This window comes from Emys orbicularis, chromosome 1 (genome assembly GCF_028017835.1).
Source record: "Emys orbicularis isolate rEmyOrb1 chromosome 1, rEmyOrb1.hap1, whole genome shotgun sequence".
NCBI lineage: Eukaryota > Metazoa > Chordata > Testudines > Emydidae > Emys > Emys orbicularis.
Window position 1 is genome coordinate 141,548,936 of NC_088683.1, and position 144,179 is coordinate 141,693,114.

Here is a 144,179-nt window from a genome sequence, read left to right on the forward strand (position 1 = left end):
ACTTTGGTCACTGCTCTCAAATTCAGCTGTTGCAGTATCATTTCTCCTCTCAGTTTCTGTCCAATTCCAGTTTGATTACAAAAGCTTTTGTAATGCTATGCTTTTTTTGTAGGAAAAAAGCTCAGCTAAAGAAGAGAAGAGGTGTCCCTACCATTAATGAACACATGTTATTTCACGGTACCAGCAATGAATTTGTAGAAGCAATATGCATTCATAACTTTGACTGGAGAATAAATGGTATGCATGCTGCTGTGTATGGAAAAGGTAAGCTGTAATGACTCCTTTAATACCACTCCATGTAATTTTTGAGTAATACACTTCTTTTGCTCTTCCCTCTCTAAACATATAATGGTGTCCCACAAATGCATTTACCATACTGTGGTCTGTAGGGCATTTGCTGTTGGTCTGTGGAGAATTGTTTAATCTGTCTCTCTTCTTCCTGCTAAATGTGATAAAAAGACAGCTAAAATATATTAAGTAAGCAATTCCTGTAGTTACCACAGTTGGATATTATGCAGTAGGGTGGGGCAGAAGGGTAAGCCGGTCATGGGGCAATCTCCCAACTAAGATGTGGTTCACACTGAAAAAGCTTGAGAAGCACAGCACTAGTATAATTCTTATAAATGTTGCTGGATTGATGATGAATATAAAACTGAGATATATGGCCTGATTCAGATCTTACACCATTTTGATGTAAGAAGGGATCAGAATCAGGCCCTCTAGATTTCATAATGAGACTGTTTTCATCGGGTATAATTTTTGCTGTTTGTTTTTTAAGGGACCTATTTTGCAAGAGATGCATCGTACTCCAGTCGTTTCTGCAAAGACGATATGAAGCATGGAGACACTTTTCAAATCCATGGTGTCAATCTGCAACATCATGTGTTCAGAACGTATAAAGTTATGTTTCTTGCTCGTGTTTTAACTGGAGACTATGTCATCGGAGATTCCAAATACATGAGACCTCCTTCAAAAGATGGGAGCTTTGTGAACTTATTCGACAGCTGCGTGGATAGTACTTGGAATCCAAAGATCTTTGTTATCTTTGATACCAACCAAATCTACCCTGAATATTTAATAGAGTTCTGTTAAGTTTTGCAAGGAGCCAAACTGAATATTAGTTTGGTTGTGATGGATGGTCAGTATGTCTTTGCGAAGGAAATATAACTTACAATTCTTTTTTAAATACACGGTGGTGAACAGGGATGGAGATGTGAAGGAAAATCTGGCTTACATCTGTAAAATCCTTTTGGCTTAAGGTTGGTTGTCCATCTGTTAGTCCTGTAAATAAACGTTGATGCTTTTCATATTTAGGGTTTATAAAAAAAAGTTAATATGGCTTAGCTGAGCCTTAATTAAATTGGACATTTAATGTCTTCAAAGAATTCTTACTGCTATACATTTTAAAAAATAATACATATGTATTTATCCATGTGTAAAATATATATTTATGCATATGATACAGTATGTGTACAGATGAATAATCTTTTATAAAGATTTTATTTATAATTTTACAAAATGCAGGGGACTTAATAGTTATTGGTATATTGCAGTATGTATTACTTGTAGATAGGAGTTTAAATCTACAGAACAATCCGTCTAGGGAAAGCAAAGGTCTGGAATCATAGAATATCAGGGTTGGAAGGAACCTCAGGAGGTCATCTAGTCCAACCCCCTGCTCAAAGCAGGACCAATCTCCAGACAGATTTTTGCCCCAGATCCTTAAATGGCCCCCTCAGGGATTGAGCTCACAATCCTGGGTTTAGCAGGCTAATGCTCAAACCACTGAGCTGAACCAGCTGCTAGGACTAAATCTAGGTCTCTCATACTGCTTCAAGCAACCTTGCAATAATGCTGTGCAACCTGTAAGTTGAAGTCTGGTTGTGACAGAATAATATACCTGACAGCAGTTGTGGTCAGTAATTAGGTAGGTATTTAGCCCTAGAGTCCTCTGCTAGGATCTCTTATGTGATCTATAGAATTGTTATTTAATAGTACAATGTGTTTTTTGTCATCTCCCCTCCCTCCCTTTGAAAACGTGTGTGTGTGTGTGTGTGTATATGTAGCCGGCTTCTGTTTGTATGCTACTGTCTTTCTATAGCTTGGCTGGAATTTTAAGATGCACTCAGTGTTGACATGACTCTACTTCCATTGAAGTTGATGGTAATACTCTATTGAATTCAATGGAAACAAGAATTAAACCAAAATGAAGGGCTTCTAAAAATTCCATCCCTTAATTTTTCCCTATGTTTCATGACTGGTTTTAGTAATACTTGTATGTGCTGATTTTATGTAAACCAAGTTTTCTTTCCATTTGCATAGATGCAGAGTATGGACTGTTTTTGCCAGGTAGAATCTGATTGGGGAGGAGAAGAGGGACCAGAAGAAAGATCAGAAAGACCTAAACTCCTGAAGAAGGGGGACTGAGGTGTTAAATGAGTAAAAACACATTGGCCTTCCCTCATGAGACTGCCTCTTTGGATCCCTGCTCTTGGATTCTTGCCCTGTCACACAGACCTTAGATATACTCAAAGTTGTGTTAGCTTTCTGGCTTGGGAGGGAGCATATTACTGCACATGCCCAGCCTGGCATTATGACCCAGCTAATAGAGACATGTATCCCCTCCTCCCTAAGTCCTTTATCTGTGTCTGTTCATGGACTCTTGCAGTCACACCACATGTTGGTTATTTGTGTTCTTTGAAATTTCTTGGAAACTTTGCCTCGACTTTTCTTCTTCAGCTGTTCAGGGCAGGGACGGTGGCTTCCTTTGTGCTTGTACAGTACCTAGCACAATGGGCCTCCTGAGTGGGATCTCTGGGTGTTATTGCAATGATAACCAGTGATTGGTGCTATAGAACGGTAAACCTTCAATAATCCACAAGCCTTGTAATACACACATGCATGCACACACATTAAGGCGACATCTACACTGTGAGCTAGGGGTGTGAGTCCCCTGCTCATGTGTACATACTTGAGCTAGCATGAGTATAAATAGCTGTGTAGCTGTGGTAGCATGGGTAGCAGCCGTGGAGGAATGACTAAGCCAGCCCAGTGTGAGTATGTGTACACAAGCAGAGGGAATCACCCCTAGGTTGTAGTGAACCCTCCCGACTTCTCATCAGAGATTTACTAGCAAATGCGGTAGGGTGTCCTCAGACTAAGTCCTCTTTATTTTTATAAAATATTCTACAATACATGTACTTGGACATTATGAAATTATAAGAAGTCAAAATAAAAAAAGTTGTACCCTTTTGTTTGTTCACTCACTAATTTCCAAAATCCAATAATTATTTTCCTCACATTTATTAGACTCATCTCAAGCTCTTCAGCTGGTGGGGCTAAGATAGGTTCCCCTGGCACCTTGATACTGTCTATAAAGAATGCCTGTGGTACCAGTTAAATCTGCTCACTCCCTTTCCTCTGGCTGTGACTCTTCAGCAATCTTTGTACCCAGCACCTTGGTACTGTCCCTTTTAGTGGCTTTGCCCTATTGACACAAAGTGACCTATCTGTGAGCCCGGTACCAGAGTCCCACGGGCTAGCTCATATGTCAGCAGTACGACTAGGCCTTCGGTCACTGAAATCACAGTACCATGTACAGCTGTTGAGACATCTGTGCCATCTACTTCCCCTATACAGGTAGAAAGGGTGCAGGAATGCTATAGTACAGTGGTCTCCAAAGTGGGGTGCGCGGCAGGAGGAGCGTTGTTGTTGTTTTTTTTGCTTCGTCAGGCAGGAGTCTGAGCGGCCTTTTTTTTTTTTTTTTCCCCTTTGGCACGGCAGGGGGTTCGTGCTCAAAAATTTTTTTACTGATAGGGGTGCGCGATCAAAAAAGTTTGGAGACCACTGCTATAGTACAGCAAGAAGGGTAGCTGTACCCCTGGAGGAGGTGGATTCCTTTTCATCTTCTCCATTGGGATATAATAAAGATACATCTGTTCATCCCTCTTCTCTTCCAGAGGCACCACCTTGGAAGTCAGGGAGGGATTCCAGGGCTGCTCTTTGAGCAGCAAAAATAAGAATTAAGTTCTTGGCATCCTGATTTTTCTTAGGTTACGGGAGAGAGTAAATTCCACTCACTTCACGTGTCATTTATAGGACTTGTCTACTCTTCATCTAAAAGACAAAGTAAAAAGGCCTGTGTTTTTAAGTACAGGCTGCAGCAGTGGTCAGATGGTTCAGCAAATGTAAGTTGAACAATCAGATTCAAAATGCCAGATGGTCTTGCTGGCTAATACACATCTTAAATGCATCTGGTGATGGTGAGGAGCACCTTGTATCTCTATCAGCAATACTGTCACCAGACGAACAACTCTTTTGGACTAATATTGTATTAAATTTTTCATTTTAAAAAGATTACAGATTTTAAATAAGTCAAACGAGCCAGAATAAATAGAAGGTGAAGTGTGGCTCTGTATAGAGACCTGGATTTGAACTGGGAGACAGGGCTTAGTTCCAGTACCTGCCACTGATGTGATGTGTAACCTTGGACAAGTCACTTTACTTCTATGTCTGTTTCCCTCCATCTTTTGTGTCTCATCTGTTTATAAGCTCTTTGGAGCAAGGATTGTCTAATGTATAGTTCCTAGCACCACACACCATTGTACAAAACAAAAATACAAGTACAGACTGCATTATTGTGAGAAGGGTATTTAGGTCTTCAGGTGATCTTTGCAATAATTGAACAGCTGGCAAATTGTTCAGAAATCATCTAATTTTGATCATCAGCTAGGAATAGTCTCAGGAAGTAATCTTAAGTCCCCAACAGAATTTTGAGAATCAACTAGACATGTCCCAGAAAGAGAACATGGGGTATGTTTTATGTCAAGGTCAATACTTATTAACCAGTGAGAGTGACTTTTAAAAAGCTTTGTCCTGTAATGTGGCTGCCTTAAATTTTTATAAATACAAAAAAAAAATCAGTGTTGTATTAATACTTAGCCCTTTGAAGATCTAAAGTGCTGTCTACATGTCAACATAATTACTTTTTTTCTTTCTTTAAGTAGTGGCTCCAGACTGAGTTTTGACATAGAAGAAAGTTTAGTGAAAGAAATGTGACCCAAAGCAACACGTGTGGGGTAAGGACTGAGGGGAAGACTAAGTGGAGAAGAAAAACTGAAGAAACAAAGCTTTGGATAGTGGATGTGAAAGTCAACTAAAGTTTGGGGTGGGGAGTGTAATGAAAAAAAGTGTCTCCACACCCACCTTCTGTGCAGGCTTCCTGAATGCTCAGCTCCTACCCAGTATGCTGTGCTGGAGATGGAGCGCTGCACTGAGAGCCAGGAAGCCTGATGTGGGTCATACTCCCTCTCTGACCCCTCTGAGTCAGGTAAAGGGCTCAGAGTAGTGTAAAGAGATTCTAAAAGCCTTTGATCTGACTAGCACAGAGTTCTCCCAGGGCAGGAACTGAGGAAGACAGTGATAGACCTCCTTGCAAGCCCTCATGTAAGAGGTGTGTTGGGGGCTGGGCCAAAACACACAATGGTGTGTAGCTTCTGGGCAGCACTTGTGTCCCTGGGCAGCTGGGGTTAGGTTGCCATAACTTCGCGCACACACATACAGTCTAAATTACACTGGGTGCCTGTTGGGCCCCTGCAACAGCCCAAAACTGGGAACACTGAAAGCCGTTTTATCCCCACTCACCCTGGGGTGTGAGTTCTGAGCTGGACAACATGCCTATGACATAATTACAATACCCATTTTATCACCATGTCATAATTGACCAGTCAATGATGCTGAGAAAAGTTCTGTTTTATATTCGGGAAGTCAGAGCAATCAGGATGATATTGTTCCAAATATTTCTGCTTTCAGACAGGCCAGTTCTACTCACCTATGCATGACACTATTTGGAGAAAATATTGTTCAGATCTTAAATATTTAGCTTCTGTGGTTGTACAGTGCAATGGACTAGGTTGGTCCTTAGGCATTCATGTAATAAACATGATTAATAACAGACCCCAATATAATGAACTTCCTCCTGCTGTTTTGAAAAAAGTCTCTATCAAACAAGTTGGTAAGATGGTCAGTTTCCCTCTGACCCATAAGCCCTTTAACAAATACATTGCATTGTAGAGAAAGTATCTCCCTGAAATATCTTGTAGCACCTTTCATTTAAAGGTCTCAAACCACTTTACAAACATTGACTGACAACCTTACTAAAGGTCCTATAAGGTAGGCAAGTACTAGAGAGAGAGAGAGAGAACCTTCTGCTATCTCTGCAATGCTACCGTTTCTGGGGTAGAATACAGCACCCATATAACCGTGCACAGAAGTACTTTACAGGGGGAATTTAGCTAGGCGATATGTAATTATGTGTATTGAATTTTGTCCGAGACACCTTTTCTCTTAAGAAATTTTTTCCAAGATCCCTAATTACAATATATTGGCAACACCTCGGCTTTATGTCTTATCGAAAGGACAGCACCTCTAGCACTACATAGTGTGCTACAATGAAGTTGGGGTTCAGTACAGGCTTTGAGGGAAGTGTACCACTTAGTGAATGACTGATACTGCCTCCTGTAGCTAGGTTTTCCTAGAATCCATTCTATCCAAATGCTAATCCAGTTTAGTTTGAAAAATCTGAAGGGGGGTATAGCTGCAAAGTGAGACATGAATAAGAAAATGTACATAAATTTTTTCAGCTCCCAGTGGGAGTCTTTTCATTAACTTCAGAGGGAGTCTGATTGGGCCTGAAGAGAAGAGGATCAGAGTAGCATGGAAGAAATGACTAACAAACTAGGCGACATACAAAGAGGGAACATTCAGCTTTTTTTAGCATTAAGAGGGGGAATAAATAAGCCACAGTAGATCAGATGGTTAATGTCATTTTGCTTTGAAAAACTCAAGTGGGAGCAAGCAGTGTTTTTGAGCACCCAGAAGCATAAGGTACTGAGGGTACTGAGCATTAGATGGTGGGAGACAAAAGGCCATAGCTTCAGGAAGGGACACAAGATAAAGCACACTTTAAAGGTCCTGATTTTTAAGCTGTTGATTTGCACAAACTTACACTGTATGTTAATCCATGTTCTTTATGATTCTGAAAAGAAGTGCCAGTTTATGCAGTAGTCCTAATTAACTGCACAATCTTGTGCCAGTTTTGACTAATTACAATACAAGGTTTTTTAAAAAGAACAAAACACTTTCTAATCCAAATCAGTGTATTGAATCTTTTTCATGGTTATTTATTTTTTGTACATTAAAGACTGATTGATTTTAAGAGTGTTTCTGGTATTATTTAATAGTTCCAGTGCAACCTAGTTAAACATAGATACCCCAAAATCTCCCAAATCACAACTTGGAAAAAAAAAACCTTATCGAGGCAAAGTTACAATAAAATATGAACATACTGCATTGTATATTACTTATTCAGGATCAAATTAATATTCAAAGATCCTGGCTAACGATTCTGCCTTGCTGTCTATGGAGTCCTCCTCCTCTAAGTATGCTAAAGACCGTGATCAAATTTCTTTTTAGCACTTCTCTTGTGCAGACACTAGGTGTGAAAGGTTTTGCATTACAAGGATAGATTTTACTATACCATAATTCCATAGAAGTCACATTTTTTCCAATAGGCAATATAAAGTACAGCTGCTAACAATAAAAAAATTAATTTGTCTTGTTTAAAATTAGGGCTGTCAATCGCAGTTAACTCAGGCAATTAACTCAAAATAATTAATCGCGGTTAAAAAAATCGTGATTAATCGCAGTTTTAATTGCACTGTTAATTGAATGCCAATTGAAATTTATTAAATATTTTGGATGTTTTTTCTACATTTTCATATATATTGTATTCTGTGTTATAATTGAAATCAAAGTGTATATTATTTTTATTACAAATATTTGCACTGTAAAAATGATAAAAATAGTAGTTTTCAATTCACTTCGTACAAGTACTGTAGTGCAATCTCTTTGTTGTGAAAGTGCAACTTACAAATTAATATTTTTGTTACATAACTGCACTCAAAAACAAAACAATGTAAAACTTTAGCGCCTACAAATCCACTCAGTCCTACTTCTTGTTCAGCCAATCTCTAAGACGAACAAGTTTGTTTACATTTATGGGCGATGCTGCCCTCTTCTTATTTACAATGTCACCAGAAAGTGAAAACAGGCATTTGCATGGCACTTTTGTAACTGGCATTGCAAGGTTTTTATGTGCCCCTTCATGCTTCAGCCACCATTCCGGAGGACATGTTTCCATGCTGATGTTGCTTGTTAAAAAAATGTGTAAATTAAATTTGTGACTGAAGTCCCGGGGGAGAATTGTATGTCCCCTTCTTTGTTTTACCCACATTCTGCCATATATTTCATGTTATAGCAGCCTTGGATGATGACCCAGTACATGTTGTTTATTTTAAGAACACTTTCACTGCAGATTTGACAAAATGCAAAGAAGGTCCCAATGTGAGATTTCTAAAGATAGCTACAACACTCGACCCAAGGTTTAAGAATCTGAAGTGCCTTCCAAAATCTGAGAGGGATGAGGTGTGGAGCATGCTTTCAGAAGTCTTAAAAGAGCAATACTCCGATGTGGAAACTACAGAACCCGAACCACCAAAAAAGAAAATCAACCTGCTGGTGGCATCTGGCTCAGATGATGAAAATGAACATGCGTCGGTCTGCACTGCTTTTGGATTGTTATTGAGCAGAACCCATAATCAGCATGGATGCATGTCCTCTGGAATGGTGGTTGGAGCATGAAGGGACATATGAATCTTTAGCGCATCTGGAACGTAAATATCTTGAGACGCCGGCTACAACAGTGCCATGAGAACGCCTGTTCTCACTTTCAGGTGACATTGTAAACCAGAAGCGGGCAGCATTATCACCTGCAAATGTAACCAAACTTGTTTGTCTTAGCGATTGGCTGAACAAGAAGTAGGACTGAGTGGACTTGTAGGCTGTAAAGTTTTACATTGTTTTATTTTTTAATGCAGTTGTTTTTTGTACATAATTCTACTTTCATGATGAGATTGCACTACAGTACTTGTATGAGGTGAATTGAAAAATACTATTTTGTTTTTTGAAGTGCAAATATTTGTAATAAAAATAAATATAAAGTGAGCATTGTACACTTTGTATCTATGTTGTAATTGAAATCAATATATTTGAAAATGTAGAAAACATCCAAAAATATTTAATAAATTTCAATTGGTATTCTATCATTTAACAATGCAATTAAAACTGTGATTAATAGCGATTCATTTTTTTGAGTTAATCACATGAAATAACTGTGATTAATCAATGGCCCTAATACTTGCTTAACAATGCAATTAATCACACGATTAATTGCGATTAATTTTTTAATCACTTGACAGCTCTAATTATTATCCAAAGTCACACAGCAAGTCAATGCCAGAGCCAAGAATGGAACCTAGGAATTCTGACTCTGACTCCCTGTTCTCTCTCCTACTTGATCTTTATACATAATTTAATTTATTTACTTAATGTTGCTAAATATATTGTCATGTTACTCATGTCATATTCTTAAAACACTACATTCTTAAAACAACAAAAGAAGCAGTCGTTTATGCCTGTGCACCCTGGTTGTTAGATCCTCGTTTAATACTGTGAGACATGGGCGCCAGGTTTGTATAATTTTTGTTGGTGCCCAGAATGGGTCCAAGCAGAGCCGTCCTGTCCATAGGACAGACCGGGGCAACCGCCTCGGGCCCTGCACTTTGGGGGGCCCCACAAATGTAGAAAACATCCAAAAATATTTAAATAAATGGTATTCTATTATTTAACAGTGATTAATCGTGATTAATTTTTTACATTAGCTTTAATTAGCCCTTTTTAAAATGTAAAAAGCATTAAGTAAGCTGGTCAGAGGATCTCTAGGAAGGAGGCATTTTGTGATAAGATGAATCTCTTTAATAATTTTCTCCCAAACAGTTTAATGCTTGGACACAACCACCACATGTGCAAGTATGTTCCCCTCTCCCTGCAACCCCTCCAACAGAGGGACTCCCGTGTAGCAAAAATACGATAGCTCTTAACAAGTATAATGCCATCTGTACAGCAACTTATAAATGTTTTCTTTATGAGCTATACAAATTGGAGATGTATATCTCCTTTCCCATATGTAGACCCACTCATTCAGATCAACTTCTTTGTCCAAATCCCTCTCCCATCTTTTCATCTGGGTTGTTTTCTCATCAACAGCTTTTTCAATCAAAATTGTACATATCTTAGAAATTAAACCGGTTGTTCCAGCTTGCTCCGTCGCAACTTCTCAAATGTGGTTAAAGGTGTTTGGTCCCCAGAGTGTAACCACTTTGCTGCAGGGTTGCTGCCCCCTTTTCCTTCTATTTTTGCCAGTATCTATTCAGATGTAAGAAAACTGCGGTTGTTCTGTGTAATTGATTAAATGAACTTAAACACTAGGTGGCATGATCTCACCGGAGAATATCTTGTTTGTACAAAACACTGAAAACTATGGGCCAAATTCTCAGGTGAGGCTAGAGGGAATCGAATTTGATGTAATGTACACATTGCAGGGACAGAAAGGACCAGTGTGTTGTGCCTGCTTAGGCTACTTCAGACTTACTACTGTGGACTCTCGCACTGTTACCAATAGGTAACTTACACTCGTCCTCATATATTATCTCCAAATTTGGCCCTTTAAGTTCTGGTGCACCACTTGTGATCATATTCTATAGGTCTTTCTAATTCCTACTGCTACCATTTTCAGTAGCACTGAAACATTGACACATCTGACCCCATTTTCAGAAGTTCTGAGCACTCACAGCTCTAGTTAGTTGATGGGAACTGATAGCACCCACTATTTCAGAAAACCAGCCCTAGCTTGTTTAACTTCTGAGTAATCTAAAGCAAAAATACAAATGGATATGATAGGAATACTATTCACCTGAACGTGAGCAACAGTAGGATGTTCTCTACTCTGTTTATATATAAACATTATGACACATTCAGGAACTTGACCTGTTCTTTTTGTACTGCATGCACTGAGTTTAATCAAAATCAAGTGGAAGATGTTGGCCAAGATTTAAAAAAGTAACTAGTGATTTTGGGTGCCTCAACTTTGGTGTGTCCAAACGGAGCATCCTAAAGGGGCCTGATTTTCAGAAGGTGGATGCTCAGCACTAGTCACTTTTGGAAAACCTTGGCCAGTGTAAGTATTTGCCAGTCCTCATCATCTCTGTTACCTACCCAACAAATAGAAATGGATTATGGGAGGGTTTTGACTTTGGACGGGGGTGATCAATGAATATTCATCACCAAACTGATTGTTCATATTACATGTTGGAGAGCATAAGGGGACACTGTCATTATAGAACTCCATATATTGAATTCCTTCAATGTTACTAATAACACTGACCCTGCAAGTCCCTCTGTACCAACTGGCAGAGGGCACACCATTTTGTAACTCACATCAGGCCTGACATACTTATTGCCCCAACACACTGTTGTCAGGATAGTCACTTAAAAGGTGTCACACTATTTGAAAACTAAACACCACACTGGTCATTACTGCCACTGTGAAAGGTATGTAACAACACTGTTATGTGAAATTATGGCTACTCTCTGTTTACAGACCCCAAACAGAATGTCAGACAAAGGAGGTGAAACAGGTTTTTTCTTAGACAAAGGAATGTGTATTTACTTGTCTGACCAGCTTAATCACAGGCAGAGAACAATGAAAGTATATTTACATATAAGGTAAACAAGGAGCCATCAAGCTAACAGGCAGGCCAGAGCGCTTAACAGTTGTGACGGAGGACAGACTCTGCACACCCGGAAGCCTTTCTGGTCCTTGAGACAGAGACAATGAACTTTGGAGAATGTATAGACAAGCAAAAGGCCATTTGGGTTATCTATCACCTGGGAGAACAAAGAAGCCAGTGTTTAGTCTCTGTGAAAGATGGTTCTCCTGCTAGTCAGAGAATGCTGACAACTTGGTGTAAGAAATTGTATTAGGCAAAGCTACATCTTGCTAGAATTAAGTTTTAGACACTAGAAAATGTTTGTTTTGTTTGTACCCTTTCATATCTCTTTCACTCTTGCGTGAAATCACTGAAATCTATGTTCTTATTCCTAGTTTTACTACAAACCATCTCAGTGCTCTGTATGAAGGTGGAGTGTATAACCCCAGTTTAGCTAACAAGCTGTGGTGTGTACTGGCTCTTTGGAGGCAGCAGACATGATGTTACTGCTGTGTGTGTCCAGTAAGAGGGACTGGACACAGCAGGGGAGATAGTTTTTGGGGAGACTTGGGACCAGAAGAGTTGTTGGGGTCACTCTTCAAGGAGTGACTGGGCTGGTGGAAGCCCGGGGGAGGCCATTGTGCTGTGAGCACGCTGCTGGTGTCAGGGCTCTGATCCAAAGCTGCACAGCATAGAGGTACCCAAGGTTACAGGGCAGGTGGTGAAAGACCCCTTCAAAGTGTCACAAATACCTTTGACTATTAACCCGTAGGACTGAGCGTCCTCTGGAATTCCACTGAGGATAAGGAGTTATTCTCAGTAGCTTCCTGTCCCTCCCTTTGCAGCTGTGCCCTGTGTGTTCTCCAGCTCACTTCTAGCTGTACTGCCAGATATCCAGACCTTCCCGGGGCCAGGGCCGGCTTTAGGAAGTGCGGGGCCCAATTCGAACATTTTTGGCGGGGCCCCGTCAGGGATGACTTAAAAAAAAAAAATGTAAAAAAAAGCCTTTCATTTCTTAGCAACTGGTTCCCTATAAAAAGTTCTGATTTAAGGGATGTGCCACAGTATGTATTTTTTGTACCAATAGGGTTACCATACGTCCATATTTTCCCAGGAGGAATTTTTAAATTTTAAAAATTTCTCCCGGATGGTGATTTAAGAACTAAAAAGCCTGACATGTCCGGGAAAATACGGGTGTATGTTAACCCTACCTAAAGTTATTTTTTAAAAAGATAGGCCTGAACTAGAAATGAGCTCCGTTTCACATGTGTGGGTCCCCACCACTCCCTGGGGGTGTGGCGTGCACATGTGTGGGTCCCAGCTGCTCCCTGCCCCCCTCATTGAAGCAGGTGTGCAGGGTTACTGCCCTGGGAACTGCAGGGCACCACTGGACATGGGGCTGGCTGGAGGCAGGGCAGAGGCTGACTGGAAGTAGGGTCTGGCTGCAGGCAGGGCAAGGAGTGTGGGGCTGACAGGAGACAGGGGTGTGTGGGGTGGGCTGGCTGGCTTCAGGCAGGGCCGCAGGGGGGGTGCGGCATGGGTTGGCAGGGCTGGAGACAGAGGAGTGCGGGACTGGCTGGTTTCAGGCAGGGGGCACGGCAAGGGTTGGCTGGAGACAGGGCAGGGGGTGCGGGGCTGGCTACAGGCAGGGCAGGGGGTGCAGGGCTGGTGTGGGCAGGGCAGAGGGTGCAGGGCTGGTGAGGGCAGGGGTGTGTGTGGGGCTGGCTGGCTTTGGGCAGGGCCGCAGGGGGGTGTGGTAGGGGTTGGCTGGAGACAGGGCAGGGGGTGCAGCAGGGGCTGGCTGCAGGCAGCGGCAGGGCAGGGGGGGTGGGGCTGGTGCAGGCAGGACAGGGGGTGCAGGGCTGGGGGTGCAGGGCTGGTGCAGGCAGGGGGTGCAGCAGGGGCTGGCTGCGGGCAGGGGGTGCGGGGCTGGCTGGAGACGGGCTGGCTGCGGGCAGGGGGTGCGGGGCTGGGTGCGGGCAGGGCAGGGGGTGCGGGGCTGGAGGCAGGGCAGGGGGTGCGGGGCTGGCTGGAGACAGGCTGGCTGCGGGCAGGGGGTGCGGGGCTGGCTGGAGACTGGCTGTTACGGGCAGGGCAGGGGGTGCGGGGCTGGTGCGGGCAGGGGGTGCGGGTACAGCCCACCCTGTATGTTAAGTGCCCCCTCCTCCTCCTCCTCCCTCCCCCACCGGGGTAGCAGCAGCAGCAGCAGCCCGGGGCTCGGGGTCGATTTAAAGGGCCCGGGGCTCCCCTGCTTCCACCGCCCCGGCCCTTTAAATAGCCGCGGGAGCCCTGGGGAAGCGGCGGGGCTCCGGCGGCTATTTAAAGGGCCGGGGCGGTAGAAGCAGTGGGAGCCCCGCAGCCCTACCCCAGGGCTCCAGCAGTGGGGCTCTGGTGGCAATTTAAAGGGCCTGGGGCTCCAGCCCCTGCTGGGAGCCCCAGGCCCTTTAAATTGCCCCCTGGGGAAGCCAGACCACCCCGGTACTGGGGCTTGGACGCGGGGCCCTCTTAGGGGCGGGGCCCGATTCAGGGGAATTGGTTGAATTGTCCTAAAGCCGGCCCTGCCCGGGGCCTCCCTGTTATGGACATGTAAAGATTCCCTTCTGACTGGGCCTCAACCCTTAGTCTTCCAGAAGCCCCGCTCCTTGGCTACATGTAGCCTTCCCCTACTGCTTCAGGCTTGTCTAAACAGCTATGTTAGTGTGCCGTAAGTGAGGGTATGAATGAATTTATATGCACTAGCTTCTCTGCACCAAGCTCCCCCTGTGGTTGCTCTTATTGCACACTAACTATGTCCTCTGGTGGTGTAGCTTAATGCACTGCCAGTGCGCACTAAGCCATTGCACACAAAGGCACTCTTAAGGTATGTCCACACTTCAAAAGAAAAAAAGAGTGGCAGTAAGTTTCAGAGCCCGGGTCAACTGACTTGGGCTCACGGGGGCAAGTGCTTTAGGGCTAAAAATAGCAGTGTTAAGCATTGGTGCTCTGAAACCTGGTGAGGAGGGTGGGTCTCAGAGCCTGAGCTCCAGCCCAAGCAGGAAGCTCTAACACTGCTATTTTTAGACACAATACACAAGCCCAAGTTAGTTGACCCAGGCTCTGAGACTTGGTGCCGCTTGGTTTCTTTTTTGCTATGTGGACGTACCTGTTTGCACAGTCAGTGTGTCTACATGAGCAGTTAGTGTGGAGCAGATAGTGTACATGAACTACTGTTGGCTTTTCCCCATGTAAAAAAACCCCTTCCTAGGATAACATTTTCAAGGAGGTAGCACACAATTCCCATTGAATTTCACTAGGATCTGAAAATCTTGCTCTCTCAGGATCTTTTACAAATCCCTTAGCCCAATGATCCAATGACAGGATTGTAATAACTGCAAGGGAATATCTAAATCCAAGCAAAACAAAGCCAAAAATCATAGACAAATCTGTAAAAAAAAAACCCTCTATTAATATTTAAACTTTGGCTTTACAAAATCTAACTACTGCACCACGTGGCAAGCCTAAACAGCTTTGCTTGTTTGCTATTGCACCTGGAACAATATGGTTCAACTGATAATTTTTCCTTTGCTTTTAAAATAAATGTAAATGTTTTCTTTATGCATTATATTGAAACAGTTCCTAGCTGGTGGCTCTTAGACATGGAATTACCCTTAGTGAATGCAGGTAAGCCTTGGCAACTGCCTTTGCCCCATACATGTACATTGTAGGTTATTACTCCTTCTGGAAACTATTGAACAATTCTGAACTGTTATAGGATCGTGAGGGAGAGAGCAATTGCAAAAATCAGTAGGGAAGGTATGTTAAGTGGCAGTATAGCCTAGTGCAGGGGTCTCAAACACGCGGCCCGCGGGGTGATTTTCTGCGGCCCGTGAGCCCCTTGCAGCCCCCCCCCCCTCCCCCAGTGTTTACCAGAGCGGCTCTGGCCGGACATGCACCGGGGGCAGGGCATGCTCCCTGCCTGCCTGCCCTGCCCTGCGCAGCTCCGGGAAGAGGCTGGAACATGGGGAAGGGGGGGGGGCGGAGGGGCTGTGTGTGGCTGTTGCTTCAGGCAGCGCCCCCAGCAGCTCCAATTGGCCAGGAACGGGGAACCGCAGCCAATAGGAGCTGCTGGAGGCGGTGCCTCAAGCAACAGAAACACACAGCCCCTCCGCCCCCCCTTTCCCACGTTCCAGCCTCTTGCGGGGGCAGGGCAGACAGGCAGGCCGGGAGCCTGCCCTGCCCCCAGTACACGCCGGGCCAGATCCTGCCCCCCGAACCTCTCCTGCAGCCGAACCCCCTGCCCTGAGCCCCCTGCCGCACCCTGCACCCCGACCCCCTGCCATACCCTGCACCCCTCCTGCACTCCGACCCCCTGCCACACCCCGCACCCCTCCTGCATCCCAACCCACTGCCCTGAGCCCCATGCCGCACCCCTCCTGCACCCCTGCACCCTGCCGTACCCTGCACCCCTCCTGCACCCTGACCCCTGCCCTGAGCCCCCTGCCGCACCCTGCACCCTGACCCCTTGCTGTACCCAGGGCCGGCTCCAGGCACCAGCTTGCCAAGCAGGTGCCGGGGGCGGCCACTCCGGAGAGGGGCGGCACGTCCAGCTATTCGGTGGCAATTCGGCGGACGGTCCCTCACTCCCGCTCGGAGCGAAGGACCTTCCGGCGAATTGCCGCCACAGATCTTTTTTTTTTTTTTTTTTTTTGCGCCGCTTGGGGCAGCAAAAACCCTGGAGCCGGCCCTGGCTGTACCCCTCACCCCTCCTGCACCCCACACCTCAACTCCCTGCCCTGAGCCCCCACCACACCCCACACCCCTCCTGCACCCCCTGGGGAGTGGGAGGGGGCAGAGTTGGGGTGGGGATTTCAGGGAAGGGGTTGGAATGGGGGCAGGGAAGGGGTGGGAAGAGGCGGGGCAGGGGCGGGGCCTCATGGAAGGGGTGGAGTGGGGGCGGGGCTGAGGGCGGCGGAGGGGAGGTGTCAGTAATGTGGCCCTCAGGCCAATGTACTAGTCCTCATGTGGCCCTCATGGTCATTTGAGTTTGAGACCCCTGGCCTAGTGGCATAGTCCCTAAACTGGGCTTTAGGAGACCTGGGTTCACTTCCTAGCTCCTCTATGAGTTTGCTGGGTGCCCTTAGGCAAGTCCTGTCTCCTTGTGCTTTAGTTTCCTAACCTATAAAATGGGGCTAATGATACTGGCACACTGATATCGCAAAGATGAAAAGTGCTAAATTTTTATTATCAGATGTTAAATTAATTGACTGTTGTAAGTAACAGCATAATGAATGACAAAAAGGTGATTAACTGAAACAGTAAAATAAGAAGCCTAATGCTAAAAATACTTCTCTGACTTCCCTGTGTTAACTAATAAGATAGATCTCTATTAATATCCAACTCAAAATTGATAGGATCTTATGCTTCCTTAATAAGGTCATAATTAAAATATTAAAACCACATTTTGGGGCATAATTTGTTCTAGATAGAGATGGAGGAAATGAGGTGAGGCCAAGCCACACTATTGCAATCAGGATTGTAAACACAACCTTTAGAACTGTGATGTTCTAGGGCAGTGGTTCTCAACCAGGGGTATGTGTACCCCTGGGGGTACACAGAGGTCTTCTGGGGTTACATCAACTTATCTAGGTATTTGCCTAGTTTTACAACAGGCTACATGAAAAGCACAAACTAAAATTTCATACCGACAATGACTTGTTTATATCGTTCTATATACAATACACTGAAATGAAAGTATAATATTTATATGCCAATTGATGTATTTTATAATTATGTCGTAAAAATGAGAAAGTAAGCAATTTTTCAGTAATTGTGTGCAGTGACATGTTTGTATTTTTATGTCTGATTTTGTAAGCAAATAGTTTTTAAGTGAAGTGAAACTTGGGGGTACACAAGACAAATCAGATTCCTGAAAGGGGTAAAGTAGCCTGGAAAAGTTAAGAGCCACTGTACTAGTGGGGTACTCTTGTGGGGGGACCTCTGTTAAAATGTTGCTATCTCATTGAGGGGAAGGCTTCAGCATAATTTATCTGCCTGTGATGGAGGAGTTTGCCTCTTGTCTGGATACTGTTACATCACACCCACCAGATTACTTTTCACGTGGGTTCCTACAAATACTTCTCAGGAGCCAATCTTTTGCCTTTGGAATGAACCATATTGCACCAAATGGCATTCTATCTCTCTCTCCTCAAATATTGCAATGGATGAGAATCACCTTCAAAAATATTCCCTACAAAGTCTTTATCCCTCCCGTCTCCTTTCCAGGCACACCCCTAGGGCATTGGGCTGAACATAGTTTTCAGCATAGTTTTCATAAACGAGTGCAGGAAACATTTGTTTTTCCAGGAGTGTTGCCTTCCTACGTGGTTATTTTTATGCAAACAAAACCATTTTCTCAGTCACACCCCCGGCTCTCTGTAACCTTATGCATCACTGCGTAAATTGCAGGCTAAGTTGAGGAAGTTTTGCAGGAGTCCCTTATTACATTTTTTTAATAGCTCTTCCCTCTTTTTGAGGTTGGGGAGGGTAGGGCATGATTCAAACCCACTGGAGTAAATTCAAAGACACCTATTGCATTCAAGGAGCTTTGGATCAGGTGTTTAATAAAGAGAGGGGATCACTTGTATTTGGATCTGGATTGCAAGTCAATACACTTGTCCCAAAGTCCAATGAGAATGCGAAGACCCAGGGTTTTGTATTGTGCTCCTCGCTAGCTTGTAATTAAAGAAACAAAACAAAGTTCTATTTGTCCAGAGCAGGCTTCAGAGTGATAAGATATCAATGTTTATAATGGTGTGAAAGGAATTATCATGGTAATCCAAGACTTGGCCTTGCTTTCTAATTCCCCCTGCTTTCATAGGCAATTAAAAGAGGTGCATCAGCATGGAAAGCAAAAGCAGATGAGTTACTTAACAACCTAGCGCTTAAAGAAAAAGCTGCACTCTTGCAGCCCAGCCGTATGATGGTTCTCAAGATTAAGATAAGCAGCTGTCACAATGAATAAACTGTGAATGTGGTGAGTCTTTATTTAAGGAATTTTTTTATTGCACTTGGCATTCTTGAGCGGAGTGCTGCAGGCCACTCTCTCCTGAAACCTGCTACTGTTTGTGGCTCTGGCATTGTCATTAACCAGCGGAGAGACAGTCAGCCAGCTTCCAACTTGCATTAATATTAGTGCAGTCAGAAGCAAGCTCCACTGTTTAGGCAATAGGTTCAGCTTTTCAGGGTGGGATTTTAAAAAAACCTCAGCATTGGCCTAGCGTGGCTCTTCTAGAAGACAATGGAGTTTTTACCCTTGACTTCAGTGGGAGCAGAGTTAGGCCAATACAGAGCACTTTTGAAAATCCCACCCTTTGTGTTTAATATTAAAATGTGAAACTATTTTCAACAGTGCTTATGTAAAAATGGCCCCTTCTCATTCAGCAGACCCCTTCCTCCTTTTTGTAGTTAGATTCATAGCCTCTGACTTCACAGATTAAGAGAAATTTTTACGGCTACTCATTCCTGTTAGCCAGTGCAGCTAGGGGAAAGGGAGTTGGGCTCTCTTCTGGCTTGTGTGTCATTAACAGAGTTGTGACTGCAGAATCTTTAATGTCAAGTTCTTCCTGGCTCGGGCATCACCAACTTGACTCTCAGTTCTCAAAGAGTTTACAGGCTTGGTAGTTAGTTTTTCTTGAAAAATGGGCACACCTCAGGAGCACACGATCAGGAGTTGCTGAGAGAATAAATACTGAGCCTCTTGATGCCCATTAAGGATTCACTTTTCAGAGCAGAATCAACTTTTAAACATTAAACTCTTTATTCAGTCTTTTAGGCTGGGATATTCAAAGCAGGTGAAGGAAGTTAAATGCTCCACTCCCACTGAATTTCAATGGGATTTGGATGTCTGACTCCCGTAGCTTCCTTTGAAAATCCCAGCCTTAAACTATATATGAAAGGTGGGAAAATTGCTTTTTTCAGCGACTTCCCTCTGTGTCTCCCTTGGGGTCTGCTGTGCCTTGACCCTGGCAGCTAACTACAAACAGATCTCATATGGGGGGAGAGGATAATGTTTCTGATTCCTCTGTGTCCTCCTCTCTGTGAATACTGTAAGGACACGGAAGTTGTTGTCACTGGCTTTCCAGTAACTGCAGGAGCAGGAAGCACAAGGCTCATGGTCCAGAGTAGGATGGATCCCAGTTGTTCAGATAGAGCCCTGTTCTTTTTGCTGGCTTAAGTAGGGCTAGTGGCCCCAGTTGAATGTCTTAGACTCCACCAATAGGATGTCAGAGGGCGGCCTCAAACTGGGGCTGGGCTTCCTGGGTCATCAGTTGTTAGCAGACTGCCAAGTAGAGGGTTGAAATATGGCTGTTCCTATGGACCTGGGTTCAAGGCCCGTGGATCATGACAACCACTCATCAAAAAAGCAAACCTTCCTTTGCTTCCATTGTACTTACATATCCTAACATCCAAGTGTGTTAACACTGTGTCTAAGACAGTGCATTCAAAATCTTTTCAGGATCTGATGTCCTTTTGTCCCTTACAAGTTTGCCTGGCATTTCTTTCCTCCTCCAAGATCATTTCTCTTTGAACTGCATGGATATTCCAAATGTTTCAGCCTGTGAAGCAGCAGCTTCCTTACACATAACAAACCCAGAAGACTAATTCCAATAAAGCGTTTAGAAGAGCATCAACTTAACCACAAGCTGTTTAAATGTCAAGATGCGGACTCTGCGATTTTTTGCTTACGTTAATTTTTGATAAGATAGTATACCACATCTCAGCCAAAACAAGGGGGGAAAAGAAAAACTCTGAAATATTTGTTTGCCAAGGTATCAGCTTTCAAATTAGGCAGTGGCAAAAGATTGTGTGATGCCTTAAATCTCACTTAAAGCATCAAAAACACGCTCACCCTGATTTCGTAGTGGATAGATTGTCTCTACCCTGGCTGATCATCTTTTCATGCTTTGGCATTTTAATGTAATGCTGATTTGCTTCAACACATCCCACCAACTAGTGGAAGTGGAAAATAGGGTATACGATCTCTGAACAATTCAAAAGAATAGAACAACTTGGGGAACAACCATTGCAGCAGTTTCTCCAACAAGATTTAGTGAGTGGGCAGCACATGGGATGACAGATGCATACTAATTCACCTGCTGAATATGATTTTGAATACCTTTGTATGCTGCAGCCATGTTAGCTCTGTTGTCATAGCTTTGTCCCCTGCAATCAGCCATATCTAACCTGTCCTTTTCCAGCTTCTCTAAAATAGCTTCCATAATTCCCTGCCTTGGTTTGGTATGGATATCAATGAACTCCTCTACAAAGCGCTCAACAACCTTTGCACCATCTGTGATGCTGGCAGAACCAGATGCCAGCTCATGTTGAAGTCCCCATGTCGCAACTGAACACTGACAAATACAGAGCTGGAACCAGTCTGGCTTACCTGTGTGTTAGTATTGTTAAAACAGGTATTAGCATTATAAGGATGTGTTTAGAGCTTGCTGAATGCTTGTGAGTTACTGCATGCATTAATCTCCCTTGTAACATCTATGTCCTATAGTGTAAGGTAATATTTGAGCAGTTGGCTTGTGAGCCGCTGTGACTATGTAAAACACCAGATAGGAAAGAGACATTAATTAGCACCTTAACGCCTGAGACATTTGTCCCACTTGGTAGAGATCTGGAGTGCAATCAAACATAATAGAGAAGTATTTAGCTTTCATACTTTTACAAAAATAGTCTGCTGTAGTTTTATTATGATCTTACTGATAAATTCATTTTAAATTCGGTTTGATAAGTAGCTTTGTGGTACTGGCCTTAATAGTTTCCACATGATACCATGGCACACTATCATACCTTGCAAGCAAGTCAAGTGAGCCCCAAAATTTATTATTGCAAGGGCTATCTAATTTCTTGTCTGAACCTCTCAAAGCTAAACACCTCTCGTCTAAGTACAGCAAAATAGCCTAGATGACACAAAATATTATGCCACATGTCCTTCTGCATCTGATAGCAGGTTTGCATACCTTTGTCCATTGTGCAACTCTTTTTCAGTCATTTGACAAGTTCCATCCAGCAAGTGATTGCCTCCAGGTGTTCCTTTGAATGTTCGTATTGGTATATTCATGTGCTAAAGAACATAACCTTCATGAACTTCAGCTTTACGCTTCGCAAAGGAAGATGAGGCATTTGACTGAAAAAGAAAAGAAATGAAACAGAACAAGGAAGCAAAAATCAAAGTGTACATCAACCAAGATCACTGGTATAATCCCCCATTAGGAGTTTGGACAAAGAACCACAATTTAATATTTGCCTTCCTTTGCATTCATTAGGTGAAACATCTTGTTTTAAATTAACAATTGGACCATATTCCATCCACAGTCAACACAATCCGGCTCTTGTGGCCTAGTAGCTGGATCTGTTTTGTCATAGTCAAAATTCTTCCCCACACTTTCAATAACTGAACCGCTTTTAGCGTCCATTTCCATAACAATTGCACTAGCAACCAACAGGCAATCTTCTGTCCTAGATTCAGAGATTCTGCCACAGAGCAATTCAACACCAAGCTGAGCTCTGTGCCAGAATCATACTCTGGCACCCAACAAACCTGACAAACCCAAATCAATGTCCTCGCCAGCTAAGGAAGGCTCAGAAGTGTGAATAGCAGAATCATCCATGGATTGTGCAACAGTAACATAGTCAAACTTTGCACGGTTCAAGAAAATTTGTAGACCACTTGCACTTTTCTGTTCTTCTTTTTTCATGGGCCTGCTACAGCGTGTGCTTTTGAGCATCACTCTTGTGCTTGGAGGTTGTCATGGCAGAAATCATGGTTGACCATAAGAATTCACCCACTAAGCTCTTCATGAATGAATTGCTAGATTTGGAATGACTGCTGTAGTGGGTGAAAGTGCTAACTAATATCTCTGTGAAACTGAGAGAAATCAGATGAAAGGTCATAATATCTCTATGAAACTCAGAGCTATAGCCAGTGGTCAAAGTGTATGTGGGGGGATGTGTCACAGACCCTCCCCCCCCCCCCAATTATTTTTGAAGATCAAAAAGGATTTGCACAGAGCTTCTTACAGAACTGCTGCTTCAAACAGCTCCCAGGGCTCCTGCTGCTTCCTCATACAGCTTCCTAGGGTCCACTCCATTCCCCCATGGGAAAGCACTGTTCACTCATAGACCTGCCCATCAGTGTACAGGGAGTGGGTGGTGCCTGTGTCCATGGAGGAGTGGAGCAGATCCCAGCACTGAGAGATGCAGCAGCAGCCCAGGGAGTGGCAGATGTAGCAGCTGCAGGGGAGGGAGAGCACAGCCTAGAAGCTAGGGAGGGGCCAGGAGAAGCCACAGGGAGCATGGTCCCTCCTCCACTGGCCACCCAGCACTTTGTAGGTACAGGCTTAGAGCTGAGCAAGCAGGGAGCAATGGGGCAGGGCAGGGAACAGTGGGGACAGAGGGGCAGAGGCAGCAGCCCTGGCATGGGTCCCAGGGACTCAGAAAACCATCCCCACGGTCACTGCTCTCCCATCTACAAAAAGACCATCTCCTCTTTGGTTTGGATATCAATGATGTAAGCAGGGTTTGAATGAATTCTTCCCTGACAGCTAGCTGGGTGGGGGGAGACTTCAGGAGCAAACTGTATTTACATGAACATACCTACTCTGCTTAGATATACAGCAGATAGAGCAGTATGTTGCTCAAAATAATCAACTTTGGCTGGTTTGGGGTTACAAATCACTGTAGTACTGAATGCGGGGTAGTGAAATACTGTTACCAATGTTGTCATTATTGTATGAAAACAGGGAAGCGGCAGCAGTACTGTGCTTAACCTGTCCCAAATGAGGGGGTCACCCTCAGCTGAAAGCCAGGGGCTTGAATGCCAGAGCTCTGTGAAAGTAAGGGAGGAGGGAGGGGACAGGTGTTCCAGCCAGGAGGTGTGAACTCTCTCTCTCTCTCTCTAAGGGTCCCATCGAGTCTGGTTTAATCTGTTCTTCCCCACGGTTCAAAGAAAGAGCTCAATAGGCTTCATTAAGAGCCTCTTTGTTATGTTAAAATACTCAAATGAGAGCTGAAATCACTTGAGATGGGGCAGTGTTTCTGCCCAGCCTGCAAAGAGCTGAAAATTACTAAGGCCCTGTCTACACTGGCAAGTTTCTGCTCAGTAAAGCAGCTTTCTGCGCTGTAACTCCCAAGGTGTACACACTGCCAAGCCACTTAGTGCGCAGAAACTGCACAGTTGCAGCGCTGTAAAAAAAACCCACCCCAATGAGAAGTGTATGGCTTTTTGCGCTGTGGGTACAGCACTGCGGTGTTAGTGTAGACACCCTGATCGATTACAGTGCTGCGATTGGCCTCTGGGAGGTGTCCCACAATGCCTGTTCTCGCCTCTCTGGTCATCGGTTTGAACTCTACTGCCCTGCCCTCAGGTAACCAACAGTCATCCACACCCTGTAAATTCCTTTGGAATTTTGAAAGTCCCCTTCCTGTTCGCTCGGTGATGTGTACAGTGGTCTCAGTGCATTTTTCCAGGTGGCCATACCTGTTCCACGCACCAGGCAATTCCCCGCTTGGAGCAATGCCGAGCTTCTGGACCTCATCAGCATTTGGGGAGAGGAGGCTGTCCAGTCCCAGCTGCGCTCCAGCTGTTGGAATTATACCACCTACGGACAGATTTCACGATGCATGACAGAAAGGGGCCAAGACCGGGACACACTGCGCCCACAAGCTGCCAGTTCTACAAAGAGCTGGACGTGATACTGAGTGGCGACCCCACCTCCACTGTGAAGATCACTGTGGATACTTCGGTGGCTCGCATGCTAGTTGAGAGTGGACCAAGCCAGGAGAAGGAAATCTTGAATGAGGATGTGAAGGGGGATGGGGACCCAAGGCCGGTGCTACCATTTAGGCCAACTAGGCGGTTGCCTAGGGCGCCAAGATTTAGGGGCGCCAAAAAGTGGCGCCCCCAATTTTTTTTTTTAACAGTGGCCGCTGCGCTGGGAGGGAGAAGGAGTCTGAGCCGCCGCCGGCAGCCCAGGGGTTCCCCGGGTCAGTGTGCTGCTGGCAGCCCAGGGGTTCCCCGGGTCACAGCTGCCGCACGGATCCCTGGGCCGGGGGGTGGGGAGCTGCCGCGGGGGGGGGGGTGCCTCAGGGCGGGGGGGGAGCTGCCGCATGGCCCCCCCATGCCGGGGGGGAGCTGCCGCGGGGGGGCGCCTCAGGGCAGGGGGGAGAGCTGCCGTGGGGGGGGGGCGCCTCAGGGTGGAGGGGGGGCAGGGAGCTGCCACAGGGCTGGGGGGGGGGGCGCAAGGTGGAAGTTTCGCCTAGGGCGTGAAACTTCCTTGCACCGGCCCTGGGGGGACCCAGAGGCAGAGGATGACTCAGAGGTCCCCATTCACGGTAACTTTCCCGCACCACTGTGCCATCACGCGCGGGGGGGGGGGGGGAGAGGCGGGAGGGGAACGGCCTGATGGACCATTGCTGCACACAGGTGAGCCGCATAAGGGCCAGGGAAGAAACCGCAGTCTTGGAGAAGATCCTCCCTTGATTCCCTGCTCACCCTCAGCAGCGAGATATCTTCCATAATGATCACATCCTGTGGAAAATGTGGGACAGGAATGATTATCAGGACCCCTCTACAGTGCTGGCTCTCCCCAAGAGCCATGTGCCCAATGTACAGCAGGGTCCAGGAAAAGTGATTTCCCCTGCCCCTGTGGCTACTTACCATTTTGGGGGTCTTGTGGCTCATGTGTGCTTTCCTGGGGTCAGCCAGTTAATGACAGGGGTGTGAGTACTGGCTGTGTTTTAAATCACTGAATCAGTGTTCTGTGTGTTGCAAACAATATTGTTTCTGTAAAATGTTGCGTTTAAACTTCACTGAGATGACCTTGGGAGCCCAGCCTCCCTCTTTGTTATTGGCGGCTGAACGGCTGCGCAGAATTAGAAAGCAGCCAAGAAGAACTAAGGAGGACTTTCTGCGTGAGGTCATGATGCACTCCGGCCAAGAAACAGGAATTGAAAGAGTGACAGGACAGCGAGAAGAGGGACCGAAAGGAGAATGCGGCGCGCCAAAATGAAGCCACAGAGTGGCTCTTAAACATTATGGAGCGCCAAGCAGACATGCTCCAGGCGATACTAGCACTGCAAATGGCACAGCTCCGCGCTCGCCCTCCCCTGCAGCCGCTGTCTCAAAACTCTTTCCCATGCTCGCCCCAGACACCTCCAACACACTCTTATCAACCTCCTGGCTCCAGTCTGTACCCGTGACATTCCACTCCCCCCCCGGTCACAGTCCAGCACTGCGGACTCCCAGTACCCACTGCCATAGGTGCCGACTTCCCCTCTGCACGGTGGGTGCTCGACTCCCCACCCCTCGCCCCACCTCTTCCTGACCCTGCACCGCCCTCGCCCTGCCCCCATTCCACCCCTTACCCAAAGTCCCCGCCCCTGCCCAGCTCTTCTCCACCTCTTCCCCGAGCATGCCACGTCCCCGCTCCTCCCCCTCCTTCCCGGAAAGTCCTACGTGCCGCCAAACAGCTGTTAGGCGGTGGGGGGCAGGAAGCACTGGAAGGGAGGAGGAGGAGCGGAGACACGGCATGCTTGGGGGGTGAGAAGGAGATGAGGAGCGGAGAGCTTAGCTGTTGGTGGGTGCGGAGCACCCGCTAATTTTTCCCTGTGGGTGCTCCAGCCCCAGAGCACCCATGGAGTCGGCGCCTATGCCCACTGCACTCAACACCCATCCCTCTGAAGTACAGTACCCCCTGCATTGTACTCCAAAGGAGAAGTTTGGATATGATCCCTGGACATACACAAATCTTTAGCCAGCCTGGGACCCCACCTCTTCCTGGGACCTTCCTTTCCCCCATCCCCCTCACTGCTGATATTTTTTGTTTGTTTGACTCTCTCCTCCAGTTGTTGTTTTTAATAAAAGAATTGTGTTGGTTTGAAAGCAATCTTTATTTTATTAATTGAAAGCAAACAGAGCCCTGAAAAGCAACAGACAATTATGTTAAACCTTCATATTGCATCGTCTGCACCAATCACAATCACCTCCTAGCATTACAAGCACTGCACTGCTGAGCATAGCAACAAATATTAGTGGCTTTCAGCTTCAAATTGCTGCCTCAAGGCATCCCTGATCCTTATGGCCCCACACTGTGCCCCTCTAATAGCCCTGGTCTCTGGCTGTTCAAACGCAGCCTCCAAATGCTGAGCCTTGCAGTCCAGCCATGAGTGAAGCTTTCACCTTTCCCTTCACAAATATTATGGAGCGTATAGCATGCGGCTATAAGCATAGGAATATTGTCATCGGCCAGGTCCAGCTTCCCATAGAGGCAGCACCAGTGGGCCTTTAAATGGCCAAAAGCACACTCAACAGTCATTCTGCCCTTGCTCAGACTGTTGTTGAACCGCTCCTTGCTGCTGTCAAGTTGCCCCGTATATGGCTTTATAAGCCATGGCCTTCAGGGGTAGGCAGGGTCTCCCAGGATCACAATGGGCATTTTGACTTCCCCTGCGGTGATCTTCTGGTCCAGGAAGAAAGTCTCTGCTTGCAGCTTCCTGAACAGGCCAGTGTTCTCAAAGATGCGTGTGGCATGCACCTTTCCAGACCAGCCTGCGTTAATGTCTGTGAAACGGCCACGGTGATCCACAAGCGCCTGGAGAACCACTGAGAAGTACCCCTTGCAATTAATGTACTCGGTGGCTAGGTGGTCTAGTGCCAGAATTGGAATGTGCATGCCATCTATCGCTCCTCCGCAGTTAGGGAAGCCCATTTGTGAAAAGCCATCCACAATGTTATTCACGTTGCCCAGAGTCATGGTCTTTCGGAGCAGGATGCGATTAATGGCCCTGCACACTTCCATCAACACGAGTCCAACGGTTGTCCTTCTCACACCGAACTGGTTAGCGACCTATCGGTAGCAGTCTGGAGTAGCTAGCTTCCACAGTGCAATCGCCACGCACTTCTCCAACGGCAGGGCAGCTCTCATTCTTGTGTCCTTGCGCTGCAGGGCTGGGGCGAGCTCATCACACAGTCCCATGAATGTGGCTTTCTTCATCCAAAAGTTCTGCAGTCACTGCTCGTCATCCCAGACATGCATCATGATGTGATCCCACCACTCAGTGCTTGTTTCCCGAGCCCAAAAGCAGCATTCCACTGTGGTCAGCACCTCTGTGAATGCCACAAGCAATCTCATGTTGTAGCTACTACAACGTAGCAAGATCAATGTCACACTCCTATTGTCTTTGTAGTTTAAGGAATAACTCCACTGCCACTTATGATGTGTTAATTGGAGTGAGCAGTGTACTGGTCAACAGTTCGGGATCCATTCCTGCAGCCTGAAAGAGGCAGGGTGTGCAGTACACAAACTGTTGAAAGATGGCGCCAAATGCGGACGGAAGCACAGGGATTGCTGGGATGCGAAGCAATGCATCACGGGGCATTGGGACAGGACCCAGGATGCCCCGCGACTCCCTCCGCCTTCCCACAAGTCTTAGCAGCAAAAGAGAAAGAGGTGCTCTGTGGGATAGCTGCTCAGAGTGCACCGCTCCGAATAGTGCTGCAAGTGCCACAAGTGTGAACATGCTATTGCGCAGGCAGCTGTCAGTGTGAACACACAACAGCGGTTTTTCTTCTGCGCTCTCTGAGCGGTGCTGTAACTGCTGGTGCTGTAACTCTGTCAGTGTAGACAGAGACTGATGTGCAGAGGTCGCAGCAGAGAGGCAGGTGGCAGCAGAAGGTGACTGACAGTCAGCCGGAGAGGCTAGCAAGGCGATGAGCAGAACGAGTGGCTTGTGAGGCAATGAGTGGCTGGCGAGGCAGCGAGGAACCACAGCTGGTGGGGCGGCCAGCAGAGAGGAACCGTGGCTGGCGGGGCGGCCAGCAGAGAGGAACCACAGCTGGTGGAGCGGCCAGCAGAGAGGAGCAGAGGCTGGCAGGGTGGCTAGGTGGTGAGGAACAGCGGCTGGCAGGGCGGCCAGCCAGAGCAAGTGCAAGCAAGGTGCCTTCTTCCCCAGGTGGGAGGTGAACTCACACAGATGCACCTCTGAACCCTGGGTCCCCACTGACCAAGGACAATCACTGTGAGTGGGGGATGGTGAGGGAGCAGAGAGGGGCACAGAAAAGGAACCTTTGGTTGTAGAACTCAAGAGCATGAGGTGGAAGGCACTGCCCCACGCACGCTGGGGTGGGTGTCCTGCTCATTTATGATTATGAATGCCATTTGTGGCATTTTTCCTAATTAATGGCAGGTGACTTCCCTCCGTTCATTAAAAGTTTCTGTTCTACGCTCAGACTGTGCTTGCGAGTGGGGAAGTATTGCCTCTCTGAGGCGCCCAGGGGTGGTGTGTAATTTTCCCTGGTTACTGGGTTGGGGCTCGAGCTGGTTCTGCGTTGTATTGTTGAAAAGGAATCCCTAGGTATCGAACCCGGCCCTGATTGCTGCCAGCTCCACCTGGCAGAAGGGTTACAATGACATCCACAAAGCAGTAAGCAGGGTCCTGAATACACCCTTCAGCACTAAGCAGGCCACTAAATAGTACAGTTGGGGCACTAAAGAGGCCCCTGCATACACCTTTTGGAGAACTAAATGGGGCCCTGAATTGTCCATTTGGGACCCTAAACAGGGCACCGAATACAACATTTGGGGCACTAAACACAGCCCAGAGCTAAAAATACCTGAAGGGAATCCCCTCAAGAAAGGGTTTGAGAGGGAAGGCAATGAATATAGGCTTGAGGGTTTCTTTCAGTGGCTCTCCCTTAGGACGGGGGATTTTGCTCCCTCCTTCAAGCTGTCATGGCTTGACAGAGCTGTCTCACGCTGGAGCGCTGATGAGCAGCACATAAAATGAAACCTGCTGCAAAACCACACACACACACACACACACACACACACACACACACACGCTAAAGGGAGGGGTGGGGGTGGGTGCTGTGGGGAAGAAGAGGTAGAACGGGTTAGACTTGCTCCAGTCCCGCCCCCAGACTTCACTGCAGCCTCCTTTCCACCTGATTATGCCACAGATGCCTCAGCCAAGTCTGAGACGTGTTGAGCTGTCCACTCTCTTCCTCTCTCTTCAGCCACAGCTGGCTGGGAAAGGCCATTTGGGACCTGCACTGCCCCTTTGCATGGGCATCTGTGGACAGAGAAGTAACAGCGGCCCAGCAGCTGGGTGAAAGTAGCCAGGGGGATTGCAGAGGAAACATCCCCTGGAACAAAGTTGTTTGCAGAAATAAACACCAGGTAACAACTTAAACAAGTGTTGAAGGAAGGGTGCAGTGTCTCAATAAGTAGCTCCTCTTCCTCTCTTCTCAGTGTGTTGCAATGCAGCAGCCAGCATGCTTCCGGTGGTGACTGAATTCTTTTTAGACAGCAGTGTTGTTTAGGCACTGCCCGGCTAAGGATGGCACCACTGCAATGGGGCCTGGCAGCTGGCTGGCCTGGCATCAAGAGATTCTGCTAGGGGCTAAGGTTGAGAGAGTGAGTGACGTTTCCTATCCTAATCTGCTGTGTGGTGTGGCTGCCTGCTGTTAAACAGGGGCTGTGTGTCACCCAGGAGACTACTATATTGGAGAACTGTGTATGTGTGTGTGTGCATGCACACACGTATAAAACACATGCTCAGGGGTTAAATTGTGTGTGTCTAGTCTGTGTGTTGTGGGGGGAAGGGAGGGTGCTAGAAGCAGAGGAAGAGTTTCCTGTTCACCCCCTGACCGGGGGGAGGGGAAGGGGGGGGAAGGGGGGAAATGTTTCTCCCAAACTCCCTGTTTCTTGGCTGTTGTGATGATAGTTCGGCATGCTGTTTCAATCTACTTAACTACTCTGTGTGTGTGTGTAGTCAGGACTCTAATCACTAGACAATGCTGTCTGACTTTCATATTATGAGGCAATACTAGCTAGTGTTTAGAGGAGGATTGGCAGACTTCATTCTGTTCTTGGCGTTGCCGCTGATTCACCATAAAAATGTGGGCAACTCACTTAACCTGTCTGTGCCCCACCTTTCCCAGCTGTAAAACAATAATACTAATACTGTTGAAAAGTTATGTGAGATACGTGGATGAGAAACTCCGTGTAAGAGCAAAATACTATTATTATGGTCTGCAAAATGCTTTTTGGCGCTTTCTGGGTAAAGGATATTTTATAAGTGTCTGTACCAACAACACTGTAATATTGTTATTTAATTGGTTTTATTTATGAGCCAAATGTTTCTGTCATGCTAAGATGCAGATAAATATGGTCATAGTGAAATCACTATTCTGTGCCTTTCTTTGCTGATTTAGTTTTAGGATTGTGTAGCTATTTTTCTCAGTGCACCTTCTACTAATGGAAGAGACATTAACTTAGATTACAGGCTATTTACTGTGGTTCAATATAGTGGCTGACCAGCAGAGTACCCAATGAAACCAACAGCAATGCTAACACTGATGCTTGCAAGAAGGTATCTGTCTAGTCCCCTTAACATTTTGGTGCCAGAGTTGCACTCCTGTATCACTGGTATGGCACTGTCCTAAAGTAAGCTTTCCTTCTGGTTGCCTCAGTCTTTTGAATGGTGCAGATAGTAATTTTGAATGTTTTTGTGACTGTACAGTCAAGATATAGGAAGACACCATTTACCATCAAAATATGAGACGTTTCTCACTGCAACATCAATAGGTCCGATTTTGGCTGTTTAAACTAAAGTTCAAATAATTTCTCAGTCCAGTCAATGATCTGACCCCTCTGTAACTGTCCTTGTCAGTATTTTTAATCTTCAATGGGTCTTTCATCTAAAGACATACTTTCATCTTTTTGATTAGTTTAACATAGTTTTTTGTGGTTAACAATGTTATCATCTATTTCAGTAGACTGTGAGTTACTTTCACTTTAGTAACGGGGCTTGTCCCATTTGAAGTAGATTAAATTATTCTGTTCTACAATACAAGTAAACTCCAGCTGTTCAGAGGTCTCAGGAGATGTCCAAAACCCTCAGATAATGGGAGGTTTGGGTTATTGGGGACTTGCCCTGTGGCCCTCAGTAGTGTAATTGCTATTTTTTAACTGCAGGCTATTTACAGGGTGTAAATTAAAGGTCTATCTTCTGAAAACAGCTTAGGATCAAAGCAAAAAACTAAGCAAATTAAAAAAAAAAATCACCCTTCCATCAATATTTCAAGAGCAAGGCATCATACATAGCAGCCCTGCCTGCAAGAGCTTACAGTCTTGGTAATGATATATGCAAATTGCTGGTAACTGAATAGGTGCTGATGTTCGTTGGTGGTGGTAATAATGGTCATTCACGAGTCTTTCATCTCTGGGTTCACTACTGACTTTAGTCACCAATGAAAGAAGTGTACTGGTCTTGGGCAGAGGCCACTCCTTTTGTGGCTCTGGGGTGGAGAATGATAGGAAACAGCAGGAGTTAATGCATCGAGAAGCACTATCTGCAGACTTTTCTTGTGGCTTATTTTCAGTTTGCAAGGTGATCAAGCAACTTGCTGAGGCTTTTCTCTGGCTCTTCGCCCTCCCACTCTGGCCCCACTGACATTTTCTCTTACAGTTTGCTGAGTGGAGGAATGGTAGCTACATGGAGAAGTGAAGAACATGCTGCTTAGCTAATCTTCCCCTCCATGTGGTCCCAGTGTAGCTTTTTCCCTGGCACTGCACAGTGGTTGGGGACTTCTGACCTTTTTTAAAATTTTGTTTTGATTGTAAAAACAGCCTAGTTAAACCTGAATAACAGACATAACCAGGGACATCCCATTTCATAATACTGATAATAGGCTAAACTCTTAATTCCTGTTTTCAGGAAGAATCCTCTAATAATGCTTTGCAAAGATAAGCAGAGAACACCATGTGGCTGCTTCATGAACTGAAATATAGGAGAGGCTGGCTCCAGAATCTCAAGAACTTAATGTGCCCTCCAATTTGTAGGCCTGCCAGGTGGTTGCAGTGGAGCAGGTGGTCAGACAAGGTTCTGTTGGAGACAACACAACCTCGTGTGTTGGTGTGAAAAGGGGACAAGATATGGGTGTACTTCTTAAAGGCTTCAGTCAATTCCTTGCAAAGCCCGAGGGACCTTTTTACATCATGTTAATGGAGAAGGACCTCATCACGATTGGCATGTAGGTGTGGCCAAAAAAAAAAGTTGGCAGGATGAATGAATGCGGAATTCTTCTCGAAGGGCTGCACACCACCTTAAGAAGAAGGGTGTATAAGTCACTAGGGAAGCTGACACCCTGCCCTGCCCTCAGGAGCTGATAATGGTTTCATCCAACAGACCCAGTGCCACACTGCTTGATTTAACCAGCTATGAAGGGCATGAGTCCCACTCACAGGTAGCAACTGGAAGGTCCCTCAGTGCATAGGTCTAGTGTGAGGAAAATCTGGTTGAAACTCAGCTAGAGACGATGAGGCTGTCTCTAGACACAGATCTGCCCCCTTGGAAACAGCCATTCCAGGACAAATCTGATTAATTTTATCCACACAGAAGATAGAAAACTCATCACAGTGATTAATATTTGACTGTGTTTCCAGGCAACAGCAGCCAATCCTGGCCAGATTGTACATCACCCAGAACAATCCCCCTGGATGACATTTTGCAAACACTACTAATAGAGACGAAAAGCTTCTTTACTTCATGACAGCCACACCAGAGGTTTTTATAAGCTCTCTTCTCCTGCTCATGCTGATTCCAATTACTCTCTCTCCATTACTCTCTTCCCTCATTGCTTCTTCATCCAACTCTATTCCTCTCTTCCCCACCAAGTAGCCATTAACCACCACCTTTCTGATTCTTCTTCATCCACCTTCCTTTCTGGTTTTGACACCAGGCTGCCCCTGTTCCTCTACTCAAAACCGCTCTCCATCATTTTCAGTGCGGCCTCAGAGGCCACATCGCTATCTTGCCTAATCTCTCAGTCTCCCATCTCCTCGCTGTCACTGCCTTGTTTGAGATTCAGCCCCAGATCAATTCTCCCACTTGCTAAAATGGCCTCTCACTTGTCCTCTTTTTCATTAAACACTGCATCCTCTCTGATCTCTCAACTGAATTCTCTTTTTGGCCACCGGTACCTCTCTTTCACCATCACCCAACTGCCCTCTGGCCCTCCACCCAGTGCTCCTACAACCTCAGATCAATGTCCACTACTTATCTGTCACTCCCACCCCTCTCTGTCCGGCTGTCTACTCCATAGACCTGGTTGTCAGTTCACTCCACTCCGCTCTTTCCACTATCAGAATTTTCTTCAGCCCGGTGTCCCACCAACCCTAATTTCCCTTCATGTAGTGTTGGGCCCCTCTGGAGAAAATCTCATGTCTTCACAGAGTTTCTCCACTGTAAAATCATTCTTTCTTCCTTCATTTTTGCCCTCCTCCTGGTCAGGCAACTTCACTTCTCCACCCTAACTGAATCCCACACCTGCAATCCCAGATACTTATTCAAGGCCTTTGACTCCTTCATAAGCCCATCCTCCCGCGCCCGCCCCCAGGATATTGTGAACTTTTTCAAAAAGAAGATTGAGAAGATCCAATGTGACCTCTCCTCCCCTTCTACCCCACCTACCTATTTTGCTCAGGTCCATTCACAAGGTTCCTGCTAAAATAGCCTTCTGTTTCTATTTTTTTCCCCATGTCACTTTCCCCTCACTTTGAGTCTCTCCACTGGCTTCCAGTTCTCAACCACATAAAATATAAATTGTTTTTTTCCCCCTTTTAAGACTCTTCAGAACTTTGTTCCTCTATATTTGTCTGCTATGGAATATTATCACATTGCCCTGACCCTGTTGCTCCACAAATTATGCCAGCTTTGATCGCTCATTTGTCTGCTTCTCCCACAAGAAACTTTACATGTTTTCATGCAATACCATATTGACCAGAGCACCCTCCTCACACAAATCCATAAAATATTCTGTCCTTCAAATCCTTCCTCCAGGCCCATTCCGACCTGGATACCTTCAGAAAACTGCCAACTGCAGGCCTACATAACACTTGTTCTGCTAACAGTTTTCTTTATCCTCCCTGCCTTGATTCTACAAATCATTTGTTACACCCAGTTACATCTTGTCATCGTTAGATTGTAAAATCTGCGGGGTTACATTTGTACAGGACTGTACAATGGGACTCTGACCTTGGTTGGATCTCTGGATGCTACTGTCTGCCTAGTAATAATATGTGACAATCAGTTGGTCTCAATGCAGTGATCAGTATTCCAGCCACATGTGTTTCATTTGTTCCAGGGCCTCTGTATATGCAAGTGACCTGTGAGGATGTTTAGGAGACATTATGGATAGCTAAGGACAGGCCATCATTCAAGCAGTCCACTGACTGTACAGTACTGTCCCTTAGAGACAATTAAAAATGACTCACATTTATCTGTCTTTATGGGTAGACAGTAAAACAGGTCCTCCAAGGTCAGGCAAAGGTGTGTTCTGACTTCAAAGACAAGGCGGTGAAAGTCAGGCCATCACAAAGGTGTAGTCTTCACCTAGATTTTCCCAATTCCAATCCAAAACCAAGTGGAGAAGTGTGCCCACCTATCTACTTTGAGCCTGAAACCAGTTAGATAGTTTATGCCAAATACACACTCTGGCCCAAATTATCCACTGGTATAATTCCATGGATGTCAATGGAGTTACATCAGCAGAGTATTTGGCCCACTTGCTGAAATCCTCATTTCGAATCTTTCTTCAATTCACTCTGTTTTATAAAGAAGTAAATGATTTGCCCTCCCATGTGTATCTGATGGCACATGGATACGTGTGGTGCAACTTCCCCATTCCAGTAACTAGTCAGCTAAATTAATGTTTTCTATTCTCATTATAAGGTATTTTTCCAGGTGTGAATAATTTTTCATCTTCTGCCTGTCTCCAGTGTCAGTTTTATGGAAAAATTGTGACCAAATTCTTTTATGATATTTAAACACCCAAACCAGGCAATGTTGATAAACAAGATCAGAGACAGAGGCCTGAAAATGAAGTGAAGAATTATATACAGTAAGCAAGATTTTTTGATGTTTTTTAGAAACATCTTGATCCTTAGCACTTCCTCAGGGAAAGATGTGAAAATGCACGCACTGCTGAACTCTGACGCTGGGGAGCTCCTCTATTGATCATCCTCCAGAATAAAGCTTTAACCATCTTTAATGAACTCGAGCGCCAAGAAGTGCTGAGCTGCTAGAAATGTATTACAGACTTCTGTATCAGACAAGAAAATGCAAACTATAGCTTAGATAAAGTTAAAAGATACTGAATGATGGGGACTGGGTATTTTAGGAACTAGTACTAGGATATGCAGCCTTTCACCACAAGGTTGTTCATTTGACTGTGGTCCAGATTGGTAGTGAATTAATATTGTTACCATCTGATAGATCTTGTTGCCCTTGGGCAGTTTGGGGGGCCTTGCTGGGTTGTTTCCATTATGAAGGGAAATTGATAATGAGTCAAGTCTTTCTTGGGTGCAATCCCGCTGACTTACAAAGATGTACAAAAAAGTCCTGTTTCCCCTAAACATACTAGAAACAAACAGGAGGTGGTTTCTTTGTTTCAGAGTCAAAGGCTGCATTCCAGCCATTCTTATCCCCCCAAAGAAGCTCTTTCTTTTGGCTTCCACCCAGGGCTACAGTCACCAGTACTCAGGGCCGGCTCCAGGCACCAGCTTGGCAAGCAGGTGCTTGGGGCGGCCACTCCGGAGAGGGGCGGCAGGTCCAGCTATTCGGCGGCAATTCGGCGGACGGTCCCTCACTTCCGCTCGGAGCGAAGGACCTCCCACCGAAGTGCCGCCGCAGATCGCGATCACGGCTTTTTTTTTTTTTTTGGCTGCTTGGGGCGGCCAAAACCCTGGAGCCAGCCCTGCCAGTACTTCTCTGTCTTTCTCCTGGCTTTCTGGTCACTTCCTGTTTCTGACACACACAGACACACCAATCAATGCCCCAGCCCCTGCATTTGCAATCAGTCTCAGGGAAACCTCTCATTCTCTCTGAGCTAGTTCTTGCTCGGGCCTTCCCAAGTGACCCAGTGCCTTGGTGGCTTCTATTACTTCAGCTATTTTATTCCATAAAGGAGCTTAATTGCTTCTTCCGTTTAGCCTGAATGAAAGGCGGATAGCATGCTCGACAGCAAGATCTGTGATTGCCCAGTGATCAAAATACATGCTTGCTAGGAGCCACCTACACCGTGCAGCACAATATTCAGTGGCCGCTGTAATATGAATTAGGATTTAGATTGGGTGATTGAGTGTTTCTGAACTATTTACAGCTAGCAGTCCCAGTCCATTTCCTAGTGGTCAGGAGGAGTCAACACCACACAAGAAAGCCACCACCCCGTGATAGTAACCCTGCTATCAGCCTCTTCAGAGACAAGGGTTCAGGTTTTCAGAATTGGTGGGCCCCCATTAAGCCACTGAGCTTAAGTCACCAGCTTTTCAAAAGTGCATGGCAACAAATTCATTGTTCTCAGTAGGAGCTGAGCACGTTTAAACAGCTGGCCAGTTCAGCTTGGGACCTAACTGGGCACTGAGCTCTTGTGAAAATCTGGATATAAGGCTTTAATGGTCTGTGTGACCAATCTCCCTTTTCAGTCCTACAGGAGGTCTCTCCAGGTCAGGGATGAATCACATTAGGGAAGAGGACATGTTAACCCTGCTGTTGCACATGCTGTACTTCTTCCTTTGACAAACAGAAGCAGTTAGTCTCTCGAGCTGTCAGTCTGACACCTTCTTTAGGACCAAATTCACTTTATTCTTTTTTTTTTTTTTTTAAACAAAGCTCCGGTAAAAATAAGTTAGATCTTAATTATGATAACTTCAATAGACCTAATAGAGTGTAAAAGAGAATATGACAAAAGCTCTGCTAAGAGTTAATTTAAGTGATTGTCTTGACTTGTCTGACCAAAAGGTGGAGTGATATTTACTTGTCAGTTCTATGAGTAACATCATATGCTGACATGCCTGATAAGCGTGTCTGATAGTCATGGAGAAGGAAGTAACTTTTATTTTTGCAAAATTATGACTGTCAATAATCCTGCACTAAGTGGAGGGAGATGGACCAAAAGACTTAAGGTATTTTCCACCTTGTCACATCTATGACTGTATATCAGACTGAAATCCTGGCTCCACTGAAGTCAACAGGACTTTGATGGGGGTGGGGGGGGGGAAGGATTCTGCCCCATGTATTCAAAGGAAACAGAATGGCAAAAAGTACTGTTATAAAATGTATTAATATTGAGCCTGATTCTACCGTTGCTTGCGCTAATGAAAATAAGGAGTAACTGCAGTGAAGTCAATGGAATTACACAGATATAAAACAAATGTTAAAGGAAAATCAAACTACTTTATGGAATTGCATTAAAAAAGGGACATTCAGCAGAGCAGTATCTAGATATTATCCTTATATTTCAGTCTTTCCCCTACCAGTACTTTCAAAAAAACCTTATATATTGGTTTTTTAACTCATTTTCTACTGTCTTTCAGTTTTGCAAACACTGAAATCATTTAGCGAGAGACCCCACACTGTGGTTAGGCTGAAATTAACGTTATGTTTTTCCCGCACATCAATGACTTGTTCAGAGTCTTTCCAGGACGGGGAGTAAATATGCAGTCACCATTAAAGAGTGGGCATGTATTTTATCTCATTATATAGGCCCAGGTTATTCCATCAAGCCACCACACTGGGTAAAAGCTGGTGTGGGGCTGCATTGCTGTAGTGGATCTTACCCCAGTGTAGCACACTGCAGAAGGGTCAGCATGCGTTCCCCTTTGCAGCTAGTCATGATAGCAACTCTATCTAACCCCGGGTGAGAATGGATAAGCTCCAGGCATGGACTGGCTGGGTTATAAGCCAATACACTTTAACACATGCGCAGGCCAGAGCAAATGTGCCTCTTTCCTAGAGCATGTAGATAATCCCCCTCCTCCTTTCCCCGCTCCTCACTTCCCAGGACAGGGAGATGTATTAAATTTTGGTCCCCGGAAGTAACGGTGAGGTGAACTGCTCCTTGTTCAGTTCTCCTCATTCACAGGTCAGCCTGCTATGGAACCTGTGGAGCATAGAGGGGAACAGCAAAGGGCATTTTGAAGACCCTCCTCCAGAACTAGTTTTCATGACCTTTGACTATCTCATGGAGAGGGAATTTAGAATTATATTTCCACTTGCAAATAGTGATGAATTAAACGCCCATTCAGAATCCATAGCAATACATTACTAGTTCCTTGTGATACCAGGATATGTTTCTGCAGGTCTGACCAGGAACCAGAAGCACACACCACCTGCTAATCAAATACAGATAAGTGGATCTGTGTGTATACATTTCCCATGCCTTGTTTGGAATAGCCAAGCCACACAGAACAAACAGTGTTGTTTGTGTTGAGGTCTTTTTTTATACCTCATGTTCCTGGGTGAAGATGACAGTAAAGATACATGGTGTATTGTATAAAAGGGGAAAACAAGTGTAACAAACAGAGGGTATAATCTACCCTAGGGTTGCCAATTTTGGTTGGTTGAATTCCTGGAGGTTTCATCACATGACATAATCTTTAATTAATCTTTAATTCCTGGAGACTCCAGGACGATCCTGGAGGGTTGGCAACCCTAATCTACACTGCAGCTAGGAGCATGCTTCCCAGCTTAAGCAGACACACACACACACACAAGTTGTACTGGAGCTAGTCCTTAAAAGTAGCAGCATAGCTGGTGGGTAGCAAGGGTGCCGGCTCAGATTGGCCACCTGAGTACAAACCTATCCGGACCACAGGTAAGTACTCAGGCCCAGTACCTGTGCTACAGCTCGTGCTACCCCCAGCTACATTGCTATTTTTAGCATAGTGGCTTGAGCAACGCTAGCATTGTCTATCTGTCTTTCTGTGCTGGGAAGTGTACTCCCAGAGGCATTGTAGACATATCCTAGGGCAGTGTTTCCCAAACTTGGGGTGCCGCTTGTGTAGGGAAAGCCCCTGGCGGGCCGGGCCGGTTTGTTTACCTGCCGCCTCTGCAGGTCTGGCCGATCGCAGCTCCCACTGGCCATGGTTCACTGCCCCAGGCCAATGGGAGCTGCTGGAAGCGGCGGCCAGTACGTCCCTCGGAGTAGCGAACCGCGGCCAGTGGGAGCCGCGATCGGCCGGACCTGCGGAGGCGGCAGCTAAACAAACCAGCCCAGCCTGCCAGGGGCTTTCCCTACACAAGCGGCATCCCAAGTTTGGGAAACACTATCCTAGGGTATGTATACACTGCAACATAAACCGAAGGTTAAAACTCAGGCTCAATCCTAACCCCTCTTCTCTCTAGACATGAGTTGCTCTAACCCAGGGCTTGGACCCAGGACCTCACAGGGTTAGAGGGTCCAAGCCTGAGTCAAGCTGGGGACCCAAGGTTTCAAGCCCTATTGCTTTGCAGTATAGACAAAGCCCTACCACACTTATGCTCTGGGAGTCTGCCAGAAGTATTCCACAGCCCCATGGGTGGACTTTGTCCTCTGGACAGTCAAGTTCAGTGGACAGTCAAGTTTTCCCCACACTGCACCACAAACAAAGGGTTAGAGCCGTCACATTTTGGGAGGGTGCTAGGAAGTCTGGGTTATGTGGGGGGGTGGGAGGGGGGGTTGACCTGGGTCGATCTAATGCAGTATAGATGCTGGAGCCCCAGGTTGGGACACAGGTTTCAAAAATTCCTAACCTGGGATTATACAGGAGTGTAGACGTTCAAGACCTAGGTTAACAAACCCAGGGTTTGATACCTCAAGTTCCACTAACCCTGGGCTTACATTTCATTGTAGACATACCCTTAGAGGTCTAATCCTCACCCATGTAGTCCTTTCTCATATAATCTGTTCCACTTACTTCAATGGGGTGACTTGCATGAGAAAGATCACTTCCAAGAGCAAAAGTATGGAGAATCAGGCTCTTAATTGCAGCAACTCTAAACGTAAGAAAACTGAAGCGTGAAGTATTTTTTGAATGAACAGTACCTACAGCTGAAGTACCAAATAACCTGAGAAATGCTTATAACAGGTCACAGACTGACACAATTAATGTGCATGGATCAGCTCCACAGATGTAGTTAATTGGCGCAGCTCCACTGAAGGCTATGATAAGGCTGGCAGATATATTTCATTGACATTTTTTATTATTAAAATGGATTTTTGACCAAAATGAAAAATTTAATTTTCATGAAAACTTTCCTTTAGGTTGAATTTTTTTCAATGAAAAAATAGAAGCCAAAAACATTTTGAATTTCAAAACACTGAAACATCGTTTTTTGATTTTCAAACACCAAAAATTTGTTGGTTCCTGGATTTCGTTAAAAACTTCAAAAAATCTGTGGAAACCTTTGCAAAAAAACAAGTTTTCAAAATTTTCCTTGAAAAATAATTGGCATTTCATTCATCCAGGTCTAGTCAATGGAGCTATGCCAATTTTCATCAGCTGAAGATCACGCAATGTATCAAATCATTCTGAAATCAGTATGGAAATAATTGAAAAGGTTTTTTTTGTTAAAGTCTTCTACTTTATCTAAACCTTTGCCAATAACTGTTTAAGTCAGAGATAATCTATTACTAAAGCTAAGTTTCAGTAACATACCGTACTGATCAATATGATCCAATTTATTCCAGTCAGGGGATAAACTGAATGTTATATCTTTCACTAATGTGACATCACATTCGGAGGATTCACATTTGCCTTCACAGTTTGGCACAGTGAAACAAATACATTCTGAAATTAAATTCAGACAGCTGGATGTTGGCTTCACTTTGCTTGGAAGTCTGCTCTGCTGCTGTCTTGATCTTCTGGCTCTATTTGCATAGTATTCCTTGTGATCACTGGTTTTATGTCTTTGAAAGAACATTTTCTGTTTTGAAAAGATGTTAATGAAAGGAATAATGCTGTACCTGATAATGTCACCACTGTTAATGCACCAGTATTTATAAAAACAAACGTAGTTGCAAGTACAACAAGGAGTCTGGTGGCACCTTAAAGACTAACAGATTTATTTGGGCATAAGCTTTCGTGGGTAAAAACCTCACTTCTTCAGATGCATGTAGTTGCAAGTAGTGGCTGACAGTCATTTCCATCTGATGGCTCTTTGGCGGCATGTTTGAAATGAGTTGGTTGGCTCTTGGTTGTGCTCCCTGTGGACATATAATCACAAACCATAAACTACCACCATGGCTAGCACATTTGTTAGTTCTGTCAATGGAAAAGCCAAGCATTAAAAGGGCCATGGAGATTGAACTACCCTTTCATTCCTATACTCCTGTACAAACCGCCCAGAGCCCTGGGTATTTACTCATGGGCGCTGACGTAGGCGTTGCCACAACTGCTGTGCTACAGCACTGGCTATCTCAGGTACATCTATTTGAGCGTCAAATCACACCCTGTGATTTCAATACACACACAGCCCTAGAGATGGTTACTCTCCATGCCAGGGATGAGGCATATCGGTGGGCAGTGTCAGAGAAGCTAGCACTAATGCTGCCCATGCCATACATATCCCGTGCATAAACAGAAGATATTGGTCTCCTAGTCTGCTGATCTGGCATATTCAACACTTTATATGTTATGATATAAGGGGGATTTGTTGCTTAATCTCTGTAATAGAGGCATAGTATTCAGAGGGGGAAAATAAAGAAAAAAATCTGGTTTTTTTGCTATTCAGGTTATTTTCTAAGCAAATCCTTTAGATCAGTGATACTCAGACTGAGGCTCACACAAGTGGCTCTTTAATTTGTCTCCTGAGGTGCTTTGCAGCACATGGCATTAAAACACTGTGTGGTTTAATTATTAACCAATCAGCATGTTTTTACTATGTTATTAGCCAATTGTAACTGGTAAAATAATAATTCTTGGTCACTCATTTTGCTGTGAGAATAATATATATACACACTAAATATTTCTCCTGTCATACTGTTTAAATATGAATATATAGTACTGTAGTAAATGAAACAAAGAATTCATACTAGTGCGACTCTTTTTGGGTAATGATCGCTAATTTGGCTCCTGAACCGCTGAGGTCTGAGTACCACTGCTTTAGAGTTCCTGGGCTTATTTTTTCAGAGATACTGTGCACCCACAACTCTCATGAATTGCAGTTAGATCAGTGAAAATTAAATTAAGATTGGATATTGTTCTAAAAAATACACTCAAACAGGAGTTATCAGCTTGTTACTTGAATGAAGGCAGCGTTGCCAACTCTTACAATTTTATCACAAGTCTTGTGATATTGGGAAGTTTTTTTAAAGAACCGCCTGCTGTAATGAAGAGATAACATGAGAATCTCAGCTTTCATTTAAAAAAAAAAAAAAAAAAGTGGGGTTTAGCCCTCATGGTTTCAGAGAAAAAACTTGAAAATATGACCCATGTGAACCATAAAGACTCAGAAACCAGAAGGCAAATAAATAAAAAAGAACTCCTCCTTTATTATTTTTTAAAATCCCATGGTTTTTGAGGCAGTCTCGTGATTTTTGAATACTTAGATTTAGGAATACTGTGAAATTCTTGGGCCTGCGTTATGCAGGAGGTCAGATTAAATGATCACAATGACCCCTTCTGGCCTTAAACACTATGGATTTCAGCTCTGGGTGTTCAGCACTTCTGAAAACTGGTCCCTAAATGTCTCAGGATTCAGCAGCTTGTGAGAAACCTCAGTCGGTGTAGTTCCATTGCATTCAATGGAGCTAAGCCAGCTGATGATATTTACACCAGTTGATGCTGTACCCATTTATGTGTAGCTCAACGCTTGCTGCAGGGTTGGAGTAGAAAGTCAGGTCTGTGCTGATCTATTGAAGTCAGGGAGGGAGACAATTTGTAAGCAGACAATTAGTTTTCTTTAATGGATGGATGCTTGGATGGCCCCATTTTATTATTTAGAAGTGACCTTGGACTAATTAAATTATCCATCCAATAACATGCAGCAATTTTTCATCTTGGCTATTATCAGTGTTTGCAAGGTATCAGCACATTATAGGAATTCAGATGAACAGGACCAGATATGAAGGCAGCTCTATGTATCAAGGGATTTAATGCAGCCTCTAATTTCATTTTCTGCTGGCTGGCTTGGAGAAGCCACGTGACTTTCGCTTGCTACATAGCTAGTGTACATGATAGTTATGGAAGGTGGGGCTCCAGTGATGCAAATCATTTTGTTTTATGGTGCAGGCATATTTTGAAAGTAAGGTGGAGTGTTTTTAAATCATCAGTTCTCCTATGCCAAAAAGGTAAATATTATCATCAAACAATGAATGGCATCTTTTTATTGCATCAGTGCTTTATCTGTTCCCATATTTCTATTGCTTCATATACCATTGACTATTAAGCTTTATCAAAGTATTCTCCTTTTAGAGTGAGTCTAAAGAACGTTATAAAAACCACAGGAATTGAAACTTTTTGCTGTGGTGCTCAGCTTGGACTATTTCTGCAATTGTGGCTCTTTGAGAAATCATTATGGTTCATAGTAAAGAACAGTTTGATTAGATCTATATCCCCTGGGCCTGATTGGGATCTCATTTTGACCAGTTTTACACAGGTGTAGCTCTAGTTACTTTTGTGGAGTTACATCCGATCTACATCAAGGTTACTGAGAGCAGAATTTGAACCCAGCGGACCAAATTTTGATCTCTCTTACACTGGCATAAATCCAGAATAGCTCCATTATAGCCCATGGAGTTTCAGCAGTGTAAAATCAGTGTGAGAGGCCAATCCAGCCCAGATTCTATGCATGATATACTATTACATTTTCATTTCTTGGCTATTGCAGCTCCCTTCACTATCACCTCTCCAAATCCTACATCTTCAGACTTCAGCATCTGCAAAATTCTGCTGCCTTCCTTCTCACAGAAGGAAACAGCACTGCATCACTCCTCCAACTCTGCCAGTTCATTTCAGGATCCAGTTAAAAAAAAAACAAAAAAAACCCTCCATGGACTTCTACAATATACCCTATGAGCCTTGGTTTTCTCTACTCCCCTCCCCACTCCCTCTGATCATTTATCAGTGGCTTCCTCTCTGTCCCTTTGTGTAATCTTGCCTCTCAGTATTATTAATCATTTGTATTACCATAATGGCAAAAATGGCAACGTAGTGCCGGTATTAGTATAGTTCCAGTATTACTGTAATGCCCAGTCATGGACTAGGGCCCCATTGTGCTAGGCCAGTGGTTCTCAACCTTTGGTACTGGTGACCCCTTTCACATAGCAAGCCTCTGAGTGCAACCCCCCATATAAATTAAAAACACTTGTTTATATATTTAACACCATTATAAATGCTGAAGGCAAAGCAGGGTTTGGGGTGGAGGCTGACAGCTCGTGACCCCCCATGTAATAACCTTGCGACCCCCTGAGGGATCCCAACCCCCAGTTTGAGAACCCCTGTGCTAGGCGCTGTATGAACATAGAACAAAAAGACCAAAGACCTTACTGGTGCAAGATCCCTGTCTTCGGCAGCTTTTACCTTTCAGTGTTGTGTTGCTGTGAGTAGCGGGGCGACTACTCAGCCGGCGGCGCCTCCTGCTGGTCGTCCAGGGAATTAGCTCACCAGCCTCCAGAGCGCCCTCTGCCAGCCGGTGTCTCACCTGCCACTGGCCCCCATGTCCCTCCCGGACCACAGAGCCTTCTCTCAGGGTTCTGCCCCCTGGAGTGCCCCACAGTCTCACTGGGTCTCCCCTCCCTGGGGAACCCCCAACCCCCTATCCCCACCTCACCTCAGTCTTTGGCTACTGCCAGTCCCCATCTAGCCCCCGCTCACTGGGGCGGACTGCAGTATAATTGCCATTCATCATCAGCAAGGAAGGTTTGGACCTGCTGCCTCTGCCTACCCTTGGGCTGCCCCTCTGCAACCCCAGTACCTTCTCCGGCCTTTAGCAAGGCCTGCAGCCTGGGGGTTTTCCAGGCCAGAGCTCCCCAGCGACTCCGGCCTTTCCCCCAGCCCTGCTCCACTCTAGGTACTCCGTTCAGCTCCCAAACAGTCAGGCCCGTCTCTCTCAATAGCTAGAGAGAGACTCTACCTGAGCTCCAGCCTAGCAGCCCCTTTATAGGGCCAGCTGCAGCCTGATTGGGGCACGGCCCAGCTGCGGCTGCTTCCCCAATCAGCCCAGGCTTACTCGTTCTCTGCCACAGCCCTCTCGCAGGGCTGTTTTAAGCCCTTCAGGGCAGGAGTGGGGTTACTGCCCCACTACACTGTGTCGTCTGCTTTTTAAAGAAACAACACACAGGCACAATGGAATCCAAACATACACGTTTACTATCCCAATACAATAGGTGTGACTTAGTAACTTACACACAGTGCTGCTTTGGCAGGGTTCTGGTTACAGCAGAACTTCAGAGTTAAGAACACCTCGGGGATGGAGGTTGTTCGTAACACTGAAATGTTCGTAACTCTGAATAAAGCATTATGGTTGTTCTTTCAAAAGTTTACAACTGAATATTGATTTAATACAGCTTTGAAACTTTACTATGCAGAAGAAAAATGCTGCTTTTAAAAATGAAACAAGCACAGAAACAGTTTCCTTACCTTGTCAAATCTTTTTTTTAAACTTTCCCTTCATTTTTTTTAGTAGTTCATGTTTAACACAGTACTATACTGTATTTGCTTTTTTCTGCTGCCTGATTGCGTACTTCCGGTTCCAAACAAGGTGAGTGGTTGTCTGGTCAGTTTGTAACTCTGGTGTTTGTAACTCTGAGGTTCTACTGTACTTCGGAAATACAGAAGACAGTTAGCACCACCAGAGGGCTTACAAACTATTGAAAGGAATACTACCTCATTCTTAGAGGCTATATCAGGGGAGGGCAAATTACGGCCCACGGGCCAGATCCGGCCTGCGGGATTGCCAGCCCCGTGGTGCAGCAGGGCTAAGGCAGGCTCCCTGCCTGCCCTGGTCCTGCGCCGCTCCCGGAAGCAGCCGGCACCACGTCCCTGTGGCCTCTGGGGGGGGGAGGGCGCAGAGGGCTCCGAGCACTGCCCTCACCTGCAGGCACCGCCTCCCGCAGCTCCCATTGGCCGGGAACGGGGAACCGCGGCCAATAGGAGCTTCGGAGGTGGTATCCACATGTGAGGGCAGCATGCGGCAGAGCCGTATGCCCCACCCCACCCCCAGGAGCCACTGCCGGACATGCTGGCCATTTCCGGGAGCAGCACGGGGCCAGGGCAGGCAAGAAGCCTGCCTTAGCCCTGCTGCACGCTGCTGCCACCCTGGAGCCGCTTGAGGTAAGCAGCACCGGGCCGGAGCCCGCACCCTGAACCCTTCCTTCACCCCACACCCCAACCCCTTGCCCTGAGCCCCCTAACCCTCTGCCGCACCCCTCCTGTGCCCCTCCTGCACCCCAACTCACTCCCCTGAGCCCCCTGCCACACCCTGCACTCCTCCTGCACCCCAACCCCTTGCCCTGAGCCCCTTCCTGAACACCACACCCCCTCCCACACCCCGGACTCCCTCCTGCACCCCAACCCTACATTCACAGCCCTGCATACAATTTTCCCACCCAGATGTGGCCCTTGGGCCAAAAAGTTTGCCCACCCTTGGGCTATATGCATTCTCAGGAATTGATCTCTGCATTTGTAAAGCTCCTGTTACTGTAATATCTAAGCTTTGTTACATTATTAGAACTCAAAGTGAGCTCTGTTATGATACATAGTTTCCCAATAGGGGACATTATTGTGTGATTACATCTAGAAAATTAGAAAGCTCTGCTCTCAGGAAGTGCTTGATGGGAGAGGACCATCCCTGTGGAGAGAGGACACAGCCGGGATGTTACACTGTCTCAGCTCTCTCTCTTTTTATGCTTGAACACTGAACAAGTTCTCTCCAAAGTGAGACCAAACTCTTCCTCTCAGACCCTGTTTTAGCCACCAGTTACTGTCTTGCAGAAGAACCCCGCTGGGTCTTCTTCCACTCTGTCCCTTGGGGACTGTCTCAGGAAAAAAGTTTCGTTTTGGGGTGTGCCCTGAATGTGGTATAACTCATTCTGTCTCTCTTGGTAGGGGGGGTTGTAGCCTGGAGCCTTGTGTGCAGAAAACATTGATTTTGGCTGCTGAGAGTTTGAGCCAGGGTTCGGTCAGCTCTAATGTCCTGGAGGGATTGAAGCTGTCCCAGCAGGTAACAGAGAAGTTGTTTCCAAGATTGTGCCAGCCTAGGCCATTAAGGGCCTTAGAAACTAGATTTTCAGGGGTACTCAAGTGCCTACATTTTTTAAAAAGCACCTGAATAGGTTAGGCACTTAAATCCTAGGCCAGATTGAAATCAATGTGAGTTAGGCACTCAATCTGCTTAGACACATTTGAAAATCCCATTAGGCACCTATCTGCAACCTTAGGTGCCTAAATATCTTTGTAAATCTGGCCCTTAGTGATCAGGACAAATATTCAGAACCGGAACTGGAACTAAATGGGAAGCCAGTGCAGGCTAACAAGCATATATGTTCCATGCTCTCTTTGACCTGTTCCACTAAGGCTATATCTACACTACATAGCCTTTAGTGCTGCTAAAAGTCGCACTGAGTAGCTGCTGTTTGTTGGCTCTCCTGCCGACAAAAAACCTCCACCCCCAACGACTGGCGTTTGCTGCCAACAAAGCGCTGTTCACACTGGCGCTTGTCATCAGCAAAACGTTTGTCTTTCGAGGGAGAGGGGGGTTAACACCTCTGAAAGACAAAGGTTTTGTCGTTCAATTACCAGTGTAGACATAGCCTTGGGAGGCAGGCACTGTGGAATGGACAAGCTGCAGTTTTTCTTGGATTTCAGTTTCAATCCCAAGTACAGTCCACTGTTGTACTTCACTATAATAGAAGAAGGGGACTGTTGCCCCTCTCATTCATGCTAGTTTTACATTGGAGTAATTGCACTAAGTTCAGTGAAGTTACTCCTGATTTATACCAGTGTGTGATCAGACCTATTCTCTTTAACAGACCAAAATATGGAAAGAAACTTTACATGAAGGAAATCAAACTACATCTGAGCCGTAGGCATAAAGTTTTAAAAAAAAATTGTCTTTTGCAAATCCTCTTCTCTTTGCACTGATGCTGTGTGTAGCATAATTGAAATTGGTTTAGATAGAAAAAGAAAAAGAAAATCCAATATTGTTTATATCAGACCACTCAGAATAAATTAAGATAAAAACCATATAACTCCAAACTTTTGATTAAGAATATTTTCTTATGGATAGCATAAGATATACTTTTCCAAACACTGCTGGGAAAAGGGTTTGGGTACTATTCAAAATATCAACTCAAAACATGCCAAGAAAATGGACTGTATAATTGTTCTTACTGTTCCAGTGAATATTCAAAAACACATGCTGTAAATATACATTTCAAAATTCCATATGTACATTTTCTTGTTCTCTCTCAGCTCCATTTATTTCCTTTAAAAAAACGGGTTCATCGACTTCCATCAGTCTTCATTACTTTGCATATTCCAAAAGCTTAAGGGACTGCACACAAACTATGAGTCTTGGAAGTAGATAATTAAGCAGAAAGAATGCCAAGTGAGTACTTGTAGTGACTATAAATTGTTCTTTTCCTTTTTTTTTTAAATTTGCCCATACTTTGTGTTTTCTTGTTGTTCACATTAATTAGTTGTCTACATTGCTCATTAAACGGGCTGATTTTGTGTTGAGATTCCTTTCAGTCATAGATCTTTTTCCCTTCCTTGTTCACCATCCCATTTTCCGTGTGCTCTAGTGCAGTCTATTAATGGAATAGATCATGGTAGGCATTTTCAAAAAGCTTTTTTCTTCTCCTAGGCTTCAGTGGCTAATTAAAGAGGTCGTTGCTAAGAGATGATGGAAAGCATCATTGAGAGGCTCTGATGTGCTCTCTTTCTTACCTTCGGCATACAGGTTTTGGACCAGAGTTTGGGAGTAAATGGGATGGCAGCGTCCCAAAATACTTCTGTGACCAGACCTGTGACAACGGACAGAATAAAAGGGGACTGTGCCAGTCCTGGGCCACTAGGAGATACAGAGTCGAGCAGGACAGAACAGGACCCAGGGCAACAACTAGCCATGTTGGGGTTCTTTCAGATCTGTGATGTGGAGGGCAAAGGCTTCATCACTCGGCATGATATGCAGGTAAAGCAAAATTGGTGAAATGATGCAATACAATAGTTTTAACATATACAAACCAACACGTAAAATGGAGCTCAAAGCAAATGTAAAATTTATAAAACTCAAAGCAATTGATTTTACTTTTCACTTAACCTGGTGTAACTCCACTGACTTCATTGGGGTTACTCCTGATTCACAGCAGAATCAGAAATGTGTTTAGTTCATCTATTTTCTCTTACAGATTTTGTCAACAAATGCCATTCCAAGCCATTCACTCTGCTTTCCCCAACCAATAAAATGGTACAAAAACTCAGTCAGAACGTTTTTCTAAATACACTTATGCAAACAAAAGAATATTCTATGTTATTTTGATATGTTCACATTGTGCTTATTAAATCAACGTTTTGTGGAAATAATTTTAAAAGTTAAGGGGCCTAATTCTGATCCCATTGAAGTCATTGGCAAAATGCCATTGACTCCACCAAGAACAGGATCAGGCCCACGCTGTGGAAATGTTCAGAGGGATATTCTATCATGTATGTTGTGGAAAACAACAGCAACCCACTCTGCAGCTATTCATGTTTTACATGCAGAGTGCTCCTTGGGTGTATTCATTAATTTTTTACTTCAGTGCTAATGGATTAAATAGAATTTAGGAGCAGTAGCAACGTAGTGACAGTGGAAATGTCTTAAATACAATTTTTCGGAGGATTTAATACCTTCACATACAAAACTGTTTAGTGTAATAGTAAAAAGTGCCCAACACATTGAGAATTACCCATTCTGAAAAAACAAACAAATCAATGCTCAGGTGATTGCCAGTTGCAGGTTTTCTGCTGTGTGTGTTTATGGATTTTTTTTCTTTTCTTTCAAATTACTTGTTTTACTGGCTGCACAGTTTTAAAAAAATGTTAGAGTAAACATTTACTGTTGGTTGTAGTGCTTACTACACTGTGTAGTCCCACTGAAGTAATTGAAATCACAGTAGTAAATGTGTTATTCCTGGTAGTAAATGTTTGAATGTTTGGACCATTAGGCATCTTCCTGGATCACCATTTTGTTTTATTTATGTATATGGATTAAAATGGTAAAAAGAAAATAGGATTTAATTTTTAATACAAGGGAACCCTCACATATTTTTGAACTTTAATGTCTGTTGCTACAAGGAGGGTAAAAGATATTTATTCCCATTCAGATCTGAGTTCTACACTTACAGAGGAAATGTAACTCTATTTGCTGCGAGCTTCTGAGAAGGGTGACAGAGAACTTGTTTGAGTTGCAAAGAGAAGAACGTAATTTTGTCTTTGATTTCACAACATGAAACAGCTCTTTCAGGAGCTGTTTAGCATGCGTGATGAGCTTTATATATGAGTAAATCTCCAATTCATTTAAAAATAGATATAAAGGGCACTGGGACTCAGTGACATGAAACCACTTGAAATGGCATTGCATTATGCTTATTTTTGTTTCTAGCTAAGCGGATTAAAGATGAAATTACAAAAACATCCTTTTTGAAAACACCGGGCCTGATTCTCCTCTCACTAAACCATTATGTAAATCAGGAGTAATGTCACTGAAATCAATGCAGTTTCACTGGTGTAAAATTGAGGTGGGATCAAATCTCTCCCTTTGACTTTATATTCTACCTGAGGTCAAAAGTTGAGAATTAAAAAAATACAGAGGCCAGCAAATTGGAAAGTTACAGTTTCTCCATTAGTGTTAGCTCAGATACTTGGAGCCTGCTTGTCACAGAGTGGCTGGCCCCTTTAAATGAGGCAGGTCCAGTTCCCCTGTGGTAGAACAAGTGCTCCCACCTTGGCCAGTTAGGAGGGAGGGGCAGCACATGGATCTGGGGGAAAAGGGTCTCCAGAGAGAAAGTCCAGGGAGCTGGTGCTCAGTTAAAAGAGCATAGGAGAATCCTGCAGTTGGCTCTGAAGCAGGAAGGACTGAGAGAGGCAAAGGGAAAATCCCCTGGGAGCTCTAGCCGAGGGTGGGCTGAGGAACTGTTTTCATGGGTTGGGGTTTTTAAACCTATGTTTGTAAAATAAAACTGCCTGGAAAGAGACTCTGGGTATGGCAGTGGGTCCTTTGTAGGCTGAGGACAAACCAGAGCCTTATATTGCTCCACTGAAATCAACGGGAATCTTCTCAATATCCCATCCAAATATACAGAGCAGATCTAGTCCTGTTTATCCTTTAAAGCTAGGTAACCACCACACCCATTCAGATGAGGGGAGTCTTGCTCTTGCTAGTTCTTTAATTACAACTTCTTTTTTGACTCCCATAATCTATTCATCCCTGAACACAACTCTACGTCTGTGATATCTGACTCTTGCAGTAACATATACTAAAGATTAATTTATATCCCATTATGTCACTCTGATTTTTAAATGACTTTAATATTGTTCTGATCCATTTTTGTCTCACTGAATCCATATCAAATTTGCTCAATTTCCAAATAAAAGAGGAGACGCCTTGAAAAAGAAACTGTAATATAAAATACTTTTATATTTGTTATAATAAAAATTAAATTACCCTAGAAAATAATGTACAAATATACATATATATATATATTTCAATAATAAAATAAAAATAACATTTAAAATAATAAAATAGAGAAGTAAAATAAATTAAAAATAAAATAGTAACCTAAAATGAATAAAATTGTCAACACTGATATGTTTTATTTAGAAAAATTTGAAATGTTTCATTTCAAACTTTTCAAAATGGATATTTTTGGGGGGAGGGGCGAGAGGAATTTGCATTTTGCAGGAAATTTAGAGTTCTGTCATTCTAAATTACTGATGTTCTTATCTTGCTCTTCAGATTCTTCTCTTCCACTAACCACTTTTATAATAAATAGTGTAATGGAGGCATGATTTGTCATTTCAGAGACTTCATGGTCAGCTACCTCTTAGCCTGGAGGAGCTGGAGAAAGTTTTTGATACTCTGGATGCAGATGGCAACGGTTCACTTACGCCAGAGGAGTTCACGACAGGATTAAGTGAGTTTTGGAATGCAAATCTGTGTATACTTCCATCCATGTTCAGTACTTCATAGACAGGTAAGGAGACATGGTTCCTTAAGGAACCTGAAGTGTAGTCCTGATGCGTGCAGTGAATCCTGCACAAAAGGCCACTACCCATGCTACTCCAGCTACACAACTATTTTTAGTGCTCTAGTTCAATGACAGCTAGTGTGAGTACGTCTACGTGAGCTGGAAATCACACCCCCAGCTCTGAGTGTAGACACAGCCTGGGAGAGACTGCTAATAAACGTCACTGTTTCTTTTAATGACTTCTAATTACTCTATAAACAGATTTTTAAAAAGATGTACATCTTTACATTTTAGGTCAGTTTTTGTTTGGGCAGATGGCCTCTATGAATGAAATGCATGAGTCTGACAATGAAAATGTCTATCAGTCTAAGTGGGAAGAGAGCTATGCTAAAGCTGATGATGATGAAGACGAGGACCGGCAGTTCTCAGATCTGATGGACCGGCTTGGAACAAACAAGATCTTAGAAGAGTAAGTCATACCAGCTGCAATATCAACAATGTACAATTCATGATCTTTTATGATTTAGCTCTACATTTGCTAGAAAACCCTGGGCTTGATTCTCCTCTCATTTACACCCACTGTGCACTGGTGTGTCACCATTGACTTCAGTGGAGATGCTTTTGACTAACTGCAGTGAGAGATCAGAACTAGGGCCCCTTGTGATGTAGCGATCTCATATCCATTTCCTTGGTTGCTGCGAGTGATGAAATAAAAAAACCCCTGAGCGCCACACATTTGTGCCCCATGAGGATAACACAGTTAAACTCTCATAGTCACATGCATTTGAGAGCAACACAAATGAAGCACTAATGTGGCACATGTTCTGAAAATATGTACGGTAATATTGATATGCTATCTGTGTATCCAAAAATGACATTATTTGCAAATAAAGAATCCTTAGAGCGCATTCCTTTGGCAAAGACTATGCTTACATTGCCTTTGTATCAATTAAGAATAACAAAAATCACTAGTTCTCTTTCATAATGGTGTAGTTATTAATGATTAATCATTAATAATTTACATTGCGGTAGCACCTACGAGCTCCAGTGAGGGACCAGGACCCCAGTGCGCTAGGTGTTGTACAAACACAGAACAAAGGGGCTTTCAATCTATGTTTGTGTGACATTTGTCAATGAAATAAAATTACTGCTGTAAAATACCAAGTTGTCAGAATGCTAAATGCTGTGATTTTTTTTTCTTTTTACATCTAATATCATTTAAATCTGATCTCTCCAAACTATTTTGAATTAGTATGTTTGTTTTTCCTCCACTGAAGCTTACCAGGCATTATCCAGTAAACACCAGATACATACTGTACAGTAAGACTATTTCAGGAACATGCTGATTGTTAAAATAGCCATCAGGTCTTACATGTTCCTGTGGGGCATTTCAAACACAAACTGTGAGTTTAGTGATTCTCTGAAAGCTCCCATCTGTGGGGGAAACAAGATGTAAAGAAATTGTGCAGAGGACAAGAAAACGGATCTTAGCTTTGACTCATTTATTCACTGAAAGACAAGTTTCCTATCTGAGCTTACACCAATAGGCTGTGCTGGCCTGGTCTACACTAACCCCCAAATTCGAACTAAGGTACGCAACTTCAGCTACGTGAATAACGTAGCTGAAGTCGACATACCTTAGTTCGAACTTACTGCGGTTCAGACGCGGTCCACACGCGGCAGGCAGGCTCCCCGTCGACTCCGCGGTACTCCTCTCGCCGAGCTGGAGTACCGCAGTCGACGGCGAGCGCTTCCGGGATCGATTTATCGCGTCCAGACCAGACGCGATAAATCGAACCCGGAACTTCGATTGCCAGCCGTCGAACTACCGCGGTAGTGTAGACCTGGCCTAAGAATAATTGTGAAGTGTTTTGTGTTTCATGCTGCCTGGTTCTGTGCTGCATATAATTGAGACAAGGTCATCTACAAGATATATTTATAAGCTAATGGAATGATGTGCAGAAAATTGACTGAAAAAATATGCTGGACATGCAAGAGCCTCCTTAGTTGTGATCAGTGAGCAGCGTGGTGTGTGGGCCAAAGTCCACTAACGTCAGTCATGGGAGTTCAGTGGGCTTTGGCTCCGTCCCTAGGTACTTGATTCTAAGGCAGAGTTCAGAATATTAATTTACAATGTGGTTGTCTCTGCTCCTCCAGGGCCTTGATCCTTTCCTGGTGTGCAGAAGTGGTAAACAAGCTTATATTCTAGTTCAAGTGGGAATGGAGGCTATGCAAGTGCACATGTATGGTTGAGCACTACGTGTAATTAATTACATTACAGTGAAGAGCAACAAAAGCACTCTGCTTTTGCATGAGCACAGGAGAAAAGAGACAGGGTTTGGGTGGAGAATGGACAAGTCTCACAGGATGTGGCCTTAAGTGATCCTCTTCATACTACAGAGGTTCTTAGCTATCCTCTCTAAATCCTACTCCCTGTCATAGGCAGGAGTAGGTTGGCAGCTGTGCAGCAGGGCTTTCATTACTGCAGGATCAGATTCCCCTGCTTTTCCTGTCATTCTCATCACTTTTTACCGTGAATTTATACAAGCAACACTCCACACCTGCACTATCCAGGCTGGAGCCTTTAATGTGCATGCAAAATAGAGCAGGTCAGAAAAACAGAATAAGAAATTCACAGGAATTCTGGCAAATCTGAAAGTGTCTTCTATCCTGTTGTGATTTGCAATGATCCAGTGTTTCATTTTTGGCAAAATTGTTTTTAAATAAAACATGTGTTGGTTTTGAAATGGGAGATTTCTGAAAATGAAATGCTTCAATTTTGAAACAGTCCCACCCTGGAACTAAGCTGATCAAACATAATTGGTGAAGCAGAAGACCAAGGTTAAAATTTTCAAGTGCCTACGTGACTTAGGAGCCCAAGTTGGCACTTCGGAGCTTACGTCTCATTGACTTTCAATGAAAAAGGCTTCAAATGAGTTTGCCCCCGTCCAACTCCCATTGGAAGCAGTGGGAGTCTCTCCACTGATTGCGATCAGAGCTGGATCAGGTCCTGCATCAGGAGTAATAAAACATATCTCTTCTCTAGCCTAATGATAAATCTTCTGCAACCACTAATTAGATATAGTTTCTGTGGTGTCCATTACAAAAGGAAGCTCTGACCCTTCCTTGTGTAAACAGTCTAAGAGGTTTTATATCGCAGTCTAGGGATTCCAATGATGCTCTGAATGACGCATGCATTTAGAGAAGACCTAATAACTAAGATTAGGAACAAGGAGGGTCAGAAGATATAGGAGCCAGCGCTTGTAACACAGTTAACATTTGTAGCTATGAAAGGTAAGATAATAGGGATGACCGAGGATGGTCCCCTGGGACACAAGCCTGGAACTTGGGATTCCTTGCTCTGCCACAGACATCCTGTGTGACCTGGGCAAATCCCTTCGGGCTAGAGTCACAAAAGGACATAGGTGCCTAACTACCATTTTAGGCACCTGCATCCCAGAATCAGGCCCCACTGGGATTCACAAAACCCCTGCTCAGCTGCCCCAAACACTGTAGGCACCTAAACTCACTCACTGCATACGTTTTTCAGTAAAAGTTTCATCTGTGCCTGTGTTCCTGCCCCTGCACATGCACACTGCAGCCGCACACCAGGTGTCTGGATGCCTATGCCCCAGCGTGATGCATGAACAGGGGGAAGATAGGTGTTCCTCTGTCTAACTTGCCTGTGCGACCCGATCTGGTAAGTGCACTCAGACCTTGCCTACCGGAATGGGCCCCTATAGGTGGGCTTACACAAAATGGCTGGAATAGGGGGGCAGGTGGGGGAGGTCCTCCCTCGTGACTTTTAGCCCAGTGGTTAGTGTACTCAACTGGGATGTGGGAGAATACGGGTTCAAGTCCCCCCTCCACCTGAAGGGGGAGGGATTTGCACTAGAATCTGCTACTTCTCAGGTCACATGAGTGTCGTAACCACTGACTGTAGGGTATTCTGATGTGGACCTTGCTCAGTCTCTCCAGATGAAGTTGTTCCACTGTATATAAACAATTTAAAAGTGTCACTGAAGCAGGGGCACTGGATCTTCCACCTCTCAGGTGAATGCTCTAACCACTGGGCTACCGATTCATTCTCATGCCTGCTCGCGCTCTCTCTTCTGGGCCAATGAGTCTGATCATTTATCCACAGTGGAGCAGCTTCAACAGGAGAGCCCAAGGGAGAACTCATAGCCTAATGGTTGGAGCACTCATCTGAGAAGTGGCAGGTCTCTCTTCAGATCCATTCTCCTCCTCAGATAGCGGGGAATCAGCTGCAAATTTTGCCATCTCACTGTTTACCCTGTTTTCCAAGATCATTTATGAATATGTTGAACAGTACTGGTCCCAGTACAGACCTCTGGGACGGACACCACTATTTACCTCCCTCCATTCTGAAAACTGCCCATTTATTCCTACCCTTTGTTTCCTATCTTTTAATCAGTTATTGATCCATGAGAGGACCTTCCCTCTTATCTCATGAGAGCTTACTTTGCTTAAGAGCCTTTGGTGAGGGACCTTGTCAAAGGCTTTCTGAAAATCTAAGTACACTATATCCACTGGATCCCCCTTGTCCACATGCTGGTTGACCCCCTCAAAGAATTCTAGTAGAAAACAAAGAATATGTTGACTCTTCCCCAACAAATTATGTTGATCTATGTGTCTGACAATTTTGTTCTTTACTATAATTTCAACCAGTTTGCCCAGTACTGAAGTCAGGCTTACCAGCCTGTAATTGCCGGGATCACCTCTGGAGCCCTTTTTAAAAATTGGCATCCATACATTAGCTATCCTCCAGTCATCTGATAAAGAAGCTGATTTAAATGATAAGTTACAAGCCACAGTTAGTAGTTCTGCAATTTCACATTTGAGTTCCTTCAGAACTCTTGGGTGAATACCATCTAGTCCCAGTGACTTATTACTGTTTAGTTTATCAATTTGATAAGCAGGGCTTAGCTAAGAAGGGCTTAGCACACACCCCTCAGCTTGCCGTCTGCCATTAGCTATTTTAGGCTAGGAGCCACCAACCATGCATTAGTAGGAGCATTGCCAGCAGATCGAGGGAAGTGATTATTCCCCTCTATTTGGCAATCGTGAGGTCACATCTGGAATATTGCATCCAGTTTGGGACCCACCCCCCCACTACAGAAAGGATGTGGACAAATTGGAGAGAGTCCAGCAGAGGGCAATGAAAATGATTAGGGGGCTGGGGCACATGACTTATGAGGAGAGGCTGAGGGAACTGGGGTTATTTAGTCTGCAGAAGAGAAGAGTGAGGGGGGATTTGATAGCAGCCTTCAACTACCCAAAGGGGGGTTCCAATGAGGATGGAGCTCGGCAGTTCTCAGTGGTGGCAGATGACAGAACAAGGAGCAATGGTCTCAAGTTGAAGTGGAGAAGGTCTAGGTTGGATATCAGGAAACACTATTTCACTAGGAGGGTGGTGAAGGACTGGAATGGGTTACCTAGGGAGGTGGTGGAATCTCCATCTTTAGAGGTTTTTAAGGCCTGGCTTGACAAAGCCCTGGCTGGGGTGATTTAGTTGGTGTTGGTCCTGCTTTGAGCAGGGGGTTAGACTAGATGACCTCCTGAGGTCTCTTCCAACCCTAATCGTCTATGATTCTACGCTGACTTCTGTGAATACCATTCTGAGGTGTCTATCTCTCCCCATTCATTGTATAGGGAGCCAAGGCACCTAACTGAGGCTTTGTGAATCTCAGTGATTTTCTCGGCACCTAGACGTTAGGCATGGCAATGTTCATCATCACCAGGCCTAAGATTCTTGTGCCTCCAGCCCTCAGTCTTTCAGTGCCTCCAGGGAATAATAGGACTTCCCCACTTCAAAGCGGTGTTGTGAGGATAAATATATTCAATGTTTGGGAGGTGTTCAGATGCTATGGTAATAGTGGTCATATAAGCAGCATCACAGATAAATAATCTAATTCCATACTTCATGGAATAAGATGATAATTTACAGGGGCAGGAGATATTTTCTTCCCATTTGCCCTGCAGGTTTTTCACTTTCCTTTGAAGCACCAGGTGTTGTCCTCAGATAGAAAGAGAATCCCAGACTAGATGGAAAAAAGATCTGATCTGGTATGGCAAATCCTATGATGTGAGGCTGCACAGGAGAGATTCCAGATTCTTACAATGCTACTTACCTGCACTTAATAAGTGATATGAAAAATTGGTCAGAAGCCAAACTTTCACAGAGTAGGATGCCCAAAATTAATGGGGCAAGTGCATATCTGAGTTATTTGGGTAACTCGATCAACTTCAGTGAAGTTACTTCTGATTTACACTAGTCCATCTGAGATCAGAATCTGGCCCAATGTCTTTGGTTTGTTCTAAGTTAGGGGAAGAGATTTCTAATTGAGTGGGGAAAGGGATTAATGGGAATTGGCCTAAGATAATTAGGTCTAGTTTGACTCCATATGTTCTTCAGGTGGACTAAGTATATCACTGAATATAAATTAAATCTGTCTTTATCAGAGATTAAAGGAAGCAATTTTGGCCTAATAATTTGCTATTTTGGACTGGATAATATAGGGAACCTTATGGCAAAGTCCTATTTTAGCTCTCCAGACTAAATTGGTAGGATTATATGTTTCTTCAGTGAATACCTTGAGTTCAAGCTGAGCTTCAGGACTTCAGGGGCCTGATTCTGCCAGAGGGTGAACATCTCTCTTAAGGTGCTAAATGCACTCAACCCCCACTGTAGCTGAAGATGCTCAGCCCCTCACAGGATCAGGCCCTAGGTGTGTGTTTGTGTGATTCTGCTTACAAACGTTGGCTGGATGTAGAAGTGAATGTTCTTCACGACTCATTCAGAATTGTAATCTGGCTCGGTGTTCTGATCTCAGGAGGATGTTTAAAATGAGCCATGGTCCATATTGACATGTAGGCTCAATTTTGATCCCTGGGCATTTTAGTACAGGTTTTCAGTAGGGATCCAATACTTTTTATGGGCTGGCTCCCATTTCTTGAGTTTGAACTAACTCAGTCCACAAAAGTCTCCAAATTATCCCCTGGATACAAATGTGTCTTTTAATTATAAATACAATACACTCTACCCTAGTAGTTTTTCATGTGTAACTGTTAGTTGCTTGTTATTCCTTTCCAATGTAATCCCCTATAGGTAGATATTCTGTATTGTCTCTCTTCCTTGTTGCCTTTACAGTTTGCCTAATCCACTTAAATTGTCAGATTAGATGCCTATGTGCTTCTTTAGATACATAGATAGCTTTGGAAATTAAGCCTAATAAGCAAAACACATAATTCCCATCTGCATGACTTTTATTTCAGAATAAGATAAGCAGAGAACAAAGAAGGAATAAATGCAACTCTCCAAGAACATGTGAGGGAGAAGGCTTGATGCTCCACTGCCCTGCACTATGCAAAGTGGGTGTAAAATGCTACCAAATCACAGTGGTGGTGTTTTACCCCCATTTATATTCCCTTTATGCAGGTGTAAATGAATACAGCAGGTACCAGGCAGCTGAGTATCAGGCCTAGATAGTGCAAAGTGTGTTACTCTGTAACAGACATCTGGAAATAGCTCATACTCACTATTCCACAATGGGCAGACAGAATCTTCTTGCACTAAAAGGGCAATGCATGGAAAACAGGATTTTAATATCTACCCTACCCCACATTCTTGACAGGTATTGTCCCTTTGTTATGACTGAAGAGAACTGAATATAGTTCTGTGTGTTCATTAAAGAAGTCACATGTTTTGAGAGTCCATACTTTAAGTGTGGCATTTTGTTTATTTACATATATGGTGCTCAGAGACTAGTAGTGATGGGGGAAAGGGGCAGATAGATAGATGACACAATCCTCCCCCCTCCTCCCCTCCGCCTCCCAAGCTTCCTGGTGAACTGGGGAATACACAGGTGGTGAAATCCACTCCTCTAAGTACCCCAGTTTGCTCTGTGGGCCTATGCAGAGAATAAAGACTTATGGCCCCCACCTTCTCTATTTCCTGCCCCCTGTAGGATGAGATGTGCCCTGGGGTGCATGGAGCTCCCCCATGCACAGGGATGGAAATTGCAATGATCCCCTTTGCCAAGACAAGTAATGGGAAGAATCCCTCTGCATCTGCCTCCAACCATCCCATCCTGGGCACCCGCATAAGGGCCAGTCACAATTAGGACCTGTATATATAGCCCACGCGGATGACAAGCCTCATGTTCTGACCAATGAGCTGCTGAAATTTTCTTTGTGTTACTAGCTGCTGCAAACATTTACTCCAGCCTGAAAAATCTTATCTCCTAACAAATGCTTTATTCTCTTTTCTTTTCATCCCTCAGCGAGAGCAATATAAGACAACTTTGGTCGCAGCTGAGAAAAGATGAACCTCGTTTACTTTCCAATTTTGAAGAGTTCCTGGTCAGAGTTTTCTCCCAGCTCCAAGAAGCCGATAATGAAAAGAATGAATTGGAGTGTGCCCTGAAAAAGTTGGTACATCTGTTTGTTGTGTTCTTTTTGTAGTGCTTCAGATGTATTACGTTCTACTTGCCATCAGAATCCAACAGGGGTTTCGTCAACCAATCAGCTTGCTGGGGAATTGAAGATTATCTGCTGATCAGAGATATTTTAAAGCAAACATTAGCCAGTCATCACTAGAGCTGGTCAAATTATTTGTAACACAGAACTAATTGGCTGAATTTAGCTCTTCCTTTCCTATTCACTAATTGTCTTGTCTGAAATTCTTTCGCAAATGTCTATTATTTCATTCTGGTTTTAACAAACTACAGCTACAATTATGGTGGCCATTCCCAGACAGCCAACATAAAAAAGTATGATTACAAGAATATAATGTATCAGATTCACCGGTACACTCTGGCCGCCATGCAAAACAGCTGTAAACCCAGTTTAACTTGCTGGTTACCTTGGATTTACAGCTGCTTTATGATGATGGAGCAGCACAAATCAATCAAAAAGTTCCAGTGAATCTGGCCCAGTATGATGAAAACACAGACCAGCGTTTATACTCAATTAAAATTCTGGAAGAGTAAAGTCATACATAAAACAAGTGGAGCGCATAGTGATGCTCATAGTTAAAGTTCCACATATGTTATCATTATAGAATGTAATTTTCAGATGCTTATAACTTTGGCAATCTTTTACCTTTCAGGCTGAAATTTAACAAATTTTTTCCCAGCCTAGGAGTGTGTTTTCCTGGAAAGTTTGAGCAGAAATGATGTAGTCATTTCTGAGAACAAAGAGAGTGAAATAAGAGACAGGCTCTTGCACCTTAGTGGAATGTGGTGTGTGATGGGATGTTCCACTCACCGCTAGGATGGCACTTTCTGGTCACGCTGGGGAATAGCTAGCCAGGTCAATGCCCCTTCCAACAGTTGCACACCATCTCTCTGCCTCTCTCTCTGGGTCAGTGGCCCCTCTCTCGCTGCATGTGCTGCTGCTGCCTCTTCATGACTTAGCCCTCCAGCTAGGTCATTCTATGTGCTTCCCCCTTCCAGGATACCAAAGTCTTTCAAAAGCAACAGAGAGTCCTGTGGCACCTTTAAGACTAACAGATGTATTGGAGCATAAGCTTTCGTGGGTGAATGCCCACTTCGTCGGATGCATGTAATGGAAATTTCCAGGGGCAGGTATAAATATGCTGGCAAGGATCAGTCTGGAGATAACGAGGTTAGTTCAATCAGGGAGGGTGAGGTCCTCTGCTAGCAGTTGAAGTGTGAACACCAAGGGAGGAGAAACTGCTTCTGTAGTTGGCTAGCCATTCACAGTCTTTGTTTAATCCTGATCTGATGGTGTCAAATTTGCAAATGAACTGAAGCTCAGCAGTTTCTCTTTGGAGTCTGGTCCTGCAGTTTTTTTGCTGTAAGATGGCTACCTTTACATCTGCTATTGTGTGGCCAGGGAGGTTGAAGTGTTCTCCTACAGATTTTTGTATATTGCCATTCCTGATATCAGGAATATACAAAAACCTGTAGGAGAACACTTCAACCTCCCTGGCCACACAATAGCAGATGTAAAGGTAGCCATCTTACAGCAAAAAAACTGCAGGACCAGACTCCAAAGAGAAACTGCTGAGCTCCAGTTCATTTGCAAATTTGACACCATCAGATCAGGATTAAACAAAGACTGTGAATGGCTAGCCAACTACAGAAGCAGTTTCTCCTCCCTTGGTGTTCACACTTCAACTGCTAGCAGAGGACCTCACCCTCCCTGATTGAACTAACCTCGTTATCTCCAGACTGATTCTTGCCAGCATATTTATACCTGCCCCTGGAAATTTCCATTACATGCATCCGACGAAGTGGGCATTCACCCACGAAAGCTTATGCTCCAATACATCTGTTAGTCTTAAAGGTGCCACAGGACTCTGTTGCTTTTTACAGATCCAGACTAACACAGCTACCCCTCTGATACTTAAAGTCTTTCAAAGTGTCTCTCCACACCAGCAGTCTCAGGCGGTCTTCTCCTTCACTGCCCTATGGTGCCATTCCCTCAGTAGCTGGCAGGGGAACCCAGGCCCACCATCCACTTCACGTTCTGGCTCAGGGACCCTCTCTAGCCAGCAGTAAAGGTTCCCTCCTGGACCTTACTGGCTTTCCCTGAGCCCTCTCCTACCATCTGGCACTCCATCCTCTCTGGGTTTGGCAGCCTCCTTACTCCCCTCTCCCAGGGAGCAACTATGAGCTGCCTGTCCCTGTAGCCTCCAAACACTCCTTCCTTCTTCCAAAGAGTGACTGCAACCTTTCCCAGCAGCCCCCTTCTGCTTCCAATTTCCTGTCTTTATAGTCCCAGCCCAGCTCCTTCCTTCTGAGCTGGGCTCCCTCACTCAGTCAGTCACATTTCCATTGAGTAGGTAATCTTTTAACAGAGTTTTGGAATTGTGAATACGTAAGTAAGTTGAGTGGAATATCATTTTTTATATGAAGGTGTATCTGGATCAAGGGCACTACAAGGTATGCAGGCAGGGGGCCCCAGCCCACTCCCTGCCCCTTGGCCACTGATGGGAACTGGAAATTTGGCCCAGATGCCCCTCTGTCATGATAGAGGAGAGGCCAGGCCAAATTTGAATGGCACTGCAACTTCATGCACCAGGTCACAATGCCACTTACTCAAATTTGGCCCAGCCACCCCCACATCAGGATGGAGGGGAGGCCATATCAAATTTGAGTGGTGTTACAACCCCATGTGCTGGGTCACAATGCTACACACTGAAATTTGGCCCAGTCACACACACCGCCTCAGGACAGAGGGGCAACAGGTCCAAATATGAGTGGCACTGTGACCCCATGCACCTGCTTGGACCCCCATCTTTGCAGTCCTTCCAGCAGCCATGGTGCCAGACACTCCAGGAGAAGCAGAGCAGGGGCACCAGGAACCCCCTACTCTGCAGGAGGGTGAGAGGATTGGATCCAGCTTTTGGTGCTTCCAGGGGAAGTGGAGACACAGGAGGATGGAAGGGGGTCTGGGGCTCCCAGAACTGCCTGACCCTTGGTGGGGATGATGCTCTTCAGACTGACCACCTCTCTGGGAAAGAGCTTGGGGCTGGGTGTGGGGTGGGAAGAGCTCAGAGCTAGGTAGAGGGAGCAGAGTTTGAAGCTGGGGGCAGGGCAATGTGGGGGGGAAGTGTGTGGGGCTGGGTGTGGGTAGCAGTAGGAGAGTGTCTGGGGCTGGGTGCAGCGGGAGAGTGTGGGGCTTGATGGAGGCAGGGGAGGGAGAGCTGTGGGCCCCCTCCTTAGAACAATTCTGGCCAAGCCCCTGCTGCAGATTATGATCTGTGATGGTGTGTAAAGAAGGACACCAAATTCCAAAAGAGCCCTGCTTCATTTCATGTGATATCTAAAAAACGTATATAGTGTATAGGACAGAACAGATCATTCTGCTGCTGTCTAGCAAATAGTTGCACATGATGGAAATTCTTTGTTTTCTTTTCTCTTAAAAACCAACTCCCAGGAAATTCCATAAAAATATATATATTAAAATAACCTTAAGGTTGCAAAATGAAGCACTCAAGTTCAGGAAATGTCCAAGTATCCCATAAAACCTTTACCCTAACAGATCCTTCCCCCTGCTCCGTGTGTGAATACGTTATGATACAGTCTTTTTAATTACACAATCATACACTTTTTAATCTGGGAGACCTGCCTCATTCAGCGCTGGTGCTGGATGGTATGCAGAGTATGAGGCATGAGGCCACACTCTGGATAATAAGGATAAATTTAACTTTTGAACACCCGCCTTATTGCTAAGCACCATCCCATCTATGCACTGAATGGGGCAGGGATCCTGAAGAAAAAATACTGTGTGGTCATGTAGTTAAAGACTGTATCATACTGTATATGTACCAAGGGGCAGAGTTAAGGATCCACAGGCAACGTTAACTTTAGTATTCCCTGACTTTTCCAACTTATCTTTTTTAATGTAGTTTTTTCTATGTGATTTTTATGTTCACTTAGTGTAATGAGCCTATATTGGCACAAATTCTATTTGTGCACCTGTGCAACCTCATTGATTTCACTGAGAACTGCATTCATCCATATGGCTTGTGTTTAGATGCATGTTAATATTTATTGGCGCAAAAGTAGATCTGATCTAATCATGAATTTCTTACACATAGCATGTTTTTTTTTAAAAAAATACTCTAACCCTTTAAAGAGTAAACAAAGTTTGTGGTCCTAGGGGGAAAAAACTATTACTGGTCTCTGAGGAGCAAATTAAGAAGAAGACATTTGCATATGTGATTTGATTGGCTAATATTGACATAGTTCCAGATCTTAGTATTGATGTCCTCTGAAGAAATGAACCATAGAAACATACAGATTTATCACGTCTGTTTTTCAACCAATCATGCCAAATATAACCAGAATGAGAGATTTTGCTCCACTAAATGTCTATAGTTTCATCTAAATTGAACCTTTCTGTATTTGCTAGCTGTTGGTTTTAGATAAATGATAATGGTTTGCCTCAATATTTTTCTGTCATCACTTCTAGATCATTACTGGAGCACAAACTCACATTCTATTAGGGTTATCACTTAATCAGACAACTCCATGAAAGGTTTCTGAACAGAAAATAAACTGTTTTGGACTGAATTTTCAAATGAGCACACACAGAGCAAGTCCTGTTAGTCTTTCCAAACTAAATACCATCACAGTCTGAAGACAGATGGCTTAGGAAAACTGAATTACCGTAAAGAAAATAAATCAGATTGGTAGCATTGTAACCCAAAATGTTTTTTCCATTGGAGTTTCTCCCTAATGAATGTGTGATGTGCATTTCATAGATTTCAAGACCAGAGGAGACCATTATAATCATCTAGTCTGACCTCCTGCTCTTTATGTAATTTTTTTTTTTTTGGATTTATACAATACTAGAAAAGATTTACCCCACAAGAATATATTAAACCAAATATTATATGTATGTCATCTCCATTCAAAGAGATAGCTGGGCTGGTAGCCACACACCTGGGATAGCCACCTGGAGTAATAGCCAAACACATGAAACAAGCGGGTCAAATCCAAAACTCATGCTTTTGGCATTTACACAGTATTTGATGTTCTATATTCCCAGTGTTTGTTAACTCACTTACTTTCCAACATTTTTCTTTTAAATGTTATCTTAATTTAGAATTTCTGGCTTCCAAATACTTGGTGGTAATTATTTTTAAATCATACAGTGATGTTTTGGACAATACAGTGATGTTTTGAGGGAGGTTATCCCTTTAGATATTGATGTACTTATATCTTGCTGGTTTGAAAAGACATAATATATTTGTGTTATTGATAGGTCCTTGAAGAGTTCATAATCTCTATGGAATTTTTGGTGCCTTTTATAATCTCTTCAGGAGTTCCTTCAGGGTTTATAAACTTGACTGGAGTCCAGGCTTTCACAGCCTCCATAGTGTTGTGCACAAAGTTGGTACTGTGCTTTAACGCAAATATCAACATTTGATATTATTTATTTGTATTACAGTAGCACCTAGATTGGGCAGTAGCACCTCAGCTGAGACTGGGCCCTCCATTGTGCTTGTGAATGTGTACAAACACATAATGTTTGGACCATTCTCTGTTCCAAAGAGCTTACAGTCTAGACAGACAAGACAGACAGACAAAGGGTGGGAGGAGAAACATGAGCATTCAGGGTAGGATTCACAGAGGACATTTAGTGCTCTGCTGCTTGGTGGAATTCACAACCCCGAGTTAGATTCCCAGAGCATTAGGCAACTAAAAGAGAGGTTCAGAAAAGCTAGCATGCTGAGCTGCCTAATGCCTATGCTAGCCAACAGAAATGCTGAGTACAGGGAAGTGGCCTAGATCTCACCCCCACAAAAGGAGTTAGGCATCTAATCATAGGTGCTGGAACTTGGAATGCTGGGGGTGCTGCTGTACCCCCTAGCTTGAAGTGGTTTCCATCATATACAGGGTTTACAGTTTAGTTCAATGGCTCTCAGCACCCCCACTATACAAATTGTTCCAGCTCCCTTGCATCTAACTTCAGGCCAGAAGGAGGCACCTCCCTTCACTTGGGATTCACAGCTGTGAACTCTCTCCTGGAGTTAAGTGTCTAAGGGCTTGTCTACACTACCCACCAGATCAGCGGGCAGCCATCAATCCAGCAGGGGTCAATTTATTGCGTCTAGTATAGATGCAATAAATCGACTGCTGAGCGCTCTCCCGTCGACTCCAGTACTCCACCAGAACGAGAAACGCAAGCAGAGTTGACGGGAGAGCGTCAGCTGTCGACTTACTGCAGTGAAGACCCCGCGATAAGTAGATCTAAGTACTTCGATTTCAGCTACGCTATTCATGTAGCTGAAGTTGCGTATCTTAGATTGACCCCGCGCGGTAGTGTAGACAAGCCCTGAGTCAAGTCAGCAGTTGTTCAAGGAAAAACTGAGGAGGAGGCAGAAGAAGATGTAGTCCCTCCTTCCCCACATTATAATCTTTAACCCAGTGGTTAGGGTTCAGTGTGGGAGACCCAGGTTCAGTTCCACCATGTGCCTGATGTGAAGCTGGGATCGCCAATCTTGGATCTCTCACGTCCTATGATTGTGCCCTACTCACTGAGCTAGAGAGTCATTCTCACTCTTTCTCTGGCCCAAGGAATATCTAATTATTTATACACAGCGGCACCACTTCAACAGGAAACATTAAGACAGACCTTCCCCAGAACACCCTATAGCCCATATCTGGGGAGGTGGTGTTAGGATATAGGCACACCCCTCTACTTAGGACTGTGCACGTGCCCAACTGCTGAAATTTAAGCACCTTGCGGGACTTTACATTTGGAAACATAGGCACCTACCGGGTTAGGTGGCAGATGAGTGGGGGTTTTGTGAATGGCAATGGTTCCTAAATATTGGACATAGTCATCTTATGAATGCCACCCAGAAAGGTGAAGTGATTTTTCCCAAGGTTACAAAAGCAAGTCAGTAGCAGAGCCTGACTTCAAAGAAGGTTGAGGACATTTGGAACCTTGTAGGATCAGCCCATAAAGTACCCAACACACTAACCAATTTTCATTTGAAGTAACAGCTGTTCTGACCAAATGTCTGTGTGAACAATGGTGAACAAAATTCAAATACTGCATCTAAAATAATAGGCAGAAATGAAACCATCCCATGTATGCATTAACCTCACTACCAGAACATAATAACCGGAACATGTCACCTTAGCTATCCTAACCAGAGTTATGGTCTAGTTTGGTAAATGTGTTATAACAAAAAACAAAACAAAAACATTTATCCACAGGATTATTGTAAAGACAAAGCAGCACTACAGCACTAGCATTGGAATTATATAACAGTTAAAGCTGGTCAAATTATTCAGGGTGAATAGGGGTTTTTGTTGCTGTTGTTTGTTTGATGATGAATTTTGGCTTTTTTTTTTTACTGAATAAATTACTTTGTTATAATTTCTTTCCATTATGTTATGCTTTAAATAATGATGATAAATTATCTTATTATTATTATTTGACCAGCTTTAAGAATGGAGACTAAACCAATAATTAAAACTTTGGGTGTGTTTAGCCTGCAGATGTCATCCCCCTGGTAGTATGCTAAAGCAGACAACAAACAAACATGATATTAAAATGTCTCTCAAATGTCATGTTCAGATTATAGCCCTGTTCTGCCCTTGCAAACACAAGTTAGAGAAAATCCAGTGCTAAAAACAATAGTGTATGAATTCAATATTCAAGTTGTTCCTTTTACCCTGCACAAGCAAGAAAATTCAGTTATGGTTCTCATGGCAACATTGACTACTGTGTTCTTTATATACACCGTAATAGGGTCTTTCATTATATAACCAGCCTAACCCTGCTCAATGTGACATATTATTGGGCAAATACAGGGTTTACAGATGTGATCTTGGCATTCATGTGCTATCTTGTTAAATGATTATCAAGTCTTGTATGGTTTCATGGAATTCCACCCACTCAAGGAAGCTCTGAATTTGCTCTATGGATTATTGTTTTCTTAGAATAGAGTGCCTTAGATATTTTGGGCCAGAATGTAAATCTGACTGTGCACCTATGAAGGGAAGTAAGGAAGCATAAAATGTCCCTTTATTTTCCTTCACTATTTACTTGCATCATGAGGGAGGATGGGGATTAGCAGCCTCCATAGGGGGTCTGCATTTAACACACAGCTTGAACTCATTTTGCATAGATGTAAATGACCATGCAAAGTGCAAGGCAGTGGACAATCAGCCCTAAGGAATTTTGTTTTCTTGTGTCAATATAGTGCAACATTCATTTATCACTAGAGTCAATTCTGAGACTACACACTGACCTTTCTAGTTGGGGACGAAAAATGCAAGTTATAAATGACAGGCATTGTGAACATTTGGAGGGGAAAAAATGACCTGATTCTTATATCAGTTAGCTTGACTGGCGTTATTCCTGATTTGCTATGGTGTAACTCAGAGGAGAATTTGCAGAATATAGGAAAACTCACAGGGGAATTCCCAAATCATACAGTGATTTTTTTCTGTACCCCCTATTTTTCCTCCTGTTCCTGATTTGAAGACTTTTGAGGATTTCTGGGCAGTTACACTCTGCAAATTGCCTGAGTAACAACCCGTATCCATCCTCGCCAGACCATGTGGGGAGAATGTTCAGCGATGTCACAGAGGCTCTACTAAAAATCCTCTGAATGTGCTGAGAAATGACTTTTCAATTGCTGATGATTTCAGAAAAATATATTTTTATTCCCTCCCCACCCAGCCAAATGCTAGCGAAGTCTCTCTAATTCTCCATGCAAGCTCTGTCCAGGCCAGGTGCCAAACTGCAGCTGTTTCCGTCTCAATCCTGTTAGATTCCTAATCCATCTGTTTCAATCTCAATCCAAAAAAAGTGGGCTTGATTATTCAATCCCTTGTTCTTTGTGTAGTCGTGTGCACTTGTGCAAAGTGCTCTTAATCTGCTCCCTGACGGGGTGACTAAAACTTTAAACAAGTGTGTAACAAGTGTCAAAATAGAGAAAGACACATAAAGACACAGTAGCATATGAACTTTCAGACAAGTCATTCTTTGTGCTGAAACTTTTGGGATGCATTAGTGGTTTCAGAAATAAATCATTAGTTGTAGGAATACTCATGAATAATGCAGTCTCATAAATAACAGTAGAGCAAAGCTGCAACTTGAAAATACTCACAAATCACTTTCATTCCTACTTGACCAGCTCTAATTTAGAAACATTGTTTCCAGTATTTTCATTGTTGTTATTAGTGTCACGTCTAGGCTCTCCCTTCCTTAGGCTCTAGGTTCCACAGTTATTAAGAGTGCCTGATAAACAGCCATCATATATTGTGCTGCCAATTTTCAAATATCAAATAAACAGCCTTATTAGCTTTAGTGCAGTTACTGCTCTCCCCCATGGGAAACAATTTGGTTTTTATCTGTGACCCTGCTGTATGTAAATACTTTTTTCTGCTGTTGGGATCATTCCCTTGAGTCTTGTGCTAAAACAGAAATGTGATGCTAAGCTGGTAGATTGTGAGCCTTTTACTTGAAATAATGCTACAAAGACCCACTCAGTGTGCTTTTATCTCTTATTAGGAAAATTGCTGCTTATGATGAAGAAATTCAACATCTCTATGAGGAAATGGAGCAGCAAATCAAAAATGAGAAAGAACAGTTTCTCTTGAAGGTGACTGTGTCTCTTTGTTATAGATATGGAAGGCCTAATTCTGCTCTCCCACTAGTTTTTACACCAGGGTAACTCCATTGATTTCAGCCAGTGTGAGAGCAAAAGAAAGCCCCCAAAATGACAGTCTACAGAGCAATATAAGATAAAGCATAATTTCACTTACTACCTCACCCAGTGATCTCATCAGATTGCAGGCTCAGGCTGGCTGACTACTTGGATGGGAGACCAAGGCGCACCCACAAACTGCACTAAGTGGTGTTGGTGATATTCAGGAGGTGGTATTATTCCTTCGGACAGGGCTGGCTCCAGCTTTTTTGCCGCCCCAAGCGGCGAAGAAAAAAAAAAGATAAAGCCGCGAATGGCGGCACTTCGGCGGCAGCTCTACCGCGCCGCTTCATTCTTTGGCGGCAATTCAGCAGCCGGTCCTTCCCTCCGAGAGGGACTGAGGGACCCGCCACCGAATTCCCGCCGAAGACCAGGACATGCTGCCCTTTTCCATTGGCCGCCCCAAGCATCTGCTTCCTGCGCTGGTGCCTGGAGCCGGCCCTGCCTTCGGAATAACTACCGAACCAATAGCCCACTTTGCTAGTGGAGGTGCCATCTTTTACATGGGTTTAAAAATCAAGGTCCTGACCATTTGTGATCATAAAAGATCCCCTGGAACTTTTCACAGCAGCACTAGTCTCAATGACCTGGCCAAATTCCTTCTTGAACAATTTCTATGGTGTCATTCTTACAGAGTACCTCTGTCCCCTTCCTGGTCTCTCTGAGTGAACCTCTTCAGGTGACAGGTCTCATGACTTTACCTATCCTGGGGTGGAATTCTACCATTCTCGCACTCTTAGACTGAGCCCTACAGTGCCCTGTGTATCTACTGTGCTCACCCAGCAAGTCCAACTGGGTTCATTACCTGCCGACCTTCCGTTTGGGAATCTGTGGCCAGAGGTGAATAGAGTGACCAGACAGACGTCTCAAACCAAAGTATTTACCCCAATAGGAACAATGCATAAGAGAAAAAGGATTTTAAAGCAACAAAAAGTCTACAAGCACATCTATCGTACCTAGAGGCTTACCATCCCTGATGATAATCTACGCAGGCCTAGTTTCTTCAGACACCCCAATGGGTGCTGCTGTCACAGGCTGGTTCCTCCCCGAAGAGCTCCTCAACAACTATTAAACAGCACCCCACTCCCACCCTTGCAGAGAGAGTCTCTTTTTAAACTGCCATAGTCCCTCTGATGTTCTGGTGTCCAGGCTTTTTCTATCCAGCATTGTCTCCTAACCCCCTAGTATTTTATCTTGAGCCATTGTTTCACTTCCTGCTTGTTTTTTCCATACAGATCTCTATTGGATTAAACCAATACAGTAAACATCCCAATAATCTGGCGAACACAGTATTCAGAAATACAGAGCAACGCCATGTATGTCACACGTTGTCTAAAAAGTTGCCCTGTAGTTTCAACTGGATAAATTTTTCTTTACTTCCTGCCCTAAACTGTTGTTTAGTGTGTATTTTGCAGAGTTAGGTCCCACTATCGACAGTGGGAATCTTTCCATTGACTTCACTGGGCATTGGATTAGACCCTTACACAGCAGCTGTGTTCCACTCCAGAGCTGGGTGAATTTCAATGTTGGGTCAAATGATCGCCTTGTATAGAGTTGTGTAGCATTTGAAAAGTTGTAAAATGCATTATCTTTTATAATGAAGGTTGATATGCAAGAGATTGGTTTGTATGCTCTAATAAAAAGAGTGCCACTATTTAAATTATACTGTAAATCCAAAAATAAGATCTAAAGATTCTAACCTATAAGAAACTATATTACCAGTAACTGGTAATTAACTTTAACATTAAGGTAGCATAATCAATTCCATTATTAATCCCTATCACAGGCCTTTGTAGGTTTCCAGGTAAACCTCAGTTTAGCTCTTTAAAAGTTAGTCAGCAGCCACAGACACTCAAGAAGTATTATTTCTCGGTGTGACTAATTTATTTTTTGGTGTTTGGAGTTTTAAGTTCTTTCCCTAAAGCAAAAGTTCACAAAGGCCCCACAGAATGCAGAGACATACGGATGCCATATGAAAAAGAAAATGATTGCCTGTTTCTGGAAAAGCATAGCGTTTGAAAAGTACATAAAAAGAAATTGTTAAGAAGGCAAATAAGTACAAACTGTTGCTATTTAAGATATTTGGTACCCTGCCGATTAAGGACTGTGTTAGAGGAATGGTTATTATGTCTTATTCATTTGGATATATATTTTTCTGAATAAGAAGCCAGTTAATGTACATTAAATTGCCTCATTAAATACATTGTTAGGAGTGAGAGGAGGAGTGGGGGAACATTTCAGTGTTCCTGCACCCACCCCCTTGAGGGAGGTTTGATCGTTCTCTAAAGGAATTTTCCTGAAGAACTAAGGGAGCAGATTCTCAGCCACTGGAACTCTGATAATTTACACCCAGTGGTGGATTAGCCACTGGGCCAACGGGGCTTGTGCCCAGGGGCCCTGGCCAATTGGGGGGCCCCCGAAAAATGGGCGCCCCCACACCCAGACCTGCTCCGCCCACCCATCCAGTGCTCTTGCCAAGGAGCAGGGTCAGGGCACAGGGGCTTGCCCCACTCCCCCCACCCACCCAGCGCTCCTGCCAGAGAACAGGGGAAGTCCCCATGACCCGACCCCACGCCCCACAGGAGTGCTGGGGGCAGCGGGCAGTGGTGGATATGGGGTTTGTTGGGCCCTGGGCCAAAGCAAGTTTGTAGGCCCCCCCGACACCATCCGCATCCCTCCCCAGCACTACTGCAGAGAGTGGGGTCAGGATGTGGGGGCTTCCACCGCTCCCCAGCAGGAGCACCGGGTCGAGCAGATCTGGGTGCGGGGGCACCCATTTTCAGGGACCCCCAAATGGCCGGGGCCCCTGGGCACTGGCCTGTTGGCCCGGTGATTAATCCACCACTGGCGGGGGGAGGATTGCAGGTGGAAGGGGTGGGGAGGGGTCCCCAATTCCTTTGGCCCAGGGCACCACAAACCCCTAATCCGCCACTGTTTACACCATCTGAGAATCTGTCCCAAGGAGTAATTCCTAATGAGAGAAAGAGGGGTTCTCATTTATTCAAATGCTGTTATAGAATATTTGGGTAACCACCTGCTTGTGGGGCCACTGCAGTAACTGAGAGGTCTGTAAACACCCAGGGCCTAACTCTCTTCTCACTTATATCAATTTTACACCACTTCTGTTAACTTCGGCGGAGCTGCTCCTGATTCACACGATTGCAAGTGATGGATTTTAAAGCTAGAAGGCACCATTTATAATAACCTGCATAAGAAAGGCCATAGAATTTCACCCAGTAATACCTGTATTGAGTCCGGTAACTTGTGACTGAACTACAGGAAATCCTTTAGAAAGACCCAGGGTAAAATTTTCAAACACGTGGAAGCAATTTAGCATTTTTAGACCCATTTTCAAAAGTGACATAGACTCCTAAGTCTCACAGACATAGGCTCAGATGTGCCTAAATCACTTTTGAAAATGGGGCTTAACATAAGTCCCTTAAGCACTTTTGAAAATTTTACCTCCTATGTGGGTCAGAAACTGAGCTGGTGTTACTCAACATAGATGCACTAACTTCAGTCATTGAGGTCAATGGAGCTATGCCAATTTACACCAGCTGAGGATCTGGCCTCCTAAGTGATGGAGAATTCACCACAACCTTAGGTAACCTGTTCCATTGGCTAGTAACCCTCACTGTTAAAAATCTACCCCTTACTTCCAGATCTGACTAACAGTCCTATGCCCTGTCCTCTGGGCCATGCTGCCCTGATGATGAAAACCCTGCCTTTTTGCTTAATGTTGATGTCTTTTGATTTCGCAGGATACAGAGAGGTTTCAGTCCCGCAGTCAAGCGCTGGAACATAAACTCGTTTCAAAAGAACAAGAGCTGGAACAACTGCTTCAAAAACAGAAAAGGGTACTTAACAGCATTATACAGAGAGAACTGTAGATCATTTTGACTTGCCCCTGTGATTTTCCTTCATAGTTTCTCTTCTTTCCTTCATATATTTAGCAATATTTCAACTCAGAGAATTTTTTTAAAATAAAAGCCATTTGAAGTGATTGGTCACCATGAAAGCTGCAGTTCCACACTGAAGTCCTTTATAAATTCACAGAGGTTCATAGATTCCAAGGCCACAAGGCACCATTGAGATAAACTAATCTGACTTCCTGTATAACACAGGTTGTAGAACTTCCCCAAAGTAATTCCTAGAGCGTATATTTTAGAAAGACGTCTGATCTTGATGTAAAAACTGTCAGTGATGGAGAATCCACCACGACCTCGGTAAATTGTTCCAATGGTTAATTATGCTCACTGTTAGCAATGTACACCTTATTGCCAATCTGAATTTGTCTAGCTTCAACTTCCAACCATTGGATCATGTCATAATTTATATATTCTCTTTACTGATTTTTTTATTGAACAGCACGTACATCTCCTTATAAAGAGATAATACAATATTAACATGTGCTATGTTATATAAACATACAGAGTATCTCCACTGGAGAGCCCTGATTTACACGCACATAGGTGAGAATGCAATGATGCTCACAGTTCTCATCAGCCTGTCCTGTTTCCATATCAGTGCCTGCTGTAATTTGTTCCACAGTCTGGGGAAGCACAGTACTTTTATTCTGTAAAATTGCCATAAATCCCTGCAAGCTATATCCAGGGGGGTGGATTTAATATAATTTAAAAAGTGAATTAACTGCTGGTGAAAGGTCTGAGACTGACAGCTCTGGAGATAAATCTCCTCTATTTAACTACAGAGTAAATATAACCATCTCTCCCTGGCAGTGCTGACCTGAAGGTCCGTTCTAGTGAGGAGCGAGAGAAGTTCAGGCTCCACTGGTTATGCAATGTTTGGATTCTCCTCTAAGGAGTTGATCCAACTCCCATTGAAGTCAATGGGAGTTGCACCTGGGTACCAGAGAGATAACTGGGTTTTTAGTTTGCTGGTTGTGATAGCACATTTTTATGTGTGATGTGGAGACCTGCCCCCTAGGGAACTGAACTAAGACAATCATTTTATTTCATATGTCGCCAAACAGCCAACTGATGGTAATTACCTTTGGATAAGTCTACACTGCAAAGAAAAACCCGCAACACCAAGTCTCAGAGCCTGGGTCAATTGACTCTCATGGGGCTCGGGCTGCAGCATTATACACAGGAGTGTAGATATTCCCACTCGGGTTGGAGCCCAGGATCCAAAACCAGGCTCGGTTCCTGACCTGGAATGTCTACACTGCTATTTTTAGCCCTGCAGCCCCGAGTCAATTGAACTGGGCTTTGAGACTTGCTGCCACAGGTTTTTCTTTGCAATGTAAACATACCCTATTGCTACAAATTGTAGTATTGTTCTCCATTGCCTGTTGCACAGTGCTGCATGCTAAATATCTGCCACATTCCACCCAAGAGGTAATTGTATTTCAGCAGTGGATTAAATGAACTGTTTCTGTGTGTGTGTGTGTGTGTGTGTGTGTGTGTGTGTGTGTGTGTGTGTGTGTGTGTGTGTGTGTGTGTGTGTGTGTGTGTGTGTGTGTGTGTGTAGGCTTATAAAGCATTTTGGGTTCTTTCAGGATGCAACTGACTATATATGTAAGATATTATTACTCATCATTTTATAATGGTTTTATTTTAATCTTTGCTATCTTTTGCTTTCCAAGTACATTTAGACATCCATTATCAATGAGTTACACAAAGGTTGTTCTTCGAAAGCCTTTAGCTGTGTCTTCTTCTATATATGTGTCTTCTAAACCGTTTGATGTAAGATTCTGGGCAAACTTGAAATCTTTATACTTGGATTTTAATCCTTGCTTATTGAGACAAAATTTACAGTGACTTCAGTGGAAGTTTTGTCTGAGTAAGGACGTCATGATTTTGACCCCAACAACTAACTGAGGAACCTGAAATGACAGTTTTATACACACACATACCAGTCCAAGAACCAGGTGTGGAAGGATAGGATTTATTCACTACTATAAAATCTAAACACCCCTTTTATTTTTATGGGCATGCTGTTGAAAAGAAGCCATCCCTGGATAGACAGGATTTTCTTCTTTTATTTTTATTGTCACTGAAAGGTCTATTTAGTCAGATCATAAACTGCACTTGAAACTTTTGTCATTTTAACAGCTGAGTGGTGCCCTTTGCCAGCCTAAATTATAATATGTGGCTGCTCTGCAGCTGAATAGTCCACTCAGATTTTTCCACCCAACAGCATAATTCAGTGCAGTCAGTACAGAGCTTAATGTTCACATTTATCTCTTTCCTCGTGTCCAGCATTTGGGGCCCAACTCTCCTTCTTCCTTACACCTGTTTTTATAAGGCTATAACGTCCATGATTTGGTGGAGTTACTCCTGATTTACACCAGCATCGGTGTAATTCAAATCAAGCCCTCAGCGTTTAATTTGTGCCTTAGTCAATTCCTTCTCTCTTCCTCTTAAATTGAAATGGACTTTTTTGCCAATTACATTTATTCTTTAAATGAGTGATGGTAACTTTATTTAATTACAACATCCTTGCTGGATTATGAAAGAACCTCTTGAGAATAATACAAATTCCTTTTTCCAAACCATTAATTAGGCAAAGCTGTTCTTACATTTTTTTCCCCTGTAGCGTGAGGGATTGTAAAATATGTGAAGAGAAACTGCCAGCCGAGAAATGCCCAGGGCTGCTCCTACTGACTTAGCCAGATGGAGGCTCCCTTAGGGATCACTTGGCAGAGCTGCTGTCTATGGACAAGGGTGGATTAAATGCTGATCCAAACTTGTGCTGACAGGGAACCCAGAGGCCAAGAGAGTGTGGCTCTGCAAATACAGAGGGGCCTATCTCCTTGCAAATGTAGGTCCAAGATCATGCTTCAGGGACAGTGAGCCACTGCAAGCCAATAGATTCTTTGGCTCAGTCCCTTCTGCCAGCTGCCACCTTCTTGAATTGTCAGCATGCTCCCATCCTGCATAACGGGGTGTTATCTGTAATATCCCCAAATCCATAGCAGGCTGGCATTTCAAAAAGTAGGCAGCGGGGCTCAGCATAGAGAGAGCATGTGGAAAACAATTGATCACTGTCCTCTTTATAACAGCCTTTAATATATGCAAAGACTATCAGCTCCCCCTCAGTCTTCCTTTCTCAAAACTAAACATACCCATTTTTAACCTTCCCTCACAGGTCAGGTTTTCTAAACCTTTTATCATTTTTGTCACTCTCTTCTGCACTCTCTCCAGTTTGTCCACATCCTTCCCAAAGTGTGGTGCTCAGAAATGGACACAGGCCTCACCGATCTGAGTAGAGTGGGACTGTAACCTCCTGTGTCTTACATATGACACTCTTGTTAATACACCCTAGAATGATATTAGCCTTTTTCTGAACTGAATCACATTGTTGACTGTGTGTGATCTGATATAACACCCTCCCCCGCCACAGCTCCTTTTCAGCTGTACTGCTGCCTAACCAGTTATTTCCCATATTGTAGCTGTGCTTTTGATGTTTACTGTCCAAGTGTAGTACTTTGCATTTGTCTTTATTGAATTTCATCTTGCTGAAGTCAGATCAATTCTCTAATTTGTCAAGGTGATTTTGAATTATAATTCTGTCCTCTACAGTGCTAGCAACCCTTCCCATCTTTTATAAGCATACTCTACACTCCATTATCCAAGTCATTAAGGAAAATATCAAATAGTACCGGAGCCAGGACTGACCTCTGCAGGATCCCACTAGATACATCTTCCAAGTTTGACAGGGAACCATTGACAACTACTGTTTGAGTTCAGTCTTTCAACCACTAGTTTGCTTATGAGACTGTTATGTGGAACTGTGTCAAAAGCCTTAGTAAAATCAAGATATATCATGTCTACAGCTTCCCCCCATCCACTAGACCAATAACACTGTCAAAGAAGGAAATTAGGTTGGTTTGGCATGATTTCTTCATGACAAATTCATGTTGGCTATTACATATTATCCTGTTATCCTCTAGGTGGTTACAGATTGATTGTTTAATAATTTGTTCCAGTATCATTTCAGGTATCGAAGTTAGGCAGACTGGTTCATAATTCCCCAGGTCCTCTTTGTTCCCCTTTTTAAAGACAGGTACTATGTTTGCCCTTCTTCAGTTCTCTGGGACTCACAAGTCCTCCATGACTTCTCAAAAATCATCACTAATGGTTTCAAGATTGCTTCAGCTAGTTCCTTAAGTATCCTAGTGTATATGTCATCAGGCCCTGCTGACTTGAATACATCTAACTCATCTGAGTATTCTTTAACCTGTTCTTTCCCTGTTTTGGCTTGCGTTCCTGTCCTCTTGTTGTTCCTTCTCCCTTGTCTGGTCACAATGTGAAGACTGAAGCAAAACAGGCATTAACACCACACCTCAGCCTTCTTTATCTTGTCTCCTGAAAGAAAAAAAAGTGCCTTAACATCGAGGATGGGAGACCACTGCTGGTGTGTGTGTGTGTGTGTATGTGTGTGTGCGGGGGGGGGGGGGGGGGGAGAGACTTGGACTCCACAATTTTGGAGTCTTTCAGCAGTTTTTTCCACATTCTCCAATATTCTGCAAATGTTAAGGTTTCATTTAAAAAAAAGGAAGTTTCTAGGCCAGATTCACTGATGAATTCTGGCTTCTTTTTGCTGCTCTGGTAATGCAAAGCAGTCAAAGCCCCAGTTTAACCAGCCAGTTATAGTGGGTTTACCGCAGTTTTGCATCTCTGAAATGGTGCAAAGCAGTTTGAGAGATGTGTTTTTCACACAATGCATAACTAAACTGTGGAACTCATTGCCTTATGAGGGCCAAAAGTATACCTGGCTTCGAAAAAGAACTGGATAAGTTCATGGAGGGTAGAATTAGCCAAGCTGGTTAAGGATGTAGCCCTGTTTGGGGTGACTCTAAACCTCTGACCACCAGAAGCAGGGAGTGGAAAATGGGTGGATCACTCCATAATTGGCCTGTTCTGTATGCTGTTCCTGAAGCTCCAGTACAGGCCACTGATAGAGACAGAATACTGGGTAAAGTGGACCATGGTCAGACCCAGTATGGGTTAGAGTCAGGAACAGTGGAAGCTTCCTAAAAGTGTAGGGGGCTACCGGAGCCCAAACCAGGGCCCGTTCCCCCTTGCCACTCCTTCCCCTCAAGACACTGCCCCTGCACTGCCCCTTCCCCATACGCTCCACTCCCACACCGAGCCCCCGCCCTCATGCTGCCCCTTCTCCCTGAGGCCCCACCCTCATGCTGCCCATTCTCCTGAGCCCCCGCGCTCGCAACGCCCCTTCCCCTGAGACCCCCCCTCCTGCACCACCTCTTCCCCACAAGGCCCCCGCCCCGCTCACCCCTGTCTGCCCCCTCTCCCTCATCGCTCACCCTTGTGGCCAGTAAAAAGTGGGAGAGCCATGACCCTCTGGCCCCGCCTGTTCTGGCACCTCCGCTTAGAGTATTCCAGGCCCTCTGTCTTTTCTCATTCCAGAAATATAGCGCAGTCAATATAACAATAAGCTCTATTACATTCATCTCAATGGGGTGTGAATGTTAAAGCTCAATTTTGAACATTCAAATGCTCAAACTGTTAACTAAAGGAAAAATGTTCTTCCTCCCTTTATTTGCTTAAAACATGGATTTACATTAAAAATGCCCAACCAAACAAACAAACAAACCCAACCCCAAACAAAACCAAGCCCTTACTTTAGTGCAATGTTATGATTGTATAATTAAAATCACAAAATTTTAGGAAATGCAAAAGTTGAAGTTCCAATAGTAATCTTAACTGATCTTTGTTCCATATTTAAGTTTGGCAAAGTTATAAGCAACTGAAAACAGGGTCTTATAAAAGAAAGTTTTGCGCTACCTGTGTTGCCTGTAGCACTGGCATTCAGTATTATCTATTCCTGCTTCCTAGTTGTTATATCACCATTGTTATGTTATAAAATGTAAAAAAAGTATGCAAGATGCTCAGTGCAGCCAAATTAATGTTAGCAATGTGAGTTATCATTGCTGTTGGAATCTCACTTTTTTGCAATCTTGATTTTCCATGACTACATTTTTGCCTGTAATCCAGTAATGTCATTTTTAATCAAAACCAAATCTACCCATCAAGTTAATACACATCTTTCTATTGTGTTGTGTTGTTTGATGGGAGCACAGTGATTAATGCCGCAGCCCAGTGGTTCTCAACCCACAGTCCGTGGGCGGCTCGTGGCCCAATCAGCACACAGCTGCAGCCCATGTAAGGTCCTCAGGGTCATACAGGTAGTATATATATTGTGTGGATGCAGCCCACATAACACATAGAGAGCTGCAAATGCAGCCCACGCTGGTGAATAGGTTGAGAACCACTGTGTGTAACCTTTCCTCTGCTGAGACAAGAGCCAATTCCGATTGTGATTCAATTCACAAGCAGAGCTGGGTGAATATGGCAAAACATTGTCTGTGAGTATTCACGCGAATGTGCCAGTGAGTTTGCTTGGGCCGTGCTCGTGTCCCTTTCCTGTTTGCTCTTTGGGCAAAATTCACCCCAGTCCCACTTTCATCACTTACATGGGATTTCAGTCAGGGACAGATGTAACCTCCCCGTTCAATGGGTGCACTCTACTGTAGTCAAGCAGAGCACTGATCACTCTCAGCAGCACCGTTTGCCCTGGCACTGCATTCCTAAGCCTGGCCCTGTGTGGCAGAAATGCTGGGGCGGGGAGGAAGAGGAGCTAGAGAGTGAGCTTTCTTCCCACCCCCGCCTGCTCCACTTTCACTTCACAGCAGTGGCTCCTGTCTTGCAGGGCTGGGCCTGGCTCCCCACTCCAGGCATTGTGACCTGGCACATGGGGTCACAGCACCACTCGGGTTTGGCCCCTGGGTTTCATCATTTCTGTGGGTGCAATTGAATCCATGTACCCTTGGTAAAGCCACCCCTGATTGACGTGGTGAATAGGCCTTGTGCTTGTCCTCCATGTAGGGATGTGAACAGTCACAGTCTTGCTTTACTTGCAAGAATCTCGCGGAAAGCAAATTTGAAACTTGCACTCTTGTGTATGTGCACTAGCAATGTTACATTTTACATGGGACAGGACACTGCTGTGGGCCAGGCTACCCAAAACCATATGCCCAAACCCCTAACTATTCTATTTATATACTTGCATAGTCCCCAGCCTTGTAATACCTGAGATCCAATAATACAATCAGACAAGCATGTGACTAGACACTCCACAGCCAGGACTGCATGCTCGGAGGCAAATGCAATTACTTTATTGCTGACCGCAAAGATGACAGTGCAGAGATACCACTGTTCTATATCCCTAACAGAAAAAGACAGACCAGCAAATGAAATGTATTTGGTCCTGATTTTTCACAGTAACTGAGTTGCCATTGACTTCAGTGGGAGCTGTGAGTGCTCAGTACTTCTGAAAATCCAGGCTCTTGATGCATTTTGAATGGGACAGGACACTATGCACCATAGAAAGGGAATGGTGTTCCTTTAACTTCTCACCAGAGCTCTGGTACAGAAGAAATTAATTAAGGCAAGGTTCTGACTGCACCATCCACAAATAGGACCACATGTGCAATTACTTGGTGTGAATATGAAGGGGGAAAATTAAATTTCAGCTGTTCACCCAGACAATACCTTTTACACAAGCCTAATTTTTCTAGGTGGAAATGGACCTGTGCCAGGAAAGAAAGGGTATGAGCATTTCTAAAATTCCCTTATCATGCTATTCTGCTAACTCTGCCAAAACTGCTCCTCTCCCTGAGAGAACATAAGAACACAAGACTGGCCATACTGGGTCAGACCATCTAGCCCAGTATTGTCTTCCAACAGTTGCTAGTGCCAGATGCTTCAGAGGGAATGAACAGAACAGCGCAAGAGGTTTAGGGGTACTCAGAGCATGTGGTTGCATCCCTGACCATTTTGGCTAATAGCCATTGATGGACCTATCCTCCAGGAACTTACCTAATTTTTTTGTGAACCCTGTTATATTTTTGGCCTTCACAACATCCCCTGGCAATAAGTTTCACAGTTGACTGTGTGTTGTGTGAAGATGTACTTGCTGCTGTTTGTTTTAAATCTGCTGCCTATTAATTGATATCTCTACTTAAGTAAAACTTTTGATACTGTCTCACATGACCTTCCCATAAACAAATTAGAGAAATATAGCCTAGATGAACCTACTATAAAGTGGGTTCATAACTGGCTGGAAACAAGTACTCAGAGAGTAGTTATCAGTGGTTCACAATTGCCTCAAAGAGCATATCAAGTGGGTTCCTGTAGGGATCTGTCCTGGGTCTTATTAATGTCATCCTAAATTATTTAAATGACACAGAGAGTACTCTTACAACATTTTCAGACTATACCAAGCTGGGAGGGGTTACAAGCACATTGGAAGACAGAATTAGAATTCCGAATGATCTTGACAAACTGGAGACATAGTGTGAATTAAATAGGATGCAATTCAATAAGACAAATGCAAACTACTACACTTAGGAAGAAATAATCAATTGCATAAATACAAAATGGGAAATGACTGTTTAGGAAGGAGTACTGCAGAAAGGGATCTGGGAGTTATAGTGGATCACAAACTAAATATGGATCATCAATGTAATACTGTTGCAAAAAAAAAGTGAATATTGTTCTGGGATGTATAATTGGGAGTGTTGTAAGCAAGACACAAGAAGTAATTCTTTTGCTCTACTCAGCACTGATAAGGCGTTAACTGGAGTACTGTGTCCACTTCTGGGCACCACACTTCGGAAAAGATGGACAAATTGGAGAAAGTACAGAGGAGAGCAACACAAGTGATTAAAGGTCTAGAACACATGACCTGCCAGGAAAGATTGAAAAAAAAATGGGTCTGTTTAGTTTGGACCAGAGAAGACGGAGGTGGGACATAATAACTGTCTTTAAGTATGTAAAAGTTTGTTATAAAGAGGAGGGTGATAAATTGTTCTCCTTAACGATTGAGGGCAGGACAAGAAGTTATGGGCATAAACTGTAGGAAGGGAGATTTAAGTTAGATATTAGGAAACACTTTCTAACTGTCAGGGTAGTTAAGCTATTGAACAAATTACCTAGGGAGGATGTGGAATCTCCATCACTGAAGGTTTTTAATAAGAAGTTAGACAAACACCTGTCAGGGATGGTCTAGATCGGGGTGGGCAAACTTTTTGGTCCGAGAGCCACATCTGGGTGGGGAAATTGCATGCAGGGCCATGAATGTGGTGCTGGGGCAGGGGGTTGGGGTGCGGGAGGGAGTGTGGGGCGTGGGAGGGGGTGCAGGGTGTATGAGGCGGCTCAGGGCAAGGGGTTGGGGCAGAGGAGGGGTGCGGGGTGTACGAGGGGGCTCAGGGAAAGGGGTTGGGGTGCAGGAGAGGGGTGCGGACTGTGGGAGGGGGCTCAGGGCAGGGGGTTGGGGTGCAGGAGGGGTGCGGGGTGTGGCAGGGGGCTCAGGGCAGGGAGTCGGGGTGCAGGGTGCAGGAGGTGTTCGGGCTGTGGGCTCTGGCCCGGCACCGCTTACCTGGAGCGGCTCCGGGGTGGCAGCGGCGTGCACTGGGGCCAGGGCAGGATCCCTGCCTGCCTGCCTGCTCTGGCCCTGCACCGCTCCCGGAAGTGGCCGGCACCACGTCCCTGTGGCCCCTGGGGGAGGGGGAACAAAGGGCTCCACGCACTGCCCTCGCCTGTGGGTACCTCCCCCAAAGCTCCCATTGGCCTTGTTTCCCCATTCCCGGCCAATGGGAGCTGCGGGGGGCGGTGCCTGCAGGCGAGGGCAGCGTGCAGAGCAATCCCACAGGCCAAATCCAAAGCCCTGATAGACTGGATCCGGTCCACGGGCCATAGTTTGCCCACCCCTGGTCTAGATAATACTTAGTCCTGTCCTAGATTTCTATGATTCATTAGGTGACCCTTGGTTCTTGTGTTATATGAAGGGGTAAATAACACTTCTCTATTCACTTTCTCCACACCAGTCATTATTTTATAAACCTCTGTCATAACCCCCTTAGTCATCTCTTTTCTAAACTCAATAGTCCAAGTCTTTTTAATCTCTCCTCATTTGGAAGCTGTTCCATACCCCTAATAATTTTTGTTGCCTTTTCCAATTCTAATATACCCTTTTTGAGGTGGGGTAACAAGAACTGCAAGCAGTATTCAAAGTGTGGGCATACCTTGGATTTATGTAGTGCCATTATGATATTTTCTGTTTTATTATATACTTCTTTACTCATGGTTCCTAACATTCTATTAGCTATTTCTCACTGATGCTGCATAATCAGCAGCTGTTTTCAGAGAACTATCCACAATGACTCTAAGATCTCTTTCCTGAGTGGTAACAACTAATTTAGAACTCATTGTTTGATACGTATATTTGGGATTATTTTTTTCCAATGTGCATTATTTTGCACTTATTAACATTGAATATCATCTGCCATTTTGTTGCCCACTCAGTTTAGTGAAATCCCCTTGTAACTCTTCACAGTCAGCTTTAGACTTAGCTATTTTGAATAATTTAGCATTGTCTGCAAACTTTGCTACCTCACTATTTACCCCCCTTTTCAGATCCTTTATGAATATGTTGAACAGCACTAGTCCCAGTAAAGATTCTATTTCTCTTTTTCCATTTTTAAACTGTCATTTATCCCTACCCTTTGTTTCCTATCTTTTAACCAGTTACTGATCCATGAGAGGACCTTCCCTCTTATCCCATGACTGCTACTTTGCTTAAGAGCCTTTGGTGAGGGACCTTGTCCAAGGCTTTCTGAAAGTCTAAGTACACTGCATCAACCGGATCACTCTTGTCCACATACTTGTTGACCTCTCTGAGAATTCTAATAGATTGGTGAGGCATATTTTCCCTTACAGAAGCTGTGCTGGCTCTTCCCCAACATATCATGTTCATCTATGTGTCGGATAATTCTGTTCTTTACTATAGATTCAACTGGTACTGAAGTTAGTCTTACCGGCCTGTAATTGCCAGTCATCTGGTGCACAGGCTAATTTAAGTGATACGTTACATACTACAATTAGTAGTTCTGCAGTTTCATATTTGAGTTCCTTCAGAACTCTTGGGTGAATACCATCTGGTCCTGGTGACTTAGTACTGTTTAATTTGCCAATTTATTCCAAAACTACTTCTATTAACACCTCAATCTGGGACAGTTCCTCAGATTTGTCACCTACAAAAATGGTGTGAGAATCTCCTTCCCATACTCTGGGTGAAGACCGATGCAAAGAATTCATTTAGTTAAATTTAATGATATTATAGCTGCTATTACTAAGCAGTTCAGCAATATTCACCTTTTGGACCAGATCCTTTGCGCCACTTAGGACTAAATCAAGACTTGCCTCTCCCCTTGGGAGTTCCAAGTTAGCTGCTCCAAGAAGCAGTCAATTATGGCATCTAGAAATTTATCTCTGCATCCTGTCCTGAGATAACATGTACCCAGTCAATTTGTGGATAGTTGAAATCCCCCATTATTACTGGGTTTTCTGTTTTCTAATCTCCCTGAGCATTTCACAATCACCATGCTGGTCAGGTGGTCAGTAGTTTATTCCTACTGCTATACTCTTTTTATCTAAGCATGGAACTTCTATCCATAGAGATTCTATGGTACAGTTTGGTTCATTTAAGATTTTTACTATATTTAACTATATTATTTCTGTCACATATAGTGCCACTCCCCCACCAGTGCAACCTACTCTGTCATTCTTATATATTGTGTACCCTGGTATTACCATGTCCCACTGATTATCCGCATTCCACCAAGTTTCTGTAATGCCTATTATATCAAAATCCTCATTTAACACCAGGCACTCAAGTTCACCCATCTTAGTATTTAGACTTTTAGCATATGTATACAAGCATTTATAAAATATGTCAATATTTACTGTACCAATGTATCAAAAGCTTCAAGCCTTCGCTTAGTTATAAAAGTTTCCCTCATTCACCCAGGGAAAGAAAACAATGCCTTGTAACTTGTGTGATCAAAACTAAACAATGTAGCTCAACTTTCAATGGTCAGGTAATAGATACTCCTGGTGAATTGTTTGTGAGCCATCTGAAGAAACCCTGGCCTAGTTGTTTACACTCAACAGGGACCCATGATTGGAACAATAGAAGTGTTCAAGGCTGAGGTACAAGTTGGTAGAGGAACTGGGCAAAATTTTCTGGACAAATAGTCTTAGGTCAACTAAAACTATTCTTAAATTTGAGTCAAATTCAGCAGATGATTTCAGCCAGGAAAAAAACATCTAGAAAGTCAAATTGTTTCATTCTATAGAAACAAATGTTTCTGGATTTTTTTGGTTTAGCCACTGAACTGAAAAATCAATTATTCATTTAGCTCTAATTGGCAGAGCTGTGTAGGTAAAGCTGCCCACTCTGTCCCAGGAGCTGTTGGTCTCTGCCTTCCAAGAGCACAAAAATTCAGAGACATACAGAATTTGTGTTCCAATCCTTTCGTTCTCTGTGTCTGTCTCAAAGATTGATCTAGTGTCACTTTAAAGCTTGCAATGCACTTGACATCCTTTAAAAAACTTGTTTGCTAACAACACAAAACACAAGAAGAGCATTTATGTAATTCTGGATGGCATTTGCTGTCTATGATTTTAGTTCATAGTCCCTTTCCCCTACATCTTTCTCCTCCCCTGCTGCCACAGTTAGATGCTCTCCCACACTAGGGGCCTTTTGCACCACTGGACCAACACAAAGGGGCCGTAAACTGACCAGATCAACCCAGATGGGAATTCTCCTGGTGTGAGGGAGTCCCCAGTGGTGAAGAGCTGGTGTAGTCGGCTGTAATTCTAACCCCTCAAGCCCTAGTGTAGGGGGTGAGTAAAAGCAGTAACAGGTTTAGAGCACCTCTGAGGTGGTTCTAAAAACTAAGGCAGGGCTCAGGTCAGCATAGAACTAGTCCCGCAATCACCCTCTTCAAACCCTCCCCAACCCCCATCAGCTGCAGCCAGAGCTTACTGAGCACAGCTGACAATCTAGCCCTCAATATTGCTAAGTAGATATTACATGTATTACGTAACAGGTCCCATCTCCTAACATAAAATAAATACATGCTGCATTCAAAAAACCCTGGACCAAACAAAGTTGCTACCCTGGCTCTCTGAACCTACTTTACCATTGCTGTTTCATCCAGGCAGTAGCAGGTTGAACCATTGTGCTACTCCTTTATACATACTAGGAGCTACTGTTACCTTCTTATCAAATTCTGTGCATTCTTTTCTTGCCTCCACTTTGGGGAACGAGTATAATTTTAAATGGGTTTTAAAATTTAAAAGCCTTCTTAATGCCAAGCTAAAATAACTCAGTGTGTCAGAGGCATTTTCTCTTTTCCTTTTCTTCCCCTCCCACCACCTCTAGCTGGAGGGTCAGTGTAAGGAACTCCACAATGACAAACAGGAGACCAAAGTGGAGAACACCAAGCTGAAGCTAACAAACCAAGAGCTGCTGCAGGAACTGGAGCGAACGTCTCAGGAGTTAATAGTTGCCCAGCAACAATTACAGACGCTCCAGGAAGAGGCTTCAAAACTACATGAAGAAAAAGAAATGTAAGTGACAGCTGCCTGTGGCACCAGTATGCTTGCTTGAAGTGACAGCAAGCCTGATTCTCCACATGCACAGCACCTTGTGGAGGGACTTTAACACCTGTCCAAAATGCATGCAATGCTGAGGGAGTAATATGTGAGGTCAGACCAATGCAAGAACTACAAACTTGGTTACATATGGGACAAACAAGATTGTCTATAGCCATAGCAGGCTGTTGTATCCCTGCTTTACCCTGTTTACATTTTTCACATAAGGTGTTAATGTACCTTGCTTCAAAGTGGTTAATGACAACTCTGCTGCCACCTTGCACTGTTGTGGGCTGTTGCTTCCCAGTTGCTGGGGGTCAGCCTGACATGCTGTCAAGTTTGACTTCAGTGTGTTTTTATATCATTTGTATTAGCCATCATAAGAATGAGCTTGACTTTAGCTAACCATACAATATGGCCTTGGATATTCTCGAGTTGACCATATGTATGAGATGCCCAGATCAATTCAGTTGAGCTTTTATGAGTATGCTTTGAATGCCAGACATCCAACAGTTATTGAGAATTGTAAAAGCACTACCAAAACACAAAAGTTTTACACCTGTTTTGAACTCACTCTTTTCACCAGCTACATATAGTGACTACAGACGGTTCAAGATGGTAGAGAGTCATTTCCACTTTTTGTACCATGTTTATTTAAATATTATTATTTTGCTTTAAGGAAGCAAATTGTTAGTGCTGTGTACTAAAATAGACAACATTAATAATACTGCACACCACAACATAGTGAACCAGATCCTGAGCTGTGCCAGCTGCACAGAAGAGGTGGGCAAAACTGTCATTTGTTTCTTGATTTTCTTGACTCCAGAGGAGCAGAACAAGGCCTGTGCAACACTTAAGTCCATTTAAAGGAATATTTATTAGAGCTGGTGAAAAAATTTCCACTGAAACTATTTTTCAACAGAAAATTGGCTTTTTCAATTCAGCAGAATTGTCATGAAAAGTGCCTGCTTTCTGAAGAAAATTTCAGTTTTTCATTAAAACAAATCGGAAGACCTGAAAGCCAAAAAGTATTTTTTTGGCTGAAAACCAAAATATTTCTGCTGAAATTTGATTGAGAAATGCCTTTTGGTTCCCCATGGGAATTGTAGTTTGGCTGCCTCGGAGACCATTCTCCTCTATTGGTTGGATTTTTTGGTCATACTACATTTCCCATGATTCATCATGGCTATGGGACTGCCATGATGCACCATCTTCCCTAATCAAGAGAGGAGACCATGGTGGAACATGGAAAATTTAGTCCAACCAGCGAGCTCAGCCTATAGAGGAAAATGAAAGCATGAGCCACTCGAACTGCAGTTCCCTGGAGATATTGTGGCAGCAGCATTTCAGAATTTCTGTTTTCAGCTGAAATATTTTGAATTTCAATTTTTTGGATAAAACTCAAAATTTTCTGCAGGGAAAAACATTTTCCAGCCAGGTCTAATATTTAGGGGATGGAAATTGGAGGGAAGTGAAACACAAGTCTTGTGTTGTCCCTCTGCAGTGGAGTAATTATACCTTAATGCTGGAATTTTTAGAAGGGTTCAGATTTTTACCACTAGGGCCAGATTTTCAAGAGTTTAGCTCCCATATGGGTACCTAAAAAACACCCTAAGTGTCACAGTAGGAGCAGCTAGGTGCTGAGTACTTTTTTGAAAGTCTGGTCCCAACTGCAGATCCTGAGCACTTGAAAATCTGGACGCTAAATGAAGGCCAGCTACAGGCCTCAAATTCTCTTTCCATGAGCATTTATTCCTAATGAGTCTTACCTCCCACTAATATTCATGAAAAACAATCAGAGAAAGTGTGCACATTGCTAAGCTAAATTGGATTCAGAATTAGCAAAAGTTTCATGACTATTTCTCCCCGAAATCCAATCATTTCAGCTGCAGATAATGTAACTCAGTGCTGGGAACTCAGCACCTCTCAGGGTGGGGCATCATCTTGGACTAAATAATGTTTCCTCTCTTCAGAAGGCCATTGGTCCAAACTCTACTTAGCTATTGCTAATTTAATCTGTTTTGAACATATGAGGAGTATTCCTTTGACTATAGCCACCCAGAGCCAAGCCCATTTCAAACACAAGGGCCAAATCCTCAGCTGATTTTTGTCGGCTGAGGGTCTAGCTCTGAGTTTTGCATGCTGCCTCATTTTTGTATGATTCATTTATAGTTTTGAAGTGAACAATGGCAGTATTTCTCCCCTTTCCCTCCCCCCGCAAGACCATTTCCTCTTTGAAGGGCTTCACTTATGAGCTATAGAACAAAGGCAATGTTGCAATCAGTTGCAGGCTGATTCCAAAGGAAGTGAGGAAACCAGCAGGAAATCGGTGAGTGGTATCTCAGCTGCTCTCCATTCTTGTGGTCAAACTACTGAACGATGATGATGATTTTAAGTTTGTAAAGCACTTTTTATTCCAAAATACTTTATGGAATTAGCGGTGGATCATGCCCAGCTTTCCCTGCAATGGTGTGGCTCAGCACTGCCCCCAGGGCAGGCCAGAGACCATAAGGCACAACTGAGCTGTTAAAAGCTGATCTACTGTTCAGACCACACACAGTTAGCACTTCACACACCATTAAAAGGCAGAAAACAACATGGACCAAACCCTCAAGTGGTGTAAATCCATGCAGCCCCATTGAAATCAGTGGGGTTATACTGATTTGCATCATCTGAGGATCTGACTCCATGTGTTTAATGCTGCACAACAGTTTAGGTCAGGAAATGGAGAGGAATAATATATCCAATAAGGGAAAACTGGGTTAGCCAAATGTCATTACCTGTATTGAAACTTGGCCAGCATAGGAAGGTTAACCCCTCTAGCCTTGTGAAAAGTTTCATGGGATCTTTAATGATCACAAGTGATTAGGGCCTTAATTTTAAGTCTTATCTGAAAGACGCCAGCTCCAGCATCACAGTGTAGTAAATTGACTGGACGAAAATCCTAAAAAGGTCAATCTTCTAACTCCTTGGTTGTTAGTTACTACTGGTAGAATCCAACCTAACAAAAAAAAAGTGAGACTAACCTGATCATGCAGTGCTTACTGTGGCTGAGCTCCATTGATGTTATTGATGGTTTAGCCAGAGTAAGGACTGCAAAACTGAGCCTAAAGTGGCATTTTCTAAGGGTTGTAGGAAGCAGCATATAACTACTATGTTAAAATGTCCATGACAGATATCTTTCTTTGTTTCCCTCTGTTGTAGGGAGGTATACAGGGTGACAGAAACTTTAGAGCGAGAGAAGTCGGGACTCCTTAAGCAGCTGGATTTCTTAAGGTAACACACACAATCATTTGCAGGATTTCTTGCATTATCATTATAAAACTATGTGTTTATTTTAAAGCTCGTAAACTATGACCCCAAACCTAGCAGAAATGCCATTTTGGGATTAATCCCAGCATATAGAAATTCCTTAGTGGCCTAGAGAGAGTGGAATATCCTTACAGCATCTGTCCTGTCAGAGCTCCCTGCCCCCCACCTAGGGGGCCTGCCAAGGAAAGACAGGGGTTTTGTCAGGGCATGCTGCACTGTGGCTATTCCGTGCTGTGGAATAATATCTAGGAGGCTGTTTCAGCCAAGTGCAGGTCAAAACAGTTGTGAGGCTGCCCTGACTTTGTGGTGGGCCAGACCTTGGATACAGGAGATTCAAAGGCGGCTTAAAGCTCCTTTTGCCTTTCATTGCTGCACCAAGTGTAGTTCATTCAGAATAGAGACTGTTAGTTTAAATATATATATATAATAGATATGGCTGATTTTCTGCCTAACATTTTTATATTAGTATAATGCCAGCATTGGAAGCTAGTTCTGGGCACTGTTTAATGTCCTTTGTAATGTGAAATAGTATCTAATATAAATATTATCACTTGATTTTTGTTACTAGATTATTCAATTTATATGAGCTAATTATATGTGCATTTGAGCAATAGTCTTTCATCCAATGTTCATTTAAAAATATTTCAGATGGACTCATGTACAATTACATCAGAGGCTCCCAAATTGTAGTCTGAGACCCGCTGTTGGTTTGCAGTGCATTTGCCAATGTACAGCACTCTGTCCCCCTCCATTGGTGACTGGGTCACAGATAGAGGTTGATGAGCCTGCTAGAACTTTGGCTAGCTGACCTGGGTCTTTCTGTGAGCCAAGGCAATAGTAGACCCATTAACCTCTTTGTGTGACCCAGCCGCCATGAGAAAGTGACAGAGTACCATCCGGAGTGGGTGTGGCTTAGATCTGCAGAGAGCTGGCTTGTCACATGGAACACCTCTTCTCCGTTATTTCCAGCAGCTAAATCGCATTAAGAGAAGCTGAACACATTTGTTATTTTCTTAAAGCTGCTCTTCTACATCAGCAATCACGGTAGTTGTCACAGGGATGTTACGTGGTCGTGACAGGTCTATGCAGCTGTGGTTGGGAGGGCGTGCACCAAACAAGCTCTCTATTAAGATCTATGGAAAAGTTTGAAACCCCTTGATTCAGAGTAAATGAAGAAATATTGTTCATGGTTTTTTTCCACGTTAGAAGCTTTTGCTTTGACATTTTTAGATTGAGAACCAGATGGTCTAAATTAGTGTAGTCCCCCACTGAATTACACCAGCTGGGGATCTGGCCCTGTGATAATATAGATGAGTTAAAGTCAAAGTTGGAAAACAGCAGAATAAAGACAATGCACTTCAAGAAGGCAGATTTGATCAGACACAGAGAATTGGTAGGTAAGATCGAGTGGGAAGCAAGTCTAAGGGAAAAAAGAATTCAGGAGAGGGGAGGTTGTGGAATCTCCAGCATTAGAGGTTTTTAAGAACAGGTTAGACAAACAGGGATGGTCCAGATAATACTTAATCCTGCCTGAGTGCAGGGGACCAGACTAGTTGACTTATCATTTCTATGATTCTTTGGAGAAATATCAACGTAAAAATATATTAAAAGACATTAAAGTAAAAACCCAAAGATCTGGGTTTGATACTACATTTCTACCATAGTTTGCTGCTTCTTTTACTTGTTTCCTTTCCTTACAGAGAAAGGAACAAACATCTCAGAGATGAACGAGACATGTTTTTACAGGTACACAAATACCATTTTATAACTCAGAAGTTATCAAACTGAGATCAGAATGGTCTAAAATATGGGGACCAGAATGTTGTAGGAGGGAAGAGATTCTTGTGTCATTCCTCTTCCCTCCTGCACTCGCCACCTTCCCAGTTAAAAGCAAGATTTATGGCAACAAAAGGTATTTATTCAATAAAACTGAAAGCCACTGGAAGCCAAATATTTAGGTTACTAAAACTCCAGCTATTTTAGGGGAAGGGAATGAATACTAATGAACCTAGTTTATAAGAAGCTAAGGAGACAATCAAGAGGGAATGAGATAATCTTCAAATGGAACAATTAAAATTCAAGTGTTTATCTATCCAATCAACAGTAATCTCTTTAAACATGTATACATCAGTGCAGTACCTGAGTACTGAACAAAGATAATTGCATTCTAAGAGTCCTATCCTCCTGCCAATGGATACAAGTCAATCCCATTGACTTTGTAGCCTGCAGCAGGAGACTAGGTCCCCAGGACCGGAGAGATATCATGGCTTCCTTTTCTCTACTAAAGATAATTCAGAATTATGATGTCTAATCATTTGCAGAGGTGGTCTGTGTTTCCTTTCTCTCCAAGAAGGAGTGACACTGGGTCAGATTGTCAGCTGGTATAAATCAGCATAGCTCTGTTGGTTTCATTTATTTCAGTGGAACTCGGCTGATTTACACTGGCTTATGGTCTGGGCCACTGGGTCTATAAGGAAGATTAATTGTTGTAGAATCAGGATTTTCCATGTTGTTTTTATTTATCACTCAAGATTTTGAAACATTTGCCTCTCTGCTAATCCGTCAATTACTTTCTGTCGCTCCCATCACTGTATTATCTAAACACTAGCAACAAATTGACTGTTTTATTAACCATAACGAATAGCAAGAGTCAATTAATAAAATAATAATATATTTCTGCAGAAAAGTAAAACAAATGCTCCAAAAGCCAACTGGAAAAAAAGATCAGGATCTATCATTGGCAAATATGTAGAGGGAAAGGCATCACTTAAGAGGTAAGGACTTAATTTTGCTATTTGGCATATGTTTGACAGTTACAGGGAAAGTGCACAAAAGATGTAGAATGCTTATTTCACCATGATTGTTCGTGAAACCACTACAGCTTGGAATTGTAAGTGTAATATTGATATTGCATCGATCTCTAAGGTGCCGATTAGTATGTCGTCTGAGTATCTGTGATGGGGGCAGATAGGCCCCACACTGGCAACAAGCAGCTTAATGAGGCAGATAGACTCCACACTGGCTACAAAAGGATTAAGGAGAGCCTGTGATCCAGCTGACCCCACCCTCCTATGCCTCTGGCCAATGTCAGGTGTGGAGAGGGGAGTTAAAAGGAGGACATCTAGTCCAGTTGAGGGCTGACCAGGAAGGAGAGCAGAGCTCTGCTACTTCTCTCAACAAGGCAAGTCTGGCTGTAGTCAAGAGCAAAAGGCAGCTTGCGAAGTGGATAAACCATTTGGGGGATGGGATGACTAGGCCCAGGAAGATGGACATGAAGGGACTAGGGACATGCAAAGACAAGCCCGGAGCAGAAGGGTAGCGTCCTGCCAACAAATCTTCAGATGCACCTGATTTTTAGTTCACTGTTTTTTGTCACTTTTTGTTTTGTCGTCTAACACACTGGAAGTGGTAGGACTCCAGTGTGCCTTAGCTGGGGTGGTTAAGGCACCATGGCACCAGATCTGCAAGGGGCGACACAATCATCAGGGACCTGCAGTAGCGGAGTCGTCCCCGACAGGCTGCCTAGACAACCCAGTTACAGAGCTCTTTTAAAACATTAGAAATCTAGGGTCAGATCTTCAGCTACAGCTAATACACTGACCATGCTGCTTGGGCATGGGTAGTTTGTGGGAACAGCAGAAGCCAGTCCAGTACCTGATGTTACTTGGATCAGCATTAATGTGGCATGATATCTTCAGGAACTTCTGCTGGAGGAGTGCACCTCCACAGGACCCCTTACTGCAGATAGTAGCCGACTACCTGGGATGCATAAGAACATGGGATAGATAGAAGACATAAAACCATGGAGAATTTAAATCTGAATTATGTGATCATAAATATGAAATAAATGGGAACAAGATTAAGGCCTCCATGTCATATTAACAAGCTTCTTTTGGGCAAAGAAAGAACCTGGGAAGAGTAGTAAAATGTCAACCTTGGGGATAGGGACCACAGCAAGAGTCTGAAAGAATACGGACATGCAGCTAGTATAAACAGGCATAGCTCTATAGCTTTCAATGCTGATTTATACCAGTTGAGGATCTGGCCCGTACTGCTCAAGCCAGAATTAAGTCGCAGATGGAAAGTTTTGTTCATTCTAATCTCACCATTTTAGGATGAGCCTAAATCCACTGTTATTCATCTCTGAATTTTCAGTCAAAATATTAATATTTGTTATATTACCTTCTGTATGGGTTACATATGTATTATACTGATTTTATACAAACACTCATATAATAGATGTTTAACTTACTTTTCAAAAGTCAATTGATTGTACAGTCTAACTCTTCTCTATATAATAGATAGTGTAATGGACCTGATTGTGCATCCTGTTACATTAATTTAAGTCAGGAGTAACTCCACTGGATGGAATTACACCAATGTAAATGAGATAAGAATTAGGCCTAATGTTGTTTTGTAACCTACTTATATCTGATCTTTATCTAGCCAATCCTCTGAAGAAGATGATGTTTTCAATAACTTAACAAGGAGGAGGAATTCTATTGGTTTGAATGGATATCTTTCTTCAGAATCTGACCATGGTACTAATGGGGGCATGACTCAAACAAAACAACTGCAGAGAATAATCTCCATTGAAGAAGATCCCTTACCCCAGCTTCTTGAGATGCCAGTTGAGAAGCAGTACAGCAAGTGGACAGAAGAAAATGACAGCGTCTCCCCAGAAAAGGAAATGGATGAGAAGCAAATTGTGACATCTTTAGACCACACACCATTGTCTCTCAGAGAGCAGCCAGTAGGGAAAGAAACACAATCAAATGTAAGGGGACAACTTACCTTAAATGGAGGTGGAGGGTATCATGTAATAAATTAATGTCACAAGCCAAAATCATTTGGCTTCCCTTTTGTAGACACAAGTTCCACCTATACAATTTGGATGCACATTTTGACACCTCTAATTGATTTGTTCATGCAAATCTGATTACTTAGGCCTCTGGCTACTTGATTGCATAAGGTACCTAAATGCAGATTTGTGCCTAAAATTCGTTTTGAAGGTGCAAAACAGGGAAGCCAGGCATCAGCTGAAAATATACCCAAGAATTATGATAGTGAGGAACCGAACAATTGTGTGAATTAAATTATACATTTTGTATAATTGCATGAGGCCATTTCTTACCATCTTTATGAGATCATAATCAGGTCAGCACCAAATCAAGGTACTAAAGGTGATTATGGAAAAATCTCACTGGATATGTTCAAAGTGGAGACGAGACAGACAGCCAAATATAAGGGACTGTTTAGGAACATTGAAATCAGACCTAATGATGATACTGGGAAATGGGACTAGAGGATCCACTAAAGGGTAGAGCTGGACAAAAGAGAGGAAGCTTTGTGACCATGTACCTGGAAAATTTGTCCTTTTTTTGGTCAAAATTTGAAATTTTGATTAAATTTGGAACAAGTTTTTATAGCTGATGGGGAAAAATGGGATTTTTTTTTTTTTTTTTTTTTTTTGCAAAACTTCATGTGAAAAATGTACCCTGCTTTTTTGGGACAAAATGCGAACAATTTTTTTCACTGAAAAATCAAAATTCAGAAAATTTCTTCTAGCTCTACTCTCACATTAATGTTCATATCAGAAAACTGAATTGTGTGCACAGTCCAGACTTTATAACATAATATCCAGGAAAGGGCAACTCTGCAGTCAAAAACCTTACTCAGATTCTTACTCCCTTGTAGCTTACTAACTAATTTTAGTATAGCTATGAAGTGTCATCCATTGCTTGATTCCTGAAGTATATATTAAAAAGATTAAGGTATGGAAAAATAGGTATACTCAGTCTTAATTATATAGCTTGCTCTTCTAAAAGAAAGAGGTACTATGCACATCTTTAAAACGATCATAAAATGATGCCATGATTACATAATAACTGTTATAATTGGCGCACTTTGTTACAAAGTATAACCTAGGTAGAGAAATGCCTTTCCATTAAAAAAAGGAAAGCTGATCAAAACTATTTAGATCATTAATGTGATATAGCCACAAGGTACTTTGTACTGTTCTCAAAATAGAAGTATCCTCAATTACTGGGTATTACTTACTCTGAACAGCTGGATCTTTCCTTCACTTATGATCAAGTGGACCTTTTACAGAAGAAAGCGACTGAACTCACTAGCTACTTAAATAATAGTAGGATGTCCTAGCACTAGTTAGCTGTCAGAAAGTGTATATTAAAGACTTAAATCAGAGAATTAGCTTATTAGTGACATTAAATGACAATTGGAAAATCTATTAGCTGGTTTCTTAAACTAGGAACTTAAAGTATTAAGATTGCTCAGGATTTCTCTCAAGTCCTTTGTATTTTAGAAAAGAGAGGCAGTAATTTTACACAAGAAATAGCACAGTCGAGTGGCTCAGCCACATGGGTAGGATTCAGGGGATCGTGGTTCTATTCCCAGTTGTGTGACTGACCTGCTGGGTGATTCTCGGGCAGTGATTCCCAACTATTTACCATTGTGGCCCACAATGTGTGATGTGGGTGGCATCTAACTACCTGTATGGCCCTGAGGATGGGCTGTAGCTGTGTGCTGATTGGGCTGCAAGTGGCCCACAGGTTGAGAACCACTGTTCTAGGGCAGGTCACTTCCCCTCCTTGTGATTCTGTTTTCCCTCCCACGGCTTTGTCGGTCCTGTCTATTTAGAGCGTAAGATCTTTGGGGCAGGCACTGCCTCATGCTGAGTGTTTGTACTGTGCCTAGCCCAATGGGACCCCAACCTCAGCTGGGGGTTCTAGGATCTAGAATGAATATCTGTGCCAAAATTTTGCCCTCACATGGGTTCATGACAGCTATTGATGTGCACCCAAGGGATGAATTTGGCTCCACTGGTGCTTTTTATATACTAGCCCAGTTCACTTCCAGTAAAGCACTGTCCCATTATAGCCCTACAACCCCAGTACTGGAGGTCACGCAGAGCCTCCTCACCCAGCAGGCTCCCTGGGAAGCATGGTTCAGGGCAGAGAGCATGCCCTCTGCTATATCTCAGAAGAGGCTGCAACACATGTTTCCCTGTATGGTCAAACAAGCCCGCTGACAAGTGTGGAGGGTGGGGACCCAGGGCACTGTCTTCTTCCTGCTCCCTTTGAGGTGATTACCACCCCAGGCAGGGCGCTGGCAGTGAGCAGTCCCTGTACTGAGTGGAGCCTAGAGGTTGCGAGTGTGACCAGAGCCGGCCTGTGAGGCACAAGGTGTGTGTGGGGGGAGGGTTAGATGCTCTTAGTGCGTCCCCTGTCCCTTTGTGCACCTACTCAGAGCAGCCACAGTCTGGCTCTGAAGTCTATTTCAGTTTGTTTTTCTAGTTTCGCTTTACATTTCCCAAGCAATGGAACTTTCCATTCTTCCCTGGGGAGACCTCTCCATAGCCTCAGAGATGGCACAGTCCAGGCATTTAAACTGCAGCAGCCAGCCACTCTGATCTCATGCTATCCACTGCTAGGACTTTGCCTCCCTTTCCCTTCTGGCTTTTCCCACCAGCACTGGCAGCAGGGCTGGGGGCATTGTTGTTCCATCAGTGAGGGCCCCTACAGCCTGCTGTCTGTGCATGCAGACTCCCTCTGGAGTCTGTTAAAGCTGCAGAGGAGGAATTGCTCCTGCCACTGCATCATAAGTTTCAAGGAGTCCCCTGGGGGATGTGCCTTGAAGAGTGGTTGTCCCCCTCCTTCTCCAGTCGATTTTATCCCATATTATGCTATACAGTGGATCTTCAATGTAAATGCCATGCACGGTCTAGAGGTGATTATGTTATGGGGGCAGAATTATACCATGTAGTCATATAGCCCTCCCCTAAGGCCACCCACGCCTTGTTCTCAACAGTGAAACCCTTCTGTTCTCCACTCTGCCTTGGGGAGGGGAGCATCGAGACCTAGATGTTTTTAATTCCCTAGAGTTTGCTCTCCTGAAGTCTAACACCCTTATGTTGATACGTTCTGTGGTCCCAGCCCTTTCTGCACTGAGTACAAAGAGCTCCGGGTCACTGGTAGTAAGTTTCCCTAATCACCTGACATTCTAAATCAACTCTGAGAGCTCCTTATCAGAAGGGTGGTAGAGGTTGTGTAAATCAGTTCTCTTCTAGAAATGAATGAGTCTTTTTCGTTCCCGGGTTATCATGTCCCAAGCACAGATGGATAGTTTCTCAGAGAGGGCACTGAAGCAGTGCAATGTGCCAGCAACCTCCGCATTGCTGAAGGGCCCAGAGCTGGGCAGCCCATCTTCAAAGCGGGTGGCACTGGCTGGTATGTTGTAGCTACAGTGCCCAAGGATGTGCTGAGGCAACCTTTTGTGGGGACCCAGTTAGAGATGAAAACTATGCTCCCAATCCAAAGCCCATCGTCTGCACTCCCTCTGGTGAATCATCTAAGGAGCCGCAAGCCAGGCAGGCACAGTTAGGTACAGTTCTCCCCTCTCTGCTCCAACAAGATGAAATCAGGTCCATTGAATATATGCCTTCCGCCCCACACATTTCTATTAAATCTGCCAAAAACTGACATATGTGACTTTGGTTGTGTGCTGTGTGTAGGAAGGTCATTAACAGCACATGACATCGAGATCAAAATCTGAGACCATATTGTAGTCCTAAGAGAAATTTATATTCCAATAGCATATGGCAAAGTACCTTTCCAATTCAAGATCTAATAATCTGGGGAGAGTTTGTAACTTGTTTCTGCAGATCAGAGGTTTCCAAGCAGTGGCTGATTCCCACGTTGGGATGGGGGAAGACATTTTGCCCACAGAACAGACTGGTCAGTCCTTTCAGGGCATAGAGTTAGACTTCGGGTGCATCCAGCAGGGAGTCATCTGAAGCCAAGAGTTCAACAAAAACCAGCTTGAGGCATTAGCAGCTGCATCTCCTTTGCAGCTTGCATGGCTGGAATCACTAACAATAGCTGTTGGATGGCTTAGTCCTGTCATAAGTATTCAGACGGGGATGAAGAGGCTCATCTTTATGCTCGGTTTAGACGTGGCATTGGAGCCATATGTTTGATTACAAAGGTAGGTTTCCCTCATGAGTGGGCCGGATGCATCTCATAGGGAAATGGCTGACTGGGCAATAGGTGGGTTGAGCCAAGACCCAATGGTGTTCTCAGGCTGTTAACTCTGCCAATTTGTGTGTGGCCACTGAGGACGAGATTTTTGATGCTGGCTAACTGAGCTATTGTTATGACCTAATAGAGTTGAAGTTTAGGGCCTTCCAGTCCAAGCTTGGGTGGGCGGCTGTCTGTGTGTATGTGTGTGTGAATGTTATTTCCCAGCACCCAGATTACACACACACACACACACACACACCATGATGATTGCTGTTGGAAATAGGATAGAGGCTCAGGGTGATTTTCAGCAGATTTGAGAAATTGCCTTACATATATAGAAGCGTGCATATTGCTAAAAGCCTAAAGGTGCAATGCAGTTTGAGTTTTTAATCTAAAAGGATAAGGGAGCGATGCGATAAGAGATCTCTGCACAGTTATAACAATGGCTGTTATTCTAACACATGAAGATAGCTAGCTAGCTAGATATTTGCTCCAAATGTTGACCCTGGTGAATGGATTTCTTACAGTTAAGGGACACAGCGGAGGGCTTTTTCTCTAGTACAAATACAACTATTTTTTCCCAGGAAAATTTCTTCACAGCTGTACAGAATATTGGGTGGGCTGGATTTCTACCTTGCATTGAAGGGAACACCAGGCAGGCTGCCTGCTGGAAGATCTGGGCCAGCCCCCAGCACCCTTGTGCATATGTTGGAGTGCTCACTTTACATTATAGGGGGAATCACCCGGCCTCTTTTTCTACAGAATTAGTATCATGCTCCCCACCTCGCCTTCCCCCTTCAGCCTCTCCGTCCTAGAGCATCAGGATGGTTCTGGCCCCCACTGCAAACTCACTGGTGCTGCTCCATTTTTCCCTAAACCACTGCAGCTGAAAATACAAGGGAAGGGATTTTGGAATAATGATGTACCTAAAATAGAGCGGAAATAGTCTTCTCCAGCATCCCCACTCAGTTTAATCTACAAAACATGGAAAATTCTCTCATACTTGAGAAGCTAAGAGGTTATCACCTTCACCCTGCCAAAGATCAATAGCTTAACTAACCGGGCCTGATTCTCCTCTCATTTATACCAATTTTACACTGGTGTAAATCAGGAAGCTCCTGGATCTACACCAGTAGCAACTGAGAGCACAATCAGACAATACAAATTATAAGACAGCTTATAAATTTGCTTGTGTTCTCTAGGTAAAGACACACAGTCTATGATATGCATAAAGTTTAGTGTGGGGCGGCTCTGAACAGAGCTGTGCAGAGCTTGTTGGTTTGGACTTGCAGGGGTAAATGCAAACCTTTTTGTTTCAGCTCAAAATTTGGCTGAGAATCAGATAGAATTGCTAAGGTCATGGACTTATAAAATCAGCAGGGGAGCTGTATTTTTTTCTGTTTTGGACTAAAAAGAAAATTATGTTGACTTAAAAAATTGAGCTCAAAGATGCTAGAAATTCTTGGGGGAAAAATACAACTTTGATAAAAATTCAATACTTCACCCTTTCTGTTATGTGACAAAAAGGCTCACAATTCACAGCTAAGAACTCTACAGAGTCTTCCACTAAAACCAAGGGAGGCCAGACTGGACATTCCTAATATCATTAAGGTAAAAAACAAACAAAACTCTTAAAAAAAAACCAACCCAACCAACCAGACAAAAGCTCGTAAGGTTATTTCATAAGTCACCAAGAAGGAAGGGTACAGCCTCAATTTTTTCCCCCTTTGCAGGTCATCTTTAAGTCTTTACAAATTGGAAAAGGCAACAGAGTTAGAGTTTAAATTGTCAACTAACTTTTGTGCTTGTTTGAAGGAGGAGAGAATATACTCTGCCCCTGATCGCTTATTCAAGATTGTTTTTGTGGGCAATTCAAGTGTGGGAAAGACTTCGTTTTTAAGGCGATTCTGTGAAGGCCATTTTTCCCCAAGCACATCTGCTACCGTAGGTAAGTTTAAGAAACATTATGATGATGATTACAGTAGTACCTAGAGGCTCCAACCAAGACTGTGGCCCTGTTGTGCTAGGTGCTGTACAAATGCATAGTGAGAGAAAGTCCTTGTCCCAAAGAGGAGAAGCAAAGGGACAGAGAAGTGATGTGTTACCTGAGGTCACAGAGAAGATTAGTGGCAGAACTGAAATTAGAACCCAGTGGTGAAATCCTTGGCTCATTGAAGTCATTGGCAAAACTCCCATTGATTTCAGTGGAGCCAGGATTTTTCCTCGGGTCTCCTTGCTTCTCATCTAGTAACTAAGGCACTAGATCACACTGCATCCCAAAAGATTAATAAGATTTGTGACCATCACTGAAATCATAATTGCCTAATTTTCCAGGGAAAAAAGCTTTGAACGGAGCAAAAGAGAAAAATGTTAGCGATAAATTTACAAAGCTGGGTGCTTAACTGGTGCCAACATAGCTTGTGCTTGCAACAGTTGCACTTACAAGTCAGACCTTCAGACTATATGCATAATTTCCTGGGGCTTCCAGAAGGAAGGCACCGATGTTGTGGGCTGCAGCTTAGATGGCAAGTTTTTAAATGTAACCTCTAACGCGCAACAGTAACTCATTATCTGTGTGAGTCACACCAGGAAGTGGGTTATTTGGCTGGCCTGCAAATACAGATAAACCAAAAGTAACATTATAAAAATAAGAACTGCTGATAAGACTGACAGAGCAGACTGTGCAGAACAGCTGGTCATTCAAAACCTTGACAAACCCAGATGCAACTCAAACCCATTTCCATGAAACTGGATTTTGGTAGTGGAAACATCCTCCACAATCCATCTGAATGTTCTGATTACTCACTGAAGGCATTAGGACCAGATCCATTAAACTCAATGGCAACACTCCCATTGACATCAGTCTAGCAGGAGCCAATCTTAGAAGAATGGTGCAGAAGGAGGCAGTGTAACCTAATGGTTAGAGCAAGTATCATTACAAATATCCAAGAAGTGTATAAATCAAAGCTAGAGAGAACTTATTTAAGCATACTAGGCAACATTTTGAAAAGTGCCTATATGGCTAAGCAGCCTATGTCACCTTGACTGTCAATGGGACTTAGGATCCTAAATCACTCTGGCTCTTTTGAAAATTTTACTCATCCTGACTTTTTGTGAATTAAATTAATTTGTTAACACATTTACATTTAACATGTTTGTTATTACTTTAAAACTATGGCAAATAAAAGCTTCTGCCTGTTCTTATTATCAACCTGTTGTTAAAGGCCAGAATTTATTGCATGCCTTCTGAACCAATGAACACAGGTTAGAAATATTTGTGGCTTGTTTGAACATGACACTATTACCTTAAACTACCATGAACCTGATCAGAGCATCAGAATGAACCTGAGACAACTTGTGCTGTGTTTATAGGTATAGATTACAGTGTGAAAACAGTGACAGTGGATAACAGCCAGATAGCCCTACAACTCTGGGACACTGCTGGGCAGGAACGGTGAGAAAATGTCTTAACTTTCTACTCTCCTACTCTGTGCATTTAGAAAATAGCAGCCTTGGGCTCAATCCTGCTCCCCAGAAGTGGGGAGAAATGAGCGTATTCTCATTTAGTTCAGTGAAAGTGAGAGCAGGCCTTTGATCCTTTCCCAGAAGGATCAATATCGGCTAACAGGGTGGGGTGTTTCAGGCAAACACTGCCAGCCTCTTTGTAGAGACTCTTAAAGAAATAGTCCCATAAGCTACTATTAAGGAGCGGAGCTGGTTGAAAATGTTCTGTCAGAAAGGTTTTTTCAACAGAAAATTACTTTTTAACAAAATGGAAATATTCACACACAAAATATCTGTTTCCATTTAAATGTTTCATGTTTTCATTGAAAGACAAAAAAAAATGAAAAACATTAATTTTGGCTGGAAAAAAAATTGCAGTTTTCAGTTGCTGAAAATTGAAAAGTTCGGTTTTTTTTCAATTGAAGCCTGAATAATTTTTCACAGAGAGGAGTGAGGAATTTCTGAAATGACACACAAGGTGAGGTTAGGAGGACGTGAGGCATGGGTCAGAGCATACGTGCTACCATTGGTAGTACAAGAACAGAAAGACAAGGGAAAGGGTCAGCAGCAGGATTTTTCAAAACGCTTTACTGCACATTTTTGTTTACTTGATCTTTTAGTCATTGACACTGTGAGTTCCATACATGGGATTACCACTGAAGGAGAAAAAGAATGAACTCTTTAGGAGTAGATAAAAAGGGGACTGATAAATCCAGAAAGCACTGCATTTGTTCCCTCGCCATATTTCACAGTATAGCTCAATTTTCCCTTCAGATCTACACTGCACTCTATTGCAAATTTTGCACTCATCTAGTACGTGGGATTGTCAGCAATAACAATGGAGGTTTCATGTGTAAAATAAGTAGGAAGAAAATCCACTCTGCTCGTCAGAGAGCAGAAATGTGTCCCCTGAATGTAAATTCATATGTAAGCTAAGTAAATGAAGCTTTGGTCCTCCAGCTCTTACTTATGTGAATAAACCTTAGTATGGCAACATGGTGAGCTCTTTTTCCATCTCTGCAATTGACTTGCCACTTAAACCTTTCTATGCCTCCGTTTACTGTGCATCTATAAATGAGTGTAATAAGCTTAACCACCTTTGTAAATTACTGTAAACTCTATAGATGAGAAGAGCTATAGATGTACTGTTGTTACAGCTCATGTGTGTAATCCCATTGACTTCAATAGGACTACTTGAGTGAGTAGGGATTACACATGCGAATAAGGGATGCAGAACTGGGCCCTGATTTAAGAAGATATTTGGCTCCACATGCCCATATATCTGTGGCCCAAACTGAGCTTATAAGAATGCAAATGTTCTATCTAGATCCCTGTGTATAAATCTTCAATGCTGCAGGACTGAAGCGTTGGTGTACAGCTTCTGACTACTATACCGTAATCATATTGACACATTGCTACTGCTCTAAGGCAAAGGACTATAAACAGATTCTTGTTTGCAGGTACCGCAGTATTACCAAGCAGTTTTTCAGAAAAGCCGATGGTGTCATTGTGATGTATGATATAACAGCAAAAGACACATTCACAACTGTCAAACAATGGTTGGTGAGCATTGAGGTAAGAGGACATAGCTTTCAATCTAAACTACTCTGGCCACATGCTCTAACTTCTTGAGGCGCTCCCTCCAGGTGGGGGTTATGGGCAGGTCAAAAAGGAGGAAGTAAGATCCTACCACTTCTTGTGCTGTAGCAATTACTCTGTTATATATAGGACTTCAGTTCACAGAGCTGCCAAGCCAGCTTTTTACAGAAGCCCTACTTCCATTTTATAGGAAAACAATAGTCATTCTAAAATTTCAAGGAGTATATCTCTTCAGTGGCCACCACTGATTGGATGTATGTCCATCTTTCCTGGTACCTGGCTTAATCTGAGGGAAAGAATTCCCAGCATGCACTCCTCTGCTTCCTGTATCAGTACACATTGATCATTGTCATTGGAGTTGAAAGATGCTTCAGTGCAGTGATGTAATTCATAAAAGACAGTTTTGCAACGGCTACATCTTTAAGTTAGGAGATTTTAAATAGGTTGCTCATGTAAATCAACGGTATCCACAGTAAGTGCTGTAAAACTGGTTTATTTTATAGGATTCAGCTTCCTGAAAAAAATTCTGTGGAATATCTTGTTTTTCTCCCCCTGCCCACACCCAGCCATAGTACCTGCCCCAGTGAGCTTCCTGCGACTTAAAATGCTATTGTCTATTCAGATCTTATGGCAATAAGCACAGTATGCTAACATATGAAACACTGTTATCTGTATTGGCCACTAGGTGACCACTGTACTTTGGAGTTAGGCCCCAGGGCCAGATTAACTCTCCTGTGGGCCCAGGGCTATTAGATTTTGTGGGGCCCCTGTATACAAGTCTTTTTCCTAATTTAAAACAAAATGATCACAATTATGGCATTGAGGCTATTAACGCTATATTAAACTTGCCTTTTAATTAACATAAAGCCATTCTGTGGCTACATTTCAGTCTTAAAACATGTAGAATATAGTTAAGTTAATTCAAAATAGCCTGGTTCTTACCTTAGAACAGCAGTTATATTAGTTTCTTTCTGGGAGGGATTTTGGGTGCAGAAGGGGGCTTCAGGCTGGGGCAGAGTGTTGGGATGCAGGAGAGGGTGAGGGGTGCGGGCTCTGAGAGTGAGTTTGGTGCAGGAGGGGATTCTGACCTGGGGCAGGAGGTTGGGGTGCAGGAGGGGGTGCGGGGTCTGGGCGGGAGTTTGGGTGCAGGAGGGGATTCTGACCTGGGGCAGGGGGTTGGGGTGCAGGCTCAGGCCAGGATGCGCTTACCACAGGCAGCTCCCAGTCAGTGGCACAGCAGGGCTCAGGCAGGCTGCCGGCCTGCCTGCGATAGCCTCACGCCACTCCCAGAAGCAGCCAGCTGTTGGCAGGTCTCTGCGTGCCCCTGGGAGGAGGGCGACAGCATGTCTCCGTGCGCTGCCCGTGCCCGCAAGTGCCACCCCTGCAGCTCCCATTGGCTGGTTCCTGACCAATGGGAGCTGCAGGCATGGTGCTGGGGGCAGGGGCAGCGTGCGGAGCCTCTTTCCCCTCCCACCAGGGGCCATAGAGATGTGCCAGCAGCCAGCCACTTCCGGGAGCGGCGTGGGGCCATAGCATGCAGGCTGCCTGCCTGAGCCCTGCTGCGCCACTGGACTTTTAGTGGCCCGGAGATCGCGATTGACTGGAAGAGGCTCCAGGATCGACGACTGGTTGGTGACCACTGAATTATATATAATTAGGGATTTATTTTTGCAGGGCCCCCCTTAGTCCGAGGCCCTACACTGCAGCCCTAAAGCCCTTGTGTTATTCTGGCTTTGTTAGGCCCCAATTGTTCAAATACTTACCACTGTCAGTAGCCCTGACCACTGTCAGTAGCCCCATTGAAGTAAACCCAGTATTAAGTATTGGCAAGACCAGGCCCTTATTTAACATGTTTTCTGAACAATTCAACATTTATAACAATTCAGCACTTTAAAAAATAGCTTTAGAAGAGAATTTTCGTTTTGATAAGGAAACATGGTCTTCTTTTCAATTCCAATATTTTACATATTTGATTCATCTTGACTGACTAATTTTGGGAGATGTTAACTAGCACTGAGTTCAAGACATATGGCCAAATCCATTGTCTTTAACTCAGGCAATGTGCATACTTAATCCCTGGTGTACTTTTGGTAATATACTCATTCTGATAGTGTTTTACTTGGTAATATATAGTACCACTTTTCAGAATTACATTTGATCAAATATATTATCTCCATTTATATTATGTACTTTGATTGGTATGATTGGATCCAAATGCAGTTGTTTTCATGCCTATCTAATTGGAAAAGTAGGGTCAGATACCTGTGGTTTTATGTAGCACAGTATTTCTTTTCTTTTTCTTTCTTTTTTTTTTTTAATTTGTTTACGTCTGAATGATTTCTGAGCTGTTCTGTTATTCAAGGAATGTCAAGGATGGTAATGCATTTCTAGTACAGAATGTCTCCTTTATTCCTTTTGTCCAATTCTGTTGCCTGATATAGTTCTTCATAAAATAACACTTTACTTGCCTGATTCGTCTTCAGTATTTTCATTTTCATGTTGGCACCTGGTGGGTCTCGGCTCTGCTTCATCTGTAATCATTTTTTAAAATATTTTAATGATGTTGACATATTGTGTGCAGTATGGTGTTGTGTTCTTTGCTCTGCAGGAGGCAACTGGAGAGAATATACCTGTCCTTTTGCTGGGTAACAAAACTGACAATGAAAAAGAACGAGAAGTCCCTCGTGGACTAGGAGAACATCTAGCCAAGGTACAGTATGAAGAAGGGAATCGGTAATAAAACTAAAAGATGAAAGTGTTTAATGGATGTTAGACTATATCTAAAAACTTAGAAATACAAGTTATTATTTTTACTAGTCGATCTTGGTGAATCATTTCTAGTGAGTAATTATTTGATTAATTTTGTCTCTTAATGAACTACCTGAAAAATGTCCTGCATTTGTTATTATTTGTAATTGTTTGTCAAATTATTTATCAGAACAACTTGCAGCCTATGGTTTTCCTGTGAATTGTAACTACTGATAATTATTAATGTGTGGTTGGTCACCTAAATCACATGGTGGTGTTTCTGATCCATGACTGCAGGGGCGGCTCCAGGCACCAGAGCAGCAAGCGCATGCCTGGGGCGGCAAGCCGCGGAAGGCGGCCTGCCGATCCCTGTGAGGGCAGCAGTCAGTCTGCCTTCGGTGGCATGCCTGCGGGAGGTCCACCAGTCCCGCGGATTCGGTGGCAATTCGGCGGCGGGTACGCCAAAGCTGCGGGACCGGCAGATGTCCCGCAGAAACGCCGCCGAATCGGCATGACCAGCGGACTGCCTGCAGGCACGCCGCCAAAAGCCGCCTGACTGCTGTGCTTGGGGCGGCAAAACACATAGAGCCCCCCCTGCATGACTGGATGATGAACTTTTAAACAGGAGAATAATGAATGATGAACACTGAAGAGTGAATGATGGTATATCTCCTTAGGGATTCTCTTTTTTCCCCCTCATAGTGTAGACAATTTCTTAATAAATTGTTTTGTGGACACCTCCCTCCATTTACAATCCCATAACATCCCTATGACACCTACAGCAGTTACTTCCATGGAAAGTCATGATAGAAAATTATGTATTTTTAGCTTCTTTTACTGTGATTTAGTAGCTGGAAACAAGAAGAAGCAGCAGCTCTCTGTGGAGTACCCACAGGTGCTCTTCAAACCACCCATGATCCATTAGCCATAGTTTGAGAACCAGTGGACTTAGGATGACCAGATGTCCCAATTTTATAGGAACAATCCTGATATTCAGGGCTTTTTCTTATAGAGGCGCCTATTGCCTCCCATCCCGTCCCGATTTTTCACACCTCCTATCTGGTCACCCTAAATGGACTAGCAAATAACAAAAGCACTTGCTTACACACAGATATTATTTTTGCATTCAGATGTATAGTAAATATGAATTCAGATGAATAACAACACCTCCAAAAGATTAATCTACATAGAAATCAGTTGTCCAAATCTTCATGAGAAAATGAACTAAAAGGGGCAGAAATATGACTGAATCAAATCAGATATCTGATTCCATGAATATGTCTGTAAATACATTTTCCCATTATTCATTACTTATTGGTAATGGATTTACTAGTTTGTCCAAAATGCAATGAAGTCAGTGGAATTATTCTGTATTTGCACCAATATAACAGAGCAATACTTGGCCCTGTAAATATAATTTAAAGAGTTCGGGCTATATGCTACTTTTGACCTATACACAGACTGATAATAATACATTGCTATATATAGGTCTTGTGTTGTTATATGGCTTTTATTTTGTGTTTATAAGATGAAGAAGGGTGCTTTCTTATTTAGGGCCTGATCTTACTCCCATTGTAGTGAGTTACAAAATTCCCATTGACTTCAATTCCCATATTATCAGCCTCTTACTCAGTACCTAAAAGTTTCTGTATTTAGCAAATCTGTTTGGTTTTTGTGTAAGAATCCAAATGCAGGTATAATTTCAGGCCCTGCAGGTTACTTTCTAGGAAAAACTCCAAGGTATTATTACTGTAGCCTTATGCAAAAAGCAAGTGACACACGAAAGGTAAATGGAGGGAGTGGGTGGCTATTTGTCATTTAGCTCTTTTTAAAAATGGGCAGCTAGTAAAGTGAAGATGAATCACGCTGAGATGCAAAACTTGCAGCCCACCAGGTCATTAGCTGTAACATGGCATGTAAGGAAATAAAATGTTTTACAAAAGTAACATAGAACAATGTCAAATGAAAAATGATAACATTCAAATGAATGAATACTCATTAGAATACATTGCTTGATGGAGCAAAAGTAAGGAGTGATCAGTGACAATTTGTCATCTGAAAAGCTGCAGAGATTTAATTAAATTATAGCAATTTGCCTGTTGAGCTTATAATAATGTATTTTAATGGATATTAATTACTGTTAAATGGCAATGTAATTCCTAGGAAACCACGTATGACATCTCCATTAACGAATCCGCTTGAGTTGCTTACTTACATGAATTACTCGTCTCGGGCACTCAGACTGCACTGGGTCAGATCCTCATCTGGTGTAAATCTGCACAGCTTCATTAACGTCAAAGGAGCTAAGCCTATTTATACCAACAGAGGATCTGGCTCATTGTCAGTAGGTTTTCAAGAACGTTGGTGGATCGCATTTAAAGTACTGTAGGTCACATAGTGCAGCTCTCATTGCTTCATGAAACTTTGGTAATTAGAAGCCTGGAGCCTTACTAGCTAGATAATGTGGTGTAGAAATCAGCCAGAAGTCTTCCTGGGGATTCCTGCTGTAGGGCAGCCTTCCTGCAACCCCTCTAGCATGCCTAAGGATGCCTAACATTGCAATGTTGGCACACCAAAGAAAGTCCTATCAAATTCTCATCACTTGAAAGGATTGGAGGATGCAGTACGATACCTCAGGGAATGGATAAAGGGAGATAGGCACGTCCAACAAGGATAGGGAAGGCCCTGGTGGGAATGATGGGGGGGCAGCTAGACCTTGAGAAAGCTTAATCAGCAACATGAAAGAACAAGCACCCCAACATTAATCAACGCTGTCTGGTATGCAGACTTGACATTGCAGAATGGGAGCAATAGCCTCAAAGCAAAAGTACTCATGTTTAATATAAATCTGATAGTGTCCAAAATGATCTCTCTAAGAAGGCGGTAGAGTTACTGTCACAGATCAGGGCAACTGCACCTGTATTCCTCCTCCATGGGCTCCCACGCTCAGGCGTCCAGCCATCCCCTCTCTTGGCCAGAGATTAGTCTCACTCACTCCTGGCTGGGGTTTTTCCAGACTGCATAGTTCCCTGCCTACATTGTGATATGCTCAGCAAGCCAGACTGCCTAAAAAGGCCACTCTCTGCACTTTGCTTTCTCTTCAGAGGTTATGAAGAGTTGTAAAATTGCTGCCAGTTACAAGTCACCACACAGCTCTTTTTAAGCAAGCACTTTTATTCGTAAGGTGAACACATTAAGAACATAAGAACAGCCATACTGTGTGAGATCAGTGATGCTTCTAGCCCAGCATCCTGTCTCTGACAGAAGCAGATACCACAGCTTCAGCGGGATGCACAGATCAGGGCAATTTGGAGAGCTCCACCCCTGGCTTCCCCTCCTGACTTCTAGTAGTTAGAGGTTTAGGGTCACCCCAAGCATGGGGATACATCCCTGACCATCTTGGCTAATAGCCATGGATAAACCTAACCTCCATGAACTTCTCCAATCCTTTTTTGAACCCAGTTATACTTTTGGCCATCACAACATCCTGTGGCAATGAGTTCCACAGGTTGACTATCTGTTGTGTGGAAAAAGTAATTCCTCTTGTTTGCATTAAACCTGCTGCCTATTAATTTCATGAGGTGACCCCGGGTTTTTGTATTGTGGGAAAGGGTAAATAACACTTCTCTATTAACTGTTTTCCAAACCATTCATGATTTTATTGACCTCTATTATATCCACCCTTGATCATTTCTTTTCTAAGTTGAACAGCCCTAATGTTTTTAGTCTCTTCTCATATGGAAGCCATAACCTTAATCATGTCTGTTGCCCTTCTCTGAACCTTTTCTAGTCAGGCTTCCAGCTCCCAGCCATCACCTATCTTGATGACAAAAAACATATTAAAAATAATAGAAGAACCTACCTGCACATTAATAAGCTTACCAGAGATCTCCCAACTCCAACAAGGGCTCTGGCAGGAGTCAGTCCTTCAAACCCCAATGAATGTTTTTTCTGTGGTTACAAGTTCATAACAGCCTTGTCTCAGAACAAGCCCACCCATGAATCAGTTAGTCTTTCCTTTATACGGGTTAGGCCTTTGATCTTCAGCCTCCCAGAACAGGTAATCAGCAGGCAAAGGGCTTTTCCTCAAGCTGTTGCTTCAAAAGGCAGGGATTGTTTTTGTTCTTGTTTTTTTGCATAACCAGAGGCAAAGGGGGTGGGGAATTCCATTCACCTCCCCCTAGATATTTCCCAGGAAATCCATTTCACACATATTGTCCCATAAATCCATTCTTGTCTGACACATTGTTCAATATAGTCCTTTGACCACCCCAGCCCACAATAATACCTAAACCTTTCCTTTAATACAATGGACCCCAAACATATGTGAACTCAATTCAATAGGGTCTCCCAAGGACATTGCGGGAAATTGCCATATCTGTCACCGCTACTATCAGCAAAATAGAGAAAAGACAAGTCCATTTGCCTTTTCTAGTAGATTTACAAAGAAATCTCCATACTGATCTCCTAATCAGTAAACAGTTCAGACAAACAAAGCTTTGCTGCCTTCGTTAGTTCAGGAGGCTATTCCACAACTAGACTTACAGGACAGTAACCATCAAGATCACTCCTCTTCTCTCCTTGTTTGTTGATTTGTTTTTTCCCCATTCTTTAGGTGCCTCCTCATTTGTCCATGATTTTTCAAAAATAATTGTCAGTGGCACGATACGTTCATTAGCCAATTCCCTTGATAGTGTAAGATGCGTCTCAGATGGTTAATTAGACACAACTTACCTTCTGCTACTGAGGGTTTCCACTGTACATGCTGTCAGTGAATTTTCCCTTCAAAGTTCAAAGGCATGGCTCCTTCTGCTGCAGGACTGACTGTGTCATCAAGAGAAGGATCTGTTTGTCAAAGTGATGAAGATGAATGATTAGCATCAGTTAGGTGTAACTCATTATCTCACATTAAGGATTTGCTCTGCCACATGGCATTTGCTGAGAAATCAGTTCTGATTCATGCCAGTATCACGTGTGTGATTTCTCCTCATACAAGTTGCTGATGTGCTGTAGGAGACAGGGGCGGCTCTAGGCACCAGCAAAGCAAGCACATGCTTGGGGCAGCCCATTTGCAGGGGCGGCAGGGATCCAGCATGGGAGCTGAGAACCGACAGGGGGCCCTGGGAGCTGTAGTTCCTTGGTTAGCTCCCTGCCTATAGAGCCAGCCCTGAAGCAGGGAAAGAACTACATTTCCCAGCATTCCCTTGGCCGCTACCAACAGGAAAAAGGGGGAGGGAGTGAGGAAGCTGAGACCTCACGCTGCAGCCTGCTTTGAATGGAGAGCTGCACTGTGAGTAGGGATTCCATGTTTTAACATTCAAAAAATAGGACACTCCACGGGGAGGGAGGGTAGCCCCAACCTGCCCCCATCCACTCCCTCCAACTGCCCCCCACAGAAACCCCAACCCATCCAACCCCCCTGCTCCCTGTCCCCTGATCACCCCCTCCCGGGACCCCTGCCCCAACTGCCCCCCAGGACCCCACCCCCTAGCTAAGCCCCACTGGTCCTTGTCCCCTGATTGCCCCCTCCTGAGACCCCCCCCAACTTCCCCCCTAGAACCCCACCCCCTACCTGTCCCCTGACAAACCCCTGGGACTCCCATGCCTATGCAACTGCTGCCTGTCCCCTGACTGCCCCCCCAAACCCCTGACCAATCTAACCTCCCCTTTTCCCTGCCCCTGACTGCCCCCCCGAACCTCCGCCCCATCCAACCCCCCCTGCTCCCTGTCTCTTGATTGCCCCCCCGGAAACCCCTACCCCTTTTCCAACCCCCCAGCCCCCTTACCGTGCCACTCAGACCAGCGTGTCTGGCTTTGCGCAGCGCCAGACACGCTGCTGCATACATGCTGTCGTGCTCCCCTGCGGAGCCACAGCGCCCCCACCCCCACCCCTCCAGCACCTGCCTTCCAGATTTGAACACCTCAAAATTCAGGAGTGCTCAAGCTCAGTTTGGGCAGCTGTTACTTCATTTCTCCCAAATCAAATATACTGATCCACTGTAACTTGCTGCAGAAAAAGTAGGATAAAACTGAGCAAGAAATGCTTCCCAGTGGTTATTAGGACTGGAATTGCTATTTTCAATACCCATTGCCTTTTTTGTTTGTTTGTTTGTTTGTTTGTTTAAAAGGAAGACAGTGATATTGCATTGGCAAATTCCCCATAGAAAGAAAGAGTGGAACAAAAGAATAATAAAGGCACCTCAACTTTTCCTCATTTATGTAGGACAGTCTTATAATATGCATCCAGATATCCTCCAATCACACAAGCTGAAAATTGTTCCACTTTACTGCAGTTCTGTAACCATATGGGAACCAATCCTGTCTGTGTTCTCTGCACATCTAAAATTCCTCCTGAATGACCTGCCCTGGGAGCGAGTTACCAGTGACCCAGGGCTGCGGCGGAAGGAGGGTGCAGGTGGGGGGGGGGGTGAGCCCAGGGCTGGGGCGGCAGGAGGTGTGGGGGGGGCAATGGTGGGGGGGTAGGGGGAACCCAGAGCTGGGGCGGCAGGGTGTGTGTGTGGGGGGGGAGAGTCCAGGGCTGGGGCGGCAGGGGGGTGCGGGTGGGGGGGTGAGAGCCCAGGGTTGGGGCGGCAGGGGGGTGCGGGTCCGGGGGGTGAGAGCCCAGGGCTGGGGCGGCAGGGGGGTGCGGGTCGGGGGGGTGAGAGCCCAGGACTGGGGAGGCAGGGGGGTGCGGGTGGTGGGGGAGAGCCCAGGGCTGGGGAGGCAGAGGGGTACGGCGAGGAGCCCAGGGCTGGGACAGGGGGCAGCCAAAATTTTTTTTGCTTGGGGCGGCAAAAAACCTAGAGCCGGCCCTGGTAGGAGAGCAAGGGAAGGCCAGTGCCGCTCACAGTCAGGCTCATGTGCATCATCCACATGCTGGCTAGATTTCCTTTTACAGGTCTAACTGCATTCTTATATGGAAGAACAAAGAGTGTTGCCCTGAGCTTATATTAGATGTCAAATTTGTATTTGTGTGACTATTAAGCTATTTAACCAGGAAATTTCACCAACTGTCCCTAGATAAGCTAGAAATAGCCTCAGTGTGTATATATATATATATATATATATATATATATATATATGTGTATATATATATATATATATATATATATATATATATATATATATATGTGTGTGTGTGTCATTATAACAATTATTCAGCACATTAATAGTCCAAACTTTTACATACTTTTCAGCTATCAAAAAATACAAATTTAAACCAATATTACTAATCCATCTATCTTTCTTTCTTATCAGGCCTCGCTAGGTGCAGTATAATAAATTAAAATCATGACATTCATCAAAATGTAGAAAATAAAACACTGAAAAAACACACCTCTAAAATAGAAGGGCTCAAAGAAAACCACTGCATAAACTGCAAAGGACTCCATGTCTGACAAGAAATGGATGTTGGTTGTGTTGTTGTTCTGGTGACATCTTTATTTATTGTCTAAGGTTTACCCCAGAACATAGGTCCCCAATTTTTCCCATAATCAGAGAGACGCAAATGACCAATGTGTATTCCTTTTTTCCTTGTATCTCCCAATGTTTCCATGGTGCCTTGTAAAGCTAGATGGGCGCATTATGCAAAGTTGACTGAAATGGTCTTTCTGTCTGATCTAGGATTACAGTTTAATTTTCTACGAATGCAGTGCCTGTTCCGGTCATAATACTCATGAGTCAGTGCTTCACTTAGCTAGGTAAGGAAAACATCTTTTGCTTTTTTAAAACATGGACTATTGTATGGGTAAAAAAATCAAACTAGGTGAAATGAAGGCCGCAAAGGACACAATAAGAAGAAAATTCAATGCAAGAAGGTTTGTAAGTGAACTGAATTGATCCCTATCAGTGACGACTGAATGGATTCTATTTGCTAAATTAATTGTCTCTGATAGGAACCAACCTTCCGCTGTCTGAATACTGTCTTGTGCCTTTTACGTTATAGTCAATAGTGCTGATCCTGCAAGAAGCTCCAAGTGGACAGAACTCTGTGCCCACGTGGAGCTCCACTGAAGTCAGTGAGGCTCTGCACAGGCAAGAGCTTCCGTCTATGCAGAGTCAGTTGCAAACTAAGGGCTTCTGAGAGGAGGAACGTGTGTAGAGGCGCAACACACAGTGATGTCTCCCAAAGGCAGACTGTGGGAGTGCTGGGGAAATGCACACAGCCATGGACATTGCTATGCTCTTCAACGGGGTACAGGGTGTGCTTCTCCCCCCATGCCAGTTCAGTTCTACTACCTGGTTGAAAGACTGAGGAGGATATTTTCAAAAGTACCTAAGGGATTCAGAAGCACAAATCCCACTGAAATTAAATGCGACTTGTGCTCCTAAATCCTATTGGCATTTTTGTAAAGCTCCCCCAATACACTTTGAACAGGAGAGAAACTAATAATGAATGGCAGATATTGGAGACAGTACTTCCTGGCAGGAACCTTCAGGCAAATCATCATTCCTATGGAAATTTGTGAAACTTTGGGGATTTGTTGAACTTTGTGACCAATACCCAGTGGCTGCCAACAATGAATAACACAAACCCCCCAAATAACAGCAATGGACTCGCTGCTTTGATTCACAAGTTGCCAATGATCAGCTCTAACTGCAGTTTTCCAAGTAAATGAACAAAATAGATTTTTGCAATACAACAGCCTTGATTTTTGTTTTATAAACTGTGCTCACTTACTCATTAACTCACAAAATTCTGTTGTTTTCAATTAATCTCCCAGTCATCAGTGAAAATTAGCCATGTCCGACTGTGATGGCGTGGGTTTTTTTTCTTGTAGGTATTATTGCCTTTTTTCTGAGAGTAGTTTCTTTTTGCTTCTTTCCTAGGATTTTAAAGGAACAAGAAGATAAAGTGAAAGAAAAGACTGTTCAGCTGCTGCAAGACTCAAAGAAAAAGTCTTGTTGTATCAGACTGTAGAAGACTAGGGTAAATTTAGACAACAATCATACATCTTATATCACACTACAGTGCATCAACACATCTGCCTCATGTTCAAAATATGTCTTATGCTACGTTGTGAATGTGACAACAGAAAACCTTTAAGAACCTAGTGCACACTCACTTCTCACTCTTTGCAAAGATGAAGGCCTTAGGATTACTTAGACTGTAAAGACTTCAAGGCAGGGGCCATCTTTTCGTTATGTGTTTCTATATCACTTAGTACCATGGGGCCCTGATCCATGACTATGCTCCTAGATGCTACCGCAATACCAATAAGAAATAGGAATAAGAAATCTACTTAGAACAGGAAGCTAATTCTCATAGGGCCTGATCATAGACACCCTTACTCAAGTAGCCCTTACCTTTTGAGTAGTCCAGTTGGCTTCAGTGGGATCGCTCATATAAGGTTAGAGTTTGCGGGACTGGATCCCTAATCTTGTAGCCTCAAATCTTGGTTCCATGTTGATCTTCTCTAGTTGTGTCTGGTTTGGGGTTTTTTAAATTATTATTATTTAAATTTTAAGCACAAACAACTAAATATAAAACTCTGTGTTAAGGTTTTGAGTGTCAATGTACAAGAGTGAAGGAAAGAAATAGTCAGGATTCTCAGAGTAACATTAACTGATCCACACTACACATCTATAGTATGTTTATTACTAGTCACACTGTTTGCACATGAAGCCTCATTGTGGGCCCATAACTCATGCTGGGGTGCCTTTACATGACTCAGTGATTCCTGTGGAACTCTTCATACATAGAGGTTTTCACCAATGCCAGTGCGGGTTTTACAAATGGCCTATACAGCAAGCCATGCTCTTAGATGTCACTGGCGGATGGCTGTTGTATCAGACTTATGGCTGACACAACTCCTCCCTCTCACAAGGCTCCATCACAGAAGGTTTAGTCCAGGGCCAAAATTTTTGAAGCTGTCTGCCTAAAGTTAAACCAATGTTTTTGGAGAAATTTTCAAAAAGCACCTCAGGGACTTAGGTGCACAGATCTCACTGAAATCCAAGGGGATTTATGCTCCTAAATTCCTTAGGTGCTTTTACAAAAATCCTCACTATGCACCTAAATAAATGCTCTGATTTTCAAAAGTGCTGAGCAGCCAGCAGCTCCCTTTGACTTTAATCAGAGCTGCTGGGGTCACACCACTTGAAAAATCACACCCTTTATGTAGGTGCAGGCCCGCCGACAGCAATTCCAGGCCCCCGGGCAGAACAGTCAATGGGCCCCCAGGCATGCACAAGCCGCGCCCGCAAAGACGTGATCCGCCTGACATTTGGGCAGTGCTGTGCCTGCAGTGGCTGGTGCCCAGCAAGCTGCCGACTGCGGTGCTGGGCGCGCTCTTCTGGCATAGCCAGGGCTTCCACATGCCCCGCCGGTAGGGTTGCCAACTGTCTAATTGCACAAACCCAAAGACGCTTGCCCTGCCCCCCAGCCCACCCCTTCCCTGAGGCCATGCCCCGTCCTGCCAGCAGCGGTGGCAGCCACCGGGGGGTCCCCAGGCCCTTTTAAATCGCCTGGGGCCCTGGGCAATTGCCCCCTTTGCCCCCTCTATCGGCAGGCCTGGGTAGGTGCCTAACTTTAGGAACCCATCTTAAAATCTTGGCCTAGAACAACACACTGAATTCATTTTTCCCTTTGGACACCCTGGCGGAATATCAATGAAATGAGCAACTTCAGAGCTGGCCTTCCAGCAAGAATCTGAATAATTCCTGATGGTATTCTTCTGTGTTGCACACCGTGGTACTTCTGTGCTTTCAAGAATTGTTGTAAAAGTGGATGAGCTTGCACAGAAGAAACAGAACCTGTCTCCGTTTATTTTATCAATAGAACAGAACTGAAGATTATTTGCTATAAAAAAAGAAAGATGATTTATACATTATATTTTCAATCCATTTTCTAACTTTCAGAAGTTTTTCTTTTTAAACTTGAATAAATAGATTTGAAACCAATTTAATTAAAAATAAGAGACTGTGCTTTTATAAAAGACCAAAATGCTAAACACTAGTTGTATATGTAGCTATTTTATTTTATTTTTTGAATAAAACCTTTAAAGTAATTCAATATGCTGTTGGAACATTTGTCTCTCAAAAATATTCATCTAGATGCCAGTCACTGTAGAACAGGAGTTTGCAAACTTTTCCTTAGAGCAACCCCTTTCTCCATACGGCGAACCCACTTTGATACCCTTCCAAATAGCTTAGGTCTAGCCAGGACCTCTCCTTCCATCAAGATGGGACCTAATTCCTATTTAGCACTGTCAGATGGGCAATATGGTCCATGACCATCTAACACCTGCTTGCAAACCTTTCCCTCTCTGGTGGGTCATGACACCCAGGTTGAGAATCCCCACTGCAGTGTTTAACAACTGAAATACAGTGAAGAAGAGCAGCACAACATTCCAAATGAGGGCAGGGTATTCTCTTGGCTTCCCAGGGTTGTGTCTTTATATATAGAACCATTTTCTGGAGGTCAGCTACTGTGGGGAGGGGACACATTACTGTTGCACTGGGTTCTGAAGGTTGTTCCCACTGGAGATTTGCCATAATGACAGCCATCAGTGCCCTGCTCTGGAAAGGAAAGCTGCTCCTTACTCCAGCTTGAAACTGGGGTAAGTATCACCAGGTCAAGGAGAGGCTTTGCCTTTCAACTACACGAGGGATAAATCTCCAGTGCAGCAATGCCTCAGACTCAGGCACATTCTGCTCTCCTCTGGTTCAGAGTTCCATAGATCATCCAGCTGCAGAGCCAGTCTCTGGGCAACCAAACAAGCGCAGCCTGATTGGTGAGAAGAGGCAGCAGGCCAGCTCTTAAGCCCAGCAGCAGCAGCAGCAGTTTTGTGGCTGCTCAAAGAATTTGCCTATGGCTGTGATAGCTCTTGTGTCTGCTTGTTCCCAGTCCAGCGCCTGCCTTGCCTTACTCAAGGTAACCTGACTCAGACCCTCGGCTCTGATTTCTGACCTTGGCTCTGGCATCTGTGACCCTATTCTCCTATTCCTGGCAGCTGATTCTTGTTCCAGCCTCTGGGCATGGCCAGCCACATCCCGCTTTCTGTAACCAGAACTTAATGTCTTTTATCCAGTTTCTGTTAGCCTTGGCAGGGTGGTTTTAGGTCCTGACTCTGCTCTCACCAACACTGGCTTTCCCCTTATGTAGCTCCAGAATCAGGCCCCTGATTTCTGGTTCCATGAAGAACAGCGTTGTCTCTTGAGGATCACAGATGGGGGTGGCCTTTAAGGTAGCCTGCTGCTATTCCTCTAATGCTTTAAAGGCTAAGACAATATTCTGGTACTGGAGCAGGAAACAGTAGGGGGAGCAGCGCATAGGTGTAATGGGTCCTCTGCATCTACTTCAGGAGGCCAACTTGTTGGGGGTAATAGCAGTATCATGTGATGTGAATGAATTGCTGATTCAGAGTCCTTGACTCCAGACCTCTGCAACACTGCCGAACACTTCTGTTACTGGATTTCGTTAAGTACAATTTATTTTCTGTCTTCCAGCAGACATTTACTACTAGTCATTGTGCCAGATTCAGCCCTGGTGTAACTATTGATTTTAATGGACATCCTCCAGGGATGAATATCAGCTTGTGTTCCCTGGGTCTGAATGATGCTGGAACCTCGTGATCGAGACACTCCACTGAAGAAGTATTTGTTGCATTCAGTGAGTCTGATTCTGATATCACTTCCGCTGGTGTAAATCCATTGCATCAGTGGAGCTAGTTCTGATTCACACAAATGCACAGTAAGCGAGACCCAATTCAACTTGCATCACTTCCCAGTGACGTTGTGGTTAACTGACAGGAGACAGTGTGATTGACAGACTAAATGAAAAGTAGAGTGAGTCATTTCAATCTGTGTGAAAGCACTTGATAGTGATTGATCCTCTTCATTTACAATATACATTATCAAGAGCACTTTAACTGCAATGACAATAATTTTGGAAGTGATGTTTTTATATGCCCAATCCTATGTCAGGAGAATATTACTCCATCAGAGATCATTAATGAAGAGTTCCACTTCATCGTCAGCACAAGTGGGAACCTGCTTTATAAAGTAGATATATGCAAATACAGCTGATTAGCAGCACCTTCCTAAACTCATCTCAGACAAAATGGAAAGATGCCCTTTTGATCTTTAAAATGACAAAACTTACAGAAATGAGTAATTGCAGTTTTGAGAACTTTAAAAGCTAGTACTTCAGCCTAGTTAAAGCTAAAACATCATAAGCTCTGTTAATTTGAAAGGGGTAAAAAACCTGACTCCCCAGCTGACCATGTTAGGATTGAATGGATTTCAATCATTTTTTCATTCCAAGAGGTAATTTCTCCAGATTAAATTTAAGGGGCATCGTGAACAGGCAGTAGTCCCAAGCAGTGGTTAGATTCTGCAGCAGCAACCTCACTCAGTGGTTGGGAGCAGGGGAACTTGGGCCATCTCACTCTGCCAGGTCTGACCCAGGGGCGGGGGCACCAGAACATGGGGGCGGGGCTATGGGGACATAACCCCATCACTTTTTACTGGCCGTAACGGCGAGTGAAGGGGCGGAGAGGAATGAGCAGTTCTCGCAATTCTCTATTACTCTGGTTTAATAATAAAAAAAAAAGCCTGAAAATTCAGCCTCTTCGGCCTGGTGTACACTACGAGTTTAGGTCGAATTTAGCCGCGTTAAATCGAATTAAGCCTGGACACGTCCACACGACGAAGCCCTTTTTTTCGACTTAAAGGGCCCTTTAAACCAGTTTCTTTACTCCACCTCTGACGAGGGGATTAGCGCTAAAATCGGCCTTTGCGGGTCGGATTTGGGATAGTGTGGACGGAATTCGATGTTATTGGCCTCTGGGAGCTATCCCACAGTGCTTCATTGTGACCGCTCTGGACAGCACTCTCAACTCAGATGCACTGACCAGGTAGACAGGAAAAGCCCCGCGAACTTTTGAATTTCATTTCCTGTTTGCCCAGCGTGGAGAGCACAGGTGACCACGCAGAGCTCATCAGCACAGGTAACCATGATGGAGTCCCAGGATCTCAAAAGAGCTCCAGCATGGACTGAACGGGAGGTACGGGATCTGCTCGCCATATGGGGAGATGAATCAGTGCTAGCTGAACTCCGTAGCAGTAAACGAAATGGCAAAATATTAGAAAAAGTCTCAAAGGCCATGAAGGACAGAGGCCATAACAGGGACGCACAGCAGTGCCGCGTGAAAATTAAGGAGCTAAGGCAAGCCTACCACAAAGCCAGAGAGGCAAACGGAAGGTCCGGGGCAGAGCCGCAAACATGCCGCTTCTACGCGGAGCTGCATGCCATGCTAGGGGGTGCAGCCACCACTACCCCAACCGTGTGCTTTGACTCCATCAATGGAGAATCATGCAACAGGGAAGCGGGTTCGGGGTACGAGGAAGATGATGATGAAGACAATGAAGATAGCTCACAGCAAGGAAGCGGAGAAACCGGTTTCCCCAACAGCCAGGATATGTTTATCACCCTGGACCTGGAACCAGTAACCCCCGAACTCACCCAAGGCGTGCTCCCAGACCCTGAGGGCACACAAGGGACCTCTGGTGAGTGTATCTTTGTAAATATTACACATGGTTTAAAAGCAAGCGTGTTTAATGATTAATGATTAATTTGCCCTGGCAATCGCGGCCAGTACAGCTACTGGAAAAGTCTGTTAACGTGTATGGGGATGGAGCGGAAATCCTCCAGGGACATCTCCAGAAAGCTCTCCTTCATGTACTCCCAAAGCCTTTGCAAAAGGTTTCTGGGGAGGGCTGCCTTATCCCGTCCGCCATGGTAGGACACTTTACCACGCCAGGCCAGTAGCACGTAGTCTGGAATCATTGCATAACAAAGCATGGCAGCGTATGGTCCCGGTGTTTGTTGGCATGCAGACAACATCCATTCCTTATCTCCCTTTGTTATCCTCAGGAGAGTGATATCATTCACGGTCACCTGGTTGAAATGGGGTGATTTTATTAAGCGGACATTCAGAGGTGCCCGTTCTTGCTCGGCTGAACAGAAATGTTCCCCGCTGTTAGCCACGCGGTGGGGGGAGGGGTGAAGTGATCATCCCAGAGAATTGGGTGTGTGTGTGTGGGGGGGTAGTTGGGTTTGTGCTGCATGTTAACCCGGAAACCGCAGCCCCTCCTTTTACATTGCAAACCCATTTTAAATGGCCAACCCAACGGGTGCTTGGTATGGGAAATGAGGGCGCTACTGTTTGAAACCATTCCCACATGTTAAGAAGGTTAAAAAAGCCAAAAGACTGTGGCTTACCATGGCTGCCTGCAAGCCGAAATCTGTTGCCTGGCACTGGGTGAGTGATCTCTCACACCAAACCGGCAGGCCCTCAATATAAGAGGAAAAATGCGACCTTGTAACGAAAGCACATGTGCAGTGTAATGTGAACAGCAAAATTTAACGTGAAAGAGTGTACCCATCGTTCTCTAAAATGTGTCTTTTTTAACCACCTCTCCCTTCTCCTCCACCAGCTGCAAATGTTTCTCCTTCACAGAGGCTAGCGAAGATTAGAAGGAGAAAACGGCGGACTTGGGATGATATGTTCTCGGAGCTCCAGATGTCCTCCCACGCTGACAGAGCACAGCAGAATGCGTGGAGGCAGTCAATGTCAGAGTGCAAAAAAGCACAATATGAATGTTAGGAGAGATGGCGAGCTGAATCGCGGGCTGAAGAGAGCAAGTGGTGGGCTGAAGAGGATAGGTGGCGTCAGCTTGCTGACAGAAGGCAAGAGTCGATGCTCTGGCTGCTGGAGCATCAAACTGATATGCTCCAGCATAGGGTTGAGCTGCAGGAAAGGCAGCAGGAGCAGAGACCGCCGCTACAGCCCCTGTGTAACCAACAGCCCTCCTCCCCAAGTTCCATAGCCTCCTCACCCAGACGCCCAAGAACGCGGTGCGGGGCCGCCGGCCACCCAGTCACTCCACCCCAGATGATTGCCCGAGCATCAGAAGGCTGGCCTTCAATAAGTGTTAAAGTTTTAAAGTTTTAAACTGCAGTGTGTCCTTTTCCTTCCCTCCTCCCCCACCCCTCCCGGGCTACCTTGGCAGTTATCCCCCTAGTTGTGTGATGAATTAATAAAGAATGCATGAATGTGAAGTAACAATGACTTTATTGCCTCTGCAAGCGGTGCTCAAAGGGGGGAGGGGAGGGTGGTTAGTTTACAGGGAAGTAGAGTGAACCGGGGGGGGGGGGGGGGGCGGAGGGTTCATCAAGGAGAAACAAACAGAAGTTTCACACCGTAGCCTGGCCAGTCACAAAACTCGTTTTCAAAGCTTCTCTGATGCGCACTGCGCCCTGCTGTACTCTTCTAACTGCCCTGGTGTCTGGCTGCGCGTAATCAGCGGCCAGGCAATTTGCCTCAACCTCCCACCCCGCCATAAATGTCTCCCCCTTACTCTCACAGATATTGTGGAGCGCACAGCAAGCAGCAATAACAATTGGAATATTGGCTTCGCTGAGGTCTATCCGAGTCAGTAAACTGCGCCAGCGCGCTTTTAAACGTCCAAATGCACATTCCACCACCATTTGGCACTTGCTCAGCCTATAGTTGAACAGCTCCTGACTACTGTCCAGGCTGCCTGTGTACGGCTTCATGAGCCATGGCATTAAGGGGTAGGCTGGGTCCCCAAGGATAACGATAGGCATTTCAACATCCCCAATGGTTATTTTCTGGTCCGGGAAGAAAGTCCCTTCCTCCAGCTTTTGAAACAGACCAGAGTTCCTGAAGACACGAGCATCGTGTACCTTTCCCGGCCATCCCACGTTGATGTTAGTGAAACGTCCCTTGTGATCCACCAGGGCTTGCAGCAGCATTGAAAAGTACCCCTTGCGGTTTTTGTACTCGGTGGCTTGGTGCTCCGGTGACAAGATAGGGATATGGGTTCCGTCTATCGCCCCACCACAGTTTGGGAATCCCATTGCAGCAAAGCCATCCACTATGACCTGCACGTTTCCCAGAGTCACTACCCTTGATATCAGCAGGTCTTTGATTGCGTTGGCTACTTGGATCACAGCAGCCTCCACAGTAGATTTGCCCACTCCAAATTGATTCCCGACTGACCGGTAGCTGTCTGGCGTTGCAAGCTTCCACAGGGCTATCGCCACTCACTTCTCAACTGTGAGGGCTGCTCTCATCCTGGTATTCTGGCGCTTCAGGGCAGGGGAAAGCAAGTCACAAAGTTCCATGAAAGTGCCCTTACGCATGCGAAAGTTTCGCAGCCACTGGGAATCGTCCCACACCTGCAACACGATGCGGTCCCACCAGTCTGTGCTTGTTTCCCGGGCCCAGAATCGGCGTTCCATGCCATGAACCTGCCCCAGTAATACCATGATTTGCACATTGCTGGGGCCTGTACTTTGTGAGAGGTCTATGTCCATGTCAATTTCCTCATCACTCTCGTCGCCGCGCTGCAATCGCCTCTTTGCCTGGTTTTGCTTTGGCATGTTCTGTCTTTGCATATACTCCAGGACAATGCGCGTGGTGTTCATAGTGCTCATAATTGCCGCGGTGATCTGAGCGGGCTCCATGATCCCAGTGCTATGGTGTCTGGGCTGAAAAAAGGTGCGAAACTATTGTCTGACAGAGGGAGGGAGGGGCGAGTGATGACATGGCTTACAGAGGATTAAAATCAACAAAGGTGGCTGTGCATCAGGGAGAAACACAAACAACTGTCACACAGAATGGCCCCCCCCCAAAGATTGAACTGAAAACCCTGGGTTTAGCAGGCCGTTGATTTCACGGAGGGAGGGGGAAGCAAATGAATACAGAACAAATCTGGTCCATCTATTTTTTACATCTTAAGCTGGCAGCAGACGGTGCAGCATGACTGATAGCCATCGGCATCTTCTGGGTGCTTGGCAGAAAATGCTGTATTACGACTGCTAGCCATCATCGTCAAGACGGTTCAATAGGACTGCTGGCAGGACTGAGTCTCCAGGAGACAAAACATGTCTGCCCAGGTACCTCTGACCGAACTCACTGAGGAATATGATGATGATGGATATTAATTGTAATACACCATCCACTGCCAAAAGGCAAGGAGCTGCTGCTGTATAGCAATGCAGCCCCACGTCTGCCAGCACCCAGATAGCCGATGACGGCTACCAGTCATACTGCACCGTCTACTGCCAAAAGGCAATTAGCTGCTGCTGTGAAGCAATGCAGTACCATGTCTGCCGGCGCCCAGATGACATATGGTGACGGTGAGCTGAGCTGAGCTGAGCTGAGCGGGCTCCATGCTTGCCGTGGTATGTTGTCTGCACAGGTAACCCAGGTAAAAAGGCGTGAATCGATTGTCTGCCATTGCTCTGACGGAGGGGGAGGGGCCTGACGACATGTACCCAGAACCCCCTGCGACACTGTTTTTGCATCATCAGGCATTGGGATCTCAACCCAGAATTCCAATGGGCGGCGGAGACTGCGGGAACTGTGGGATAGCTACCCACAGTGCAACTCTCCGGAAGTCGACGCTAGCCTCGGTACTGTGGATGCGGTCCGCCGACTTAATGCACTTAGAGCATTTTATGTGGGGACACACACAATTGACTGTATAAAACTGATTTCTATAAAACCGTCTTCTATAAATTCGACCTAATTTCGTAGTGTAGACATACCCTGTGACAAGGGGACTGGAATACAATGTTGCTTCTGCACCTGCACCACCTCCAGCTGTGATGATGCTAGATTCTACAGTAAAGCATCATCTTTCCTCCGAAAGCAGACTGCTACAGGAAAACCTATGCGGTGCAGCAAGTGGTAAAGATGGGAGCACTTTACTTCCTAAGGACCAGGTTCTTCTCTCCCATTTACACCAAAGTAATCTGGGGTAATGACTGAACTCATTGAAGTTACTCTCGATTTGCGACACAGCACCACACATGAGTGGAATCTGGCCTTATGTATTAAAGCAGTGCCCTAGCATAAGTGCTAGGAGGTGCAGTATTTTGAGAGAGAGATTAAACCAAGGTCCGGCTGACCATTTGTGGTCATTAAAGATCACTTGTCACTTTGCCTAAGAGTCCAGTTGTAAACTCTGGTGTCCTGGTGTAATGCCATTCTGCAGCCTGGTCTATATACAATGGTGCACTGTTTAACTACAATTACTTTTTAAATTGATTTACGTTAAACCACTGCAAAGCCCATTGTGGACATTTAAATCAGTTTGAAATTATTTATGTCATCTTAGCTTAAATTGGTTAATAACCAAATTAACCTAAACTGATATAAGTTAGGTTGAAATCAGTTTAAGAGAATCCACTCAAGGCTTAAAAACATGCATTTAATTCATGTAGTGCAACTTTGTGTGTAGACAGAGCCTAAAGTCCACCAGTCGTTTACCAGAGATGGCTTCAGTCCTCCTAAACAAGTGGAGTGTTTTACCCCAGAAGGGGATCTGCTCTTCCGACTGTGCCTCTATCTCTGCACTTACTATGACAGACTATTACTTGTCCCTAGTGCTGTACATGACCTTGTCTGTAGGAGTACTGTGAATTAAACCCAGTTGTCCTAACTTATAGGTCTGTACTCTATCCATTGGGCCGTACTGTATTACCTCACTAGACCACCTGAGTTCTGTATTGGGCTAGACTCCTTTTATACAGACAGTGCCATCAGGAGAAAGGCCTTAAAATCCTGTAAGAGCCCTACATTTAGAAGCAACTAACTTTCCTGGGAGATTTAAAGAAGATTTAGAGCAGAAACAAATATTACAGATAAATGCCATTGCATTTAGCTGGGTCTCTGTGACATTTTTCTCTGCCATGCAATGTTGTATCACCTTGCCCTTGTTTACTCTTTCTTGTTTCTCTATCCTCTTTGCTTTGGTTTTGGTATTTTTCTCAGTATGTTTTCAGAGCATGATTTGCTATTCTTATTTTATTGGAATTGTCCTGGTCCTCTTTGTTAATCCTCTCACCCCAGTCCTTGCTTTGTTTTCCTTCAAACGATAGTAACGGTTAATCAAAAAAGGAACACCATCAACTTTTAAAATATCCTGCGTGATGGCTGAAGGACATCCAGCAAGCGTCAAGGGAAAGTGTACAACGGTGGCATAAAACTCATCTTTGCCCTCCCTGGTCTAGGTGTGACAGCTTGAATGGTGCTCCAAGTTACACCAGTTGCTAATGGCCTAAAGGGATCAAAACAGCTGCAGGGGATCACCAGGAATAGCTCAGTCAAAAGCCTTGTGTGCTGTGCCAAGTGAATGTGAAATGCTACCATTCTGATTTACTAATGTTTTCCACTCGCTCTGTCCAGATCTAAAAGACCGCACTGTACAAGATGCATGGCAGAAGAGAGACAGGCCCTTTGACTCAAAACTATTAACAATCAGCAATTGCCATAGCAACCCAGTATCACATGCACACACATTTGGGATCTGCAATAATGCCAGTGCTCATCTCTTTGACACATGGCATAAATCACTAAAATAGCTCTTCTGTGACAGGGCTTCCTTCAGTATGATCTGAATAAAGACATTGACTTGTATTTAGCCAGTTCTCTGATCACAGAAAGAGAGAGGATGCTGGGGTGGAACTGAGCTGGCCTCACAGCTCCCCTATTAAGCATTACTATTTATAACCTCACATTTGAGCCACTTTGCATAATGGTGAAGGGCATCAATTTAATGATGAACCCCTACTTTTGTTAAGCTCAGGTGGCAGGGCTGGTGGTTTTGGATCATTGGGGCTTTGGGTAAAGTCCCCAGACAGGCATACTCTACACAGTGACAGCAGTTCAGTACATAACTGGGGGATAACCTCAGGGCCGGCTCTAACTTTTTTGCCGCCCCAAGCAAAAAAAAAGAGTGACGCCCTCCATATCGCCACCATAACACACAGCCTCAGCACCGCGATGCCACCCACCCCCCGCGGAGTGCTGCGCTGCCAAACCCCCCCGCCGAACCCCCCCAGCCCCCCGTGGAGCGCCGCGCCGCCGAACCCCCCCAGTCCCCCATGGAGCGCTGCGCCGCTGAACCCCCCCGCCGAACCCCCCAGCCCCCTGCGGAGCGCCGCGCAGCTGAACTCCCCCCCCGTGGAGCGCCGCCGAACGCCGTGCCGCCAAAGCCCCCTGCGGAGCGCCGCGCAGCTGAACCCCCCCCTCACGGAGCGCCGCTGAACGCCATGCCGCCGAAGCCCCCCGCCAAGCGCCGCCGAACACCCCCCCCCCCCGCGGAGCGCCGTGCCGCACTGCTGAACCCCCCCGCCGAGCGCCGCGCTGCCAAACCCCTCCGCCACCACACACACCTCCAGCCGAGCGCCGCGCTGCCAAACACCCCCACCGCCGAGCCGCGCTGCCAAACACCCCCCCCGCGGAGCGCCCCGCCCCGCCACCACACCCCCCCCTGCGGAGCGCCGCTGCCGAATCCCCCCCCCAGCGCCCCCCGCGTGCCCAGCCGCCGAAACAAAAACAACCAACCCCACCCCCAGCGCCACCCAACCGAACCCAAAAAAAGAAAAAAAAAACTGAGGCCCCCCCCGCCACCCCAAGATTGGCTGCCCCTTACCAGGTGCCGCCCCAAGCACATGCTTGGTTGGCTGGGCCTGGAGCCGGCCCTGGATAACCTGATGCAGAGAATACCAAACTAAGAAGAGACCTTGTGGGAATTCCTGGCCCCACTGAAGTTAGTGGGAATTTTGCCATTGACTTCAATGGGGTCATGATTTCAGTTCTGGATGTTATTCCCAGCTCTGACACTGATTAAGTGTGTGTGACATTGGGCAAATCACTTGAACTCTCTGTGTCTCAGTTTCCTTCTGTGTCAAATGGAGATAGTGGTACTTACCCTCCTTTGTAAGGCACTTTGAAATCTATGGCTAAACCAAGTTTAGTTTGGGGATATTGCCTTTTAGGTTTCAAATTTCATATCAGTCCTGCAACCCTGCCCTCTGGTAAAAGCAAGTGGCCTCTGATGATTTGCTAGAGCTGGGTGAATAGTGCAAAAAATATCCTGCAAATATTCACTCCAATTTTTAAATGTCTTAACTTCTGCCATGTTTGTGCCCCTTTTGGGGTGTGCGTCCCCTGAGCATTCAGGTGATTGAGTATTACTGGCAGCAATACTAAGGGAAATGAAATTTCAAAGGCATGATTTAGTAGTAGTATTTGTTCAGCACCAACAACGTGCTCAGTGCTGTACTGCACACACAATAAAGATAGTCCCTGTTCTTTTTTGATAAGTTTACAAGTTTGGTTGATAAATGTAATAGTGTTGATGTAATATACTTAGATTTCTGTAAGGCACTTGACTGGGTACTGCATGACACTGATTAAGAAACTAGAACAATACAAAATTAACATTGCCAGAATTAAAAACTGGATAATTGACAAATCTCAGAACATAATCGTAAATGGAGAATTATCATCAAATGGGTTTTTTTCTAGGGGGAGGTCCCACAGGGCCCTTAACTATTTAACATTTTTATTAGTCACCTGGAAGAAAACATAAAATCATTACTGATAAAGTTTGCAACTGACACAAAGTTTGCAGATGGAGGAATGGTAAATAATAAAGAGGATAGGACACTGACACAGAGCAATCTGGATCAGTTGGTAAGCTGCTGTAAGCAAAGAATAGCCATTTTAATATGGCTGAATGTCATACATCTAGAATCAAAGAACATAGGCCATGCTTACAGGATAGGAAACTAATTTAGCTACGATCTTGGAGTCATCGTGGATAGTTCTCCGAAGACATCCATGCAGTGTGCAGCGGCAGTCAAAAAAGGAAACAGGATGTTAGGAATCATTAAAAAAGGGATAGAAAATAAGATGGAGAATATCTTATTGCCCTTATATAAATCCATGGTATGCCCACATCTTGAATACTGCGTACAGATGTGGTCTCCTCATCTCAAAAAAGTCATATTGGCATTAGAAAAAGGTTCAGAGAAGGGCAACTAAAATGATTAGGGGTTTGGAACGGGTCCCATATGAGGAGAGATTAAAGAGGCTAGGACTTTTCAGCTTGGAAAAGAGGAGACTAAAGGGGGATATGATAGAGGTATATAAAATCATGAGTGGTGTGGAGAATGTGAATAAGGAAAAATTATTTACTTGTTCCCATAATATAAGAACTAGGGGCCACCAAATGAAATTAATGGGCAGCAGGCTTAAAACAAATAAAAGGAAGTTCTTCTTCACACAATGCACAGTCGACCTGTGGAACTCCTTGCCTGAGGAGGTTGTGAAGGCTAGGACTATAACAGCGTTTAAAAGAGAACTGGATAAATTCATGGAGGGTAAGTCCATTAATGGCTATTAGCCAGGATGGGTGAGGAATGGTGTCCCTAGCCTCTGTTTGTCAAAGAGTGGAGATGGATGGCAGGAGAGAGATCACTTGATCATTACCTGTTAGGTTCACTCCCTCTGGGGCACCTGAGATTGGCCACTGCCGGTAGACAGGATACTGGGCTGGATGGACCTTTGGTCTGACCCAGTATGGCTGTTCTTATGTTATGTTCTCTATCCTGGGAAGCGGTTATTCTGAAAAAGAGTTGGAGGTCATGGTGGATAATCAGCTGAATATGAGCTCCCAGGGTGACACTGTGACCACAAAAGCTAATGCAATCCTTGGGTGCATAAACAGGGGAATCTTGAGTACAAGTAGAGAGGTTATTTTACCTCTGTATTTGGCACAAGTGCAACTGTTACCAAATATTGTGCCCAGGCCTTGTGTCTACAATTCAAGAAGGATGTTGGTGAGCTGGAGCAGGTTCAGAGAAGAGCTACAAGAATAATTAAAGGATTGGAAAATATGATTTATAGTGATAGACTCAAAGAAAAAGAAAAGTAGCCAAAGAAAATGAATTTTACATTCACACATGTGAGCATTTATGTTGGAAATGCCTGTGCACTCATCCAATCAAAAAACAGAAGTAATACCATGTGACATATCTGACCAGTCACAGTTAACCAACACAGCTCACAGAAAATGTCAGACAGATGATTCATTACATCTTATTGGCTCAGCTGGACTTACTGTCTGTGGGTAGCCAAACACATATGCCTGTCAAAAGATATGCTGAAGATACTTGAAGGGGAGCTCTGTGTAAGCTCGAAAGCTTATCTCTCTCACCAACAGACATCCAGTAAAAGATATTACCTCTCCCAACTTTTCTCTCTAAAACATATGCTACATATTCTGAGAAGCTTTTCTGTCATGTTAGTGATCTTCACATCCTGATTTGTGGAGGACACCAGTTGCACTATCTGCCTCTCCCATGTACTAAATAAGAGACCTCATTTTGCTACTTAAAACCCAGAGTCATGTTGCAAGTGCACATTGTTGGCCCAGAGGTGCCACATGTCACACCGCACTACCTCAGCTTCGCACAACGCAAACGTCCATTTAAAAAAAAAATAGTGATTTGTTTCCTCTCATTGAGATGCTGTGGTGGTGGTGTGATAACAGCAATTATGGGATAATCAGTTGAATATGGAAGTAAATAGCAGTTTGCTTTAATCAGGCCTCATTAGTTAATCACTGATCTGTCATGCCAATAAATGTGAAAAATGTGCTACTGTTTGATGTTAAAATATTTCTGCTCACTGATCAGCATGATAAATGATGGCTCATCTAATGAATTACATGTGTTTTTTCTGGACTGACATTTCATATTTCTGCAACAAAATGATGAGTCAAGTATAGTTGGTGATTAAAGTACAGTGGAGAGGGTAATCCAAAGGGTCTGCTTCCGAGCTCATGCCAGTTTTACACTGGAGTGACTCCTGATTCACACAGGTATAAGTGAAAGAGGAACCTGGGCCAGAGATGAAAGTACAGCACTGAATTGCCAAGACAGAACAGGGTGTAATGGGTGCTTTCCACAGCACAACTGGAAAAAAAGATCATCAGTTTCTCAGCCTCGATTTTAAATAATTTTGTGCTCCAGAAAGGTGACAGACTGGCAATTCCAGACAGAATCATGGAGCTGTGACCCAAAATGGGGTGTTTTCTGAGAATTAAAGATTTCACGGGAGAGCGTAGTCATCTCATAATTACATTTGTAGCTATCTCTACATCATAAGCCCTATTTTCATACACATCCACTACACCTCCAAACTTCCCCCAAAGAACTCTATCTTCACATTTTTCATGCCACTTCTCATTCTAGTGTGCAGTCTTTTTGGAAAATTAGGTCAAAATCAGACAAAGAGAAAGGACATAGAAGAGGGGCCCAAGGAGATAGGCGGTTAATATGGGGGCAGGGTTGTGTGCCGTGGACCTTAGGAGACAAAAGTAGGGACCGGAAAGGCAGAGGTCCAGATCCTAAAGGTATTTAGATTCTAACTTCCATTGATTTCGATGGAAGTTAGGAGTCATAATACCTTTGAGGATCTGGTTCTTAATTCCCATTCAAATCCATGGGTAGGGCCCTACCAATTTCATGACCGTGAAAAACATGTCACTGACCATGAAATAAGCCCTTCCCCATGAAATCTGATCTCCCCTTTGCTGCTGGGAGTGCCCTAGCCAGGGGGCTCCTAGCTACAAGTCCCCACCCAGCTGGGGAGGGACAGGACTTGTCCTTCCTTTGCATGGCAACTCTCGAGGGTCAGGAAGGGGGAGATCAGACCCACCTTCAAGTGCCTCCCCCTGCTGCAGGAAACTCCAGTGCTGGGCAACAGCCCTGAAGGTTCCTGCAACTAGAGGAGGCTTGTGGACGCTGGGGGGCTCCTAGCTGCGAGTCCCTGCTGCGAGAAAAGGGACCCCCAGGGTTACAACACTGTGAAATTTCAGATGTAAACATCTGCAGGGCTGCCCGGGGGGGGGGGGCAAGTGGGGCAATTTGCCCCAGGCCCCGGGCCCCACAGGGGCCCCCACGAGAATATAGTATTCTATAGTATTGCAACTTTTTTTTATGGAAGGGGCCCCCGAATTTGCTTTGCCCCAGCCCCCCTGAATCCTCTGGGTGGCCCTGAACATCTGAAAACACAAAACTGACCAATTAAAAAACCCTCTGACTGTGCAATTGATCAAAATGGACCCGTGAATTTGGTAGGGCCTTATCAATGGGATAGGCACCTAAATTTTACTTTTGAGGATGTGGGTCAGAGTGCTTAAAATTATTCATGTAGTTAAAAACTTCCTTTCTCCTCCTTCATTTCCCTTCACCATCAGTACCTCCTTATTTGATCCAGGCATAACTCCCATCACCACACACTCCCTATAGATCTGCTAACTTCTGGAGGAATGCAGCTCTGCTTCTGTGGCCTCCTATTGCATCTTTGTTCTTCCCACAGGACCAGGACTGGCCAGGAGAAGAACTTGCTCAAGACTGCTAGAAGGCAGCGCACTTCAGCCTTGCCACTTGCGCCCCTGTGATCCTCTTTCCTCACCTTATGCAGAAATGCCTATTTCCTGGGGAACCCCCTAGCTGCCCTTTTATGGCATCTTTATGTCTGTAACAGCACAGAAGGAACTTAGGAAATTAAGTTGTTCTTATATGGCAGGGGTCGGCAACGTTTGGCACGCGGCTCGCCAGTGTAAGCACCCTGGCGGGCCGGGCCAGTTTTATTACCTGCTGATGCGGCAGGTTCGGCCGATCGCGGCCCCCACTGGCCGCGGTTCGCCATCCCGGGCCAATGGGGGCGGCGGGAAGCCGCGGCCAGCACATCGCTCGCCCGCGCCGCTTCCCGCGATCGGCCGAACCTGCCGCGTCAGCAGGTAAATAAAATTGGCCCGGCCCGCCAGGGTGCTTACCCTGGCGAGCCGCGTGCCAAACGTTGCCGACCCCTGTTATATGGCAACCTAACTTAAAATGCTCATGTTTGGTTACAAAAAAAGAAATGGGAAAATTCATAAACACAAACTTTGTTAAAATAGACTTAAGGTTGAAAGTATGTTTGAGTGGGAACCAGATAACTAAGAAAAAATATTACAGAACAAAAAGTATGCATCTTTTAAAAAACTCAAATATTCCAAAGTCTGGAAATCATTAAGGGATCCATCCTATTCCTTCCTGCCTATCATCACATTACCTCATCCAGCTCACACCATTCCACCCATTATTGACTTTGTCCACTAAATTTGAAACAATACATGCAGAAGGGAAAAAAACATAAAATCATACTTCTTGTGCAGAGGATCTATTATAGTATAACGCTAACATGGATTTCACCTTACATATTAAAAGAAAATACCCAATGCCTATATACAGGTAGGTTAGTTATTGTATGATATAGTTAAATAGACAAATTAGTAAACTACATACACTTGTACAAAACCTACACCAACTTATGAACAACACATTTCATACCCCAAACATTGATTACTCATAACAACTTTCTTCTAATCCACCAACACAATGTACTATGAGAGTCCATAGACTCTGCCTTAATTACTGAACCCTGGGGTTATATTACACTGGTCTACAATGTTTGAGAAGTCGTCTGCTTCAGAGATAAAATGTGCTATTTATTATGTATTTTGATGTGCTGAATTCAAATATGACAATTAAAACAACTGATTGGCTACTGTTCCTAAGATATTTAAGTTTTTACATTTTATGTCTATGTATAATGTGTAGATAGTAGAGTTTTAACCATAAATTGTAAACGTAGGTCTTTTCATGTGTTTATGGTTGCTTTACATGATATTTCACCTGTCCTGTTTATGTAACACTTTAAAAATCAGCAAAAGGGTTATATAAATAAAATTTATTATGAAACAAAAGGCAAAAAACTATTCTGTACATAGTTTAGTCCCATTCAGTGTCTACTCGGCACTTCTTGGCTTGTCTCTTGTATTCATTAAATGGAGCATCTCTTGTCACTGTCCAGCAATAGTCTGCAAGCATTGATGGGCTCCATTTGCCCTGATAGCGTTTCTCCATTGTTGCAATGTCCTGGTGAAATCGCTCGCCGTGCTCGTCGCTCACTGCTCCGCAGTTCGGTGGAAAAAAATCTAGATGAGAGTGCAAAAAATGTATCTTTAGTGACATGTTGCAACCAACGCTTTTGTATGCCTTGAGGAGGTTTTCCACCAACAACCTGTAGTTGTCTGCCTTGTTGTTTCCGAGAAAATTTATTGCCACTAACTGGAAGGCTTTCCATGCCATCTTTTCCTTGCCACGCAGTGCATGGTCAAATGCATCATCTCGAAGAAGTTCACGAATCTGAGGACCAACAAAGACACCTTCCTTTAGCTTAGCTTCACTTAACCTTGGAAATTTTCCACGGAGGTACTTGAAAGCTGCTTGTGTTTTGTCAATGGCCTTGACAAAGTTCTTCATCAGACCCAGCTTGATGTGTAAGGGTGGTAACAAAATCTTCCTTGATTCAACAAGTGGTGGATGCTGAACACTTTTCCTCCCAGGCTCCAATGACTGTCGGAGTGGTCAATCTTTCTTGATTTTGTTGTCCAGTCACTTAGTTTTGTGTGATCTCATAGTCAGCTTTGGATTTAACTATCCTGAGTAATTTTGTATTGTCTGCAAACTTTGCCATCTCCCTGTTTATCCCTTTTTCCCAGATCATTTATGAATATGTTGAACAGCACTGGTCCCAGTACAGATCCCTGTTTACTGCTCTCCATTCTGTAAACTGACCATTTATTCCTACCTTTTGTTTCCTATCTTTTAACCTGTTACTGATCCATGACAGGACTGTCCCTCTCATCCCATGACTGCGTATTTTGCTTAAGAGCCTTTGGTGAGTGACCTTACCAAAGACTTTCTGAAAGTCCAAGTACACTATATCCGCTGGATCACCCTTTCCCACATGTGTGTTGACCTCTCAAAGAATTCTAGTAGATTGGTGAGGCATGTTTTCACTTTACAAAAATTTCTCCAACAAATCATGTTCATCTATGTGTCTGACAATTCTGTTCTTTACTATAGTTTCAAATGATTTGCTGGGAACTGAAGTTGGGCTTTTTGGCCTGTAGTTGCCAGGATCGCCTCGGGCACCTTGTTTAAAAAATTGGTGTCCCATTAGCTATCCTCCAGTCATTTGGTACAGAAGCAGATTTAAATGGAAGGCTACATACCTCAGTTAGTAGTTCTGCAATTTCATATTTGAGTTCCTCCAGGTGGCATGATGAGAGGTGCCAGTGGTCAATGAGAAAATGGCAGCAAAGCATCTCTTCACAGGAGCCAAGCACACTCATTCTCCTCCCCGGGGACTGGAGGTGAACCCACCTGAATGCACCCGTGGACTCTCGGACTTTGCTCAAATCCGACAACAATCTGTGGGTGGGGTGCAGTGAAAGGAAGGGTATAGAGGCATATTAAAGGGATATTTGTCCATTGGATTTTCACACCAAAAGGTGGGGAAACTGAAGCCAAGGACTACTGCCCAAGATATTGTGGGGTGGGTGACTTACTTATTATTTGCATACTTTTGAGTCATTGGTGTTCTGTTTTCCTGAATTAATTTCTCCCCCTCATAAAAGACCCAGTGCTTGCAAGTGGGGAAGTTTTGACTATTAAGGGTGCTGAGGGGATGTATTTAGTTTTAGCAGTTTTCTGGGTGGGGACTTGAGACATTATTTTCTTTGTACTCTTAAGAGGAACCACTAGATGTTGAACCAAACTTTTATTGCTGCCAACAACACCTGGCAGAAGAGTTACAGATATATAAAATCAACAGTTTACATCCAGCAGCACATTTCCATTACAGAAAAAAACAAGGTAGCAAAATTAAGATCAGATTGATGGAATAAGGCAGGTGGGAGGATAGTGAATGATGAAAGATAATACAGCAGGGGAGAACTGCCAGAAACTTTTAAAGGTTAATTTCCAGAGTTTCCAACATGTAGTTTTTTTTTAAAAGGTGTAGAGTATTTTGATAGTAAGCATAATATTGAGTTGTTTTGATTGCTAGATCATCTCCATTGAAATATATGTTCATCTTTATTTCTGATCATGAAAAAAAATTCCAGTGCAAGTATAGACAATAATTGAGTTTATTGTTTATGTGACAAGGACTGATTCTCCTCTCAGGCACATTGGGTTTACACCAATATAACTGCATTGAGCCTTGTTCTCATTTACCTTAAAGCTGATTTACAATTGTAAAAGGTGCCTTAGTGTAAACCAGAATCAGGCCCTACTGACTTTATCTTACACCAATGTAAGGAAGATTAGAATCAGACCCGTAGTACTAGTGAAACTACAATCCATGACATTTTCAGTAAGAATGTATAAACTATACTCTGATAATCTGCAATAACTGTGAAATCATTAAATGTAGTTGTACTGAGTGAAAATGTCAGTTTTGGCACAATAAACCTTTAAGAAAATGATGCTATTGTGGAAGTGCTGATCGTGACTCTTGTTAAGGTGGAATTGAGCTTTGTAATTAAAATAGGGATTTGATTTCTTTGTTATGTATGGAGAATATAATGTCCTCACCAATCTTAACACACCCTCTGAGTGAAGAATTAATATTTTGAGCATTTACAAGTAAATCTAGAGTTGTAAATTGGATTAAGAGTTAAAATTAATTTTGAAATGAGAAATACAGTACTCTAAGATTTTTTTTGTACTGAGCAATCTTTACATAACAATACCATTGTGAAGCTGTCTGATTAAAGATGACCATTTATATGATTGTTGTTACCACTGCTATACAATTGCAACAAATCTTATACAAAGTATGTCATGTAAGTTGTCAATGGTAAATTTATGATTTGCTAAGCATGCTTATCCTGTTTCTATGCATATATCATCTTTGTATCTGAAGTTATGAAAATTAGCTATGTACTTGTATCTTAAACCTATGTGGTATTCCTGGGTAACACACCCCCGCACCCCCAATAGAATTTACATTAAGGTTATAGTCTTCTTAGCATATGCGCAACATGCCTCAGGTGGCATGTGACCAGAATTCATCATTGAATTTGGTCCGCTGGTTGGATCATTAGTTTCTCTGGCCCGGACCGGGTACTGACAGGGAGGACGACATGAACACTGATCCATGTCCCCCAGCTATGTGTGGACGGCCTATCAAGGACACTCCACTCTCACAATGGGCCATTGAAGAAACTCATCCCACCCAGTAGGTCTTCCTGTGGATGCCTCAGACAGCGAGGAGCCAATGGCTACCTCCTGTGATTCAGCAAACCCTGTAAGGACATGTGATATGCTCATGAGACGCTGGACTCCATCTTTGGCCAGTAACTTTCCATTCACCGGGGCTGTGGGCTTTGTTTAGGACAGTAAATTTCCATGCACATGGCAGAAGATATAAAAAGACACCTAAAACATCTCCATGTTGCCTCTTTCCTGCTCTGATTCTCTGGACTGTAGATTTACAACTAAAAGGAGTATCTTGGACTGAGGACCTTCCAGTCTTTTGGAAGTTACTAGAGAGACTTCACAAGCCAACAGTCCATTCCATCACTGCTACAAATCTGATATAAGGACTTAGCAATTATTTGTATGGATGTGATCTATTAACCATTTATAACTCTCTTATTTTCTTTTATTAATCTTTGCTTAGTTACTAAAGATTGGCTGACAGTATGATATTTTGGTAAGATCTGAGATTCATACTGACCTGGGGATATGCATCTGATCCTTTGGGATTAGAAAGAACCTCCACATATGGTGAAATGGGTTTTCAATAACCTGGATGGGAGTCAAGGGCTGGAATGCTTAAAGGGGACTGTGTTTGGCTTCTGGTTAACCAGTGTGGTGCTGCAGAAGCTCTTTTGTTACTGGTTTGGTGAATCTAATTACAGAGTAAACCACCGGCTCTGGGGATTGCCTGCCCTATTTCTTGCAGTCTGCCCTGAAATTGGCATTATCAGTGTGGTCTATCACAGGGACTCAGTCACATCCATAATTACAATATAACAAAACAATAATTACATAATGCAGGCTGTTAAAACTTCCCCTATAGTGAGAGCTCATTGAAATCTTGGGTATGATCCCAATCCTCACTGGAGCCCCTTTGCACCATCTTAAAAGGCCAGAGTGGTATAAAAAGGCTCTAGAAAGGAAACCCACAGCAGCTGCCATAATGTAGACAGATCTCCAGTGCTGTCTAAATTACAACAGGGGCCTCTCCAATCCCCAAAGCTGCCCAGGATTGGGATGGTGCAATGATGGTTTAAAGCCACTATGACACCTTCCTCCCACCCTGAGCTGCAAGTTTTGTGCTGTGCCTCTTAAGGGCATGACAAAGAGTCACACTCCTGCGTGTAGGCTACATATGAAGAAATTGTGTTGTAATTAATATGTTATTAATGATCATTATATCTAATTGTAATGATCATGGAGGCATTAGTCCTGGCCTCGATTTCAGAATGAGCTGAGCTGCTCTCTCCCCACTCTCATTTCATCAGTGTTAGCCAGATGGGATGAACTTTTGTTCAAATACTCTGATCTACTTTCTTTCTTTTCCTCTCCTCCTAATTCTTGACCCTTATTTTTCTATGAATGAGACAAAATAGAGAACAAACGCTCTTGCTCTATCGGGGAATTTAATCTTGGATGTTCAAAACACTGGTGACTTTGTGGTTAGTGCTTAATGCACAGTTTGGGAGGCGAGACACCTGGATCCTACTCTCTGCTCCATCATAAACATCCTTGTGCTCGTTACTTGGGGCTTAGTTCTGACACCAACAGGAGTTCATGGTGTTTACCATCTTGCTGGAAGTGCCTCGCAACTTGCAAGACCAGGCCCCTGATCCCTTTGTGTCTCCGTTTCTATTCTGTTCTGTGTGGGTTCTGTCATCACCTTCATTGTCTGGTTTCTGAGCACATTCCAGGAGTGCATTAAGTGGTATGAGTAACGTATGTCACATGTGGTTTGTTCTTTCTCTTGTCCTCTCCCCAGGAAGAGAATTGCATGTGCAGTGGAGTGTTCGGGTTGGTAGGGTTTAACAAGTATCTGCTATTATGTCACAGTCATAGTGTTTAAGGCCAGAAGGGGCCTCCAGATCATCTAGTCTGACCTCTTCAATATCACAGGCCAACACCACCACCCAAGACCCACACACTAAACCCAACAACCAAAATGCGGCTCAAGTAAATGAGACCCACAGGAGACTAGATTATTATGTGCCCCAGGAAGAGAGTAGGAGGGACTCCTGAGGCCCCTGCAATGGCAGGGAAATGATTAAGTGAGATATACCCAGATAATCCTGGCAAGTGACCTTTACCCACATGCTGCAGAGGAAGTCAAAAAAACTCCAGGGTCACTGGCAATCTGATCTGGGGGAAAATTCCTTCCCAACCCCATGTAGGGGAATCGGTTAGACCCTGAGCATGTGATAGCCCAGCCCCTGAGAGAGAGAATGTTCGGTGCCACCTCAGAGCCCCTGGCCCACCCTGCCTGTGGTGGGGCGACGACTCACTGGCCCTGCCTCTGCTGGTCGTCCAGAGAATTAGCTCTTTCCAGCCTGGAGAACCCTCTGCGGGCCGGTGTCTCACCTGCCACTGGCCCCATGTCCTTCCCAGACCCCGGTGCCCTTTGCCCAGGGGTTCTGCCCACCGCAGTACCCCCTCACTCTGGGTCTCCCCTCCCAGGGGAACCCCCAACCCCCTATCCTCACCTTGCCTCAGTGGCTACTGCCAGTCTCCATTTAGCCCCCGCTCACTGGGACAGACGGCAGTCTGTAAACCACTCATCATTGGCAAGGGAGGTTGGACCAGCTGCCTCTGCCTATTCCTGGGTTGCCCCTCTGCAGCCCTCGTACCCTTTTGTGGGCCCTTAACTCAGCCTGCAGCCTGGGGCTTTGCTAGGCTGGAGCACCCCAGCTCCCTCTGCCCTTCCCCAGCACTGCTCCACCCTAGTGTTGCCGGCACAGAGTGCCCGAGGACAGCAACAGCGGGGTTCGTTGCCCGGTGTGCTTTGCGCCAATGAACACACCAGGGTGGAGAAGCAAACAAAGTTTATTTGAGATCTCAAAGTGGTGCAAGGAGACAGGCAAGTCTCAGATCAAGCACACTGAGACAAACAGTTTTCCCTTTTTATTCTTTTGCAGTTAGGCTTCTCCCCCCCCCCCTTCACCCTCCCTTTCTCCTATAATAGTTTACTTTAAGCAAGTAGCAAGCAATTACATTTAAGCAGTTACGTCATCTTGGCGGCTATAAGTCCAGCTTGTTAGTAACTTCTTTAAACCGTTATCTTGTCCTTTTTCCCTTTGATTTATTATCTCCCCTTTCAGCCAGAAACATGCAGGCCTCATTATTACTGCTTGGCACTGGTATGCAGCCTGTTGCACCTGGCTTTTGAGGTTGATTAGAGTGAAACATGGAAGAAGTTTGGTTCATATAGGCCTAGTGCAGGAAGGCTTCATTGACACTTTGTGGCCTTCCACCCTCCCGAGTTACCTAGGGTTATGCCTAGTGACACCAACACTAGGTACCCTTCTCAGCTCCCAGGCAGCCAGGTCCTTCTCTCTCTGAAGCTAGAAAGAGAGTGTCTTTCTGTCTCTGGCCTTGTAAGGGTGCGGACTCACCCCTGCGGCGCCTCCTGCTGGTCGTCTCTGGGAATTAGCTCACTTTCCAGCCAGGAGCGCCCTCTGCAGGCCGGTGATCTACCTTGCCTCAGTCTGGCCCCCATGTCCCTCCCAGGACCCCAGTGCCCCGTTATCTGGGGCGCTGCCCCCTGGCAGTAACCCCTCAGTCTTAGGGTCTCCCCTCCACAGGGAACCTCCACCCACTATTCCCACCTCACCTCAGTATAAGGCTACTGGCAGTCATTGTCTAGCCCCATGCCCTGGGGCAGACTGCAGTATCAGCCTACTCATCACTGGCAAGGTTGGGTTTGGACCTGCTGCCTTGGCCTACCCCTGGCTGCCCTCTGCAACCCCCAGTACCCCTTGGCCTTCTGCTAGGCCACAGCCAGGGGCTTTCCAGGCTGGAGCTCCCCAGCCCTGCTCCACTCAGGTACTCTGTCTCAAGCTCCCTGCAGCCAGGCCCATCTCTCTCTGAGTGCAGAGAGAGACCTCTTGCTCCTGGCTTCCCTGGCCTTTTTATACAGGCCAGCTGTGGCCTGATTGGGGTGTGGCCCAGCTGCGGTGGCTTCCCCAATCAGCCCAGCTTTTAGAGCTGCAGCCCTCTCCAGGGCTGTTTTCCAGCCCTCCCTGGCAGGAGCGGGTGTCCACCCCGCTACAGGCCCTCAGCCCTCTTATAGGGCCAGCTGTGGCCTGATTGGGGCATGGCCCCACCTGTGGCTGCTTCCTCCAATCAGCCTGGCATTTCTCTGCCACAGCCCTCTCCAGGGCTGCTTTAACCCCCTCAGGGCAGGAGCAGGGTGACCACCCCGCTACACTGCCCAGTGTCCCATCTCCAGCCCCAGGGCTGCTGAGCCCTGCCCCACACCATCACAAGCAACCCCATCATACAATTGCACTCATAAATTTGTCCAGCTGTCTCTTAAGTTGTTTGCCACCACAACTCCTATTGGAAGGTTGTTCCAGAACTTCATCCCTGTGAAGGGAAGAAACCGTCTTCTAATTTCTAGCCTGAATTTGTTCATGGCCAGTTTCTATCCATTTGTTCTTGTGCCAAGATTGTCCTTTAGTTTAAATAGCTCTTCACCCTCCCTGGTATTTACCCCCTAATGTATTTATAGAGAGCAATCATACTCCCTCTCTGCCATCTTTTTGCGATACTAACTAAGACAA

The 144,179-nt window shown here is 44.3% G+C and overlaps 2 protein-coding genes across 5 annotated transcripts in view; both read left to right on the forward strand.

Annotated features, from left to right (window-relative positions):
- The window catches only part of PARP11 (poly(ADP-ribose) polymerase family member 11), a 17,460-nt gene extending 16,279 nt beyond the window's left edge, over positions 1 to 1,181 (forward strand). For all 4 annotated transcript variants that reach the window (XM_065418616.1, XM_065418625.1, XM_065418634.1 and 1 more), the window contains 2 exons: positions 113 to 264; positions 779 to 1,181. In XM_065418616.1, coding sequence (XP_065274688.1) covers positions 113 to 264; positions 779 to 1,092 — 466 coding nt within the window. In that variant the 3' untranslated portion in view covers positions 1,093 to 1,181. The remainder of the gene's footprint in view (positions 1 to 112; positions 265 to 778) is intronic.
- A 28,883-nt stretch (positions 1,182 to 30,064) lies between these two features.
- Positions 30,065 to 117,546, forward strand: CRACR2A (calcium release activated channel regulator 2A). The gene is made up of 18 exons (XM_065423785.1): positions 30,065 to 30,127; positions 49,437 to 49,667; positions 52,536 to 52,647; positions 52,996 to 53,170; positions 61,005 to 61,151; positions 70,735 to 70,825; positions 74,692 to 74,787; positions 88,211 to 88,398; positions 91,627 to 91,698; positions 93,435 to 93,480; positions 94,417 to 94,508; positions 96,181 to 96,511; positions 102,591 to 102,723; positions 104,148 to 104,229; positions 105,740 to 105,854; positions 108,487 to 108,588; positions 116,250 to 116,326; positions 117,456 to 117,546. The coding sequence occupies exons 1-18, from the start codon at positions 30,065 to 30,067 to the stop codon at positions 117,544 to 117,546; spliced, it is 2,244 nt and encodes a 747-aa protein (XP_065279857.1).
- The last annotated feature ends 26,633 nt before the right edge of the window (positions 117,547 to 144,179 follow it).

Excerpts from the sequence above, each read along its gene's own strand:
- CRACR2A (XM_065423785.1), top strand. The coding sequence starts at position 30,065 with ATGGGGCCTGGCAGCTGGCTGGCCTGGCATCAAGAGATTCTGCTAGGG. Across the intron at positions 93,481-94,416 it reads AACGAGACATGTTTTTACAG|AAAAGTAAAACAAATGCTCC; the intron begins GTACACAAATAC and ends ATATTTCTGCAG. Across the intron at positions 96,512-102,590 it reads GGAAAGAAACACAATCAAAT|GAGGAGAGAATATACTCTGC; the intron begins GTAAGGGGACAA and ends GCTTGTTTGAAG.